Source organism: Scyliorhinus canicula, chromosome 14, assembly GCF_902713615.1.
Source record: "Scyliorhinus canicula chromosome 14, sScyCan1.1, whole genome shotgun sequence".
Lineage (NCBI taxonomy): Eukaryota > Metazoa > Chordata > Chondrichthyes > Carcharhiniformes > Scyliorhinidae > Scyliorhinus > Scyliorhinus canicula.
The window spans coordinates 132,730,209-132,874,387 of record NC_052159.1 but is presented as its reverse complement, the minus strand read 5'-3'; positions in this window follow the sequence as shown (position 1 = coordinate 132,874,387).

Here is a 144,179-nt window from a genome sequence, read left to right as displayed (position 1 = left end):
CATGTCTGACATGGGCTGCTCAAATTTGGAAGCCATGGCATGCAGACTTCGTGGATCTCTGCCAGATCGTCCCACATAATTCCACTGGGTACCCAGTATCTGCTGCCGAATGGACATCTCCAGAGGCTTGTTTTCTGCGTCCACTTCAGCATGGTTTCGGTGTGCAGGAGTACTCCCACTGTGGGCATCCTTGGACCTCTCTGCCTTTGCCACCTCCTCAAGTGAGTGTGATCGGCGTGCCCCACGCGGTGATTCTCTGGCCCGCAATGGGCCGCAGTCCCGCCGCTGATAGGCCTCTCCTGCCGACGTGGTTTCAACTGCCTCTGGTGTCGACGGGGTTGGTGGCGTGAGCGGGCCCCCGGGGTTTGGGGGGGGTCGCGGTGTGATCTGACCCTGGGGGGTGCCGCCACGGTTGCCTGGCCCGCTATCGGGGCACACCGGTCGGCGGGCGGGCCTGTACCGTGGGGGCACTCTTTTTCTTCTGCCGCCGCCACGGCCTCCACCATGGCGGAGGCGGAAGAGACCCCCCTACCACGCATGCGCCGGTGGTGACGTCAGCGGCCGCTGATGCACCGGCGCATGCGCGGACCGGCGAAGGGCTTTCAGCCAGCCCCGACACGTGCGGCGTAGCAGTAAAGGCTGTTGGCGCCGGTTTTGGTGCCAGTCGGCGTAGCGGGAGCCACTCCGGCGCGGGCCTAGCCCCTAAAGGTGCGGGCCGGGATTCTCCCCGAAGCGGCGGGGTGGGGGGTCCCGGCATAGCGGAGTGGCACCACCCACTCCGGCATCGGGCCTCCCCAAACCTGTGGAATTCTCCGCACATTTAGGGGCAAGGCTCGCACCGGAGTAGTTTCCGCTCCGCCGGCCGGCGCCAAAACCGGTGCCAACGGCCTTTACTGCTACGTCACCCAGCGTCGGGGCTGGCTGAAAGGCCTTCAGCGGCCGCTGACATCACTACCGGTGCATGTGCGGTGGGAGGTCTCTTCTGCCTCCGCCATGGTGGAGGCCGTGGCAGCGGCGGAAGAAAAAGAATGCCCCCACGGCACAGGCCCGCCCGCTCATCAGTGGGCCCTGATCGTGGGCCAGGCCACCGTGGGGGCACCCACTGAGGACCGATCGCCCCACTCCCCCCCAGGGCCATGGGGGCCCGCTTGCGCCGCCAATCCCCCCAGTACCAGCGGTGGTTTAAACCACGGCAGCAGGAGAGGCCTGACGCAGCGGGACTTCGGCCCATCGCGGGCCAGAGAATCGCCGCGGGGGGCACGCCGATCGGCGGGGCGCGATTCCCGCTCCTGCCGATTCCCGGGTGGCGGAGAATTCCGGCCACGGCGGGGGTGGGATTTATGCCGCCCCCGGGCAATTCCCCAACTCTGCGGGGGTGGGGGGTCGGAGAATTCCGTCCGTGGAGAATTCCGCACCTTTGGGGAAGCCCGACGCCGGAGTGGTTGGCGCCACTCCGCTACGCCGGGACCCCCCTCGCCCCGCCGGGTAGGGGAGAATCCCGGCCCCTATCATACCAGAACCGTGAGAGTGAACTGGCCAGTGGCAGCCCAACTTGAAGGCATCTGACTTGTTCAGCACGGCACGGCAGCACGGTAGCATGGTGGTTAGCATAAATGCTTCACAGCTCCAGGGTCCCAGGTTCGGTTCCCAGCTGGGTCACTGCCTGTGCGGAGTCTGCACGTGCTCCCCGTGTGTGCGTGGGTTTACTCCGGGTGCTCCGGTTTCCTCCCACAGCCCAAAGATGTGTGGGTTAGGTGGATTGGCCATGCTAAAATGCCCGTAGTGTCCTAAAAGTAAGGTTAAGGGGGGTTGTTGTGTTACGGGTGTAGGGTGGATACGTGGGTTTGAGTAGGGTGATCATTGCTCGGCACAACATCGAGGGCCGAAGGGCCTGTACTGTTCTATGTTTTATGTTCTATGTTCCTCATCAGCACCAGCAGAATTCCACCCCCGCCCCCCCCCCCCCCCCCCCCCCCCCCCCGCCCCGCCACATCAGTTTGGCAGGGCTCAGTGCCAGCTGGCCTACACACTCAGACTCCTGAGTGCTCAGAGGAACAGACACCTGACTACACCTCTCCACACTGACCATACTATCTCTGAACTTACGCCAGAAGATCATTGAGCCTTTTCCATCACTGCAACAGGTGTGGTGCACCATGTCATGCTCACTGACCTTTGCAGCTACCTCTGTCCAGGCCTCCTTCATCAAATGGGCCAGCCATCTCCTTATCCTTGGGCATCAGGATAATGCAGCTGCTGCTGAACTCCGGCACCTGGACAGACAGGCATTCATCTGTAAAACAGCATGGGGGGGAAGGGGTGTGGGGCACTCAGCTCACCCATCTTGCCTTTTCACCTCCCATGTCCTACTGGCACTGAAGACATTCCCCTGAATAGGTGTGGAACACACAATAATCTCAGCCTCTTCACAACTCTTGGCAGCCTTCAGGGAGTTGCCTCTTCTCCTTTCAAACTGCCCCCGTTTGGTCCTCATTGGACCCAGCCCCCGATGTGTACCGCCCCAGCTATTCAGAGATGCAGCTAGTAGGCCTGTTACCTGCTGGACAGGCCTTAATTGGCCACCCAGCCTAATATAACATTAACAATGTGATCTCTGAAAGGAGCAGGTTTCGTACCCGCTTTCACCTGCACAGATTTCAGGCACACCCTGAATATAAAATTCAGGCCCTGGTGTTAGGAACTGCTCAAAGCCAGATGACAGAGAACAACCCAGAGCCCTAATGGTGATGCAGATGAGGGTGGCAGACCCTTTAAATGAACTGGAAACACACTTTGGAAGATCATCCCCAGTGCATTCACAAAAGCTCCATATTCTGATTGGAACCTTCTTCAAAAACTCTATCATCTTCAACTCTTTAGTTAATGTCTCCATATTGGTCAGTATCCTGACCATTGCACAGCATTGCACTCCATTGATGTCTCTTCCAAACATGGTAGCAGATAAAATTCATGGCACCTAAGTATCAGGAAGTAGTTACCTTGAATAAGGGAATACCCAGCCATCATCAACTGAGTTCAATTGTTGACTCTCCCATCATCAAAATCGGGGGGAGATTCACCGTTGATCAGAAGCTGACATGGGCCAGTTATATCCATGGGCCCCCGCTGTGTCCCGAATTCTCCGCCCCCCCGAGATTCAGCAGGGGTGGGAATTGCACCGCGCTGGTCGGCAGGCCGCCCGCGGCAATTCTTCGGCCCAAGATGGGCCGAAGTCCCGCCGCTGACAGGCCTTTCCCGCCGGTGTGGTTTAAACCACCTCTGGTACCGGCGGGATTGGCGGCGTGGGCGGGCTCCGGAGTCCTGGGGGGGGGCGCGGGGCGATCCCACGGTGCCCGCACGGTGGCCTGGCCCGCGATCGGGGCCCACCGATCGGCGAGCGGGTCTGTGCCGTGGGGGCACTCTTTTTCTTCTGCCTTCACCATGGCGGAGGCGGAAGAGACCCCCTCCCTTGTGCATGCGCCAGGATGACGTCAGCTGCGGTGTGATGCTGCTTATCAACCCTGTCGAACACTCTCGATGTCTGTCTGTGGAAAGAGGCAGTGTGTGAGTGCCTCATCCCTTTTATAGTGTTTATGTCATGCCCCCTTGTGGTGATGCCACTTCTGAGTGTCCTGACTGCCCATTGGTTGTGTCCTATTCTGAGTGTTCATTGGTTGCATGTTTGCATATCATGACAATTATAAGTAGTTTGTAAAAGTTAAGGCACTCACACCCTGCCTCTTTCCACAGACAGACATCTAGAGAGTTAGACAGGGTTGATCTGCAGCATCACACCCCAGCTATCTTAAGGTATGTCAGGGCAGCTCGGTTGAGTGGAATATGCATGCTGTGGAAAGTGGGAAGTCATGGATGCACCACGTAATCTCGACAAACACAACTGCAGGAAGTGGAGTCAGTGATACAAGCTTCATGTTTCAGAACTTATGCGGTGACTGGAGTCACATGTTCAGGAAGGTGGTCTCACCACAGGATAGGAGCATGCTGGCAGAGAGGGATTGGGTGACATCCAGGCAGTGTAAGCTAACTAGGTAGGTAGTGCAGGAATCAGTGAGACGATGTCGCTTATTAACTAGTTTTCCATTTTGGAAACTGGTGAGGGTGGTAGGTCTAAGAGGACTGCAGAAATAGACAAATGTCTGGCACCATCGAAGTCTCACCTGCAAAGGATGGGAATAAAAAGAGTGGAGGAACAATAGTGATAGGGTCTCCATTAGTTAGGGGAACAGCTGTTTCCGCCTCCGCAGACATGACTCCAGAATGGCATATTGCCCCCCTGGTGACTGGGTCAAAGACATTGCAGAGAGGATGTAGAATATTCTTCTGGGGGAGTATGGACAGTGCGAGGCTGTGGTCCACATCGGTATCAATCATCTAAGTAGAAGGAGAGATGAGATCCTGAAACCTTCACAATAATTTAGATGATTTGAAGGCATAAACAGAGGTAAATTAGTATGATTTCATTGCTATTACAGAGATATTGTTACACTGAAGATATTCAGAGATATTCGGCATGCAGGAATGATAAAAGAAAAGGAAAAGGAGGTGGGGCAGCGCTGTTAATAATGGACAATATCAGTTCATTAGTGAGAAAGGTTCTTCAGTTGAATGATCAATGGATTGGATTTGTTTATTGTCACGTGTACCGAGGTACAGTGAAAAGTATTTTTCTGCGAGCAGCTCAACAGATCATTAAGTACATGGAAAGAAAAGGGAATAAAAGAAAACGCATAATAGGGCAACTCAAGGTATACAATGTAACTACATAAGCACCGGCATCGGATGAAGCATACAGAGGTGTAGTGTTAATGAGGTAAGTCCATAATAAGGTTATTTAGGAGTCTGGAAACAGCGGGGAGGAAGATGTTTTTGAATCTGTTTGTGCGTGTTCTCAGACTTCTGTATCTCCTGCCCGATGCAAGAAGTTGGAAGAGTGAGTAAAATGGGTGAGAGGGGTCTTTGATTGTGCTGCCCGCTTTCCCCAGGCAGCGGGAGGTGTAGATGGAGTCAATGGATGGGAGGCAGGTTCGTGTGATGGACTGGGCTGTGTTCACGACTCTCTGCAGTTTCTTGCGCTCCTGGGCCGAGCAGTTGCCATACCAGGCTGTGATGCAGCCAGATAGGATGCTTTCTATGGTGCATCTGTAAAAGTTGGTAAGAGTTAATGTGGACATGCTGAATTTCCTTAATTTCCTGAGGAAGTATAGGCGCTGTTGTGCTTTCTTGGTGGTAGCATCGACGTGGGTGGACCAGGACAGGTTTTTGGAGATGTGCACCCCTAGGAATTTGAAACTGCTAACCATCTCCACCTCGGCCCCATTGATGCTGACAGGGGTGTGTACATTAGTTTGCTTGCTGAAGTCAGTGACCAGCTCTGGTCATTGCGTAGTAATGCGCAGAAAATAATGTAATTCAATCTGAAACTCAGGTTTTAAATCTGGACAATCATGAACGTTTATGGGGAAATACATAGAAACAAACACAGAAAATGGAAGCATAAGGAGGCCATTCTGCCCTTCAAGCCTGCTCTGCCATTCATTATGATCATGGCTGATCATCAAGTTCAATCCCCTGATCACTCCTTTCCCCCCATATCCCTTGATCCTTTCAGCTCCAAGACGATATCTAATTCCTTCTTGAAATTACACAACGTTCTGGTCTCAACTATTTTCTGTGGCAGTGAATTCCACAGATTCACCATTCTCTGGGTGAAGAAATCTCTCCTCACCTCAGTCCTCAAAGATTTACCCGTTATCCACAAACAATGACCACTAGTTCTGGACTCCCCCGCCATCGGGGACATTCTTTCTGAATCTAAACCTGTTTGAATTTTGGAAGTTTCTATGAGATCCCCTCTCACTCTTCTGAACCCCAATGAATATAATCCTAACCAATTGAGTCTCTCCTCATATGACAGCCCCGTCATCCCAGGAATCAGCCTGGTAAGTCTTTGCTGCACTGCCTCCAGAGCAATAACATCCTTCCTCAGATTAGGGGCTGGTTTAGCACACTGGGCTAAATCACTGCCTTTTAAAGCAGACCAAGGCAGCCAGCAGCACAGTTCAACTCCCTGAACAGGCACCGGAATGTGGCGACTAGGGGCTTTTCACAGTAACTTCATTGAAGCCTACTCTTGACAATAAGCGATCTTCATTTTCATTTCATAAGGACACCAAAACTGCACACAACACTCCAGGTGTGGCCTTACCGACTCCCTATACAATTGTAGTAAAACACCCCTACTCAAATCCTCTCGCTATGAAGGAAATTTGGCTTTGGTGGATTTGTGAAATACACGAAAATAATTTGCTGGTACCAAGGCAAAGCCTAGTATTTAAAATAGTAATTTGTAGTCAACAACAAATATGCATTTCTCTGAGAAGCAGAAACACAACAGGAAATGTGAATCACTAATGGCAACAAAATACGTTAACAATTGCATTAGATCAAAGGAATTGGCTTGTAAGGTTGCCAGAAAAAGTTGTAAGCCTGATGATTGGGAGAAATTTAAATCCAGCAAAGGAGGACCAAGAAAATGAGAAAAGAGTACATTAATGCAAGCTAGCGAGATTGTCTTATGAGGAGAGGTTGAGGAAACTGGTTATGTATTGTGGTAGTCACCACTGTTATATATATATCACATATGAGGTGTAATACGGTAAGGCTCCTGTACTACAGGTATGGGGGTAGATCCCTGCCTGCTGGCTCCGCCCAGTAGGCGGAGTATAAATGTGTGGGCTCACCGAGCTGCAGCCATTTCGGCAGCAGCTGCGGGAGGCTACACATCTCTGCTTAATAAAGCCTCGTTTACTCTCTGCTCTCGTCTCGTTGTAATTGATAGTGCATCATGTATTTTATAGAGTTTTAAAGATTAAGAGGTGATCGAATTGAAACTTACCAAATTTCTTTTAGGCATGTAGAAATGATGTTTCCCCTGGCTGGTGGGTATAGAACCAGATGATGCAGTCTCAGATTAAGGATCAGGTCATTTAAGACTGAAATGTGGAGGATTTTTTCACCCAGAGGGTGGTGAATCTTGGGAGATGTCTACCCAAGACTGCTGTGGAAGTTTAATCATTGAGCATGTTCAAGACAGAGATCAAGATTGATTTGCTTCCACTCCAGTTCGATGGGTTCTGAGATGGCTGATAAGTCCAATGCACAATCAGCAGATTCGGCAGAGAAAGGACAGCTGGAGCTTTGCGGCTTAGGTAATTGAAGTGTTTGGAGGTTTGAGTGCTCTCCTCCATGCTTTGACTTCACCTCTGTGTGTTCCCAATGAAGCCTCTCGATGCACCTTCCCAAATGAACCTTTTCTATTTTGGTCGGCCACACGTCATGGATTCCCAGGCGATGGCAGAGATGTTTGATCACTTCAGTGATGCTTTGAGGACATCTCAAATCCATTTTCACAGGTCGCTTCGGAGCCTCCTGCCGTGACTGACTTCTGATTAGAGCAGTTACTTTGGGGGTCTGATGTCAGGCACATGAACAATGTGCTGATTTTGAGTGAATGGCTCCTTGATGCTGGGCATGTTGTCTTCAGAGGCTATGCTACTGTTGGACCGCCTTTCTTATCAATGGATTTGGAGCATGCAAAGGCATCGCTTGTGGTACTTCAATCTTTCAAGTTGCCTGCTGTATGTTGCCCAAACCTCCGAAGCTTATAGGAGTACATGCAGGGACCACTGTTGTCTGGCAAACTATGACCTTAGTCTTAGTTTTGAGATCCTGGCCCTCAAATGCCCTTAAATACAAGGCACAGTTTTACTAATGGGAATATATAAGCAGGAAGTACAAGGAGCCAGAGTCAGAGAAGTGGACAATTTTGGATGGGTATGAATGCTGTAGAGGATTAAAAAGGGGAAGAGGCACAGTTATGAAGGAGTCAAACACAAGCATGAAAATTTCAGAGGCACTCAGGGGACCAGTGGCCAATTTAACTCAGCAAGGGTCAGGTGATTTGTGAGTGAAACTTGGTGTCGGCTGGGACACAGGCAGCACAGTTTTAGATAAGCTGGAGTTTCCAGATAGTGAGAATTATGAAGCCAGCTCGTCGAACATTGAAATTATCAAGGTTGGTCAAAGGTTCTGAAGGCATACGGACACAGGCTGGAAGTAGCCGTTCTTTGTGGTGGGGAGGATTATAGGATTGGAAGCTGAGTACTTGTTCGAATATTCTACCCATGGGTATTGTACATAGTTATCTTTAGCATGAGATGTTTGTTAGGGAGTGGCGGAGGCCAATACCAATGGCTGCCCTCACAGCAAAGGTCTATTTAACAGACAAGGAGAAATATTCAGAAGGAACAATATAAAGCGTATTCACACAGCCCATTTGCAGCACATTATTCAACACAGAAAGCACCTCGACAAAACATCTTCGTCAAGCATTAATAGGTATGACATTCCAAAATCAAATTTCCCTCAGTCTATTGTGCTGATCGAGCATGAATGATATTAACATTGACTGGAGTTAATAACTTTATGTATTTTGGATGTTTTGATGTATTCGTAGAAGTGATGAGAGCTGAGACCCTCTTGCAAGCATTAATGACCTGAGGAATATACAGCACCGTCGAGACACAAGTGAAATCAAAAATCAATTTGCTAATAATGCTGAACATCATTCTTGTAAAAACTCAAATTGCCCACATCAGAACCGTTCATGCCTGGGAACTGAAAGAACATTTGAAACTTAGATTCATTCTCATATATTAACCAAATGCCAAAAGGTGCTTGCCCAGCTGTAAATGGGTAGATTCCTATTTTCAAACAGCGGAGAGCTGACAAAACAAAAACAAGAATGCATCGACTTGCAGAAAGAACAATGATTAATTAGCGTTTGGCAGCAAGCAATTCACTTTACTCAGTTTATTGGCTGTATTTCATGCTGTATATACAGCCTCCTTATTAGTGTGCTTCAACAGCAGAATATTACTGCTTATGCAATTTTGATCCTGGAATATCAACGACAACTCATTTTCCATTTCATTATTTATTGGGGAAAATCTGACTATTTTTAGGTTATATGACTCGGCTGCTTAAGGTTTATTATCTAAATCTCTAAAGGTAATTTATCTGGTTTAGCACACTGGGCTAAATTGCTGGCTTTTAAAGCAGACCAAGGCAGGCCAGCAGCACGGTTCAATTCCCGTACCAGCCTCCCCGAACAGGCGCCGGAATATGGCGACTAGGGGCTTTTCACAGTAACTTCATTGAAGCCTACTCGTGGCAATAAGCGATTTTCATTCATTTCATTTTCATTTCTCTCCGTTCATTCAATTTCTAGCAAAGCTTATACAGTTCAAAGATATTTAGTGATCTCAGCTTTAGTAATTTTAGCACAATCATATATGCTAAATATCTTTTGGATAAGTCATTAAAGCCAAGGTCCTGTCTACTCTTGTGAATGAACATAACACATCCCATGACAATATTTGAAGAAGAGCTTTCCGGGGTATTTTGGCGAATATTTCTTAATTAATATAATTAAAACAGATTAACTGGCCATTATCACATAGCTGTTTTTTGGGAGTTGGCTGGGAACGAATTGGCTTCCCCGTTACCCAGGTTCCAAAAGTGAATACTCTTCAAAAATACTGTGGGATGCCCTGAAGTTGCGAAAGACGCTGTGCAAATCCTTTGAGTGAACACAGTAAGAGGAGGTTGAATTCAGGTTGGGTGAAGAAAAGTAAATGGCAGCCGACAAAAAGGAACCACATACGTTTGTTGAGAGAGCGACATAAAACCGGAACAGAGAGGGTTGGATTCAGTTTCAACCCCAAGAATTAGATCTGAGATTGTATCAAATATATCCAATCTCACAAAATAAAATGCCCAGAAGTGCAAAAATCTTCACACCTGAAATTATTCACCTATGGTTCAACTTTGACATTCTGACACTCTGCTTTTTAGAATTAACCATTAATGGAAACAAAATTTGTTATTTTTACTGATCTTCTACAGATTGAGTCATGGAATTTACAGTGCAGATGGAGGCCATTCGGCCCATCGAGTCTGCACCATAGAACATAGAACATAGAACAGTACAGCACAGAACAGGCCCTTCGGCCCTCAATGTTGTGCCGAGCCATGATCACCCTACTCAAACCCACGTATCCACCCTACACCTGTAACCCAACAACCCCCCCCCCCTTAACCTTACTTTTATTAGGACACTACGGGCAATTTAGCATGGCCAATCCACCTAACCCGCACATCTTTGGACTGTGGGAGGAAACCGGAGAACCCGGAGGAAACCCACGCACACACGGGGAGGACATGCAGACTCCACACAGACAGTGACCCAGCCGGGAATCGAACCTGGGACCCTGGAGCTGTGAAGCATTTATGCTAACCACCATGCTACCCTGCTGCCCCAAACTCCAACTCTTGGAAAGAGCAACCTACTTAAGCCCACACCTCCACCCTATCCCTATAAGCCAGTTACCCCACCTAACCGAAGGGCAATTTAGCATGGCCTATCCACCTAACCTGCACATCTTCGGGTTGTGGGAGGAAACTGGAGCACCCGGAGGAAACCCACGCATACACGGGGAGAACATGCAGACTCCGCACAGACAGTGACCCAAGCCGGGAATCGAACCTAGGACCCTGGGACTGTGAAGCAACTGTGCTAACCACTGTGCTACCGTGCCGCCCTGAAACAATTCTGATAGTTCCTTCGTATATCAGAGGTCAAAACTTTAAATAACTCCCTGTTGAAAGCTTATGAATCTTGGATTAAACATAGAAGATCCACTAACAGATGCTCCAGACTCCTTGAAGCAATGATGCATATCCTTGAGCACTCAAACATTCCAGACCAATGCACAAACTTTTCTTGTCAGACACTTGAGTTTCCCACACATCATCATGGTGATCTCAGATGTCTTAAATGTTCCTCAACAGGAGATCCACCACTGGACTCCAGGTTTATTATACTTCCCCTTGAGAAGTTTTGCATCAAATGTTAATCTCTTTATTACTCAATTTTGGAAGATCATCATCACCCAAGAATGTAGGGAAAACTGTATGGACTCAGAAAATTTGTCTCAGTTTGGCTACCATAATCTTGGCATGGGAGTACTGGAATAGTCGGAAGTTAGGCTGAAATCCAGGCACATCAAGCCTACTGCTGCACTGGGATCCCACAATGCCTGGTAATGTGTGGATCCTCGACCCACCCAATTCAAAGCTGTGTGATCAGAGGGGCGGAACTCGTCGTGTTGCCACTGCTGACAGCATGAATTATTTGCTTCTTAGAGTTTTGGTGAAGCTAGGTGTACCATTTTGTACATACGAAAAGGGGAGCCCACATCGAGTTGAGCCCAGCCGAGACGACCTCAGAGGTCGCAGAAAGCTGCCTGTCCATATAAAAATCAGAAGAAGCTTTATTCCGTGGTCGTGTGCCAAGACATTCACAGGGCATAACAACGGGTCTGTCGGACAGTGGAAGCGGGCAATTTGGAATGGAGCACACATCAGGAACAAGACAAGAGGGTGGCCTTTTTGACCAAAAGTGATCCAGATGGTGCCTTAGTAGCTGGTCGCCGGCCTAAACCCGTTAGGAGGCTGGACCAGGGGCTGGTTTAGCTCACAAGGCTAATCGCTGGCTTTTAAAGCAGACCAAGCAGGCCAGCAGCACGGTTCGATTCCCGTACCAGCCTCCCCGGACAGGCGCCGGAATGTGGCGACTAGGGGCTTTTCACAGTAACTTCATTGAAGCCTACTCGTGACAATAAGCGATTTTCATTTCATTTTCAAGAGCCAGCAGGCGCTGAAGGTGAAATTCCGGATAAACACACTGTCACCTGGGGAAAAATGCTATGGCGGACGATGCGGAGTAGGGCAGCGTCCCTGTAGCTCCTGGGCATTGTGCACCCAAGATTTAGCACTGGTGCTCCTTCAGGAACAAATGTAGAGGGGTTGATATGGCCGCAAGATTCGAGACACATTTCCCGTAACAGTTGACCAATCCTAGAAATGAGCACAGCTCTGTCATATTTGTTGAGGCGGGAGCCAACTGGATGACACGTACCTTCTCCGTCACTTGATGCAACCTATCGTCATCCACTAAAGTCCAAGTAGACCACCTCCCTGGCGTGAAACATGCAGTCAGAGGAGGATGCCAAATTCCGAAAAGCATCGCAGAACTGCCTCCATTTTTCTCAAATGCTCCTCGTCAGTAGTCCCCATGACCAGCACATCGTCCAAGTATTGTCTTGTTATGCATAAGCGGCTTCCTTGTGGTGCACTTGACAAAGGAAGGTTCAGACATGGAGATAACTTCAACACGTTTATTAAACTATTTACACTTCTCCTACTCGGGTTCGCCACTACTGTTAATCCTTCTATAGCTACTCAGACTGACTAACCAGTCTGCTACAATCCACATGGTGGGTGTGATATTGAATCAACCCTGTGTCTCTACTCACTGACTGTCTCCACTGGAAAGAGGAAGATCATGTGTATTGTGTCCTTTATATATGGGTTGGTGTAATGCCCTCCTATGGTCGTGTCACCTCTGTGTGTATCGTGAATGCCCATTGGTCGTGTCCTATCTAATTGTTCTAATGGTTGAGTGTCTATGTGTCATGTCTCTGGTGCTCCCTCTAGTGTCTAGCTACTCTACATATATTTACATTAACCCCTTTTGTATTTACAGTGATGCACATCACCAGAAGTATATCGCGGCATGCGACAAGCCACATAGGATATTTTCCATGATGCACTGAAATATTACACAAGCTAATGAGACCCATAAAGGTAACCGGGTATACTCGTCGAGGCCCATGAGAGGACTGATGCAGTTCAAGCTGCTGATATGCATTGCTCATGTCCAGTTTAGTAAATGAGCAACCACCAGCCAGCTTGGCAGACAGGTCCTTTATGTAAGGCATGGGGCAGCAGTTGAGTCATAAGGTGTTATTGACTGTCAATTTGTAACCTCCGCAGAGGTGGACTGTCCCGTCCGGTTTCAGGACGAAGTGGACGGGCCGAATAATGCCTAAACTCTCCAAATGGTTGAGCTCGGTATCTACTTTCTCCACCAGGGCATAGGGTACTGGACGCACCCAGAAATCACACGGCTGAGTCATCGGGGCTACCTGTATTTTGCCCGCGGCACCTTTGCCGGATCCCAGACCGGTCTGGAAAACTTCCGGGAACTTCTCGAGCACCTCACACAGTCTATCAGATCTGACCTGTGGAATGCACAATTAGTCCAAAATCAAGTGGCACAACCAGTCGCAGTCCAGCAGGCTGGAGCCGTCTCCAACAACCATAATAAGGAGGAGTTGAGCAGACTGACAACCATGAACAACGGGGGTCAACACGCTCCCCACGGTCCACAGTTGCTCTCCTGTGTATGCAGCTAAACAGGCTGCCATGTCTATCAAAGCCAAAGTTTGCACATCCAGTCGTATGAGATCAATGGTGCTCTGGGCCACATTGGTTGCGGTGGCCCCAGCATCCAACTCTATGTGCAACATATGCCCATTCACCTGTACTGGGGACCAGAATGGGGGCCACACAACACACGTCAAGCCAATGTAAATGTCTCGTGGTCTTTCCGTCTGGTTCACCTAAGTGACAATTCAGACCCTGAGGCAGATGTCTACCCCAAATGGGGTTCCTGGACCGTTGGGACCCCCGTTGTCTGCGGTTGCGCTGGGCCAATGGCCAGATGCTTTGCATGGACGCAAATCGCCCTCCATGGACGGTTCCAGCAAGGGTGGACGAGCTGCGAGCAGACGCCGGGGGGCTACTGCTTGTCAGGCCGGGTGGGGTTGTACTACTGGAAGAACTACATCCCATGGTATTTACCTTCATGCTCTGTATCTCCTGAACCCCACACTCCGCGCCGTCCCAGGATAGGGATAGCCGCAGCGCCTGTTGGGGGATCAGGGAAGACCTGGCCAAGAGCATCTTTTCCGTCTCTGTGTCGCCGGTCCCATAAACTAGGCAATCACGCAACATCTCAGACAGCGTAGCCCCATATTCACAGAACACGGCAATTTTCCTCAGCCAGATCATGAACTGAGTGACTGACTCACCCGGGCTCTCTCTGCCGTGTTAAACCAATACCGCTGGACCATGGTGGATGGCATTGGAAGTGCTGCCTGATGAGCTCCACAAGCTGGTCAAAGATGCGGGTGCCTGGTGCGGGTGCCTGGTACCAACAGGAATGGAAGGCTCTGGATAATCCCTTAAAAATGGGCCCCAAATGTGGTCAGCAGGATTGCGGTTTGGTGATCATTCTCCATGATATTCGCACTGGTCTCAATCCTCGACTTTGGCGTCAAAGGTGTCCAGATGCCGAAAATTGGCATGGCGAAAAGTTAAGGCACCCACCAGTAACATGAATGTCAAGAGGTGGCGGAACCAGCAAGGCCACCAAGTTGACAACAGACCATGTTTTATCCTCGTCACCAGTTTTGTACATGCAAAAAAGGGAGTCTGCACCAAGTTGAGCAAAAGATGAAAGGTTTATTCCAAAGCTTCAGATACATGGCTCCCGGTGCTGCCCAACCGGGTGAATGCCACCTGATTCCCAACTAGTCGGCTTTATACTGGAAATGTTTGAAGTAGCCTCACCCCATTAATTGGGAATACGATAGTCCTACACCGTAAGTGCCGCCGGGTGTAGGTCATGACATCCCTGTGAGGCAACTCACAGTGAGGGGCCGGCCGTGATACGCCAAACAAACTGAAGGAAAGAAAGAAGGCCAATTGTAGACACCATCTTGGTCTTTCTGAAGGAGGGGTCAGCCATGCAATTCCCCAGTTCTCGCAGCATTGACCAGTGTTTCACAGATTGAAGCAGGTATGTATCCCAAGTGTGCCCCCAGTGGAAGAAAAGCATTTTAAATCAAATAATTAATTACTTAAGGAAGGAACTCCCTCTAGGCCCCAAAAATACTATCAGCATCAGTAGCAAAGGTTCCTGGTGCGCCCAATTTTGACACTTATACTCTGTAGAGAATGTCACCACATTCATTTCTTGAGACCAAATTAGATTTGCTCAATGTGAACAGTGCATCAGAATATTACTTTCAAAAGAATTTAGGAAAGATGAATTAAGAATGAGGACCAATCAGCTATTATAAAACATAGAGGTCACTCAATGGTAATTTGATGATATCAAGACAGATTTTAATATACATGTAAAGTGAACTAATAAACTCCCAGACAGTATCTGTGAGATGTGATAATGTAGTTAGCCACTTATAACTCACTTACATTGGCCACTTAAAGTAAAGAGCTTCGGAACATCATGAAAGAATAATAAGAGAGGTTATGTGGACACAACTAAACAAGGTCATGTGATGTATTTAAACGTGGAAGGATGTTTACCTCATCTTCGGTCATCTATAAGGATTATGAGAAATAAGAGTTGGAATAGGCCATGCTGCCCATCGAATCTGCTCAGTCATTCAATAGGGTCATGGTCGATCTCACTGTGGTCTTGAGTCCTGCTTCCTGCCTGGCGCCCCCTCCCCCGGGAAAGATTGAACTGTTCCCTATTAACAACATGCAACATGCAATTGCTTCTAGAATGATCCCAGGGTTTTTGGCTCCCTGGCTTAATCCAGAAATTTATGCGACATTCTGATTAATCCTTGGGGTGAATCTTTATTTTCCAAAATTGACATTAACTGCTGATAGTAATGGCCTCAAAATTAGTAAGGTTTGCCACCCAGCTAATGGTGTCATTTTCATATGGACAAGTGTTGAGCAGCTGAACAGCCTTTCTCAGGTAGTGCAGAATTAGAGTACCATAGAACGATATAGCACATCCCCTCGTGACTGCGCTGCCGATTTGAAAAAGTAATACATGTTGCCATGTTGCCCCCCCCCCCCCCCCCAACCCCCACACTCTTTTACCGTAGTTCTGCAGGTATTCTTTCTTTCAGATATTCCTCCAATGTCCTGTTTGGAAGTTACAACTGAATGCGTATCCTCCGTCCCTTCAGTCAACATGTTCTAGATCATAGAAACGCATCAAGTCAAAAAACAAATCCATCTCAAGTTGCTTCTGGGTCGTTTTCGGAGAATCGCGCCCCTTATTATTTCTGAACCTATTTACAATTTATTACAGAACTATTTGACGTGCATTGCACTTTAAAGTGGATAAGTACATCACGACTTTAATGACTACAAAAATATTTTTTAAATACACTGAGACCTTATACTGAATCCAATCAAACTTTACAATGCCACAGTTCAGTTTAAGAATGCCCATCAATAGTCAAGGAAATGTTTTATCTGACTCCATGAGTAATTCAGTTGTTGAGCAGTTGGATAGAAAGTCTGTCTGCTTGACAATATCAAGTTCCTCAACAACGGGGGAAATATTGAGGGGATTCTTCCAGCATTCTTCTACAATACTCCTGATTTTCTGAAAGGAATTTGGAACAGTCATACCTTTCTAAGACAGATTACATCATTCCTTAGCAGCAATGGGTGTTACCTCTTTGATTAACTCCTCCTCTTAGATGTGTCTTTGTTCTTCACTATGATTTAATTGTCAAAATGGGTTTATGAGCCAAATATATCATGTTCTTAAACTTGCCCTTAATATCTTTCCTGTTTTCCTCCAAATGTTTCTATTTTTTATGGAATTGATTTAAAACTTCTAATACAAGAATAGATTTGTTAAGTATGTTTAAAGTTCTTTTAAAAATGACTTTAGAGTTTTTTCTTATCTTTCCTAAGTGTGAAGAGAACTTGTAAGGCCTTGCTGTTACTTTATGCGTGGTACAGACAAAGCCCGTTTAATACTTGTTGAAATCCAAACCATCAGCTAGTCTTACCCATGTATATGCTTTTACACTTCTGGATAAAAATGGCTCTCCGTGAATATATATCCATTTCTCAATTTTAATGCATAATATCCTGAATATATATGAATTCAACTAATTTATTCATGCTGAAGAGAAAGGTCGGGTTAGAGTCGCAACTCATCAGTTCCATTGAAATGACGCCAACATCTTAAAATGGCTCGAGCCTGTGTCCTGGAATGGGTGGGCTGGTAGCACGTTTAGTTTTGCAATTGTTGCACATGTTGGGATTAATTTTGGTGGGGCGAAGGGCAACATGTGACGCAGTGGTTAGCACTGAGACTGTGGCACTGAGGACCCAGTTTCAAATCCCGGCCCTGGGTCACTGTCTGTGTGTAGTTTGCACATACTCCCCATATCTGCGTGGGTTTCACCCCCGCAACCCAAAGATGTGCTGGTTAGGTGGATTGGCCATGCTAAATTTCCCCTTAATTGGAAAAGAAAAATAATTGGCAACTTTAAATTTATATAAAAAAAGAAAAATTTTGTTGGAGAGACAAAGGACTGGAAAGCCAAGGGCAACGGCGACTTGGTTCTTTGAGGTCACCCAGCTGCATTTTAAGTGGCTCATGTAATTGATAAACTATTGCCTCGTCATCTTCTGGACATCCCTCCCACCTCCAATCTCAGCCCTCGGGGAGGGGGGGGGAGGGGGGGGGGGGGTGAGGGGGGGGGGGGGGGTTGGTAAAAATAAAGCCCACCAAGAGGAACTTATCCCTTTTACTCTCCACCTTTATCCGTTCTGACAGCATTCATAGGAACCCATGTCACTCAGTTTTTAATCCCTCTGTGCAATCCATATCCATACTCAAATTAATCCATTCTTGCTCATTTATTTACAAAGTTTTTTATTCCTTTTGACTTTTCTGAGCATTACATAATGTTAACAGATAATAAAATGTGCCTTTCTTGTTTGTATTGCTATTTTGGTTCTGATAGTTGAAAGTGTGGAGTGACAGGATGCCTGTTGTATTTCTTGAAATGAAAATCGCTTATTGTCACGAGTAGGCTTCAATGAAGTTACTGTGAAAAGCCCCTAGTCGCCACATTCCGGCGCCTGTCCGGGGAGGCTGGTATGGGAATCGAACCGTGCTGCTGGCCTGCTTTGTCTGCTTTCAAAGCCAGCGATTTAGCCTGGTGAGCTAAACCAGCCCCTGGCAACGTGGTATTCGTTGCCACAGAGAAAAAATATGGAGGTGCCCACACTCTGGATTCTTGTAAAACATGATGAGAAGTTTATTAAGGGTGCTTTTCATACAGCCAAAGATGGTGATCTGTACAAAGCCCATGCAAACACTCCACTGATGCCACTGCGCATAAGACCATAAGACCATAAGACATAGGAGTGGAAGTAAGGCCATTCGGCCCATCGAGTCCACTCCACCATTCAATCATGGTTGATTTCAACTCCATTTACCCGCTCTCTCCCCATAGCCCTTAATTCCTCGAGAAATCAAGAATTTATCAATTTCTGTCTTAAAGACACTCAATGTCCCGGCCTCCACTGCCCTCTGTGGCAATGAATTCCACAGACCTACCACTCTCTGGCTGAAGAAATTTCTCCTCATCTCTGTTCTAAAGTGACTCCCTTTTATTCTAAGGCTGTGCCCCCGCGTCCTAGTCTCCCCTGCTAATGGAAACAACTTCCCTACGTCCATCCTATCCAAGCCATTCATTATCTTGTAAGTTTCTATTAGATCTCCCCTCAACCTCCTAAACTCCAATGAATATAATCCCACGATCCTCAGACGTTCATCGTATGTTAGGCCTACCATTCCTGGGACCATCCGTGTGAATCTCCGCTGGACCCGCTCCAGTGCCAGTATGTCCTTCCTGAGGTGTGGGGCCCAAAATTGCTCACAGTATTCCAAATTGGGCCTAACTAGTGCTTTATAAAGCCTCAGAAGTACATCCCTGCTTTTATATTCCAAGCCTCTTGAGATAAATGACAACATTACATTTGCTTTCTTAATTACGGACTCAACCTGCAAGTTTACCTTTAGAGAATCCTGGACTAGGACTCCCAAGTCCCTTTGCACTTTAGCATTATGAATTTTGTCACCGTTTAGAAAATAGTCCATGCCTCGATTCTTTTTTCCAAAGTGCAAGACCTCGCACTTGCCCACGTTGAATTTCATCAGCCACTTCTTGGACCATTCTCCTAAACTGTCTAAATCTTTCTGCAGCCTCCCCACCTCCTCAATACTACCTGCCCCTCCACCTGTCTTTGAAACATCATGTGACAGAACCAGCAAGAATATATTCCCAGATACGTAACACCCCTCCCTCTTTAGTTTATTAGTGCAATGACAGCAATTGATATGTATGCAACAGATCCCCTGATATATTATTCATATACGTATATACAACTCAATGTGACAGTCTCTGTGGTGGACATCTATTCATTTTGGTAGAATTCAGTGTTTTTAAACTTGGCTGCTTACAACTACTTACTGTAGTTGGTACTTCTTGAGTAGTTATTTCAGTATCTGTCACTATAGGCATTGAAAAGTCCTCAGGAACGGAATCTGAACTCGTCACTGTCTCTGGTCTCTGTTCCAAAGTATAACTCTCTGAATCTTCTAAAGGTAGAACTACTTGAGAAGCTTCTACAAACTTACTTTGTGCAGCAAATAACTGATTAGCACAATGTCACCACATACTTTAATCATATGCCTGTATGGTGGATGATATTGCACCTGTCCCTGCTATAATCATAGCTGGTACCCATTTCTCATTGATGGTGTAACTCCCAGCAACATTCTTTCTCCCTGGTTAGACACCCACCTTTTAAACCCACCTTTTAGAGATTTTCTCCCTCCTCACAATTTGTATTTGTTGTTGTCATGTGACAATCTCTGAAGTATCAGGTGGAGTTAACAAATCAAACCGTGTTCATAGTTTCCTCTCAAACAATATCATTGCCAGTGAACTTTGTGTGGGAGTGTGTATAGTGCTCTGATAAGATATAAGAAATTTGATCACTCTTCTTGATAATGTACCCTGATCCTTCGCTGTTTTGATTGAATGCTTTAATGATTCGACAAAAGGTTCAACCAATCCATTCGTTGCTGGATGTTGTGGAGCTGATTTGATATGGTGTTTACCGTTCCCTTTTAAGTCATCTTTAAACTGCTTAGAAATGAATTGCATACTATTATTACTGACAATCTGCTCCGGTTTTCCAAAACTTGCAAATCGATGTGTGTTCTCGACTACAGCTGGGTCGGGCATTTCCATGGATGTAATGGTTGTAATGCTGGAGTTCCTTAGTTTTGTACATGATTAGCATTGCCCGTCTGTGAGGGTCTCACCCCCACAACCCAAAGATGTGCAGGGTAGGTGAATGTCCATGCTAAATTATCCCTTAATTGGAAAAAAATAATTGGGTACTCTAAATTTTTTTTAAAAAATAATTTAAAAAAAGATTAGCATTGCCCAAATTCCTCTTCAATTTGAGCATCTAATCCTGGCCACCAAAAATAACTGCTTGCCAATTCCTTCATCATGCATTTGGTCAATGACTCTACTGCACAAGCATAGAGGAGTAATCACATGGGTCCCCACAATAGAACTCCGTTCTGTACTGTCAACTCAATGCTTGATGTGATGTAAGGCTTGAGATCTGTTTTTGTTCCTAATAACATCTGACAATGATGCTTTTTAACAAGTCCACCACCTTCCCCATCACTGAATTGGTTCTTTTATTTCTTTGAACTTGAGATAAAATCACAGGTACGCTATCCACGAGCAATAAATACAAAATATTGATGAAATATTCATCTGTGTCACGCTTGACTTGTCATGGCAATCAATGCAAAGCATCAGTATTTCCATAATGCTTGGACTTGCCATACAGGATATTACAAGTGCCATTAGTACCAATGACCACCTTTGCAATCTACTACCTGTCAAAGAAGCACCCCACTAGCAGTGGGATCCTCCATCCCAGCAGATGGCCAATGGAGTTTCCCATTGTGGGAAACCCACGGGCTTGAGTGCGTTGCCGGCAAAACGGAGTATCCCATCGACAGAGAATCCAGCCCGCTATACTTTTATGAGACCCAAAGGTTGAAGTCAAGGGACAATGATCCAACAAAAGGGTAAGATGGTGCCCATAAAGGTAATTTTGGAACGTTCTTATACCTAAAATAATGCACAAAGCTCCTTCTAGCTGAACATAACTCCTGTGTGTGCTAGTTAGAATGTGTGACGCTAATGCTCACAGTCGTTCCTCTCCTGAATGCATGATGTGTGATATGGCTGAACCAACCCCATAGGGTGAGGTAACGCATGCTGATTGAAACTTCATTTTTGGGTTACAATGAAGAAACAGCTCTGATTCCAGAGGGTAAGAACTGACAGGGATTTTATCCAACACTATTTCTTGAAAATGATGTCATGGTAACAATAATTGTCATTCACTTCACTGTATGCATTTTTACATTCTTCTGACCAGAGCTATACCTGTTTGGCACATAAGAAAATGTGTAAAGACTTCAATTGTTTTTCTAAATTCGACACAAATTTACCTTAACAATGAATCAATCCTGAGAATTACCTTAATTGTGTCACATTTTGAGGATGTGGTGCTTCTAAGATTGCTGACATTTTCTTCGGTTCTTTGTGGAAACCATCTTTGTCGATGATATGGCAGAGGTAATTTATGGGTGACTTGACAAAGTCATACTTTTCCTTCTAATCTTTTCAGCGTAGTTTCCCAATTCTCCAAGTAATCCTGTTCACTTAACCCGGTGATGATTATGTCATCAAAATAGCATTTCACTCTCTTCAATCCACTTTAATTTTGATCCATGGATCCTTGAAAAAGAACAGGCACAGATGCTATACCAAAAGGATGAGTTGCATAACAAAACAGACTTGTGTATTATGATGATGCGAAGTAGCTGCGATTTGGCAGCCACATTCATCGACAGATAAGCCTGTAAAATTTCAATTTTACTTTTTTTTTTGTCCTCCAGTAAGTCCAGCAACAAACCTTCAATCAGCGGCAGTGGATAAAGATTTACATACAAAATGGGTTGATAGTCATTTTTAATTTTCCAGAAATTCTCTTAAGCCATCATGTTTTAATACAGGAACTGGTGTCACCCAATCACTTGTAGTAATGGGTCAATGACTCCTGTTCTTGCTATTCCTTCTAGTTCTGCTTCAATTTTAGACTTCATGGTGTTTGGTACGATTCTAGCTTTGAGACATTTGGGTGTGCTGTCTGGCTTGATTTTTGGGTCTAGTTCATCTCCAGTCATAGAACCTAGTGAATCTTTGAACACCTTCTCGTACTTCACTAGAAGTTGTTGCAATTTGCTCTTTGAATCCACTAATTGACTGATTATCTCCCAGTTAATACTAATCTTAGCCAACCATGTTCTGCCAAATACAGCAGAAAAGGTTCCACAGACAACGTGAACAGGTAACTATGCCACCTGCCATTAACTTCTACTTTCACCAATATGCATCCTTTAATGGTAAGACTTCTTCAGTGTACGTCCTTAGGATCATCGTTGACAGTCTTAAAGGCAGATGCTTCAGATTTTGATTAAATATCTCAGGTATTAGCAACAAAACGAGCCTTGGCAATATGGCCCATCTTGCCATAGCTTTTGCACATATTCAATTTACTCCAGAATTTCTCTGCTGAGAGTCTAACCTGTGTAAAACGGTGACATGGTTGCACCTTTGCAGAGGTATCCATTTTGTGTATCTTTGCTCCTGCCCCTACCTGCAAAGCTTCTCTTATAGCAAGTTCTGGAGATGTGGCAACATCCACAGCAGCTATTAGAGTTAAATCACTTACAATAAGCAGCTTCCTCTGAATTGCTTAGTCACATGATCCACAAAAAGATTATCTTGAAGAGTACCATCAAGCATTGTACTAAATTCATAATATCTAGCTAATCTTCTTAAAGACACCATAAACTGTAAAATGGGTTCACCTTCTTCTTGACTAAGGCGGTGGAATCAGAACGTTCCTATAATCAGTAAGGGTTTAGGAGAGATATGACTCTCTAAAACCTGCATGAATTCACTGAAGGACTTGTTTCCTGGTTTTGCTGAGTGAGCCAGATTCTATAGCAGTATAAACGTTTCACGGCCAACTAAGCTGAGAAATAGTGTGATCTTCAGGTCCTCCGGTGTCCGATTAGCTATTAAAAAGAATTGGAACCTTTTGTCATATGAATTCCATGTTTCATAATCCTCATCAAACACTTCCACGGCACCCATAATTGCTGCCATTTTTGCATCCCAGCTCCTAGGCTCCACACGAGATCCCTTCTTATTGTGCTGGAAAATATGGCACAAACAATCCCTTGATCAAGCATGCAGTAAATCTTTCCCTTTTATGCCTGTGTGTATTTTGTCTTTTTGCCCAAGTACTGGCCCATACAAAGTTGACAGAATTTGAAATCCCTGTTTCCCACAGCTCTGGGAAATGTGCAGTCCCTGCAAACCAGACCCCACTCACTTCAATGCAAGCAGTCTTTCCCCAACCATCAGTCTTCTTACTCACAGTTGCTGCCGAAAAGTTTGTTTGAACCTTCACATTGGCGGCAGTGCTTCGCCCGATGTCGATGTGTGTGTGAGAATCTTTAATTGCTCCCAATGCCGCCCTGCAATTAGTCGGTGAAAATCTTCTTTCCAGCGATTTTTCTGACTCAATCCTTATCGCCAGTTTATTTCTTTGTTGCCGCAATGAGAAAAGGTATGGAGGTGCCCACCCTCTGGATTCTTGTCAAATACAATGAGAGATTTATTAAGGGTGTTGCACATACAATCAAGATGGTGATTTGTTCAAAGCCCACGCACATATCCTGCTGACGTTACCACACATCATATGATGCAGAATCAGCAAGAGCCAACAGTGACCATTTTGTTGAGCACTTCTGTTCAGTCTTGAAGGATAACCCTGAGCTTCTGGTGGCCTGCTCACATGCTGACGTTTCTCTGCTGAACAACTGCAGTGTTCAATTGAAGTTCAATGCAAGTTTGAGGAGCAGCACCTCATGTTTCAATAAGGCAATTTGCATCTTCTGGAGTCAACACTGGGTTCAGTAATTTCATTCCACTATCTCGGCTCTCCCATTTTGTTTTCATTTCTTTGCATGCATTGGCCTTTGATTTGGGATTTTCTTGTCCCACCCACCATTGGGATTGACCGGTCCCTTTTTATCTTGTTTTCATTGCTTTGTGTTTATTATTCTGCCATTCACACCTCCTCTGGATCCATCTTTTGGTCTTTACACATCCCATTCTAACTTTGATCCTGAACCACCTAGTCTTTTGTCATTTTATGTCTCTTGTCTCTTTCACCTTCTGCCCTTTTGTTATTTTCCCACCCATTTTGCTCACCTACAACCTATTACATTTCTAACTTCTCCCAGTTTTAAGAAAAGGTTACAACCCTGAAACCTTGGGCGTGATTTTCCAGCTTTCTCTCCGGTGTGTTTTCCAGGAGCGGAGGTGGCATGCCATTGGTCACCAGCAGGATCTTCCAGCCCCGCTAATATCTGCGGTTTTATGTAACTCGCCCATCCTGCTGCTGGGGTAACCCGCTGTCAGAGGTTGCCTTTGGAGGGACTGGAAGTTCCTACGAGCAGGAAGGGCTGGAACGTCCCTCGCTACAGATGCTGCCAGACCTGCTGTTGTGCATTTCCAGCAGTTTAGTTCTGATTTCCAGCACAGTAAGACGTCTTACAACACCAGGTTAAAGCCCAACAGGTTTGTTTCAAACACGTGATTTCCAGCATCCACAGTATATTGCTTTTGCCATGGGTGAGAGTAGTTTAATGCCATTGGAGGTCACTTTTGACCTTCTGCAGGTATATTCATTGTAATCCCTTTAATAAGGAAGTTGCAGCTCAGGACACATAGAACAATAAATCCTCATTTGTCTCATGTTGTTTGCAGTTCTATTTGCATGACTCATAAGTACTATAAATACTGTATGAGTACAAACCACTTTAGCTGGAGAGGAAATCTGATGCCAGGTCACAAGGAGAGGAAAACCAGAAGCAGAATAGTGCAGGGGGAACAAAGTGGCTGAATCTAATAACGAAACCTGAGCCCTGCTCAAAGTGTGATGACAAGCTGTTCTGGGGCAGTTGGGATTTCAATGCAATTTGCATATCAGAAGACTATTTTAAAGTTTAAGTAAATAATTAGGACATGGGAAATTCTTGCACACAATTGGGATTTGCCTGTGTCTGCATTGCACCTGAGGGAACTTGACTCTGCTGTTTGTAAAATGCTGCAACAATATTATTGGATTGAGTCCTGCCAGGTTGAAACCAAATCGCTGACCGTGCAGCTGAAGCCAGCTGTCTCACAGGAAGACTACGCCAATGCAGACCTGCTCTCTTAGTATGATGTTGGCCCTATTTACTCAGTGATGTGCTAGAAGCATTAGGGTGAGGTAGGGGGTCGATTTTGCGGAGGAACATGGAGAAATGTTAAGTGCACCTATCAGTGACTTTCGAACACAGCCAGTTCATTTCCTGTGATTTTCATCCAATACACAGCAGTGGGAGCGATGAGGACCCATGTGACTCAAATTTAACTCTAGTTTTTGGGCAGAACGATAGATAGATAGATAGATAGAACAGTACAGCACAGAACAGGCCCTTCGGCCCTCGATGTTGTGCCGAGCAATGATCACCCTACTCAAACCCACGTATCCACCCTATACCCGTAACCCAACAACCCCCCCCTTAACCTTACTTTTTAGGACACTACGGGCAATTTAGCATGGCCAATCCACCTAACCCGCACATCTTTGGACTGTGGGAGGAAACCGGAGCACCCGGAGGAAACCCACGCATACACGGGGAGGACGTGCAGACTCCGCACAGACAGTGACCCAGCTGGGAATTGAACCTGGGACCCTGGAGCTGTGAAGCATTTATGGGACCCTTGAGCTGTGAAGCATTTATGCTAACCACCATGCTACCGTGCTGCCCGATAGCACAGTGGTTAGCACTGTTGCGTCACAGCTCCAGGGTCCCAGGTTCGATTCCCGGATTGGGTCACTGTCTGTGTGGAGTCTGCACATTCTCCTCGTGTCTGCGTGGGTTTCCTCCGGGTGCTCCGGTTTCCTCCCACAAGTCCCGACAGACGTGCTGTTAGGTAATTTGGACATTCTGAACTCTCCCTCTGTGTACCCGAACAGGCGCTAGAATGTGGTGACTCGGGTCTTCTCACAGTAACTTCATTGCAGTGTTAATGCAAGCCTACTTGTGACAATAAAGATTATTATTATTAAAGATTGAATTCGGAAGAATCAGAAAACGCAGCATCAGAAGAGGCATTTCAGATAGATTCCAGACAGGCAAAGAAAGCAGTGTGCTTCAGTGACACCTCCCAGGGTCTGCAGAACAGGCTCGAGGGGCCAAATGGCCTACTGCTCATTTGTATGTTCTTAGGATCTGCTGCTGGGGACTGTGTGGAACTGGAGGAAATACACAACGAGAAGGCGAAATCAAGAAGGTCTTGTTGGAAGTGTCCCAGGAAGTGATCACCATGAACTTTGTATCATGCTCATGGACTCAGTGCAGAAATGATTACAATGAACAAACGAGGCCAGGAAAGGTAAATATATTTGTACATTCCCTTATGTCCTGTTACGTGCATCAGCCCATCCCCTCACACTGTCTTCTCAAGGCGACTCCATCATATCTCTGTTCATTCTTACTTGCCTTGCACCCTCAGTATGTTTCTCTTTCTATCTCCTTCCTCACATCCCGATCTATCCATCCGCCAATCCCACTCACCCTCATCCACATGCAATTTCAGAATTTTTCCTTGATAGCTATCCTCACCAAATATACTGCATCATCAGGTGAACACAGAGCATTATGAAATGAAAATGAAAATGGCTTAGTGTCACGAGTAGGCTTCAATGAAGTTACTGTGAAAAGCCCCTAGTCACCACATTCTGGCGCCTGTCTGGGGAGGCTGGTACGGGAATCGAACTGTGCTGCTGGACTGCTTGGTCTGCTTTAAAATCCAGTGATTTAGCTGAGTGAGCTAAACCAGCCCCTTACTGACTTAGACTCACTTAGTCATCTGATCTTTCCTTTGTTGCAGAAGAGAGCACAAAGCACAATGAGATGGAGAGAACCAGAGGCGGCACTCCACAGATCCCAGCTGACAACTGAAGAAGAGAAAGCAATAGTACTCAGAGGAACTTCAACATTTCTAGCCACTGGAGATACAAAAATGGGGCTTTGCTAGCTACCTGTTGATACAATTAAATATCAGTGAACTGCATGCCAAAAATATGCAGTCAAGTTCATTTACTGGAAGGAGGTTTTTAGGGTAATTTCCAAGGTGGTGCACGTGAAACTGGACCCGGGTCCCCGGGAGGCCATATTTGGGGTGTCAGATCAGCCAGGGTTAGAAACGGGTGCGGAGGCAGACATCGTAGCCTTCGCCTTGTTAATCGCACGAGGGCGGATCCTGCTGGGATGGAGAGCAGCCTCTCCACCCTGTGCCCTGGCGTGGCGGGGGGACCTGTTGCAATTCTTGACTCTTGAAGGTTAAGTTTGAACTGAGGGGAAGGACGGAGGGGTTCTACAATTCACGGGCATTATTCATTATGCACTTTCAAGAACTGGTTAGCACTGTTGCCTCGCAGGACCCGGTTTCAATTACACCTTGGGTGACTGTCTCTGTGGCGTTTGCATGTCCTCCCAATGTCTGCCTGGGTTTCCTCCAGTTGCTCCGGTTCCTTCCCACAGTCCAAAGGTGTGCAGGTTAGGTGGATCGGCAATGCTAAATTTGCCCCTTTGTGTCCAAAGATGTGCATGTTAGATGGGGTTACGGGGATAGTGCGGCGCATTAGGCCTGGGTGTTGGTGTGTTCAGAATGTTGGTGCAGACTCGATGGGCCAAATTATCTCCTTCCTCCTTCCTAGGATCCTAGGATTCTCTGGGAAGCTAGGGAGGAGATTGCTGAGCCTTTGGCTTTGATCTTTAAGTTATCTTTGTCTACAGGAATTGTGCCAGAGGACTGGAGGATAGCAAATGTTGTCCCCTTGTTCAAGAAGGGGAGTAGAGACAACCCCGGTAACTACAGACCAGTGAGCCTTACTTCTGCTGTGGGAAAAGTCTTGGAAAGGTTTATAAGAGATAGGATGTATAATCATCTGGAAAGGAATAATTTGATTAGAGATAGTCAACATGGTTTTGTGAAGGGTAGGTCGTGCCTCACAAACCTCATTGAGTCCTTCGAGAAGGTGACCAAACAGGTGGATGAGGGTAAAGCAGTTGATGTGGTGTATATGGATTTCAGTAAAGCGTTTGATAAGGTTCCCCACGGTAGGCTCTTGCAGAAAATACAGAGGCATGGGATTCAGGGTGATTTAGCAGTTTGGATCAGAAATTGGCAAGCTGATAGAAGACAAAGAGTGGTAGTAGATGGGAAATGGTCTGACTGGTGTCCAGTTACTAGTGGTGTGCCACAAGGATCTGTTTTGGGGCCATTGCTGTTTGTCATTTTTATAAATGACCTGGAGGAGGGCGTAGAAGGATGGGTGAGTAAATTTGCAGATGACACAGAAGTCGGTGGAGTTGTGGACAGTGCAGGAGGATGTTACAAGTTGCAGAGGGACATAGATAAGCTGCAGAGCTGGGCTGACAGGTGGCAAATGGAGTTTAATGCAGAAAAGTGTGAGGTGATTCATTTTGGAAGGAATAACAGAAAGACAGAGTACTGGGCTAATGGTAAGATTCTTGGTAGTGTGGATGAGCAGAGAGACCCAGGTTGAGAGGGTTGTTAAGAAGGCAAACAGTGTGTTAGCTTTTATTGGTAGAGGAATTGAGTTTCGGAGCCATGAGGTCATGTTGCAGTTGTACAAAACTCTGGTGCGGCCGCATTTGGAGTATTGTGTGCAGTTCTGGTCGCCACATTATAGGAAGGATGTGGAAGCATTGGAAAGGGTACAGAGGAGATTTACAAGGATGTTGCCTGGTATGGAGGGAAGATCTTACGAGGAAAGGCTGAAGGACATGAGGCTGTTTTCGTTAGAGAGAATGTTTTTTTTACATATAAATTTAGATTACCCAATTATTTTTTCTATTAAGGGGCAATTTAGCGTGGCCAATCCACCTACTCTGCACATTTTTGGGTTGTGGGGGCGAAACCCACGCAGACACGGGGAGAATGTGCAAACTCCACACGGACAGTGACCCAGAGCCGGGATCGAACCTGGGACCTCAGCGCCATGAGGCGGTTGTGCTAACCACTAGGCCACCGTGCTGCCCAGAGAGAAGAAGGTTAAGCGGTGACTTAATTGAGGCATACAAGATGATCGGAGGATTAGATAGGGTGGACATTGAATTAGGGTAAACAATTTAAACAGTGCCCAATATAAAAACAATTGTATTTAACCAGAGACGGACGGAAAACACAATACAAAAAACAGTAACTTACAATTAACAGCGTCTATTTCAATAGAGCCCGACAGTAAACAGTCAACTGACCAAAATATGTCAAAATGTCCTTTGTTTTCTATAGGTGTAAACTGTTTAAATAGATTCCATTCACTCCAGAGCGCTGTTAAGAAGTCTGTTGGTTTAAATAGATTCCATTCACTCCAGAGCACTGTTAAGAAGTCTGTTGACTGTACTGTTTTTATTGGGCTGGCGATGAGTTGGGCTGGTGATGAGTTGGCTGGTGATGAGTTGGGCTGGCGATGAGTCGGTGGTGATGAGTCGGCGGCGATGAGTCGGCGGCGATGAGTTGTCCTAGACCCCTTGGAATGCCCTGCCTGCAACAGTAGTGGACTCGCCAACACTAAACGCATTCAAATGGTCATTGGATAGGCATATGGACGATAAGGGGGGAGATTAGTGTAGAGGGACTTTAGAAGGGTATCACAGGATGGTGCATCATCGTGGGCCGAAGGGCCTGTACTGCGCTGTAATGCTCTATGTTCTATGTTCTATGTACTGTCGAGATTTTGTGGTTCTACACGTCTTGTTTTGTGGTGACATTAAGGCAGGTTCTGATAATTGTGATAATCCTATTATTATTAATATTCTAAGAATGTGTAAGTTGGTCTATCAACTTGAAGGGAGATCTAATGGCGTCCGTGGCCCGACGCCGGAGTGGTTCTTGCCGTTCTTGGCGCCGGCGCGGGCCATCGCACAAAGTGTGGGAGAATCCCACCCATTGTCTCCCACGCAGGCAGGCCAGACTTTCCATCCAGTCCAAACGACCATGGGTTCGAAATGTGGAGAGATAGAGGTATTTCTAGGCTGGGAGACAATTTCAGAGATGTTTCCTTGTCATCTTTTGGGCAGCTGTCTCAGCAATTCGACATTCCAAGACAATCCTTTTCTAAGTATTTACAACTAAACAAGACTTCCCTGTGTCCTGAACCCTCAATTTCCCGGCTGGAAAGAATCCTGAATTCTGTGAAGCCTGAACAATTGATGATTAAGTTCTATGATGTTTTCAACTCCAGGGCCTGCATGACTATGCTGAGTGTCTTGCACGCACCGGAAAAAGACTTAGCTAACAAGATTGATGAGGAATTATGGGGTAACATAGGGGACTATGCCAGAAAAGCTTTGGTTTACATTAAGATGTTGGAGACGAAGTTTGAGATACTACCCCGCATTAATATTACACCAAGTCTTAGACACAGGCCTGGTCCAGGCTTATCCCCAATGTTCCTGAAGTGCCAGATAGTCAAGGGTATATACATTTGCCGGGATTCTCCGACCCCTCCCAACGGCTCGGAGAATTGCCGGGGGCGGGCGTGAATCCCGAATTCTCCGGCGCCGGTTTTCAGGTGAGGGTGGGGAATCACGGTCTGGGGCCGTTGGCAGTGGCACCCCCAGCAATTCTCCGGGCCCCGATTGGCTGAGCGGCCACCTGGTTTCGGCCAGTCCCACCGGCGTGAAATGGACATGGTCTATCATGGCGGGGCCTGGCTAGAAGGCTACCGGAGTCCTGGGAGGGAGGTGGGGGGCGCGGGAGGATCTGGCCCAGGGGCGGGGCCCCCATGGTGGCCTTGCCCGCAATCGGTGCCCACCGTTCTGCGGGCGGGCCTGTGCCGTGGGGGCACTTTTTGTGTCCGCACCGGCCTCTGTAAGGCTCTGCCCTGGCCGGCGCGGAGAAGACACCCCCTGCGCATGCGCAGGAAACACGTCGGCGGTTCTGCACACACGCCAGAACACGCCGGCGGTTCTGCGCCTGCGCGGGACCACGGCAGCCCTTCGGTACCAGTTCGCGCTTCGCCAACCCCTCCAGCGCCGGCCTAGCCCCCGGAAGTGCGGAGGATGCCGCAATCTCCGGGTGGCCCGACGCTGAAAGTTTGCGCCGTTCTTGGCTCCGGCGCGGGCCATCGCGCGAAGTGTGGGAGAATCCCGCACATTGTCTCTGGGCCGGTGACGAGATTCAACCCTATTGGTCAGATGTGGTCAGGGAACTGGAGAGGATTTTAGAGAGCCTAATGGTTTAATACGGTATTTCTGATTCTGGGGGCACGATCAGCGGAAATATTTCGAAGTGTCATTTTGGGCAGTGAGTGAGCCCGCCCCCCCCACCCCTAGTCACCCACCCCCTGCAGGCGACGGTCCCGTGCACCGCAGTGTGTAGGCCGCATGCAGGGAGTTCCCTCAACACACCGGCCCCGAAGCAACATGGGGTGGGAGTTCAGGGGCCGGCGAGGAAGGAAATAGGCCCAGGCATTGCACCTAAACTGGAGGGGCACCAATATCCAGGGTGGGAGATTTGCTCGAGCTCTTTGGGAGGGTTTAAACTAGTTTGGCAGGGGGATGGGAACCAGAGCTATGGATCAGAAGGTACGGTAGCTGTTGAACAGGCATAAATAGTATGCAGCGAGTCTGTGAGGAAGGATAGACAGTTGATAGGGCAAAGTTGCACTCAGTGCAATGGGTTAAAGTGTGTCTGTTTCAGTGCAAGGCGTATCAGGAATAAGAGAGATGAATTTAGAGCATGGATCAGTACTTGGAACTACAATATTGTGGTCATTACGGAGAAGTGGATTTTACAGGGGCAGGATTGGATGTTAGATGTTCCGGGGTTTAGATATTTTCAGAAGAATAGGGAGGGAGGTAAAAGAGGAGGGGGAGTGCTAACCACTGCGCCACCACGCTACCGATCTCTCTTCATAAGATAAACCCATGGCGTGGGATTCTCCCATTCGGCGGTAGAGTGTCCACGCTGGAACAAAACGCCGTTGCGTTTCAAGACGGCATGAGAGGGCCGCTGAACGTACCGTATCTGGCCCCCATAGGGGGCCAGCCGTTCACGCTGTTCCAACCTCCCATCCCGGTGCAAACTGTGTGCCGCGGGATCCGCGCGTGCACAGGTGGAGAGTGTTACTGTGGCCATGAGTCAGACATTGTCTAACAATGTAGAGCCCGAAGCTCATCGCTGAACGGGTTGTCATCATCCACCATGTCACACAATAGACCCGCTTCCACTGGCGACCGTGTGAGCCCTGCCTGTTGTGCCGCAGAGGAATGTGTAATGGAGGGGTGGTGTGCATGCGGGTGGTTGGTGGTGGGCGAGGCGAGTGTGGTTGTTGGTGGGCGGGGTGAGTGTTGTTGGTGGCGGGCTAGGTGAGGGTGGTGGGGTGGTGCCCTATTGCGCTGTCCGTGCCCATGCTCACCGAATCACAACCCCCCCCACCCGACCCCAGTCTGTGAACCTTGCGGCTATCAATTCCTCCCGTGCCCGCTGGCCCAGCAGGTTTCGGTTGGCAGCCTCCCGTCCCTGTCCAGCCCGTCTGTCTCGTACATTGCCACCTCCCTCCACATCCTCCTCATCCCGGGAGCCATCCCTTCGTCGTGTTGCTCCCCCTCCCCTCCCCCTCCCCTGCCTCCAGCACATCGCCCAGCTGCTGGGCTACATTGTGCAGGATGCAGCAGACAACAACAATGCGGCCTACCCTATCTGACAGGTACTGGAGGGCCCCTCCAGGGTGGTCCAGGCACCTGAAGCGCATCTTTAATAGCCCAAAGCACCTCTCAACCACACCCGTGGTCGCTGCATGTGCTTCATTGTAGCGGCTGTCCGCGTCGGTCCGTGACCTCCGGACAGGCGTCATCAGCCACGACCACAACGGGTAACCTCTGTTGCCCAGCAACCAACCCTGCAGCCAGGTGGGATGTCCCTCGTACATGACAGGGCTGAACGATTATGCCAATATGAACAAGTCATGCACACTGCCTGGGTACCGGGTGCAGACGTGCAGGATCTTCATCTGGTGGTCAGAGATCACCTGAATGTTCATGGAGTAGGCCTCCTTCCTGTTCATGAACATGGCCCTGTTATCCGCTGGTGGGCACATGGCGACGTGCACCCCATCGATAGGCCCCTGTACCATGGGGATCCTGGCCACAGCAGCAATCCCGCTGCCCGGGCATCCTGGTGGACGCGGTCCACAGGGAGCTGGATGTAGCTGTCCGCGATATCATAGTCACTGCACGGATGCACCTGTGCACCGACACCTGGGAAACGCTGAATAGGTCCCCACTTGGCGACAGGAACGACCCCATGGCATATAGGTTCAGGGCCACCATCACCTTAATGGCCACCAGGAGAGGGTTTCCATCCCAATCCCACTAGGCGGTGCCTAGTGTGCCATCAGGTGGCAGATATGGGCGACAGTTTCCAGGCTCATCCTGCGTCTCTTCCTGCATGCCCGGTCCGTGAGGTCCTACTATGACATGTGGCGCCGGTAGACACGGGGCCTCATCAGGCACCTCCGTCGCCGTGGCACCACCACCGCCTCCTCCTTATTGTCCTGTCGGGCGGGCGGCCCTCCAGCCTGGGCGCCTGCCTTTGCCCCTCTGCGGCCGCTCCTCTGCGGAAGCCTCAGCTGCCTCCCTGGCACGTCCCTGCTCCAGGTCCCATAGCGCGACAGGTAGGATAGCGGCCCCCGCCACGATGGCTGACAATGCTGGGTGATGGCCAAACACAACGGTCTGCAGGGGTGGGGTAGACGACATATCATTATTTTACATATCCTAAGGGCAGCAGGTTGGCGCAGTGGGTTAGCCCTGTTGCCTCACGGCGCCTAGGTCCCAGATTCGATCCCGGATCTGGGTCACTGTCCGTGTGGAGTTTGCACATTCTCCCCATGTTTGCGTGGGTTTCATCCCCACAACCCAAAGATGTGCAAGGTAGGTGGATTGAACACGCTAAATTGCCCCTTAATTGGAAAGAAAATGAATTGGGTATATTAAATTTTTATTTTTTAAAAATCATTGTACATACCCACCTCTGCAGCCAGGTGCTATGGGCTACATGGTTGCCACTGTTGCCAGCTGGCACCTAGCCAGGCAAACACTCCTCCCCCCATTCAACCCCAGCACTCCCTTCCACCCCACTAGACGCCATCATCCCCGGCACTCCCCACCCCCACGCACCCGATCCCCTCCCTGGACTCCACAACCCAGCAGCCCTGATCCCCTCCCCAGCACTCCCCAGCCTAGCAGCCCTCATCCCCTCCCTGATCCCCTCCCCGGCACTCCCCCCCCCCCCCCCCCCTCAGCCCCCCCGGCACTGATCCCGACCTGACAACACACCCCTGGCCCTGGGGGGCATCTGCCACCGACAACCGCAACCCCACCCCCAGCCACAGCCATGCCATCTCTTCTATGGCGGCCGCCCCACGCTGACCCCTATCCCCTCGTTCGTCGGCGTCAGCCAGCACGACTGGTTGTAAAGAATTTAATACTTAAATTCGAGTCCTTCTTCTCTCGACTTATTTACAACAAGGTTCTTAAATAATCCTGTCTCTTCCACAATATTGGTTCCAAAATAATCTGAGCATTCGTTGGCTCCTCGACATACGGCCTTGAGAATAAATTCCATGAACTCATCCTCCATATCCTTTTTGGCAAATTAGGTTTGCCTAGTCGATATGAAGTTTCAAGTCTTCCACGAATCCAGTACTACACCTCCATTTCTTGATTAACACCCTGCCCCACATTACAACGACTGTCAGAGGGCTGATAAACAACTCCCACCAATGTTTTATGCTGCTTACTGTTTCTTAGTTCCATCCAAGCTGATTCTAATTCTTGATTTCCTGAATTAAGATGTTTTCTTTCTGATGTTTCCATGCCACCCTTTATTATCCAGGGCTACCCCTCCTCCTTTTCCATTTTGTTCATACTGCAACAAGTTAACTATTCTGCAATACCTAGTCTCCCAGCCTTGGTCACTTTGCAACCATTTCCCTGTAATGGCTATTCAATCAAACCTATTCATTTCTATCTGCACTATTAATTTATCTAAGTTGAGTGTTGCCTTTTTATCGAATTTCGTCCCGATATCACATTCATTATTGGTGCCTTATTGTTCCTTTCTGACCAACCTGTTTACTTTTTACCCAAAAACACTGCTCTGCTCCAGAGCCTTGACATTGCTCCTGCTGCATTTGGATTTATTTCTGAAGAAAACATGGGGAATTACAATTTGGAAAGTTTGGATTGCAAAAAAAAAGACTTTTTGGCCAGATATATATCTTCCAATCATAACTTGCCAACAGTCATAATCTTTTAACACCTCTCAAGCAACTAATGAGCCACTTAACCAGTAGGAATCCCCCCTAACTTCATCAGCGCTGTTGTGGAGCGTGCAATCGGAGGCAAGAGTGACTGAACACCAGCAGAGAAAAGCGCATTTCAGCAAGGAACCACTCTGAGCCCCACTGGGCGTTTTAATGGAGTGTCACAGTCATAATTATGGTGGTTGAGGATGAAGATCAATTAAGCAGAAAATGAGACATATATCATAGTCTATCTTACAGATGGTAAACACAATTCTCAGATCTGAGAGGAATTTAGGAAAAAATGTGTAACTTTAAATCTGAATATTTATTCAAGTTAGCACTGTTGGAACGATACCTCAGAGAAATTTGTTCTTTAAAAGAGATACAGTTCAGAGAAATATTAACAACAAAAACTAAACAATGCATAATAGCGACAAACATTATACGTGTTATTATGGAAGAGAGAATGGGTTTTCGGGATGAATGTCTGTAGCCAAACCGCTCCCACCTTTTTTCCCCTGCTCTTTCGTTCAAAAGCAAACCGGAATACAATACACTAAATTAAATCTATGGCACATGTTCTTTAGTCTTTCATGGGATGTGGGCGTTGCTGACTAGGCCAGCATTTTAATTGCCCCAACTGAATTGCTGTTAAGAAGGTGGGGGTGAGTCACCTTCTTGAACTGCTGCAGTCCATATGGTGTATGAACACCCACGGTGCTGTTTCTGGGAGGGGGGGTGAGAGAAGTTGCAGGATTTGGACTCAGCCAAAGTTCAGGAATGGTGATAAAGTTCCAAGTGAGGATGGTATGTGGCTTGGAGGAGAACTTGCAGGTGGTGATGTTCCCATGTGTCTGCTACTCATTTCCCACTTAGATTGGATGGTGCTGTCAATGATCATTTGAGGGCCGTTAATGGGCATACTTGGAGGAGAGACAGCTTTGGCATCGAAATCAATGGAAAGATAGTTGGAACTGCGTTTCGAACAAATGACCGATCTGCTACCACCAATGTTTGGATTACCACATTTGTGAGTGTAAACAATTTCCATGGTCTCCTGATAGGCTGGATAAAAGTGCACAACTAACATGTACACATTGATCATTATCTTTATGATTAATGCTATAGCCTTGCAATCAATGATTAGACATTCAGGCGTGCTATGAATCCAATGCATTGTCATCCAATTTTCCAACTCATGTTCCCATTAAGCAAGGGATGGAGGCAGTTTCAAAAATGCTGCAAGTTTACATGTTTCCAAATAGGTAATGCCAATGCAGAGCCCAAATGGATAACATTGCTCACATCCCCACATGGTAGCATCTTCTCTTTTAGAGAACAGTAAGATTCAATCACCTTAATGTTGGACAAAAAAAAAAGCTCCTGAACCACACCTTAACAGCTGACATCCATATTTCAAGAAAGCAGTGACACAAATATTAACAATACAGGGAACAACTATGTGAATGGTTAGAAAGAGTCACCAGGTGAAGCTCAGAGTTCAAGAGCACCCAATTACAACACGTAATAGTTAGTTAAGGTTCCATTCAGAGCAATGTTACCTCTGAATCCGAATGCTGTATCAGAAAATACAGGTAAACATCCACTGCAGCATTGAGTGAGTGCGGCAATGTTTGAGGTGCCACATTCCTATTTACATGTTAAACTAAGATTGTCTGTCTCCTCAGCTAAATGTAAAAGATGTCATGGCATTATGTTGAAGAAGAGCAGAGGTGAATCCCTAACGCCTGACCAACAGTGCACCAAAGTCCACTGATACATTTAGGATTTTAAAAATGAAAATTAAAAAGTGTATGACAACAAGAAAAGAAAAGTTAAGCACACAAGATTACATTTACACAGATTAAAATAGTCTTACAAAACCTACCCCTAAAATACTTGGTCAGCCGCACAAGTAAACACCTTCAAAGCAATGCTCCCATATATATGTTAAACTATACAAATCCAGTAATATTATCCAAGGAAAAACTGTTGTCACTTGAGGAAAGGTATACAACATGACCTCTAAGGGTTATTTTAATCTGCTTGGAAATTGAAGAAACTTCAGAAGCAAGATTACTTTTGGCAGCCGAAGACGTTTGTGGCTTAACTGGACGGCCAATTGTAACTTCACACCTTCTCCTGGCATAGAACTGTTTCCAGGAAGTCTTACCCACACAAACAACACAACTCAGCTTCACGTCTCTCCTCAAGTATCCTTTTTCCCTTTCATCTTCAATTTCATTGTCCTCAGCATTCTTTTAACTTAATTTTTCCAAAATATAACAAACTTTCAGATTTTCCTATAACTCACATAAAATGTAACAACCTTCCCTTATGTACTGAGAAACCCTTTGCAAGATGTGAAAGCCCTTTTCTCCCCTTTGACATTTAATAGCTGAAATAATCTAGTCCCTCTCTATCTCCAAGTTCAAATTTCTAAACTTTACTTACAAAATCACTTTTCCATAGCTTAATTGCAAATGAATCCATTTAACACTCATTGTCTTCCCTCAACTCATGCAGACAAGCTGACTCCACTAACCTTACCATAGTTTAATTAATAATTTACACACATATAGACAGACACAGACCTTTTTTTACACAATAAAACAATATTCTCCAAATATATTTCAAACTATGGAATATTGAATTGGCTGTGAAGTGCTTTGGGATGTACTGATTGGGAAAGGTGCAAACGAAAATGAAAGCCTTTTTTCCTATAATTCCCAACCTGAATTCACCTCTAGATTTGGATGACAACTTTTATCTTAGTGAATCTGCTATGGAATGGAGGCTCATGCAACAGATACTGAACAATCACTTTGTTCCTTTCACACTCCTTTTGACCAGAATGTTACATTTGCTAGTGTGGTGGCCCGAGACAATACACTGGTGACTTCCAGGAACAACAAAGGGGGTTTATTAACTGCAGGCAAAGGCAACTATATACAGACATGGAGAATGATGGTTAGGTCTTGACTGTCAAGCTTCGGGGTCCACACTGCCTGGGCTCTTGCTCCCGGGGCCCCGCACTTTCTCTCTATTGGTTACTCCCACACGATTGGTCCCAAGCCAGTCAAGTGCACTGCAAAGCCTCCCCATTAAAGGGGCCACGCTACCGCAACCAGAATCAGCTGGTTCCCTTCTTCGAGTCTGAAGTCTGTCTCACTGAAGTAACGTTTAGGATTGCTCATCCATCACCTGCAAAACATTCTTTTGTATTCTGTTGTTCTCTTTGAAGCAGGCTTCCAATCATTCATCTGTATCATGCGACGTTCTGTATTTTATTAGCACCTTAACAACCATATTGATATTTTATGCAATGATACTCATTGTTTTAATGACCCCCCTATTGTGAATATGATATTCCGATTATACTCACATTTACTGGAGTGAACAATTCTGTTTCACTGAAACATGCTCCACTGTTCGGATCATTGTCTTTTCTTTCAAAGTCATTTTCAGTACTGAGGAGCTTCATTTTGCTTCTTAGAGCAAGAGGTTCAACAACTAGTTGATCTTTGGTGATGTTGATTATGAATAACCATCTTTTTAAAAGAACATAGGGATGACTTTTATCTAAGACAGAGAGGCAAAATGAATGTATAGCGAATTGACAACCTGTTTAGCATCTTGATCATTCAAAGTTAAAATCTATCCACTTTCAATTACCAATTTTACCCCGCCCCCCCTTTTCCCAAAATTGTTTATTCTCACTGTCAAATTCTTGCTCTGTGGTCCTTTGTTTTATCAATAAACTGCTTCCATTTGCTCTTCCATTTCAGTTTTGCCCACTTTATCTCTGGCATATTGATATCTGCAGTGATTATTACATTCTAATTCTCTGCAGCTTAAGCAACTTGCTATCTTCCTGTTCACCTTGAGCATGAAGTCAACAGGACTGACAAGTCACCCTTATCAATAAAGGCTCATACTGCTTCAAACATCTCCTTTTGGTATTACTTCCACTTTTACAACAGATGTGGTGTTATCCGACACGAATAATACCACTTTCCAGCTCAGACTGTTAGTTTTATCTTCGCTGAGTCCCTTTATCATTTTTGCTCATTTGTCAAAACCAGCTCACAGCTGATGGTCCAAAGCCTCGTCGCACTTTTTAAGTTAAGAAAGGTAATAACTGCACAAGAAGATATGACATATCAGGGCCAATGTACCTCACATTACAAATGCACATTGGAAAATTGCAGGTGCAAGTCCACGTGAGGGGACTGGTAAAATTTGTCCTCCACTTATCCTGCTTCAAGAATCAACAAGAACATGGAAAGCAAAAAGTTTCATAAGCCAAAGTCAGGAGTCTGATAAAAAGGCCACAGACCTGAAATATTGACTATGTCTCTCTCCCCTTCGATGCTGCCAGATCTGCAGAATATTTTTGGTATTCTCTTGTTCTTTTCTTTCAGGAGAAGATCGCACTGCATGCAACCAGGTCTATTAAAAATAGATTTTGTGTGACACAATTATATGAAAATAGGTTTGGCGTGACACAAATGACCATTGTGTTCTTGCACCAGAGCTAAATATTCTTACCAGTTATGTCATAATTATAAAGTAAAAGATTCATGATCCCAGCAGATCTGATGTGGCATTACTTACTGTGATTTAGAAATTAGGTGACGCAAGCAGGCTTCCTGCAAAAAGTGGGGGCTGAGAAGAGTGCAAGCCATGCTGCAAAAGTTAGGTTTGCAACACCTGTTGGTTGGGTGCTACAGCTGCCTGCGAGAGGCACACATCTGGTGTGGGGTAGGACATCCCTCCGTAGGGCTTTAACATTGGCGGAAGGAGAGTGCACCAGCAGTATGGCATGATCATGACACCAATCGAATGTTGTTTTGACCTGATTCCATTCTGGAGATTGTTTCTCTTAAGAGATCCTCTCTTAAATACGCGCAGCCAAACATGAGTTCAACAGAAGGTGCTACACCCCATCTGCGTGTTTAGTCATCAACTACTTTCAGGTTAGTTGCTGATTGATTTCTATGGGACGTTGCTGATTTTATAGAAGTGTTTGCGTTTCATATAGTTATTTTAAGTTGCTGAGGTCTACCGGGGTGCACCACCATGGGCTGAGAGAGCTTGACCTGAGTATAAGACTTCTGCACAAAACAATTCGGGCAGAATTGTATGCTTCTCCACCTCTCACCCCAAGGTGGGGGTGGGGTGGGGGGGGGTGAAGGGGGGGGGGGGGGTAGGTTCTTTCCTTTATTCATTGTCCATCGTAGAGTAAGAGAGGTCACCGAGTCTCTTTGTGCAAAGGCGGATGAATACATTTCAATGACCCTCAGTTTTGGGATGGCTTCACCCCCGGGATGGTCAGTGTGTCCGATGTCTTCACTCTATTCAGGAGATTAACCTGCTGCAGAAGATTTGGGTGATGACGGCATCGCTTGTGACCAGGAAAGTGAATGCCTCCTGTCTGGGAATGAAGTGAAATGTACAAATGTTAGTTATTAATCATGGTTGTTAGAGATTGTTGGTAGATGAGTGAAGACAGTGTGATGAATTGAGGAATCTGTGAAGCTAGTGGTTCAGTTAGTAGGATGTGGCATTTGAATATGCATTATCTGACCTTGACCACTCATGTGAGGTCATTGAACTTCTTCCAGAACTACATCCAGCTCCAAGGTGGACCCCCCCCCCAAAAAAAAAGACTAATTAAGTTATGGAAATTCCCTACATAAAGTTCATATTATATGAGTGTTGATTTCACCATCCTGCCATTCTGTTATTTCTTATGATAAATGATTTACCAACTAGGACAGATCCCAGCGGAGTTTTGACATTATGTGTGCAGTGTCCTAGTTTTTTTGCCATGTTGGATTAACTTGTGTCTTCCTCAGGAACACAATGATAGACACAATACAAAATCCATCATTACTTATGTCCCCAGTGAGCAACTTCACTTTGACATCTTTTGAGTCTTGAAAGATACAAATCTTAGCAGAAATATAACAATTTGTGGACAATTAAGTAAAACTGCTATCGTTCAAGACTTTAATAACGGCCTGGTTCCCTTAGGACTTGTGAGGAATATGACTAAATGACCACAAAACGTGAATGGGGTTTTCAATATCAAGACTCAGATGCTTTATGCAACCTCTCTGCCAGTTCATAGAGAAAATAAAATGTTTTAACTTAAGTCCTCGAGACTTCAGAAGAAAAGAATAATAAAGTCTTGCATTTTCTATCTAATGGATTCTGTCAATGTACAGCGCGTAGTTAACACTTTCTCAAATGACAACACATGCTCTTGGGAATACAGAATAAAAAAAATTAACAACTACTGGAGATGTAATTTTTGAACTTTGACAAGCACAAGGAATGGAGCATGGGAGTGTGAAAAATACAAAAATTCTTGTTCTCACAGTTGGAAATAAAATCATGCTGGGCGCAGTGAACCAGTATTTCTAATGTTCCAAGTCCAGTTGCTGCACTTAGATTCTTAGAATTTCCCTTTAGATAATGTTGAGACCAATGAGCAGAATATTTTTTCCCAAGCACTTAAAATAATGCGCATGTGAACAGATTTCAGGGTATAGAGCCTGAGACACTCAAACATCTACAAGAGTCTATCACAGTCTCCATTCTATCTGAGTCTTAACCTTAGTTAATTCATACACTGAGTATGCATTGTGTTATTATTATTAATAATCATGCAACACAAACGTACTCAATATGAGTATAGACATACTCAACATGACACGTAGCATCTCTGAAGAGGGTAAGGATGTTAACATTCAGGTCTGTCACAGAACCTCCGAATAAAATTGTTGAAACTCCTGCTACTGGGATGGAAGGAAGGTATTGAGACCATGAAGGTGGCAGGATGCTGGGTAGCATTTTACTGATGTTGACCCATTAGTAGGCCACCTTCAGCACTATCATCCAAGTGAGGGTGGCGGTCCACCTCTCAGAGCTACTGGCCCAGTGAGAGGGCCGACAGAGGTGATCGCTGCTGAAGCTGCACAATGAAGAAGAGGATAAGACCATGTCAAGCTGCCCTCAAAGGCAGGTGGGTGAACCCCAGGTGATTGGAAGGATGATCTCCCCAGCAGCACGACTCGAGTCATGGGGCACCATTCCTGCCAGTGACCTAAGTGGAGGCTGTTCAGTAAGTTGCAGAGTGGCCATTATGGATGGATCCCTGGGATTCCGCTGGTTCCCTGGTTCACTTGACAGTGTCGCCACTTGGCAGGGAGCTCACCCAAAGCTGCTAAAATCCCAAGGTGGGCTAGTAATTGACCAATTAATTGGTTTAATTAGCCTTACTGCTCCACCACTGGTATTCCCTCTTTTGGGAATAACCTGCGGTGGTGGCAAGACATTGGGCTCCCCTCTTCATGCCTTCCACCACTATTTTGAAGAACCTTCTGCCCTCAGTCTACTTCTAGAAGACTGATAAAATTTAGCCTCTGCAGGGTGGCACAATGGCGCAGTGGTTAGCACTGCTACCTCACACCGCCAAGGACCCCGGTCCAATCCCGGCACGGGGTCACTTTCCGTGTGGAGTTTGCAGTTTCTCCTCATGTCTGCATGGGTCTCACCCTCACTACACAAAAGATATGCAGGGTAGGTGGATTGGCAATGCTAAATTGCCCCTTTATTGAAAAAAAAAATCAGCCTTCGTTTCTCTCTCCACAGAAGCTGAGTATTCCCGGAATTTTCTGTTTATATTTCAGATTTCCCGCATCTGGATGATTTTGCCTTTTGAATCAATTCAATTAATGTTTGGAAACAATGGTGTCTGATAACTTCCAAACTCCAGGGCAATGAAAGTGGAATGTATCACAAAGGTAAGCGGGAAACTCCCCCTCTTCCACTTCATAGCCACCATCACTAACACTGCCACCCCCGAGAGCTTTCCAGCTAAGAATTTCACGGCAATTGCCTGGAATGTGGAAACTTCTAATGGGCCTTTGATCTGTCCTGGGAACCATCCGAAAATGTGACTCGAATTGCAAACTGTGGATGATTTTCTACCTACACCTGAAGGACTGCAGCAGTTCAAGAAGCAAACTCACCACCACCTTCTGAAGGGCAACTAGGGATGATCAATAAATACTGGCCTAACCAGTGATGCCCACATCCAGTAAATGAATTTTTAAAAAATGATTCCGACTGTGTTACAGCAATAGGTACCCAGAAAATGTCAGATAAATTGAAACCATTTCTAGTTTCTGGGTAACTACTATACAGAAGCACACCCCAAATGCGTCCCCCCACCCCACCGACTACCTCCAGGGGAGTTCCCCTTACTAGTTCTCCGTAACCCACAAGACTGTTTCCAACCCTCAGTGGGCTCCTTCTACCTCCCGAAGTATAACCCCACCCCCACAACATTCTTTCCCGAGTCTCCTCCAAGCTCCCATGGGACATCTCCCATTCCCATCTACCTTCAGGAGACTTACTCCATCAATCAATTGCCCCCTCTCCAAATGGAACAACTCCCTGAGATTCTGCCCCTGACTACTCATCCCTCCCATGCCCGACCCATCCTGACTCCACCAATAACTGTCTGTACCCACTCCCCTGACTGTCTGAGATTTCTCCACAACAGTCGAACCCGCCCCATAACTGCCTAAATCACCGCCTCACTGTCCAACCCACGGCCCTATCCCATCCCTGAAATTCTACCCACTTACCTGGAAAACCTACCTTCTCCCTGGCTTGATCGTGGTTGGACCTTTAAACTTACCTGATTTAGGGCAACTTGTGCCATAGAAAAGGGGGTATGGCCATCTGGTTTTGCCATGTTCAGAAGGCCTCAGGAGCATACCGCCTGCATATTTCTCGCTCGGCCAGAGGCCAAAGGTCTGGTGAGGCAGGATCAAGAAGATTTCAAAGTAGCAAAGCAGGAGCAGGGTGGAAATCCAATTCTGATTGTCACTCTGTGGATGTTCAGGAGTATGTTACAAAACAATAAAAATTATAAGTTATGTGAGCAGAAATCGGTCATTCAGCCCATTGGGCCTGCTCCGCTACTCAAGAAGATCATAGTTTGGTTTTGGACTTTATCTCTACTTCTGTCCCTGTCCCTATAACCCTTGAAACTTTTGTCAGTCAATTTGAATATATTTATTGACTCAGTCTCTACTGCTATCAGTAAAAGACAATTCCAAAGACCAAAAACCCTCTGAGAGTCTGCATTTGAGTTGCGCAGGATATCAGCACAGGCATTTGAATATGGTGTATTAAGTGTGTTGGCAGTTTCAATTCTGTGAGTGGTTTAACCCAGATATGAATGAAATGAAATGAAAACCACTTCTTGTCACGAGTGGGCTTCAATGAAGTTACTGTGAAAAGCCCCTAGTCACCACATTCCGGCGCCTGTCCGGGGAGGCTGGTACAGGAATCGAACCGTGCTGCTGGCCTGCTTGGTCTGCTGTAAAAGCCAGCGATTTAGACCAGTGAGCTAAACCATATGGTAGATGTGAAAAGGTTTTTGAGGAGTTCTGTTTGGGGTCTTCACCTTGGACGGATCCCCCTGTTAATCCCAGTCTGTCCCTTGTTTTCCCTAGTCTGCTATTTTAATTTTTGTACATGGACAAAAATTCACTACACCTTTCAGATGGACATCACCTTTAAGTTGAAAACAAGAACCTCCAACTTGATGTGCTGTTTGGTCTGACATCAGCAATGACATATCTTGATTAACCTTGCTGTAGGCCAATAGATTGTTTCAGATTGCCGCGCCTTATCAATGGATCGTGCTGATTGGTCAAGGGTTGCTCTGAAATGTTCCTTCCTCCGTGAGACGATGTTTTGTTTTGAACTCAGAGCTGAAGGAGATGCTTTTGAGTTTCTCTCTCCCTGAAAGAGTAAAAGTCTCTCAAAATCCCAGTTGGAGACTGTTTTCTCCTCGGTAAAGCTGGAGGACATTCAACTGGACTGGAAACCAAGTAAGAGTAAAACCCAGGTTGAGAACTGGGTTTGAGGGGAGTCAGAGAAAACCTTAAGGAAATTCAGGCAAGCCACCAGCTGAAGGAAGAATCAGTTGTTTAAAAAACATTTTGAAATCTCGTGTGGGGAACTCTGTTCTTATCTCAGAAAGGCTGTTGGTCATTCTGGAGCAGTTGGAAACAAATAAGAATTACACAGGCCTGAGGCTGCGAGGGAATCCCACAACTGGGGGTTCTGACTGAATGCTACCACCAGAAGATCCTTATTGACAATCCAACCGGTGGTTACACTCACTCTGCGTCCTGAGAGGACATCCTGCTGCTGCAAAAATTTCAACATCGGAAACAAGGATGCTCATCTTCCATTTCATATTAATCCTCTTTATTCTACCCCTCCCCTGCCTCTGTTTGAGTGTGTCTTGTGTGTGTTTTAGTAGAGGGTGGGACAGTAATAGGGTAGTAGTAGATTAACTGGCCATTATCCTATTATAATTATTGCATGCCTTATCTCTCTTTTTGTTATCAATAAACAGCTGTTGTGTTTCACTTACAAACCTGGTGCCTGTAAGTCATTGGAGCATTCAAGGGCCAAAGATCTGAGAAATGTGATAAGAATTATTTGTTTATTCACTTGTGTTTGGACTCCGGGGCCTGTGGAGCTGGAATTGACCGTGCACTCACTCAATATGTTGTAACAAACTGCATCAGCAGTTTAACCACATTCAGCACAAGCCAAATGAGTTGAAATGTGTGTTTGGAACAGCCATCTGGTTGATCTGTAAGGGGCTGGCTTCCACCTAAAGTTCCTGTTAATGCTCAGGAAATTCACTGCTCAGCTCATGTGGTAGCTACTGCTGCCTACATACTGCTGATATGTACATGGGCGTTCTATGATATGTACATGGGAGGTTTTGTGGTGCAGTCGGTAGTGACCCTCCCTAAGTCAATGGGGACCAGCCAATTAGGAGTAAATACAACACTGATGTAGATTTCACAAGATGTGAATAGGACCTCTGAAAAGATCAGGAGACTTTCAGGGATACTTAATCCAGTATTCAGCAACATCTTAGTCACTTCCGTGTCTTGTTTTCACATTCTCCCTATGTCTGCGTGGGCTTTCTATGGGTGCTCTGGTTTCCTCCCACAGTCCAAAATGGGCAGGCTAGGTGGATTGGCCATGCTAAAATTGGCCTTTAGAATCTAAAGGTTAGGTGAGGTTCTGGGGATAGGGCAGGTGAGTGGGCCTGAGTTGGGTGCTTCTTTGAAGAGTCGGTGCACATTCAATGGGCTGAATGGCCTCCTTCTGCACTGCACGAATTCTAATGATTTATTCTGGAAATTCTTTGAGGACTTCATCTGAAAAAAGTAAATGTTGGGTTACTCTACTTTCTTGGACCATTACAGGGTTCACCAGGGAATCGCGTTAAGGTTCCCCATTGGTCTGGGGGATGGACGGGAGGAGGACATGAAGAGGGCAGCATCAGCTGTTGTCAGAGAAAAGAAAAGGAGAGAGAGGGAACATATTTCCCCTCAGCAAGTTCAGAAAATTTCTCTTCCTCTTACTCCCCGCTACGCCACGCACAAAAACCTCTGCACCCTTTCCCTCACTCCCAGTGCCATCGTACAACATGGCACCGTGTGTCAGCCAGAATAATGCACACATCAGTGGAAGCGGATTTGAGGAGCTCACATATCCTTTGCTCCACAAATATAGTGTCCAATCAATTATTGGGTGCTGAACCTACCCATGTCAGTGCAACACTTCCAGGCAGATTCTAACTGTGCTAATTGTCAATTCAGACTGGATTAGCTCAGTGGGCTAGGCAGCTGGTTTGTGATGCTGAACAATGCCAGCAGCTTGGATTCAATTCCCGTGCCAGCTGAGAATTCTGAATTCTCCCTCTGCGTACCCGAAAAGGTGCTGGAATGTGGCGACCAGGGGCTTTTCACAGTAACTTCATTGCAGTGTTAATATAAGCCTACTTGTGACAATAAAGATTATTTTTTAAAAATTAGGACCAACATTGGGTGCTAAATCCAGACATCAGACTAGGTGTGTGTTATTACCACACCATCTATTTTGCACCAGTTTTGAAAAGACCTCTCCATAACTTCCCGATGGAGTGTTATGAGATTAAAATAAGTGTTGAATTGTGATGCAACGATAAGGGATCACCACGTGTACAGACCAAACAATAAAGTAGCAAGTGTTAAAGGCTGAGCTGCTTCAGAGAACCAGCAGTGTAATCAATAAAGCTTTTCAATGTTTAATTCTACTCCTTTTTTAAATTAATTATTGGCCTTCTATGAGACGTACATGGGAGGTTTTGTGGTGCAGTCGGTAGTGCTCCTCCCTGAGTCAAAAGCACTGGTATCGAGTCCCACCAGGATTTGATGACCAAGGAAGGTGCATAATTATGTTCGTGAGTGAAACAAGACCTCTTCGGTGGATCACCTGATTCAAAGCAACTGCTAACATGACAAATACTTATGGTCACTTAAATTGAAGCACCAAACTTAGACGGTGCACTGTTAAAATTAAAACAAGCGGTTACGCACAAGGGCTCCTCATGGCAGTATTCTACACTGAACATTTCTGGCCTACATTTATACAGTCTTTCTACAGACACAAGCATGTGCTCAGAGTTCACCACGTACTCTCAAAGAGAAATATGCTTCTCACTTTGCATAAAAGTATCTCACGTTCTTAAATGTTACTGCTCTGCCAAACAGGTTGATGACCAACTTGCAAACCCTTCCAACACATACCAGTGGCCGGCGACCCTATCCATAACTCAACACTACAGATGCAGCTAAAAGTGTGTGTTGTCACAGTAACTCGGTCTCAGTGATCTGTAATACACTACCACTCCATGATGCATGGATGATATTTCAGCAAGGTCGATTCTTAAATAGTCCATTGGCAACATTGACACTGATTGTGAGAGCTGCACCAATATGGATCAAAGGCAGGACGCAATGATTATTTTGGGTTTGTTGATGAGGCTGGTGAAATTGCTATGATTTGGGCTGCAGATCGAATAAGTACATTAATCCTCGATCAACTACAGCATAAGATCTTGGCGATCAAAAAAGAAGCATTTTCTAAAGAGGAGGGTGTTTTCTGCTGCAGATATATATTGATTGCTAAAAATACAGGTTTATTCTAGTGAGATCTCTGGTGAAATTTAATTGATCCTTTGTGTCCTCCGGACAGTGTTGTAAAAGTAATTTAATTTTGAAAGTGTTTGAGCTTAAGCAACATCAGTATCATTTGGAGAAGATTGAATTTATGTTTCCACATATCAGAACACATGATGCATTATTTAACTTGTGACTCAGACTAACTGAGCCACAGTCCATTTTAAGCACATTTTCATGCCAGTCAAAAAGACCCACATAAATGCATGAACTCAGGCTTCTATTAGAAATTAATTTAAAGTTAAAAACATTGTATCGAGAGAAGAGAGCACCAGACTGGTGTGGGACAATCTTTTTGAGGCTCTGGAGATGTTCAAGTAGCACGCACGGTTAAGAAAAGAAAAACAGCAGTGACTGTCATGATATGCAAACATGCAACCAATGAACACGGCAGCACGGCAGCATAGTGGTTAGCATCAATGCTTCACAGCTCCAGGGTCCCAGGTTCGGTTCCCGGCTGGGTCACTGTCTGTGCGGAGTCTGCACGTCCTCCCCGTGTGTGCGTGAGTTTCCTCCGGGTGCTCCGGTTTCCTCCCACAGTCCAAAGATGCGCGGGTTAGGTGGATTGGCCAGGCTAAATTGCCCGGTGTCTTAAAAAGTAAGGTTAAGGGGGAGTTGTTGGGTTGCGGGTATAGGGTGGATATGTGAGTTTGAGTAGGGTGATCATTGCTCGGCACAACATCGAGGGCCGAAGGGCCTGTTCTGTGCTGTACTGTTCTAAATTCTAAACACTCAGAATTGGACACAACCAATGAGCAGTCAGAACACTCAGAGGTGGCATCACCACAAGGGAACATGACATAAACACTATAAAAGGGATGAGGCACTCACACCCTGCCTCTTTCCACAGACAGACATCTAGAGAGTTAGACTGGGTTGATCAGCAGCATCACACCCCAGCATGTGGCTTCGAGCAAGCTGGTACAGTTAGACTGAGTTACTACAGTTAGATTAGCAAAGAGTCAAACTCATTTGAGAACTGTGTTAATTGTTCAATAAACACGTTGAACTAATTTCAGAGTCTGGGGCATCCTTTAGTTAAGACTGCATCAGGTAGCAGCCTGTGTTATCCGAAGCAGCATAATACAACAGCGATGTCACAGGAAAACGGTAGGCTGATTGATTGGTGAGTAACTGACAATCAGGACTGTGCCTAAAACCTGCAACTGAAATAATTGATAAAGATAACAGTTGGGGAACGGCGGCTGGAGGATATATGAGAAGTGAATCTGAAAGCAGAACCAGGAACTCAAAAGGGTTGATTGGGTGGGTACATTTATATTTTTTATAATGACAAGGAGCAGAGAAGAAGGGCCCTAGTTAATATTAGTTAATAGTAGTTCATATCATTTGATATTAAAATGATACATTTAATTTAAAGGGTCAGACATGGCAGCAGAGTGCCAAGCCGTGGTATGCCCTTCTTGCTCCATGTGGGAGACAAAGAACAAAGTTCCAAGGACCAGCACCGTGTGCAGCAAATATATCCAGCTACAGTTCCTTGAAGGCCAGGTTTCGGAGCTGGATCAGCGGCAGGGCACACTGTGGAGCATCCGTGAGGCGGAGAATATCGCCGATAGCGTGTTTAGAGAGGTGGTCACACCGCAAGCTCAGACTCCACAGGAAGGAAGGACCACCAGATTGAGGAAAAGAGTAAGACAGGCAGTGCAGAAATTTCCTGTGGCCATTACCCTGTTAAACAGATATACCGCTTTAGATACTGTTGAGGGGAATGACCTCTCAGGGGAAAGCAAAAACGGCCAAATTTGTTGCACCGTGGTTGGTTCTACTGCAGAGGGGAGGAATAAAATGTGTGGGAATGCAATAGTAACAGGGGACTCAATTGTAAGGGGAATAGATAAGCATTTCTGTGGCAACAAATAAGACTCCAGAATGGTAAGTTCCCTCCCTGGTGCTCAGAGCTGACACAGGACATTCAGGAGGGGAAGGGTGAACAGCCAGTGATCATGGGGCACATTGGTTCAAACAACATAGGTAAAAAAGGGATGAGGTCCGAAATGCAGAATATAGAGAATTAGGAAGAAAGTTGAGAGTTTGAACATCAAAGGTAATCTCAGAATTAGGACCAGTGCCATGTGCTGGTCAGAATAGAAATAGTAGGATATATAGTCGATAAATATGTGGCTGAAGAGAAGGTGTGAGGGGGAGGGTTTCAAATTCCTGGGGCATTGGGACCAGTACACACTGGACGGGATATACATGGGTAAGACCAGGACTAATGCCCTTGGATGAGGATTGTTAGAGCGGTTGAGGAGTGTTTAAACTAATATGGCAGAGGGATGTGTACCTCTGGAAGGATTCAGAGCAGGAGGAATCAAGAACAAGAGAAAAAGACAGAAAGGAGAATAAGCAAAGTGATAGGCTGAGAAATCAAGGGATTATGTATCAGGTAATGACACTGTAAAAAATTGTAGGGACAGGACAAGTAACATTAAACGGTCTATCCCAAAGGTTTTGTACACAAATTCTCAGAGCATTCAAAATAAAATGGCTGAATTAGTTGCTCAGATAGATGTGAAGGGGTCTGTTGTAGTTGGGATTACGTAGACATGGCTCCAAGGTGACCGAAACATTGAGGGCTATTCAGATTTCAGGAAGGACAGGCAGAAAAGAAAATGTGGTAGAGTTGCATTGTTGATTAAGGAAAATATTGATACAATATTAAGGAAAGATATTAGCACAGACGATATGGAATCTGTATGAGTTGAGTTAAGAAACACAACCAAAAAACATTTGTAAGGGTGATGCACAGACCATCAGAACTGCAATAGTAACGGGAATAGCACTAGACAGGAAAACAGAGATGCATATGATAAAGGGACTGTGATGATATGCATCACTGTAAATACACAAGGGGTTAATGTAAGTACACATAGACTAGCTAGACACTAGAGGGAGCACCAGAGACATGCCACACAGACACTCAACCAATAGGTCAGTAAGATAGGACACGGCCAATGGGCATTCACGATGCACATAGAGGTGACACTACCACAGGGGGGCATTACACCAACCCATGATCTTCCTCTTTCCAGTGGAGACACTCAGTGAGTACAGACACAGGGTTGATTCAACATCACATCCACCACGTGGATTGTAGCAGACTGGTTCGTCAGTCTGAGTAGCTATAGAAGGATTAACAGTAGAGGCGAATCCGAGCAAGAAAATAAATTGTAGATAGTTTAATAAACGTGTTGAAGTTATCTCCACGTCTGAACCTTCCTTTGTCAGAGTGAAAATCAAGGAAGCAGCTTATGCTACGCCAAGAGCATAACAAGACATGTTACCAGCGAGTGACTGTTTCAATCCATATAGTTACAACTCAGGAAACAGTGACAACCAGAAACAACACCCAGGCAAGTGATCGAGATTCTGGTTCCACAGCGGCTCAAGTGCCACGGCAATCTCCGGGAAAACTGGCGGGCATTCAGACAAAGGTATGAGATCTTTCTGGTAGCAGTCGACCTACAAGACGTGGCCGATGCTGAAAATACAGAGCTTCTGTTCACCATCACCGGTGCCAGAGCAGAAGAAATCTTTTAAACATTCAAGTTCTCCAAAGGGCAGTGACTTCCAGGCAGTGCTGGACAAATGCGGACAATACTGCGAGGAAAACACAAACAAACCAACAGAAAACGGTAAGAGAGGCAGCAGTACTTACCATGAGGCCGAGTTCCCGGAGCAGAGAATGACAATTTTGATCGGCGGCCATCTTGAAAAAGGTACTGCTCATGCGCAGTTGCGCGAGAAGCGCACAGAACGGGAAGGTCCGTTTGCCATGCGCGAGATGTCGGGCATGCGCAATTGCAAAAAAGGCCCCCAGTAAAACAACAGCGATATGCGTTTCGTGATGTCACAGGCCCCAGACCACGCCCACTTAAAGGAGAAATGTCCCAAAACAGAAAAAAAAAAGTTAAATCTGTAAAACCTGATTCTTTCACCTGGATGACAGCACAATGCCTGAAATTCAACCAGTAGCTGAAAGTAACCTCCGCAGAACCCTGCAACAACCAGTTAGCACCACCCAAAGAGATGATGCAGTCCTTGAATACTATGACTCCGACCTTTATTTCTTCTTTGGACATCACGAGCCCAATGCCAGCTCCAACACAAACAGTGATGATATGGTCCTAGAAGACTACGACTCAGACAAAGGTTTCATCATTCAAGATGGCGACCCCAGTACCAAATCCGAACAGCAACGAGATGTGTTCTACAGTGAAGAATCCGACACACACGCGGATGTGTTCTTCGGATTTGAGGATCTTCAGCCCAGCATATATGACATCCCGACTCGTGGGTGCAGGATTATGCTGCGGCCTGACACCAAGAGACAGAGAGCGGTACAAGCCAACAGAGAGCGGCCTGCTGCCACACAGAGAGTGGTCCATGCATCACAAAGGGTCCCAGCCTCTACACAGTAAGCGATGAAAGACTCAACAGCGAGACAACTGCACGTCTCCACACGAGAAGTGACTCCGGTGACACAAGCCTCCACAGCGAGCTCGTGGACAGACTCCACGATAGAAGAAATGCAAGACTCCAAAGCGCAGTCCTTGCATGTACAAGAAGTGACTCGAGTGACACAAGCCTCCACAGCGAGCTCGTGGACAACCTCCACGATAGGAGCAACGCAAGACTCCAAAGCGCAGTCCTTGCATGAATAAGACCATGAAGGTCTAGCAATTTCCTCTGAGCAACCAGCAGCAGGCGATGCAAATCTGCAACGCTCAAGTAAACAACAGAAAGACGATGACAGTCTGCCATGCTCAGTGCACAGCAAGGTGACTATGACAGTCTACCACACTCCAGTGAACAACAAAGCGACAATGACGGTCCACCCACATTGTTTGAGCCACCAGAAGAAGACTCTGACAGCCTACCCAGCCCAAGTGAACAAAAGAAGCTACTGAGGCTCTCTCCACTGTATGTGAGACAAGTGACGACAGCATCCCACATCCCATACAAGATGTGCAATGTGACAGACCTCAGCTAGTGTGTACAGAGGCACTCGACGATCACAGTGAGACCACTGGTGACTCCGGTGACACCACGTTACTTCAAACCTCATTTGCTCGAGCCTCTCCACAAGCAAATGCATTCCTGAATGTTTTGACTCCAGACATGGTGTATCAGGAAATCTCAGCCGACTCCAGTGAACCTGCTATGACTCCAGATGGGGAGCATCGACAAACCAAAACTGACTCAGGTGACACAGACCGGACGGGGAGCAGCGACAAACCAACACTGACTCAGGTGAAACAGACCAGACTCCAGATGGGGAGGAACCAAACGCCAGAGCTGATTCAAGTAAGCCGGACATGACTCCAGAAGGGGAGCGCCACAAACTCAGTGACAGCACGCTCAAGGAAACAGCAGATGCCACAAAGCTCGCTGACACGAGTAACTGTGTGAAGGACTCGTATTATCCACAGAGTGTGGTCCTTGAGCGCAGCAAACACAACAACAGAACCATCCAACACAACATCACAACCTATGAAAACCATATCCAAGACAGCGACACGATGCATACCAAAGGCAACATCGTCGACAGCAAGCACGACAAAGACTACACCAATGGAACTATGACTGGTACAACATGGTACAACTCTGCCCATGAGGGACACTGTTACTGCTCAGTTCAGTACAATGACATACCATGGCAGGACGATGCATCTTCCCAATTCACGTGTGCTGCACTACCAACAGGCAACCTGGCTTTCAGGACAGATGCCACCGAACATCGCTATCACAAGCATCGGAAGAAAAAAAGACTCCAAATCAGACAACAAAGTGATTTGACCACTTCTTGGTTCCTTATGCATAGGGACACTGATCGCATTCACAAGGACATGCCACCGTCAAAATCACCAACTCACCAACCCAACAAGAAAGACATTCGACCATGATAATTGATGGGTTTTGGACTCATGCATGTGATTTGGACTTTTGTTTAATGACCACTGTTATCATAACTTGTACAGAGCATCGCTTATCTACCTGTTTTTGTTCAATTTTCTTTAACAGTGTACAGAAAATCTGTAACACGAAAAAAAGGGGGATGTGGTGCTATGCATCACTGTAAATACACAAGGAGTTAATATAAGTACACATAGACTACCTGGACACCAGAGGGAGCACCAGAGACATGACACACAGACACTCAACCAATAGGTCAGTAAGATAGGACACGACCAATGGACATTCACGATACACACAGAGGTGACACTACCACAGGGGGGCATTACAACAACCCATATATAAAGGACACAGCACACATGATCTTCCTCTTTCCAGTGGAGACACTCAGTGAATACAGACACAGGGTTGATTCAACATCACACCCACCACGTGGATTGTAGCAGACTGGTTAGTCAGTCTGAGTAGCTATAGAAGGATTAACAGTAGAGGCGAATCCGAGTAGGAGAATTGTAAATAGTTTAATAAACTTGTTGAAGTTATCTCCACATCTGAACCTTCCTTTGTCAGAGTGAACATCAAGGAAGCAGCTTATGCTACACCAAGAGCGTAACAAGACAGGGATATTTGGGATTATGGGTGACTTTAATCTGCAAATTGATTGGGTAAATCAAATTAGTCACCGTACAATAGAGGAGGATTTTCTGGAGTCTATATGGGATGGTGTTCTGGACAAATAGGTTGAGGAATCAACAAAGGAACAGGCCAACCTGGCTAGGGTGTTGTGCAATGAGAAAGGCAGCAGGGACGGGTGCCAGGGCCATGGTACTGAGCGCCGATGTGGCCCGGGGTACAAAGAGGAGGGGGGGGAGGGGAACATGCGGGTGTATGGTTCGCAGTGCCAGCTGGGACTATCCAAGTAGCCCGGTGGACCTGGTTGGGCACGTGGGTTTCAAACCACGTTAACATGTCGTCTTTCACCCCCTGCAGACAATGGATATTAGAATACAACCAGCAATGGTGACGTTCCTGCTGGCTGCCGCAGTCCTGGGGGATGCCCTGCGGGTGTACGAGCTGGAGCTGCTTGAGGAGAAGGAAGCTGCAGCAATGGAGCGTCCAGCAGCGGAACAGGAGGCAGCTAGTCAGGATGGCGAGCCGGCCGTCCAACAGGCCGAGGTGGAGGATGTACAAAGGAGGCACCGCATGAGGCCTCGTGTGCAGCGGCAGCTCCTGTCGTTCGAGGACATGCCTGTGCTCCATGTCCTAGGGGCAGCACGGTAGCACAGTGGTTAGCCCTGCTACCCCACAGCGCTATGGTTCGATTCCTATAATGTTCTTTGGTTGGGCTGATATGAACAAATAACATTAGTCTTTGTTTTGTAAACAAAGCTGTTTATTATTGACACTACATTGATTAATAGCTAAAATATCTAAGGTGAATATAGTTTGGAATAACGTCTATCGCTAATTTACACTAAGATACAACAGAGCTACTTCTAACTGTGACTGCTAACAACTCCTGACAAAAACCTTCTGTAACAGCACATGGTATGTCCCCGGTCCTGGACTCGCTCCACCTACTGGTCGGATGGTAGGACTACAACAATAAAACATATAACTTAAAATGCACATTCAGATCATAGAATTTACAGGGATGATTCATCACATCATCCCTCCTTTCAAATAATTTTGAATCACAAGCATGTAGATTCAAACTATATCCATATACATTTATTTTGGGCATTTAAACTGCATGCATGTAAACATGACTGTTCATCAGTTCAATCGATCAGGCTTTTGACTGATTCTGCTGCTGAACCGCCTTTGTTGCCTGATGTGGTCTTTTCCTGTACTTGTGGTGTTGAAATCTGTGTTGACTTCTTGTTTTCTTTGGTTTATTTTTGAACAACCATTGACATCTTGCTTCTTGAAAGAACTGTTGCTAAAGCATGAAGAACTCTTGTTCCTTCCTGTTTACTTTCTCAAGACAGGCTTGGTATCTGTACGCACCTTGATCTGTATTTTTCTTCAGCGTGAACTGGTCCAGTTGTGAGACCTGACTTGATGAGGATTTGCTCAGTTTGGGTAGGTTTGCCTGAGACCTCTGTACATCCTCAACTAATTGTATCATCTCACGGTCTTTTGCTGCCAGTTCAACTTCCTGACTTGATCGTGTTAACATTTCGATAGCTTGTTCCCCACCACGAGCTTTCTGGATCTGGGTGGCCAGCTGCAGGGGTTTGTTAGCTGAGAAAAGTTGCTCACGTAAGGCTTCTGTCTCTCTTTGAACCACTTCTGCCCTCTGATTGGCTCTTTCCGGATCTGTCCTGACAACTTCAACGTCATCCACTGTGGCAGTTGATGAATCAATGGCTCCATCTGAGTTGATTCCAGGACTGCCTGTAATACTTGGATCTTGTGATCAGCCTCCTCAAATTTGGTTGCCAAAAACGTTTGAGTCTTCTGATACTTCCTGTCCTTTTTCGTCAAGTCATTCCATAATGTCTGCTCTTTCCCAAGAGCAAGGCTTTCTGCTTTGCTTCTCAAGATCTGCTCATATTCCTTGATTGTTTCTTTAAGTGCTTTTATTGTTGCTTCCTGATTCTTGACTTCTGCAAACTCCTTGTTGTGTGCCTCAAGTGTGCCCCGCAGTTTCTGATTCTCGCTTGCTATATCTTGCATATACTGAACTATGAGCTGGAGCTGTTGTCCTAGATCTAATGCTGGATTGGGATCACTGAGGTCACTGTTGGCGATCCGCAGAGTTGCATTTTCAGATTGCAATGAGCGGTTCTTTTCCAGCAGAAGTACCTCTCGGGTTTTGGATGTCTCCTGTGATCCAGTTCCTTCTGATGCTACACCTCCCATTGATTTCAGGACGCTTAGCTCTTTTTTAATCTCTTCATGGTCAGGCTGCCCTTTCAGCTTTTCAGCTTCTGGCTTGTGTGCTGTTCTTTACACTGAGTTGCTGTTCTTTGGTATTTCTGAGATTATCCATCACCACTTGCAGCTCTGCCTTTTTCTCTTGCAGGCAGGTTTCCATATCTCCTGTCTCACTATTTAGCTCCTGGTGCAGTTTCAATTTCAAAAGCTCATCATTTTCTTTCACGAGGCCACCATATACTACACTGTGTCAGGTGATTCTTGTTAGTCACTCAGAATCAGTGCTTCTCGGCATATTTGATTTCTTCCCGTGCTTTTCAAACCCTTGTTTGCCCTGCTCGCTGGACCATTCGTTCTTGTTTTCAAGTGTTCCGGCTGGATATTTTCCATCTGATGTTTGATGAGCAGCCATCGACATCACCACCATGTTGCTCTTTGAGGAGACATTTGCCTCCAGCGCCCGTAGAGCCACCCACTGAAACTGCCTCTGGCTTCACTTTGAAGACTTTGTTTTTATTGGCTTGGTATCTATGCATTGCTTCACACTCTCAAAGGGCACCCGTATCTTCTAGGTTCTCCCCCCCCCCCCCCCCCCCCCCTTTCAGTAGAACCGCTTTCTTGATGCGCTGTGTGCAGAGCTGTGGCCTGAGTCTCGGATTGTTCCCCCGGAGTCTGTACTGACTTTGCATCTATGGCTGCCATGTGTGCCATCGGTATATAGTCGGTGTCTATGTCTTTGATGTCTGTATCGTCGGTGTCTGTTTAGCAGCCATTGTATAATCGCTATACTAGCTGCAGTGAATCACATGCCGCTGCGCCTAGCAGTAATCGCTTGTCTGCTTCCACAATTACAGATTTAACTGTGAATAATTGTGCGTTCACTTCGACTTGCACATTACACATTCCCAACGTCTTAATTGGTGGGCCGGGTAAGGCGGTGAGATTGCAATTGTTATCCTCTATTGGTGGTTGAATCCACATTTACCGCAGGACTGCTTCGTTGATTAAATTCACTCTGACACCTGAGTCCAATTTGATGTTTGTTCTGGTTTGATTAATCATCAGGGGAATCGTTCAATTATCCAAGTGGTTTGCTATTTTTTCTTCTATTTCTGTGTTTCGTTGTTTAGCGCCTTCATTGATCATGTCCGCGAAAAAATAAATTTCCAGGTCATCTGGTGCGTCGTTAAACTCAGTTTGCCTGGTCAACGCTGTATTTTGCATAATTGATGAATCACTCATTCTTTTAGCCTCGGTTATCACATTAATACTCAGGTTGCTGCATTCTTGCAATCGACAGGCATTGCTGGGCAAAATGGTTGTTTCTGGTACATTTGGCACAGGCTTTGCCGAATGCCAGGTATTTTCTTGGACCGTGCGTTCTGCCCCACTTCCAGCACAAAATGGCGTTTTCTGAAAATTTCTCAAAATTGCGTGTATGCGGCTGCTGCTTGTCAGTCTCCTGAGTGTCGGGAACCCGGCGAATCCAGCGCCGTTTATCATTGGAATCGATTGTGTTCCACGTGGTGCCGATGCTAGCTCCTTAAAAGTCGCTGAAACGGTCCACGTATGCCTCCAACTTTGGTGTCATGGAAGTCCACGAATCCTGCCCAACATCAACAGTTGGTCTCAGGAACGGAGAATCCACTCCATGCTTTTGCGGAAATTAATGGGATTGAAGCTGGAAAAATCTCCAGGGCCTGATAATCTTTATCCCAGATGATTTCAAGAAATGGCCCTAGAAATCGTGGTGGTCATTTGCCAAAACTCTTTGGAATCTGGAATGGTTCCTACAGATGGAGAGTGGCTAATATAACCCTACTATTCAGAAAGGGAGGTAGAGAGAAAACAGGGAACTGTAGACCAGTGAGCCTATAGTAGGAAAGATGCTGGAATCCATTATGAAGGATTTCATAGCACAGCATTTGAAATGCAGTCATATAATCAGACAAAGTCAGCATGGATTTACGAAAGGGAAATCATGTTGACAAATCTACTGGAATTCTTTGAACATGTAACAAGTAGAGTTGACCAGGGAGAAACAATGGATGTGGTTCATTGAGTCTTTCAGAAGGCTTTCGACAAGGTCTCACAGAGTAGATTAATGTGTAAAGTTAAAGTGCATGGGATTACGGGTAGTGTCTTAAAATGGATAAAAAGCTGATTAGTAAGCAGGAAGCAAAAAGTTGGAATAAATAGGTATTTTTCAGATTGGCAGGCAGTGACTACTGGGGTACTACAGGGATCTGTGCTAGGACCACAACTGTTCACATTATATATTAATGATTTGGATCATTAATGAGGGAACTAAATGTAGTATTTGCAACTTTGCAGATGATGCAAAGTTGAGTGGGAGGGTGAGCTGTGAGAAGGATGCTGAGATGCTCCAGCGGGATTTGGACAGGCAGAGTGCGTGGGCATATGCATGGCAGATTTAGTATAATATGAATAAATGTGAGGTTATCCACTTCAGGAACAAAAATAGGATGGCAGATTATTAGTTGAATGGGTGTAAATTGAGAGAGGTGGATACTCAGCGAGACCCTGGTGTACTCGTGCATCAGTCGCTGAAAGTAAGTGCGGAGCTACAGCAGGCAGTAAAGAAGGCAAATGGTATGTTGGCCAACATAGCAAGAGGATTTGTGTATAGGAAGATACATGTTTTATTGCAATTGTATAGGGCATTGGTGAGGCCACACCTGGAGTATTGTGTGCAGATTTGGTGTCCTTATCTGAGGAAGAATGTTTTTGCTATTGTAGCCACCGAAGTTTGCCATTCCCTCAATACAAAATGGAGGAACGCAAAGCTTACAGGTTAAAATGGACAAAGTTTGCAGCACAAGCAGGCTGCACCAAGCCAATGTGTATTCTGTCTGCTAAGAGAGCAGACAGCACCGAAACGAACATTCCGCATACTAATGAGGCAATCTCCGGGACAGTTAACATGGTAATGGAACGATCCCAGGGACAATGGACACAAATAGAGAAGTGATTGCAACATTGCATAGGATACCAGGCACCCCGACACCAGCGGGGTTCGAAGACAAAGCACCTGAAGGCCCGCCCAGTAGCCGAGGGACAGCCTCAGTATTGGGGGGATTCAAACAAATCGATTGAGAAGAGACCCAATCGATTCCCAGCAGATAGAGGGGCCACCCAAAAGGGCGCGAAGCCCTAGGACCTATAAAAGACAGGTCCCAAACTTAGTTCGTTCTTCTTGACCAGCCCTCCTCTCTTGACCAGCCCTCTCGACCAGCTTTTACCGAAGAAGACCTTGACCGAGAGAGAGGAGAGGTTTGGGACAGCAGCCGCCAGCAAGTAAATATCTCACAACGATCGCTACCAGAGATAGACACTCCTGACCCCTTTTTAACCCGTACCAACCTGAAGTCTGCGGACCAGTGCAGAGCAAGAGGCTTTGTCCCCTGATCCGGCAGTTCCCTTTAAGATACGTATTGGTTTATTTAGTGGTAGGAATAGTTTAGTCATCTTAGCGTGTGCATGAGTAGATTATAATTGTATTATAATAAACTCATTTGTTTGAACTTACTAATTGGTGTATGGTTTTATTGCTTTGAACTTGACCTTGAAACTTGTGGCGGTATCTTAACGATACCTGGTGACTCCAGAGCTATGTAACGAAACAGAGCCAAATCGAGTGTTAAGCACACTCACCCAGAACGAGCAACACTATGGAGGGGGTGCAGTGAAGGTTTACCAGGTTGATTCCTGGGATGGAGGGACTGTCATATGAGGAGAGACTAAGTTAGGATTATATTCATTGCAGTTTTGATGAGTGAGAGGGCATCCCATAGAAACTTTTAAAATTCTAACAGGATTAGACAGGGTTGATTCAGAAAGAATGCTTCCAACAATGGGGGAATCCAGAACTAGGTGTCATTGTTTGAAGATAAGGAGTAAACCTTTTAGGACTGATGTGAGGAGAAATTTCTTCACCCAGAGAGTGGTCAATCTGTGGAATTCACTGGCACAGAAAGTAGTTGAGGCCAAAATGTTGCGTAATTTCAAGAAGTAATTAGATATAGCTCTTGGGGCTAAAGGGATCAAGGGCTATGTGAGAGAAGGTGGCATCAGGATATTGAACTTGATGATCAGCCATGTTCATAATGGATGACGGAGTAGGTTCGAAGGGCCAAATATCCTCTTCCTGCTTCTTTTTTCTATGTATGTAACATGCTTTTATAATATTGTATATTTAACAGCGCAGTAACAGTTAAGATTGAGATTTCATGCAATGGGAGAAGATTATCACTCTTTAAACATACATTTTGAACTCTGAGCACATGCTCGTGTCCATATAATGGGAAACCAAAATTGAGCAATATGGAATACATCAGAACTGCCATGATCAGTGCATGTGTGTAAATAATTGTTTTAAGTTTAACAGTGCACCCTCTAGATTTTGGGTGCTTCAATTTAAGTGAGTATAAAATAAAGGTATTTGTGAAGTGGGCAGTCTTTTCCAAATTGGGTGATCCACTGAAGTGAGTCATGCACTTCACTAGCCAACATAATTTTCCAGTACTTCTAATTACCTTGGGCGGGATTCTCCGTCCCTGGGAGAATCGGCAGGTGGCGGTGTGAATTGCGCCCCGACGCCGGCTACTGAATTCTCCGGCGCCGGGGCTTTGGCAGGGGTGGGAATCGTGCCGCTGACAGCGGCCCCCCGGCGATTCTCCGCCCCGCGATGGGCCGACTGGCAGCCTGTTTTCGGCCGGTCCTGCCGGCGTAAATCAAACCAGGCCCGTACCGGCGGGACCTGGATCTACGGGCGGCCTGCAGAGTCCTCGGGAGGGGGGGGGGGGGGGATCTGACCCCGGGGGGTCCCCCATGGTGGCCTGGCCCGTGATTGGACCCCACCACTGGCAGCAGCCTAGACCTTCCGGGCGGCCCAACGCCGGAATGGTTCACGCCACTCTTCGACACCGGTACGGCCCGCCCTGCCGGGTAGAGGAGAATCCCGCCCCTTATCTTTGGGAGCAAAAGTGGGACAGTTTCAGCATAAATAACTGGAATTGGGAAATCAAACAGATGCCTGATGCACACCCATTCTCGCTGGAGGAACCCATCCCCAACTGTTGTATCTAACGTACCAGGCAGGATTCTCCGACCCTGCGCCGGGTCGGAGAATCGCCGGCGGGGCCACGCGAATCACGCCACGCCGCCCTGACACTGACGCAGAGCAGAGAATCAGTGCCATTGGTTGGCGCGGCCCCGGTCACGGGCTGCTCTATGTTGCCGGCCCACAGATTCTCCGGCCCAGATGGGCCGAGCGGCCGTAAGAAAAGAGCCGAGTCCCTCCGGCGCCGTTCTAAATTGCTCTGGGCCAGCGGGACCATGGCGTGTAAGGGTCGGGTGGTGGTCTTTGGGGGGGGAGGGGGGTCCGACCCTGTGAGAGGCTTCCAATGTGGCCTGGCCCGCGATCGGGGCCCACCGATCGGTGGGCCGGTCTCTGTGGCTGGGGGTCTCCTTTCCTACGCAGCGGCCCCTGTAGTCCTGCGCCATGTTGCATCGGGGCCAGTGCGATGAAGGAGGCCACTGCGCATGCGCGCATTGGCGCCGGTGCCACTGCGCATGTCCACATTGGCGCCAGCGTAACTGCGCATGCGCGGATCCCGCGATGCACAATTCGCGCCGGGATCTGCAGCTGGGGCTGTGCGAACTACTCCAGAGTCGTGCTGGTCCGCTGGAGGGGCCAGAATTAGTCGTGGGAGCGGCCCGTTCACGCTGTCGTAAAACTCAACAGCGTTTACGACGGCGTGGACACGCAAAAGGATTGGAGAATCATACCCACCATCTTTGTATTCAGTTGTGCTCAAGATGAGTTGATAGATGTCCCAGTTGGAAAATAATTCATCCCCACAGGTTTTGTGGGGTGAAAATACCAATTTCACCGTGTCAACAGGTGTAATTTGTGAGTTTGTCCAGAGGGGATCTCAATGATCAGGGTGGAAGGTGCTTTATAAAAAAAGAGTAGACAATCCAGGCAAACACTTTCGTGAAATACCGAGCGCGAATTTCTTGGCCATTCCCATCGGCGGGATTATCCAGTCCCAACAAAGGTGACTCCCCCACCTCAACCAAGCATTTGTCTCCCCTTTCAGACAGAGGTAAATACTACATGGCACCATTTGAAGAAAGTGAGGGGAGATCTCCAGCTATCCTGGCTAAAATTTATTCCTTCACCAACATAATTAAAAATCTTCTCATTCATCTCATTGTTGTTGTAGGACCTTGTTGCACTCAATTTAGCTGCTGAAGCCTCCTACATTACAACAGTGATAACTCTTCTAAATTATTTTATCGGTTGCAACATTTATTGGTTGTGCTGCTTTCATGAAAGGTGCTCGAGAAAAGCAAGACCTTTCAAACAGGAAATTCTTCTTCATGCAAAAAGTGATTAACATTTAGAATGATCTTCTAGGAAGATTGGTGGAGTTGAAAACTCTGGCATTAATTAAAGAAGAATTAATTGCTGCACATGTTGGGGGCATCTGTCCCACTGAATGTGTTTGGAAAGCAAAAAAAAAATAATTATGAGCTTATAGCTGCCTCACAGCACCAGTGACGCGGGATCAATTCCAGCCTTGGGTGGTATGGAGTTTGCACATTCTCCGTGTGACTGCATGGGTTTGCCATAGTTTCCTCCCACAGTCCAAAGATGTGCATTGGCCATGATAATTTGCCCCTAGTGTCCATGGATGTGCGGGCTTAATGTGGTTACAGAGTTGCAGGGTTCGAAGGGTGTTCTTTCAGAGGGTCGGTGCGAACTCAATGGGCCCAATGGCCTACTTCTGCACTGTTTGGATTCTGTGGTAACAGCGGTATATATCATAGAATCCCTACAGTGCAGAAGAAGGCCATTCGGCCCATTGAGTCTGCACCGGGCTTTCGACAAAGTATCCTACTTAAGCCCACGTTTCCACTCTATCCCAGTCACCCCACCTACCCTTTTGGACACAGGGGCAAATTAGCATGGCCAATCCACCTGACCTGCACATCTTTGGACTGTGGGAAAAAAACGGATCATGCGGAGGAAACACACGCAGACACAGGGAGAAGGTGCAAACCCCACACAGATAGTCGCCTAAGGCTGGAATTGAATACAGGTCCCTGGCACTGTGAGACAGCAGTGCTAACCACTGTGCCACTATGCCGCCCTGATCTTCATAAAACTATATCTGCCCCAATATGGAGCATTTATTAATTATTTTGCTAATATTTTCTTAAAATCTGTTAAATTCCATCAATTAATGATGAGATCTTTTTAAGTGTAGAATTTAATAATGAGTGCCTTAATTCATATTCCTGCCATTAAGTCTTTGCATAAGTTAAAGATAATGAACCTTTGGCCAGAAAATTAATAAATGCATATAAAAATGTAGTGAAAGTTGATGTAAACTTACAGCATGCAAACTTTATTGCTGCTGATATTAGTTGGGATGAATCTTGAATCTTGGAAACTATGAAATTGTGTCACATAATGTCTGTTTTCTGGTGCCGAGCAATTTCCTTAACCATTCAAAATGACAGGCAGGAAGCCATTTTGGATGAGGACAAAGCATTCTCTCACCATGACTGAAATAGGCATTTGGTTTTTACTTAGTCAATAAGGGGCACACTCCTTGCTTTAGGTACCCACCGTAAACTCTTGTTTGCCCAAAGGCAACAATTACTTCACTAAAAAAGCAATCTGTAAGATCGCCTTCAAAACAATAAGTTATTTACTTGTACAGTATCATCGCATTCTCCCTGCTTCCTGATGCACCATCAATTGTACGCGAGGTGAGTGATTTACCAAAGTCTGGCTTTAATTGACTAGAACACAGCTCTGCGATCGTCTACAATGGAAAGGGACGATCGTCGGGTGTCTGACCATTTATACCTCGTTAATAACTCAGCCTCTCGGCCAATCGATCGAGAGGCACATGACCGACCAGGGCCAATGGTAAGCCGACGTTCTGGCCCAATGGCAGACAAGTATGCAGACCACATCACCACATTCACCCCTTGCGGAGAAGGAAGGCGGGGGGGGAGGGGGTGTGAATGAGACCCAGGGTGGGGTGGGGGGGGAGAACTGGTGATATGAGTAGCCGTCGGGAGAATAAATTTTCTCTCCTTACCCTTATCGAATTTGGGGGCTTCCCACTGGCCCAGACATAACGATATTTACAAAAAAGGTAGAACTCTAGAAGGATTCGATCAGTCTTTTGGTGGTCCTTGACATCCTGGCAGAGCGCCGCAGTGGAGGAGTTGACATCGGATCGGCCGATGGTCCTGCTGATGTCCTGGAGTCCGGGAGCGATGGACTTCGAGTAGTCTCCGTCACCTGAGCTGGCCGCGGAGACGCCATGGATGAGGGATGGGGAAGCTGAGTGGGGTGCTGGGGTGAAAAAGGGGAGGGGGGTCTGTGGTGGGGGGGGGCGCACGCCGGCGGGTGCCAGGTCCCGGAGGGAGACCATGTCCTGCCGACCGTCGGGGTACTCCACATACGCGTACTGCGGGTTAGCATGGAGTAACTGGACATGCTCCACCAACGGGTCGGACTTGTGCACCCTCACATGCTTCCGGAGCAAGATGGGCCCGGGGGTGACCAGCCAAGTCGGGAGAGGGGATCCGGAGGATGACTTCCTGGGGAAAACAAGAAGACGTTCATTAGGTGTCTGATTAGTTGCGGTACAGAGGAGTGAGCGGATAGAGTGTAGGGCATCGGGGATAACCTGCTGCCATCGGGAAATAGGGAGATTTCTGGACCGGAGGCCCAGTAGTATGGTCTTCCATTCTCCCGCTCGACCTGTCCGTTACACCGAGGGTTATAGCTGGTCGTCCTGCTAGAGGCGATGCCCCTGTCGAGCAGGAATTGACGCAGCTCGTCGCTCATAAATGAGGACCCCCGATCGCTGTGTATGTACGCGGGGTAGCCGAACAGTGAGAAGATGGAGAGTAGGGCCTTAATGACGGTCGATGTGGTCATGTCGGGACAGGGAATGGCGAAGGGGAAGCGGGAGTATTCGTCGATAACCGCCAGGAAGTAAATGTTGCGGTTGTTAGAGGGAAGGGGCCCCTTGAAGTCAATGCTGAGACGTTCGAAGGGGCGGGATGCTTTGATCAGGTGTGCGCGCTCGGGGCGGTAGAAGTGCGGTTTGCACTCTGCGCAGATGTGGCAGTCATGGGTTACTGACCTGACTTCCTCGATGGAGTAGGGCAGGTTGCGGGCCTTAATGAAATGGTGTAGGCGGGTCACCCCTGGATGGCAGAGGTCTGCGTGGAGGGAGCGGAGGCGGTCTGTCTGCGCGCTGGCGCAGGTACCGCGGGACAGGGCATCAGGAGGCTCATTGAGATTCCCAGGACGATACAAGATATCATAGTTGTACGTGGACAACTCGATCCGCCACCGTAAAATCCTGTCATTTTTGATCTTGCCCCTTTGTGCATTATCAAACATGAAGGCTACTGACCGTTGGTCTGTGAGTAGGGTAAACCTCCTGCCGGCCAAATAGTGCCTCCAATGTCGCACGGCTTTGACTATGGCCTGGGCTTCCTTTTCCACAGAGGGGTGGCGGAGTTCGGAAGCCTGGAGAGTTCTGGAGAAGAAGGCCACGGGTCTGCCCGCTTGGTTCAGGGTGTCCACCAGAGCTACTTCTGATGCATCGCTCTCGACCTGGAAGGGGAGGGACTCGTCGATGGCGCGCATCGTGGCCTTTGCGATGTCCGCTTTGATGCGGCTAAAGGCCTGGCAGGCCTCCGTCGACGGCAGGAAGGTTGTGGTTTGCATGAGGGGACGGGCCCTGTCAGCGTAATTGGGAAAACATTGTGCGTAGTATGCAAAGAACCCCAGGCAGCGTTTGAGGGATTTGGGGGTATTGGGGAGAGGGAGTTCCATCAGGGGGCGCATGCGTTCGGGGTCGGGGCCTATCACTCCGTTACGCACTACGTAGCCGTGGATGGCTAGGCGGTCGGTGCTAAACACGCATTTATCCATATTGGACGTGAGGTTAAGGTGTTTTGCGGTTTGGAGGAATTTCTGGAGGTTGGCGTCATGGTCCTGCTGGTCGTGGCCGCAGATGGTGACATTATCAAGATACGGGAAGGTAGCCCGTAATCCGTACTTGTCGACCATTCGGTCCATCTCCCGTTGGAAGACCGAGACCCCATTTGTAACACCAAACGGAACCCTAAGGAAGTGGTAGAGGCGCCCATCAGCCTCGAACGCGGTGTACAGTCGGTCACTCGCGCGGATGGGGAGCTGGTGGTAAGCGGACTTAAGGTCCACAGTGGAGAAGACCTTGTATGTCGCGATCTCGTTTACCATGGTAGAAATACGGGGGAGAGGATACGCGTCCAGTTGCGTAAACCGATTGATGGTTTGGCTATAATCGATGACCATCCGGTTTTTCTCCCCCGTCCGGACCACCAGCACTTGGGCTCGCCAGGGGCTGTTGCTGGCCTCGATGACCCCTTCCTTCAGCAACCTCTGGACCTCGGACCTGATGAAGGATCGGTCCTGGGCGCTGTACCGTCTGCTCCGTGTGGCGACGGGTTTGCAATCGGGGGTGAGGTTAGCAAACAGGGAGGGGGGGGGTCCACTTTGAGGGACGCAAGGCTGCAGACAGTGAGGGGGGGTATAGGGCCGCCGAATTGAAAAGCCAAGCTCTGCAGGTTGCACTGGAAGTCCAGTCCGAGGAGTGCCGGTGCGCAAAGGTCAGGGAGGACAAGGAATTTATAATTTTTAAAAACCTTCCCTTGGACCGTGAGGTCCGCGATGCAGCACCCGGTGATGTGGACGGAGTGCGAACCTGAGGCTAAACCGATTTTGTGTGTTACGGGATGGACAGGGAGCGCGCAGCGTCTTACCGTGTCAGGGTGAACGAAGCTTTCCGTGCTCCCGGAGTCCAGCAGGCAGTCCGTCTCGTGGCCGTTGAGGTGGATCAGCGTTGTTGTTTTGGCGAGCGTGCGTGGACGAGACTGGTCGAGTTGAACGGCCGCGAGCCGTGGAGAAAATCCGTCGTCGCCGTCCGAGTCGATGCTGTGAGTGATTTACCAAAGTCTGGCTTTAATTGACTAGAACACAGCTCTGCGATCGTCGACAATGGAAAGGGACGATCGTCAGGCGTCTGACCATTTATACCTCGTTAATAACTCAGCCTCTCGGCCAATCGGTCGAGAGGCACATGACCGACCAGGGCCAATGGTAAGCCGACGTTCTGTCCCAATGGCAGACAAGTATGCAGATCATATCAACACACTTCCCACTTCCAAAATCTCCAGCTTCTGGCCACCAATCACTGTCTTGCAAGTTCCCCAGTGCCTAGCTGCCAACCCACCCTCCCTGAGCACTACACCCTACCATTCAGGATAGATGCACTCTATAGCTAGCTGTCGTCTGTCCCCCCACAGCATCAATCACTTCATCAGTCACCCACCCACCAAAACCCATGCTTATGCCCTCAAGGCCATCCCATAACCATCACACTTCCTGAATCTCCTTCACTTGCCTGATTAGATTTTACCACAAAGCTAGTCCCAGTTGCCCGCATTTGGCCCATATCCCTCTATACTCATGTAACTGTCTAAAGCAGGGGTGGGCAAACTTTTCCGTGGAAGGGCCACATTCAGAAATTCACAATTTTAAAGGGCCGCATAGTATATTAAGTAAAATAATTAATATTTAAAATAGCCAAAATAAAAGGTTTTTAAAGAAAAAAAAAGCAATTATTTTTTATTAATTAATATTTTAAAGAAGAAACTTTATATGAAACACATTTATTTGAAAAACAAAGTAACTCAGTTTAAAGAAAAAAAAGCAATTAATTTTATTAATTAATATTTTAAAGTAGAAACTTCACATGAAACACATGTTGTGCCGAGCAATGATCACCCTACTCAAGTCAACGTATCCACCCTATACCAGTAACCCAACAGCCCCCTCATTAACCTTAAAATTTACAAAAAAAAAAATTTTTTAAAAACCAAAAAATCTTTTTAAATTTGTTTTATTTTTTATTTTTATGACTTGATCTTGGTGGGCCGCATAAAGACCTTCGGCCCACAGGCTGTAGTTTGCCCACCCCTGGTCTAAATGCTTTTTAAAAGAAAAACTGGACCCGCCTCTACTAATGCCTCTGGCAGCTCGTTCCAGACACTCACCACCCTCTTGTGCTCATCCACTTCATAGGATTCTGGTAAATTATTTAATTTATTTGGAAGTTCATTGGCTTGAATTGGTGGCACAGGCTTGCCAGAAATTCATTTTGTTTGAAATAAAGAAACGTGATTACACCCCAGCTGACCCGATCATTTGTTTTCTTTTCACAGCTTTTAAGAGCAGTTTAAGTTGAAGGCTCAGTGAAAACATTTTCTTTTAAGTTCAGAAGGTGCGGATTACATAAATATCCCAGACACTGGGGATACCCCTGTGGTGATATAACTATCTGCTATAGGTGCAGAGCACTCGCTGCCCATTGGCTCAGGTCGGCCATGTGCCTCTCTGCTGATTGGTTGAGGATAGTCATGTGACCGCTCACCCATTGGCCGAGAGGCCTACGATGCGGGGTATAAGAACCCGTAGGACCCGGCAGTCGGCCTTTCTCTGTAAGTCGACTGCAGGGCACACAACTAGTTGATTAAAGCCTGATATATGGAACTTCTTCACGACTCGAGTCCAATTGATGGTACATCAATTTAATCAACTAGAATTTTGGAAATGGAGCTTCGGATCAAACCAGACTGCCTCCGCATCAGCCCACATGCTACAAACGCGTCAGCAACTTTGAAACATTGGCTGGCGTGCTTCAACAGCTACCTCTCCACCACAGGCAGCCAGCCCACCATGGAGCAGAAACTCCACATCCTCCACTCGTGTATGGGCACCGCCGTCTACTCGATGATTGAGGATGAACAAGGCTATTACGCGGCCATGGACCTTCTGAAAGGACATTTTCTCAGGCCTGTTCACCAAGTCTACGAACGGCATCTCCTGGCTACAAGACAGCAGTTCCCCGGTGAGTCCCTTGATGAATTTTATCGGGCCCTCGTTGTCTTGGGGTGCAACTGTGCCTGCCCGCAAGTTACTGCGGCAGAACATACGGAACTGTTATTTTGGGATGCCTTCGTTGCAGGCATGCAACCTTGCAGAACCCGGCAGTCGGCCTTTCTCTGTAAGTCGACTGCCGGGCACACAACTAGTTGATTAAAGCCTGATATATGGAACTTCTTCACGACTCGAGTCCAATTGATGGTACATCAACCCCTGTGGTTTGCAAGAAGTAAAGATTAAGAAGTCTCTCGAGCCTCCTGTAAACTTGGCGCACATTGCAATTACTTGACTTGGATGGCACAGTGTTATTTTATTCTTCAAATAATGGACTTTTTTGTAGAAATAAACACTGCCAACATATACATAATAGTCCTGTCAGTCTTTCCTTTGAGACAAGTAGGTGTCAATATTTGTAAAATGCGTAATGCCCCATACATATAATTAAAGACATGCCTGCAAATTAAAATGCATCTCAAGTTTCTCCATTGCTATTGAAATATATCGTCTTAAAAATGAAATTTTGCATACAATTTCATTACAAGTGAGCTCTTTGACTATAGCTTCTATAAATATTCAGTCACTTTTCAGTGATTCCACTCAATCTCTATTATTCCCTGATGTCCTTCGTGAGCCATACAATATACATGCTAGAACCCCAAATGAGCATTATTGCACAAGCTTATCGTAGTAATTCAACCGCTTGCCTTGTGGCCTGTAGAGGTTAATATGCACTACATATCCAATTTGTAAAATTATTCATGTTTATTTTTTTCATTAAGTTTACATTTTTGTGAGCGGCATGGTGACGCAGTGGTTAGCACCGCTGCCTCAAGGTACCGAGGACCCGGGTTCAATCCCGGCCCCGGGTCACTGTCCGTGTGGAGCTTGCACATTCTCCCCGTGTCACCGTGGGTCTCACACCCACAACCCAAAGATGTGCTGGATAAGTGAAAATTGCCCCTTAATTGGAATTTTTTTCAATTTGAAAAAAGTTTACGTTTTTGTTGCCTTAACTTTGAAATGACATGTGGGATATGCTACAATGGCAGCAACCTTCCCTCTAAGCTGTGCAGGTGTGTGGCCATTCAACAGTGGGGAATGTATATCGCCAGCGGAATAATGTGAAACACGCCATGGGAGCCTGGAAACTTCGCTTTAATATATTAGCATGTCATTAATGAGCACTCACTCCAAGACAACCCACCCTCTTCCCCCCACTGAGTGGTCACTGGCTTGACATCACACTGGCTCCATTTACAACAGGTTTATGTAAGCATGAACCTGCCTGACTCACCTCCGAGGTTAGGTTTTGTAAGTGAGCTCTCAGTCAGCTCTCAATACCCGTGATGCTAAATGCTCAGAGGGCACCGTAGAGAACATGGGGGGACATCGATAAATTCAACTGGGAGCTAGAGTTGGGATTGAGTCTGTGTCTATCTTGTGCCCAATCCTTCATTCTCCCTCCTGTGCCTCCCATTCTTTCCTTTCAAAAAAAGTTCAAACATCTGAGGGAGAGTTCCTTAAACAACTTGCTCTCATCCCATTATAAACACAACTATTTGGGATGGGTGTAGCACCACCCTCAATGGCGGCAACATTATATTTTCCAGAGGTAGGGCTCTCCAGGGGCAACTATGCAGGACTGGCAGCTTCCCTGGCTCCCGCTGCTCCCACGGCCCCGTCACCATCTAATGACGCAGTAACACGGGTGAAGTGCTGCACCCACCACACCATTGGGGAATTGAACAAACGAATGTGATATAAAATGGGATAATTAGTTCGAATAATGTAGAGGATAGAGCCGGTCTGATGGTAATGAACAAAGGAATTCAGCAAAGCATGGCCAGGAAGGGGGGAGGTGAGCCTCGTGCAGAGGATGGTGAAAAGAATGCTGGGTAACAAGAGGCCCAGGGTTGAGGAATGTGAAGTGAGCCAATCAGGATATATGGCCAGGTTAGGAGGTGTATAGGATGACCTATGGGAATCTTGTATGTGAAACTTGTTGCCATTTGAATGATATGTACAGAAGATCTCTTTGTCCTCTGTCTCACTCGGCTCTGGGAGTTTAAGGAGACTGTATGTGTCCTGAGTCTCTGTAGAGCGGGTCAGCCTTGAAAGTTGTTTAAAAATAAATAATACCATACCTACAGATCCCTCTCGAGTTTTATTGAGACTAGACTGACGGGTAAAGAATTTAATTTGTCACCATGACTATCGCTCCCTGCACCTGGGCAATGGCTGGGGTTCTCGCAGCCTCAAAAATGTACGGGAAGGCTGTACTCTTCCTGAAGACCGAGCAGGGGGTCCACCTTACCCTGGAAAAGTGGTTCACGCTGGGCGGGGCCTTCCTGGCGGTTGACAGTTGGGAGGCCACTGGTCAGAGATTAGCACTGTCTCATGTCCCGCCCTTTATTTCCAGTGAACCTCTCCTCTTCCGCCTCCAAGGCAGCTAAAGATATTGGAGCGGCTGCAGCTATCAATAGGCCTCCTACGCAAGAGGTGGCCACGCTGGCGGCAACCAAAGCCTTGGCTGATGTCAAGAAGGGGGAGAGCACCCACGTGCCCACAAGGCTCACAGAAAGGCAAAGCGGGGAGCGGTCCCCGAACCCCAGGAGCCTGAAAATCAGACACTCCTGACCACTGGCTTTTGGAAAACGCAATATCCAGTCCCAGCATCATTTTGTACATAAAACTCAGACTCGTTGATAGCTCATTATGTGCTGGGCCGGGTCTGCTTGGGTCTCGGGGTCCAATGATGGCGAGGTGCGCCAGAAAGCTCGATGCCCCTATCAGCCTCGGGGAGCTGACTGGCAGCGTCTCCAGGGGCAAGACCGTGGAGCTGTTCAGGGAGTTCTGTGACATCCTGTGCAGTGACTACGCGAGGTTCCTCGGAGGGAAGTATCACAACTGGAGAGATGCACCTTTTGAGGCATAGGGCTGCCATTACCCTGCTACCCAAGAAGGGGAATATCCACCCCTTTAAAAACCAACGCCCGGTCTCCCGACTCAGAGCAGATTACAAAATCTTTGCCAATGTCTTCCCGCCTTTCACCGTGCTAGAACGCATGATCCATGGTTCTGGGCTGGACCATTTACGATAGCATCCATCTGGTCCGGGACTTGATCCACCATTCCCAGAGGGCAGGTCTGTCAAGTGCTTTCCCGCCTCTTGACCAAGAGAAGGCATTCGACAGAATGGATCAGGAATATCTATTCGGAACAGCACGTGTGGGCGGCACGATAGCACAAGTGCATAGCACTGTGGCTTCACAGCATCAGGGTCCCAGGTTCGATTCCCTGCTGGGTTACCGTCTGCGCAGAGTCTGCACGTTCTCCCCGTGTCTGTGTGGGCTTCCTCCGGGTGCTCCGGTTTCCTCCCACAGTCCAAAGACATGCAGTTAGATGTATTGGCCATGATAAATTGCCCTTAGTGTCAAAATAAAAAAGGTGAGGAGGAGTTATTGGGTTATGGGGATAGGGTGGACGTGAGGACTTAAGTGAGTCGGTGCAGACTCGATGGGGTGAATGGCCTCCTTCTGCACTGTATGTTCTATGTTCTATGGAACACTGCAGGCATTCGGGCTTGGGGTGCACTTTGTCGCCCGGATCTGACTTCTGTACACTGCAGCAGAGTGTCTTGTTAAAGTTAACTGGCCCCTGATGACGCCCTTTCATTTTAGGAGAAGAGTGGGTCAGGGATGCCCCTTGTCTGGCTAAATCTGTGTGGAGCCTTTTCTGCACCTCCTGGTGTGGCGGTTGTCCAGATTAGTTCTGCGTGGGCTGGGCATCGGGGTGGTCCATTTGGCCTATGCTGAATACGTGCTCCTCATGTTCATGGACGCTGATGACCTGCGGAGAATGCGTGAGTGCCAGTGCCAGGCTATGCACTCTGTCGCTTCCTTTGGTAGGATCTACTGGGCCAAGTGTTCCGGACTCCTGGTTGGTCCATGGCAGATGGACTTCCTCCCAGAGTAGATCAGGCCTTTCACCTGGATCTGGACCAGCATCCTTTACTTGGGAGTGCATCTTTGCCCAGCTGAGGAATCCTGGTCAGCGACTGGCAGGAGCTGGAGGCTGAGGTCACCGCTCACTTGAGATATTGGACAGGACTCTTCCAAGTGTTGTCTTGCAGGGGCTGAGGTCTTGTCATAAACCAGCTGCTGGCCTCCATGTGGTTGTACTGGCTGCTCACTTTGATCCCTTGCCCTTTCTTTGTCATAAAAATCCAGAATATACTCATGCAGTTCTTCTGGGACTAAAAACTGCACTGGGTCGTTGCATAGGTTCTGAGTCTCCCGCTCAGGGAGAACAGTCAGGCACTGGTTTCTTTCTGTGCCCAGGTGGTGGCTGAACTTCCGCCTTCAAATCCTTCAACCTCAACGCCCCTTTTAGATGGTGTGCCATGGTGACATTTTTCCCACCAGGTACACGGCCTGAACTATGATGTACAGCTGATGTCCATAGACCTGAGGGGTTTTTGTTACTCCTTGCAGTTGCTGCCTATCATTTACCAGGACCTGCTCAGAGTCTGGGAGCATTGTCACCTCATGCCTTAGCTCTCACCTGTCTGGAGTAGTGGCTGTCATCAGCGAGCCACTGGTCAGGAATCAACACCTGCACCAGTGCCATTTTCGGTGTCTGACATTGAGATGGGCTGTGGCTGCCAGGGACATGCTGGGTGGCAGAGTATTGGGCTGGATGATACCCGCGAATGGTACGTCGCGCGGCGGTGGATGGCCAGCTCGCAGACAATGCCATCCATGACCTCAAAACAGCCGTGCTCAGACTGGATGGCATTCGTGTTCTCCAGAATGCGCAGGTGTGCGGTGGACTCCCGTCTGAACGGACCACTTGTGGGCGGAATTTCAAGTTGGCCCCTAGTCCTGAATACCCCCTCAGTAGCCAGAGTCCAACAACCCTAACCACCTCGCGAGAAGGCCCTCTGTGCCCTTTTGCACGGCATGGAAGGGTTTCATGGAGGGGTTTCTGTTGCACACCCTTTACTTCCTTTCCCCCGCCCATCTCCCCGACACGCCTTGGTGAGCCTTGTTGTCGCGGGGACAGATTTCCCTCTTTGGAGGAGTCCTCCCCTTAATCTTGGGGACCTGGATGGAGGGCATTCCATGCAGTACTCACGTAGACTGCAGCGGTGCATGGACTCCCAAGATGCTCTTGGGCCTGCCAAATTTACCAGGCAACGGGCGATCAAGGGGATGTCCAACCCAACTGTCTGCTCCTTTTCTACAGATATGTTCACGGCTGGATGTCCCTGGAGAGGGAGCATGGGGTGTCCACGGGCACCAGCATGGCCTTCCGTGCCCTGTGGGACGCAAGGTTTGGATGCTTTATCGACCCTTTTAATTGCATTTACATTTTTTGTTTAAAGTTTCATTTATGATTCGGTATTGTTGAAGACAGTAAGGGACTGCCCATTTTAATTTGTCCCACAGATTATTTAATTTAGTTTGTATAGTTCAATCAAAATAGTTGGAGCCAAGTTCTTAACCCTTTGAAGTGTGGGCTCAAGCATTGAACTCCATTGATCATGCAAACATTAACATTATACAGATGACACTGATTGTACCCATTTGCAAGGTTTGATTGTCATGTCTAGGATCACTCACCCCCTTCAAGGTCATTGTGGGCACGGGAGTTGGCATCTTTGAGGTCCCCATGAGGAGGCCGGTTTCGCTCGGTTGGCTGGACGAGCTGGTTCATGATGCAGAACAAGGCCAACAGCGTGGGTTCGTTACCCATACCAGCTGAGGTTATTCACGAAGGTCCTGCCTTCTCAACGTTGCCCCTCGCCTGACGTGTGCTAATCCTCAGGTTAAATCACTACTAGTCAGCTCTCCCCCTCAAAAAAAGAGATGCAGATGCTGGCGCCATGCATCCACTCAACTTCCCTTTCATCAATTCGCCTGGTTTGGGAGAAGGAAGGGTGGATGAGAGTTGGGGAATGGTCAGAGGTAAGGTGCCACTGAAATTCTCGAGGTTCTGGGTGCCTCCTCCAGCTGAAGTTGAGGGAAAGCTGGGGACGTGACATAGTGTGAGAGGGGAGGGTGCGAGGCTCAGTGGAAAGGCACTCCTCGAGAGAAGCATTTGGGTTGTTGTCCCAGAGGCATGCAGGGATAAGGGTCAGGGCTCTGTCAGGAATCCTCAACACTCAATTTGGTGTTCTCTTTTCGGTCCATGAGTCTGGAGAATTACTGAGTTGGCTATTCTACTCCTAGCGATAGAGCAGCAGCAGAGACATTGACGTGTCGCTGAACATCGCCAGGATCAGTGTCCTGCGGAGGAGAGAGAAGTTGGGTCTGCAGCTGTTCCGGGATGAGGAGGGGCCACGTAGGAGACACGAGCAGCAAAGGGTCTTCTGAAGGCGGACATCCTACCTGATGTGCTGGAGAAAACTGCATCTCATCCAGGGGATGGTGGACCCCCTTCGCCAGGTCCTGTCAGAGCTGGCACCACATGGAATGGGTGGACACCCACTATCCGTAGCCCTTACAGTTACCACCACTCTGAATTGCTGTGCGAGCGACTCTTTTCAGGGCAGCACCGGCAACCTGTGGGGAATTTCCCAGTCAGACGTACACAAATACAGGTGACTTTTATGTGAGAGCCCACATGTATATCAGTTTGGACCAGGACCAGGTGAGCCAGGATGCCTGGGCCATGAGCTTTGTCCGCTTCGCAGGCATGACCCAGGGTGTGATAGATTGCATCCACGTGGCCTTGCAGTTCCCATGGCATCATGCTGTGCAATTCATGAACTGCAAGAAATTCCACTCAATGTCCAGATCGTTTGTGACCACATGGTGTGCAAAATGCAGGTGTGCCTTTTTCTCGGAGAGCATCCAAGGCGCTTACAGCTTGGAGCGCTTGTAGATCCCAGATGTTTTTGAGGGAGAACAGCAGTTGAAGAGCAGGTGACAGGGCTGCTGAAGATGTTGTTCCAGTGCCTGGACTGGTCCAGGGAAGCCCTCCGGTACAGCCCCCAGAGGATGTCCCACAAAATAGTGGTCTCCTACGCGCGAATCAACAGGAGGCTGCCATAAACTGGCATGATTCACCTGGAGAAAAAAAAACAAGAGGCTCAATACTCCATGAAATTTCCTGCTGCTGGCTCTGGCTGGATTCGCACCGGTTTTCTCACTGGAACTGATAATTTGCCAAATTTTGGTAAGATTCCGCCCTGAGACTTGTGGCTGGTAAGGAATGCTATATAAGGAATGCTGGATGTTGTCATTTGGGGATCCAGCTTGCTGTCTCACAGCGCCAGGGACCTGGGTTCAATTCCGGCCTTGGGCAACTGTGTGGCGTTTGCATGTTTTTCCCATGTCTTTGTGGGTTTCCTTTGGGTGCTCCTGTTTCCTCCCATAGTCCAAATATGTGCTGGTTAGGTGGATTAGCCATGGTAAATTGCTCCTTAGTGTCCAAAGGTTAGGCCAGATTATGGGGAAATGGCGGGGGAGTAGACATACAGGGTGCTCTTTCAGAGGGATGGTACAGACTCAATGGGGCGAATGGCCACCTTCTGCACTGCAGGGCATTCTATGATATGTTAAACTAAAGCCCCTCTTCAGCTTGATTAAAAAAAGACCAATGATATCCCATTTCCTGGTTAACATTTATTCCCTGGTCATTCCTCTCAATTTCTATTTTTGGGATGCTGTATTATACAAATTGGCTGCTACATTTGCCAACGTAGCAAAAGTGACAGCACTTCAAAGTGACTCATAATCTCTGAGTGCTTTGTGGCATCTTGATGATGTGCCTCATAAATTCATGTTCGTTCCCTTTTGTTGCAGTATTAGTTCTTACAGAGCACAAGGGTTGTCCAGCACATTATCTTCACAATTGCTAAGGGCAACTGTGGCAGACCAATGGACACGGTTCAAATTAAAATACGAGGTTATTTACAGGTCCTATAATTATACATAAGCAGTATTAATCATCAGGCTTCTGAATTTTTAACACTTCATAACAATGGACCAGATATTTCTGGTAACGTGCAGAGGCACAGCCGCAGTGTAGATACCCTTGACTGGCTGAAAAGAAAGGATTTTGTACAATGAGTAACTTCAACTGTTAGACATGCCACTCTATATTATCCTCTGACATTTGTACCAATCTGCCACTACCAAAGAATAGTTCATCCCTATTCAACCACATGAGCTGGAATTCAACGCTCCCCTTCCAGCGGCTTCTGAGATAGGGTGCGTGGGGGTGTGTAGCGTGAAATTGCATGGAGGGATTCACTCCGGGTTTCCACCTGCCCCTACTGGGAACAATTTTATGCTGGGGCAGGCAGGGTTTTGACGGGGAAGCCTGGCTTTGCCCCAGTTGAGGCCTTTAAGTGGCCATTTAATGGCTTTTTTCCATCCAGCCTCAATTTGTAGGCTGGCAGGCGAATGATAGTTCAGGGTGGGGAAACACAGAAATGAACATAGCTGTATCTCCAGCAGGAGGCTGGTTGGAGGACCCCCTGCTAACAGGGGGCACCCTCTGCTTAAGCCCCGGTGGCCTCCGGACCACTCTCCTCCCTGAGCCTAAGACCCAAGACCCCGAGTACGCCCACTAGCACTCCCATCCTTCTGCCCGGGGCTCCCTACCCTCCCCACCCTGGAACTCCTGCCACTTACCTATCCTCCAGTTCCCGGGACATATTGCCAGGCAACTCCCTGCAGTGACTCTTCCGGCCACTGTAGTGCTGTGCCTGGAGGGACTAGAGAGTTGTCAACCAATCTAATTAGCTGGCAATTCTCCAAGGAGGGACTTCCTCCCGAGTGAGGGGTGGAAGTCTCGCTTCATCCCAATCAAAGCTCATTAGCACATAATATGGCATCACGTCTGTTGGAGTTGGCAGGGATGTATTCCCCACTGACTCTTCGAATGGTCAAGACCTTGCCATCCTGAAAATTCATGTTGATTGTGATTTTCCTGCCAGTATATCGGTTTTAAATGCAACTGGAACTCAAATATAATAATGCCGGTGACCTGCCACCAGGGTGATTTATCGACATTATAATACACTCACCAAATGCTCCTTAGTGGCATGTTGGAATGCGTTTCATGATCAAGATTTGTTATCACCGACCAGTTATAGAATGCATTTTACAACCCCAGGCAACTCTGACCCTTGCTTCAATTAATAATTGAATATCATGGTTTATTAATGAGAAAGTTATTCCTGGCACAGGTAAAGCTCAATCTCCTCCTATCCGATGCATCATTCAAAGCTGGAAGCAAAATCTATTGTAGGCCCTCTGTGAAATCTTTGGAGTGGGTTGTTAATATTAACTTTGGTATCGGATGGAGGAATAATCCAGCAGATTGTATTTTACCTTCAGCAAGTTTATTCTGCATCGAACTCAGCTGAGATACAAGCATCATATAGTTACCTCAGTGCAATTTTTCCAGCTGTGTCCATTTACACTCTTTTGGAGGTTGAGCTAAAGACCATGACCTGTTTTTAAAAAGCCAATTAGCTTAACTATGTAATTGTCAAAGTAGTCACTTGCTGATAATTGGCACGGATGCCCAAGCCATTCTCCTTCAATGGCTCTCTTCCATTATCAAGCTGAGTGGGACCTGGCTCCATCTCCAGCTGTGAGCAGATAATCCCCCATGGTGACTACCCCTGTCCTTTCCACATCATTACCTCCAGAGAACTCGGAGGGGCTAACATTGGCCCCAACCTAATTCTCATCTGCATGATACCCCTTGGCAACATCATCAGAAAACAAAATGCCTGGTTCCACATAAGTTGATGAAAGTCAGCTGCAGCTCACAATCACTTTTCTCAACCACTTTAGGCATGCCACGTTCCTTGTCTGACCTCCAGTATGGGACGAGCAGAATTTTTTTCCAACTATGTATTGGGAAGACTGACGTCATTGCCTGAAAACAAACGGTGTTCCCTAGCCACTGATTCCATCCCAGTCTCTTGTCAACATCTTTGGCTGAATCCAACTGAGCCTATTTCACCCAGAGGATGGTATTTCAACCATACCTGCACATCACCACCAAGAGAGTCTACTTCTACCTCAGTAACATTACCCCTGCCTCTGCCAATCAACTGTTGAAAACTTGGTCTATGCTTTTGCTACTTCAAGAATTCCAACATTCATGTGGCAAAACTCTCACGCTGTACCTCCTGGAAACTTGAGGTCACTTAAAATTCTCTGGTCCGTATGCTAGCTCACAAAATCCCCTGCACCTTTCACCCTATGTGCTCTCTGACCTACATTGGATCCTGGTCTGACAGCATAACCATAAGACCATAAGATATAACAACAGAATGAGGTAATTCAGCCCAGCGAGTCTGCTCCACCATTCGATAACGTCTGATATGTTTCTCATCCCCATTCTCCTGCTTTCTCCCCCCAAATCAAGAACCTATCTATCCCTCTCTTAAAGGCACTCAGTAACTTGGCCTCCAGAGCCTTCTGTGGCAATGAATTCCACAGACTCACCACCCTCTGGCTGAAGAAATTCCTCCTCATCTCTGTTTTAAAGGATCATCCCTTCAGTCTGAGGCAGCTCCCTCAGGTTCTGGTTTCTCCACCTCTACTCTATCTAGGCCTCTCAGTATTCCGTAAGTTTAAATGAGATCTCTCTTCATCCTTCCAAACTCCATCGTGTACGGATCCAGGGTCCTCAATTGCTCCTCCAAGCCTTTCAGTCCCGGGATCATTCTTGTGTAACTATTCTGCACTCCCACCAAGGCCAGCACATCCTTCCTTAGATATGTGGCCCAAAACTGCTCACAATACTCCAAATGGGGTCTGACCAGAGCCTTATACAGCCTCAGAAGTACATCTCAGCTCTTGTACTCTAGCTCTCTCGACACGAATGCTAACATTGCATTTGCCTTCTGAACTGCCAACTAAACCTGCATGTTAACCTTAAGAGAATCTTTAACTAGGACTCCTTAGTCCTTAATCTGCTTCAGATTCCCAAAGCCTTTTCCCATTTAGAAAATAGTCTGTGCCTCTATTTCTCCTTTCAAAGCGCAGAATCTCACATTATTCCACATTGTACTCCATCTGCCACTTCTTTGCCAACTCTCCTAGCCTGTCCAAGTTCTTCTGCAGCCCCGCTGCTTCGTCAACACTACCTGTCCCATTACAGATCTTTGTATCATCTGCAACGTAGCAACAGTGCCCTCAGTCTTTCTCCCAGATTGTTAAAGTATATCGTGAAGAGTTGTGGTCCCGGCACCAAACCCTGTGGACCACCACTAGTCACCGGTTGCCATCCTGAAAAAGACCCTTTTGTCCGCACTCTCTGTCTTCTGCTAGTCAGCCAATCTTCTATCCATGCCAGTCCTTGCCCCGAACACCATGGACTCTTATCTTATTTAGCAGCCTCCTGTATGGCACCTTGTCAAAGGCCTTCTGGAAATCCAAATAGATCACATCTGCTGGCTCTCCTTTGTCTAACTTCCTCTTCACCTCCTCAAAGAATTCTAAAAGGCCAGGTGTGACCTCCCCTTGGTGAAACCATACTGACTCAGCCCTATTTTACCATGCACTGCTAAGTACTCCGCAATCTCATCCTTAATAATGGACTCTAAAATCTTACCACTGACCAACGTCAGGCTAACCAGCCTATTATTTGCCTTCTCCTGCCTCTATTTTAAATTACCCATCCTTATTTTCCATTTCCCTCTCTGATCTCACTCCCACCCATCTCTGAAACCTTTTCAGGCCAGACCACCTGAAAGACATCTCTGCTTATGCAATTCAGGACCTCTGGCATTTCACCGATAAGAGCCTGTTCAGTAATGTCACAGAAGACAGAACATGTCCGATAGTGTTCAGGGCCATTGTGAAAGACTTTCACCCCGGGAACAGATTCACTGCTGACCCCATAGACCTTTCAGGGTCAGACAAATTTGAATATTTTTAAGGAGCTCTGTTTGCAGAAAATTATTTTTGTTGTAGGACCTTGTCACCTACGACTACTTAACACAACTGTAGTTCAGTGATGAGAATCTGATCTCTGCAAGGCCGCTGATGCATGAAGCCACAGATTATCTATCAGCATGAGGTTTTCTTGTAGCTCGCTGCTCACCATGGATGGACAAACAGTTGGCAGAATCACGAGGTGACTCACCCATCTCTCAGTGGGCAATGTCCTGCTGAGGTCACTGCCAGACACACAGGCGTGGACGCAACTCCAGAAACCCTTGATTGAGTTCTTGGAGTTGGTCCTTCCGGAGAGTTGCCAATCTCTCTATGGAGGATACTTCAGAGCTAAGGGTCAGCACAGTTCTCATATTCCATAAGACCATAAGACATAGGAGCGGAAGTAAGGCCATTCGGCCCACGGAGTCCACTCCACCATTCAATCATGGTTGATTTCAACTCCATTTACCCGCTCTCTCCCCATAGCCCTTAATTCCTTGAGAAATCAAGAATTTATCAATTTCTGTCTTAAAGACACTCAACGTCCCGGCCTCCACCGCCCTCTGTGGCAATGAATTCCACAGACCTACCACTCTCTGGCTGAAGAAATTTCTCCTCATCTCTGTTCTAAAGTGACTCCCTTTTATTCTAAGGCTGTGCCCTCGCGTCCTAGTCTCCCCTGCTAATGGAAACAACTTCCCTACGTCCATCCTATCCAAGCCATTCATTATCTTGTAAGTTTCTATGGATTCTACCATTGTATGAATTATGGCAAGCAAACCCTCAGGAATCTCTGCCCGACCTCCATGTACGTTTTGCTGGACATCCAGCATTTTCTTCCAAATGGACGACACCAGAAGGCTCTTTGTCTGCTTGGTGCTCCGCATCATCCTTGTCTCCAACATGCCCCCAAATGTTAATAACCTGAAGACTCGGTGTCTCCAACAACTTCTCGAGCAAACGTTACATGTCTTCCCCCAGTGTGTGCAACCATCTGTGCCAGAATGCTCAAACCCACTGAAGTGCCGGTATTTGAGATGGTGCAAGGTGCAGAGCAAGGATGTGACACCAGTGCATCTGACAGTTCCTCCTGCTCTGAAGTTAAGGGCCTTCTGGGTCATAAATGATCTTGAAGCTGATCCCCCTGATGGAGGAAAAAAAACAATAAGTATCCATGAGCATTTAAGATTCGGAGTAAGTGAATTCAGTTTGATTCTGAAATTGGATGTAACTATATAAAGATTTCCTCATGCAAGAACATTAGTGGCTGTCACCTGCCAGTCTTTTATCTGTTACCCTCTATTTTTGAAAACCTTTCCCAATCTAATCTGTATCCACTTTGTTCTTGCCTTCCTCCAAAACCCCAGCCTCTCTGCAACCAATGGATCCTTTCCACGCACACACATAAATCCAAAACGTCCTCCTCCATCGGGTCGGCACTGAAAGATTTGGGACTCCCCAATTGAGCACCAAATTCAAGCCCACACGTAAACATTGATTCAAGGTGGAAGGGGCTTCATTGCTTACCCTTGCAGAGTGGAGGTCATTCACCCTCTTCCTGCACTGCATCCAGGTCCTTCGTACAAGCCCCCGGCTGCTGAATTGTGTTGGCACCGCAGTCCAAGCCTTCATGGTCAGATGTGGAGGCCTCCTCTTGGTGTCACATGCCAGCAAAATCTCTTGGCGATCTCTCGGCCCGGTGAGTGTCCGCAGGCAGTCATCAGAGAAGTGAGATTTTGCTAGGCTGCAGGCATTTCCAAGCTTTCTTCCATGGCTTGTAGCTCCAGACGACATTGTCTTATTCCTTGCATGTGGGACTTTTGGGTGTCATCAAGATGAAACAATCTCAGGAAGAAGTCTGGTTCTGTTGTTCATTATGTACGTCGCAAATTGCCGGAAATTGCTACAAGAAATCCTGTAATCACCATTTTGCTCATGGACATTCTCGACCGGGGGCTTACAAAATGGTATTCTGCCACCATCTGACATTGTGACAATACATATAATCGAATGGTGGCATCAAATGATTCAACAGGATGATAGAGAACAGTCTGAGATCTAATATGTTGGAGAGGAAAAAGTTTGAAGAATTCATTCAAATTCTACTTCACATATTTTGATCCAACCCACACTGCCTGGCCAGAAAGACGATTGCTCATAACTTTTGTGTGCTTCGAATCGTTCTTAAGGCGTCACCAACATCCAACAGAAATGTCAGAGAGAAAGCAGGAGAAATCGCAGAGTTACAATGTAAAGAAAAAAACATACTTTGACAAGCAAACACACATGACAGAACCGAGATTTGAAGTTGGAGATTGAAATTGCATCATGGGCCAAATCGCATCTTCAAACTTGCAGTATTTCTATCCGTACCAAAGTAGATCAAGTGCTTGCATGGTATCAATATTTATTTGTTCGTTGATAGCATCAAATGGAAAGCAAGATATTGGATAGCAGGCAGACTAAAGTATTTCAAAGATCGCGATTGTGAGGAGACATTTTCCTTTCCAATGAGCAACTTTGATGTTGAGCATCTTGCTCATCGATTTGATCATGCAGAACCGCAACCTCAGCGGCATTAACAGTGACCCTCGTGCCTCAAAGGCTATTCTGTACTTAGTAAAAACGGACAAGCTAAATGACTCAATGCATATATGTTTGTTATTTTGGTTGGTCTAATTTCATGTAAGGGTTTTAGTTTTACAAGGGGGAAAGACGCAGTTGTTATGGGCCAGGTTTTAGAGAACCCCAAAGTGTATCATAGAGTTCACCTGACCCACAACTTTTAATAGATTATGGTATGGGGAACACACAGCCTATTCTACAGGTGTGGTACAGCAGAAATCGAAAAGTATTTTTTCAAGCAAAACAATGTTTATTCTATAAGCTCAAGTTTTAAAACATACAGTAAACATCTTAGCAACCATCAATTCAAATACAACCCCCAAAGAATACAACACTAAGTAATCCTTAATAAATTCCCAAACAACACCCAGAAGTCAAAAGACCCTTTCAACACAGAGATCAGGTTTAAATTCTCTAATGAGAGCAGTTGTCCATTTGAAATCACCCAAATGAACACCCTTTACCTTGTAGAGAGTTCCATGCACATCTGCTGGCTTTCACTGCAGCTCTTCTCTCTGAAAACAAAACTAAAACCTCACTCTATAGCAGCATGCTCAAAATCGAAAGTAAAGCAGACAGATAGCCCAGCTCCACCCACTCTCTGACATCACTGCAGTAATAAACACCCATTTCTTATAGGTACACCCATTACAGTTATTCTATAAAAAAACACCCATTTCTTAAAAGTACTCTCACATGACAGAGTGGTTAATTGTTCAGTTGTACAGAGTTTGATTGTGTGCGTCTGTGGATTGCTAACTTTGTACAATTAGTTAGGTCTAAGTATCGTTACTGAGAGGGAGAGACTGATGTGAGGTTAGCTCCTGCAAACGTGCAAGCATTATGAATAAATCTCCTGCACACATAGAAGCTGATACATCATCTCTGCACATCTCAAAGACATAAAATGCAACAATTTAGCAGCGGGATGGGAGAGCCACAGAAAACAGAAGATCCGTCTGTGGCCAATGAGGAGCTGTCTCAATCAGGCGGAATTTTGAAAATCCCCCGTACTTTTTTTTGAATTGGCTACATCAGTTCCTTTTCAGTGACCTTGATCAAATCTTGAGAAATAAAAGCCGTGGGAGTGAAAATTAACTCCCAAAAAATGGGTGAGTTAAAGTCAGTTGAATTGTTGAAATGTAAAAATTTCCAAACCTGTCTGCAACATGTCAGACTTTCAGGTCTAAGGAGGTACAAAAAGTGATAGGCAGCAAAAGGATGAGGGTTGGCAATTTAATTGTTTTAATGAGGCCAGTAATGTCTGACTTGACATGCGTTGCAGGTTTAATGAATGAAATGAAAATGAAATGAAAATCGCTTATTGTCACGAGTAGGCTTCAAATGAAGTTACTGTGAAAATCCCCTAGTCGCCACATTCCGGCGCCTGTTCGGGGAGGCTGTTACGGGAATCAAACCGTGCTGCTGGCCTGCTTGGTCTGCTTTCAAAGCCAGCAATTTAGCCCTGTGCTAAACAGCCCCATGAGTGAGCAAGTGTTCCAGGCCTCTGGAAACCTGACAGCTGAAGGGAGACAAAGAGAGCTATGAGGAAAAGCTAAGTGCCTTTACGGCACTGCAAGTGGGTCAGGAGGAGCAAGGGTTTTCCCAACAGCCCCTCATGCTCTTCCCTTATCAGGTCCAACCCTCTACAAAGGAAAGTATGGGAATATTTCCTGTCTTAGCTTATTTTTATGTGAAAGAGTTTAACACTTTTTTAATGCCTCTGTAAATTCATTGAAGTTACTAACAGATAACAAAATTGTCAAAACATGCTGGTAACATGAGCACCCAAATGTCATGTACAAGCATCAGGTGTGTAAAACTCTAGACCAGAAGAGCATATGCGTTTTCCCCAATTTTCAACATTTCGTTCAGAAGAGTCATGCACAACTCAACATTTTAACAGTGTTTTTCTCTTTACAAATGCTGTAAGGCTTGCTGAGTATTTCCATCACCTTCTGGTTTTAGTCCAGATTTACAGTATCCAAATTGTTAAGAGACCCCTTGAGAATGTGGAATCCAGTGGAATGTAGAATCTATCTGTATTGGGTACCACATACCTTCCGCACTCCATCCAGGATTGGAAATCCAACCTACTGCTCCCAAGTCTGCTCCAGAGTCCTCCCCGCCTGGCTGGAACCTAAGCCTGTAAATCAGGCTGATATCCAGGGGAGGAGAAAAGACTGATACTGTTGAATTTTAATACGAGGAAATCCAGAATTATGCAATGAATTCCCCAACCCCCCTCCATCCCAAAATGCAAGCCAGCCTTTTTAATATCCAGATCAATCACTTTTCTCTCTTCCCAAAAATGTTTTGAACCAATTTTATTTTAACAGAAGTTATAATCAGCAGACCAGCATTAAATATGGACATTGACATGGAATTTACATTGCAGAAGGAAGCCATTCAGCCCTTTGAGTCTGCACCAGCCCTTAGAAAGAGCACCCCACATAAGCCCACACCTCCGCTCCATACCTGTAACCCAGCAACCCCACCCAACCCCTTCGGACACTAAGGGAAATTTAGCATGGCTGATCCACCTAACCTGCATGTCTTTGGACTGTGGGAGGAAACTGGAGCCCCCGGAAGAATCCCATGCAGACACGAGGGATCCCGTGCAGCCTCCGCACATTCAGTAACGCAAGTCAGGAATCGAACTTGGGACCCTGCCGCCGACATAAAGGCAAAATACTGCGGGTGCTGGAACTTAATCTTTAAATGCCTCTGTAAAGTCATTAAAGTCACAAACAGATAAATGAAACCAATTGGCAATACATTCTGCCATGTCCAAAAAATAAACATTTTAAATGAAAATGAGCTAAGACGGGAAACATTTTCTTTGCAGCACTAACTCTATGTTTGAATCAAGATTTTCTGTGAATGAAGGACATTTACGGATACGCTTTAATGACCTCAGAAAATTTGTGCAGCCAATTTGCGCACAGTATGGTCTCAGGAACAGCACTGAAATCAATGCTGAGAGTATTTGTTTTCAGTGTCGGTTGACAGATACATTTTGGACGGGGCACCAGTTGCAAACATTATTCTTCTTTAAAATGGTCGTCTGCGGTCTTTTACATCTACTCAAGAGAGAGAGAGAGAGGGCAGACAGCATTGTGGCTTGACAACACATGCAAAGGACAACAACACCATCAGTACACTTCTCCCCAGCACTGCACTGAACTGTCAGTTTAAATTATGTGCTCAAGTCCCGAGAGTGACACTTAAACTCACAACCTTTTGACTCAGAGTTGAGAGTGCTACCACTGAGCCACAGTTGAGAAAGCGTGTGCTAATCAGTTTCCGAGATGTGATTCTCGATGCCTGAAAGACATTCTCTATTTGGGTCACTGCCTCTTTGTTTCCCAGCAGGCTCCAGTTTGCAGCTCTGGGTTGCAGCCGGGACACAATTTAAATCCTCCAGCTTTTCTGTAAACATTGCCTTCTGCTTCTCGAACAAAATAAAGAACTGGCGGATGCAAAGTCTTTGTAGTGATCGACAGAGCAGAGCGGCAATTACTGACAGAAGTGAATTTACAGGCAGTACGTAATTGATGAGTATTTGGGCCATCTTTTGTATTCACAAATTCTGATGAAAGTGAGGAATCTGCCCGCGTAGGGAAAAAGACAGATTGAGACCATTGGCGAAACAAAAGATTCTAAGCCAAAGATGGCTCACCTAATCCTTCAGACCACCTATGGCTCTTCAATTTGTCAATCTCGCCCCAAAGCTCTGTCTTATTTGCATGAACGAGGAATTGATTTGCTCATTCTTTTCAAATTTTAAGGGCCTGAAGGTTTGGGAAAGGTAATTCTTCAATCTGTTGCTGTTTTGGCTTCCGTGTCTGCTTCATTTGAAAGCCTACAAAAGGTCCAACAATGAAAAATTGAAAGGCAATCAATCCCAGAGAAATTAAATTCCTTCCACTGGCTGACAAATACCTTCCAATGACTGGGAAAATATTATTAATTTCAATCTTCATCCCAAACACCATATGGGCTGGGATTCTCCCCTACCCGGCCCATATGCGGAATTCTCCGCAACTTTAGTGGCCAAGCCCTCACATTGAGGGGAGAGGCCCGCACCGGAGTGGCTCTCGCTCCGCCGGTCGGCACGAATGGCCTTTGGCGCTCCACCAGCCAGGGCCGAAAGGCCTTCACCAGCCGGCGGAAGTCCGCGCATGCGCCGGTGCGTCAGCGGCTGCTGATGTCATACCGGCGCATGTGCAGGGGAGGGGGTCTCTTCCGCCCCCGTCATGGTGAAGGCCATGGCGGGGCGAAAGAAAAAGAGCGCCCTCACGGCATAGGCCTGCCCGCCGATCGGTGGGCCCCGATCGCAGGCCAGGCCACCGTAGGGGCATCCCCCGGGGTCAGATCGCCCCGCGCCGCCCCCCCCCCTCCCCAAGGACCCCGGAGCCCGCCTGCGCCGCCAATCCCGCCAGTCAGATAGGTGTTTTGATTCCCGCCAGCGGGAGAGGCTTGTCAGCGGCGGGACTTCGGCCCATCGCGGGCCGGAGAATCGCCACGGGGGGGCCCGCCGACTGGCGCGCCGTGATTCCCGCCCCCGCCGAATCCCGGGGGGCAGAGGATTCGGGACACAGCAGGGGTGGGATTGACGCCAGCCCCGGGTGATTCTCCGACCCCCTGGGGCGTCGGTGAATTCCGCCCATGAAGTTCTAACTTCTCAGAATGACTCATGCCTCATTGCGAGATTGAACATAGAACATAGAACATAGAACAGTACAGCACAGAACAGGCCCTTCGGCCCTCGATGTTGTGCCGAACAATGATCACCCTACTTAAACCCACGTAACCCGTATACCCATAGCCCAACAATCCCCCCATTAACCTTACACTACGGGCAATTTAGCATGGCCAATCCACCTAACCCGCACATCTTTGGACTGTGGGAGGAAACCGGAGCACCCGGAGGAAACCCACGCACACACAGGGAGGACGTGCAGACTCCACACAGACAGTGACCCAGCCGGGAATCGAACCTGGGACCCTGGAGCTGTGAAGCATTGATGCTAACCACCATGCTACCGTGAGGCAGCATTATACGGCATTGTGTTGCACATCTGCAGGCATACGCCACCTTTTCTGGTTACTTGAATGACACCCACTGTATGATGTGAGTTCGAGTCCAGCCCCGTCCTATGGGGTGGATGGAAGCCCCACAAGTAGTATTTCCATCATCCTGAACAAGTTTGTGCAAATTCTGTCCTTTAATTTACGGAGCTGATGGACTCAATGCCTGAAGCTTGTCAAGTCAGCTGGTCACTATGGCGAATCGGGGAGTGTCCTGGGCCAAATCATCTTCAGCTGCTTCATCAATGACCTTTCTTCCATCATAAGCTCAGAACTGGGGGGTTTTGTGGATGATTGTACAATGTTCAACAACATTTGTCACTCCTCAGATATTAAAGCAGTCCATGTCTAAATGCAACAAGGCTTGAACAATATCCAGGCTTGGGCTGACAAGTGATAAACAATATTTCTGCCACACAAGTGCCAGGCAATGGCCGTCTTTAACAAGAGAGAATCGAACAAATGCCTCTTGACATTCAGTGACATTACCATTGTTGAATCCCAACTCATAACATCTTGGGGGTTACCATTGATCAGAAACTGAACTGGACCAACCATATAAATACTGTGGCTACAAGAGCCACACAGGCTAGGAATCATGTGGTGAGTAACTGACCTCTTGGCCCTCAAAGTCTTTCCGACACCTACAAGGCACAGATGTTATGGAATACTTTCCACTAGCCTGGATGAGTGCAGCTCCAACAACACTCAAGAAGCTCAACACCATCCAGGACAAAGCAGCCCGTTTGATTGGTACCATTCCACAAACATTCACTTCTTTCACCACTGATGCACAATGACAGCAGTGTGTACCATCTACAAGATGCACTGCTGGAACTCACCAAGGTTTCTTCCTCAGCACCTTCCAAAACCGTGACTTACCACTTAGAAGGACAAGGACAACAGATACATGAGAACTTCACCACCTGCAAGTTCCCTCCAAGTGCCAAACCATCCTGATTTTGAAATATATTGCAGTTTCTTCACTGTTGCTGGGTCAAAATCCTGGAACACCCTTCCTATCTGCACTGTGAGTGCAGCGGTTCAAGAAGGCAGCTCACCACCAAAGTTTCATGAGCAATTAGTGATGGGCAAGAAAGCCAAGCCAGCCAAGCCCACATCCCATGAATGAATAAAAAAATCATGGGCCCTGAAGTGTCTGGGCTTGGGTGAAGAAAATGAACCAGAACTTCTTCTCTTCATTCTTTTCCAATGAAGCTGCTACAAAGTGCCAGCACCTCATTTTGTGAGATTAGGATTGGGCTCTTACAATGTTCCTCATAGTTAAACAACTTGGTGAAACTGAATGTCAAAGATATATATTGGGTGCCCTGTAGGTACCAATGCCAGCAGAAGCACATCTCAACAAGATTAAATTGTTTACAGAAAGCAGAGAGAATACGGTGGAAAATATTTTGCAGAAACTCTGCTATCCTAGGCAGTTTCCACCTTAAAATTATAATAATTCTTTTCAATGAAGTATGAATAATCATCTGCTTGTCATTCATGTCCATTTTCGTGACACACCCATTTGCGTAGTATGGATTAATATATCTACTGAAATAGGGAAGAGAAGAATTTTAGACATAGATGTGAAGTCTCTGACTGTCTGTGTCACACAGTGCAATTGTACAATTTGTGTTTTTCTAGTTGAAGCAGCACAAGGATTAAAACTTTTCCCACTAATAGATGGCTCGTGAACAGTTTTGGCAGGCAAGAGAAGGACGTTGCCCACCCAGATCTGACACTGGATGGCTAAACCAGTTATCAGCTATATCCTTTTAAGTCTGCATCCGTTGGGAAGGGAACAAAAATGAGAGCTATACAAGGAGTTACAGCCAGGGGTGAGAAATAGCAATGGTTTTATTGAGGAGGAGGATATTACAAGTGGAGTATGTGACTGTGCGAATCTGCAGCTGCGAACTGAGGGATAAAGGTGAAACAGTTGGGATTTTGAAAGTGTTGTTGTAAACAAATGCAGTCAAACCAATGATTTTCTTTTCAAATGAAATGAAATGAAAATCGCTTACTGTCACAAGTAGGCTTCAGTGAAGTTACTGTGAAAAGCCCCGAGTCGCCACATTCCGGCGCCTGTTCAGGGAGGCTGGTACGGGAATTGAACCGTGCTGCTGGCCTGCTTGGTCTGCTTGAAAAGCCAGTGATTTAGCCCAGCGTGCTAAACCAGCCCCTGCTTGACTGTCCAAAATAGACATTGGACAAAATAATGAAAATGGAAATATTTTTAAAATTATTACAAAGCAAATTAAATTGGTTTGACAAAAAAAGGTCATGAAGTTATTGTGAATGCTTGTCAATCACTGATTAGACCTCAGTTACAATATTATTTTGATTTCAGGGCCATTTAGGAAGGGCAGCAAGCCTTTGGAGACAATGCAGAGCAGATTCACTGGAATGGTAATAGGGATGAAGGATTTCCATTATGGTTGGATTAGAGAAACTGCAATTATTCTCCTTAGAACAGAGAAGATTTAAGGAAGCATAACAGGTGCGCTGAGAATTGGGAGGGGTTTTGATGGAGTGGATAGGGAAAGGTTGGCGGGAGGATTCAGAACCAGAGAACACTGACTTAATATAATTGACAAAGGAATCATAGCGGGTGTGCTGTGGAGGGAGTTGCATCTCACCAATAGAGAATGGAGCAACAAAGGGGTTGAGCTCACAGGAGGCAATGTTATCAACAAAGAGGGGCTCCGTTTCCTTGCGCCGTCAGAACAGCGGTGCTTCTACAGGCCCAGGTAACTGCAAACATCTGTAGACTCCTGGAAGGACATCTGCTGGCTGCTGCATCTGGAAGCCACACATAAGTAGTTGTAGACGTCATCACTGCCTTCAATTTCTTTCCTTCCGGTTATTTCCAGGCCACTAGCAGAGAAAAGATGATGACATTGCAGTTGTTTGCATAGTAGTACAAAAGTCCGAGAATTGATGGATTGTTTACCAAGGCTGGGGGTATGTAAATTTTAGCTGCGATGACTGCAACTATAATGAGTATGCACTGGGAATCGTACTGCTCTCTGGCTTCGCACAGGGGTACGTTGCCATCGTCTACACCCAGGAGGCAATCTGAGAACCTCCTGATCAACCAGGAACATTTCATTAAACACAGGGGATTACATTCCATCAATGTGAAGTTCATACACCAACACATACAAATATTCATGCCTTTCAAAACCAACATTTTATAGGAGATGCCCTGATGCTTTCATCCTGCAGGTGTCCAACATCTGCAACATTTCCACAGCTGGAACCAGCCTTAAGTCTGTAAGCAACAAAGGATACACCCTTCATTGGCACATCCGAGGAACCCCAAGTAACCTCAGGGACATTCTAACATAAACTATGTGACAACCAGATGTATCATTGAGTAATCTATCATTATGCCAATGTTGTGCTTCAGTTGTCAGGATGAGTCAGGGGTATCCTTCATTGCTCACCAACGAGGGCCTCCAGGCGGAAGAGATGCTGCCAATTTTCAATGCATTATCTTTTGTATTATTAAGCTTCTTGATCTGTGGATGTCTGCCTTTGATCCTTGGCCTCTCCCTGGTATATTGTGCTTTTTTTCTCCTTCAAGGAGGTAATACAGGCTTATAATGGCTGCAAGGCATTTGCAGTGCATTCAGCAAGGTTGCCAATCAGACAGAATATGCTGACAGTGTCAGTTAAGACCATGCGCTAAGAATGGACATGCTGTCTAAGGTAGTGTCAGATCATATGAGTACTTGATAGTTAACACTGATGTATGGAGTGAAGGTAGAGGTAGGCAAGTGCATTGAAGCAGAAAGATGATGCTGCTGAAATTAATTAAAATTGAGGAGTGAAATGAACGTGGTCCAGCTGACAAGGCAGAGGGATGTAGGACAGGATGCAGAAAATTCTTTAACTTTGCTCAAATTTCCTGACCAGATTAGGATATTGAAACTTTTACTGCACTGAATCCACATCCTCAGTATTATAAAGCTCCTGCTTCTTACTTAATGGACCACCTCCAGGTACATCAGACAGAAAAACCATAGGTACAAGCTAATAAAGTGTCCACCATCCGAGCTCTTTAAAGTTTCATACACCACAAAACACAAACCCTTGAATCCACAAAACTTGCATAAATAAACATTGTGAAATTGACAGCAGAGATCAGGGAGTCTGGGCTGTCAATTAAACAAGGTTTCCTTGAGGAAACAGGTGTCCTGTACTTTAATAGCTGTCAGCACGCTCAGCCTAGCATACATAATGAGGATGCAGGTTTATTTTTCCCATTGTCTTGGAACAAGACGTCTTATCTGGCCCATACGATACCCAGGAGTACATGCAGAGATGTCTTATTAAATGTTTGTGTAGGCCTTGCTCTCGTTCCTCCCATAAAGGCATGTACTCCTTCTAAAACAATGAAGCAAGCTCCTCCATTTCCCCTTTCAACTGATTTGTATCACATTCATTCATTCTGTGGTCCTATGAAAGCAAAATAATGTGAACAGAAGACGGAGGCAGAAGGTAATGGAGCAAATTAAAAAGGTAAGACGGGACAAGATCATTTTCTTTGCAAACGTAATTAAACTTTCCCTAAATTTCATCAGACATTCTGTCACAACGTTGTTCGAACTTTAATGGATGTGCAGTATTATAAACCTTGTTCAGGTGTGTAAGTGATGTTTCTGCTGGCTGTGTGACAATGCACTGGTAGAAATTCAAAGAAATTTCAGAACAAACATTGTTTGTGAAGAATCAAATCTACTTTTGAAATTGAACAGTTTTATTGATGTAATATTATTCTTTATTCACCATTAGAGTGAGTGAATGAAAAACTGTGGGAGCGATTCTCCCACACAGGGAGAAATCGTAAGGCTGGCGTCAAATCCGGGCGGGTTTGACGCCAGCCCCCCCCCTCCCCGACCGGGAACCGATTCTGGTCTGGTCCCCGGTCGGGGCTAGCATGCCGCCGCCGTAAACTCCGGCATCGCGGGCTTAACGAATTTCGTTAAGCCCGCTTGTCAGAGTTTGCGCCGGCTGATGCGTCATATGACGTCAGCCGCGGATTGGAAGACTCCAACCCGCGCATGCGCGGATGACGTCATCGCGCATTTGCGCGAAACCCGCGCATGCGCGGGCCGGGATGCCCCTCAGCCGCCCCGCGAAGTGATACAGCGGGGCGGCAGAAGGACAAAGAGTGCGCGGGTATCGGACCCGCTGCCCGCGATCGGTGCCCACCGATCGCGGGCCCATGGCACCCTTGGCACGGCCGTGGTACTGCCGTGCCAATCGGTGCCATGGTTTTAAAAATCGGCACTTTACGGCCGTTTTTACGAACGGCCAGACCAGGTGTGTTTGCCGTTCGTAAAAACAGCCGTAAAGGGCTGGGAACTCGGCCCATCGGATAGCTGAGAATCGCTGCTGGCTGTAAAAAAACGGCGGCAGCGATTCGTATCGGGAGTCGGGCGTGGGGGGGGGAGAATAGCGGGAGCGCGTCGGACTAAAATTTTACGACCCCCGCTATTCTCTGCACCGTCGTGAGTGCGGAGAATTGCGCCCTGTGAATCCAGGTTTTTGAGGAGAGATTTGCTTCTGGACCTGCTGGCTGCCTTTGTATACATTTATAACGAAAATATTTTCAAATTCTAACTTGCAATGCCTTATACTGGGCTGGATTCTCCCCTACCCGGCGTGACGGAGGGTGCCGGCGTAGGGGAGTGGCGCCAACCACTCAGGGGTCGCGCCTCCCCAAAGGTGGGGAATTCTCCCCACCTTTGGGGGCCAGCCCCGCGCCGGAGCAGTTTGCACCAGAAGACTGGCGCAAACACCCGGCGCAGTCGGAAGCGGGGCTGGCCGAAAGGCTTTCGGCGGTCGGCGCATGCGCCGGCAGTGACGTCAGCGGCAGCTGGCCGCTGATGTCACTGCCGGCGCATGCGTGATGCGGGGTTCTCCTCCGCGTCCGCCATGGCGGAGGCCGTGGCGGCGCGGAAGGAGAAAGAGTGCCCCCACGGCACTGCCCCGCGGAGTGAGCGGGGGGCCCCGATCGCGGGCCAGGCCTCCGTGGGGGCACCCCCCTGGGTCCGATCGCCCCCCGCCCCCCCAGGACCCCGGGGGCCTGCTCGCGCCGCTGAGCCCGCTGTTCCAGAGGTGGTTTAAACCTCGGCGGCGGGAGAAGGCCTCCCAGCGGCGGGACTTTGGCCCATCCGGGCCGGAGATTTGAGGTAAGTTTTTTAAAAAATGAAATCCCGCCGGCGCCAGCTGTTTTCACAGGCTGCCGGCGGGATTTGCACAACGCCGGTTTATGACCGGCGGGAGAATTCAAAAACCTGCGGGAGCGGAAATAACGCCGCTTCCCGCCAATTCTCCGACCCTGCGTGGGGTCGGAGAATTTCGCCCACTAAGTGTGCTACGGGCTAGATAACATGCTGAAGATAGTTGTCGTATGCTTGATACACAAAGATGGAAGTCTTGCAGACTTGTCAATGTTTGGCATTTCAATTAGGTATTTCTTCTCACATTAATGCATGCATTCTGCAACATCATATGGAAAGAACTGGGATTTCTTCCCATTTGTGGCCTAGCAGAGCAGCAAGACATCTGCCCATTCAAGTGACCCAGCTGTTAACCTGCTTAAGATTGCAGGATTGGCCCTTATTAATTATGTGGAGCAAGATGGCAGCAGAGAAACAACTGCCTATTAGTTTAGTGCCGCTGGGAAAAAGGGAAACTGAGCAGTGTGTGGTGCTTAAAGCCCTGCAGCTGATTAAAGGCGCACACAAACCTCACCAGAACAGTGAAGCCATAAAGACGCAACACCAGGCAGAAGAGCGAGTGAGGTTATAATTAGAATGTAGGAAATAATTTGGGGCATATTCTGAATGTTGCAGAGGAAAGTAAACCACAATGTGGTGTAGGAAAATGATTTTGCCGAGACGATTTTCTCAGATGCTAAATAATCTCTGAAGTCTCCAATATGGTAGCCATGATGTGGAGATGCAGCGTTGGACTGGGGTGAGCACAATGTGGTAGTCACCACTAGTAGTATATTATATGTATTACGGCACTGCCCGTATATTAGAGGTACAAGGGTAAATCCCTGCCTGCTGGCTCCGCCTAGTATGTGGCGTATAAATGTGTGCTCTTCTGTGCTGCAGCCATTCTGGTTCCAGCTACAGGAGGCACAACATCTTGCTCAATAAAGCCTCGATTGTTCAGTGTGATACGGTGCATCACACAGTAATGGTTAAAGTCCAGCAGGTCTGTTTCAAATCACTAGCTTTCGGATCACTGCACCTTATCACCTGAGGAAGGAGCAGTGCTCCGAAAGCTAGTGATTTGAAACAAACCTGTTGGACTTTAACCTGGTGTAAGACTTCTTACTGTCCAGTATGGTAGGCAGAAGGTTTACGCTGGCTACCAGCTAGAGGTGTGCTGCCTGCCTCTTTAGTGTCGGCAGAAAGATAGGCATCCATGGCCTGCATCTGAAATATATACAAATGATTATTAGGCCAAAGCTTCTTTAAGGCACCATGTGCAAATTTGGGTTACCATGACAGCAATTGATGGGTATTTTGTTCAACATTCTTCTCTTCCTCTGCGCCCTCCTTTTGATGGGGGATTGGTGGGCCTTCTCCCCCTCCTTCATGATCATCCTCCTTTCTATTCAGTGCTATTACCAATAAGCAATTATCCTGGACCGTATCACATGGCTACAAGCAATTTGTCTGGCCACAGAAAAGGAAACTTTGAAATGCCTGCATCCTGCTTTATTTTACTCTTGTAGACAGAGTGTTTTTATTTTCTAGCCCTGTCTATGGCTATAACTTACCGGAGTTATGAGCCATTGCTGAAGTACAAAAGGATGGGTGGTAAAAATAAGTCCCAAGTTGCGGAGCAGAGATTCAATAAAGGGTATAACTTTGGAGGACATTGTTAATGTAAGTCAAAGTTGTAACATTGTGCGATTTGAAAGTAAGGGCAAGAATACTGAGATCAGTTTCTGAAGAACAGTGGGCCACAACGTTTGAAGAGGATAAGCGTGAGGGGAGCATTTGTGGTGAAGGACATTGTCTGCTGCAGTTTTAATGAGGTGCAGACTGTGGCAGATTGAAACAGAGGAGGTAAAATTTTACAAAAGTATTTGGACAGCAGAGTTAATGTCGGGAGGAAGCTACGAGTAAAGCAGCACACCTTACATTTGTAAAAAAAGCAGTTGAAATCAAAATGCACCGTATTCCACCCTTTATTTTATCAGAATGGTATATGAAGGGGTGATTTGCAATGGCCTTGCCGTTAAGGACATTTTATTAGGACAATGAAAGAGATGATCTGGTCAAATGACATAACCTGGTAAGAAGATTTAATAAGGTACATATTTGGATCAGAGAGGAATAAAACATCCAATGAAGAAACAAGATCCTGCTGAAGAAACATCAGTAAGTTAAGAGTCAGGCTGGCTTTGACCACTCTACCCGAGAAACCGGACCAGGGTTTTGCTTCAATACTTCACCTTGACTGGAGTAGAGTCATAGAAATCTGCTACTGCAAACAAGAAACAACAGTCTTCCGAAAACCTCAAGACACTTCTCCTCGGTGGACCAAATATGGACTACAGGCCTGCATCATTTCAAGGTTTCACCCCAGGGAAAAATACATCAAACAAAGAACTCTTATGTCCAAAATGTATGCCATCATCTGTATTCACAATCCTTTCTCAAGTTTGTATGCGTGTGCAAGTGGTATGTGAGTGCAGGTGGGTGTGGTTGGGTTAATATTTGGGTGTATATTTATTTAATATTTCCTTCTGAAACTTGAGAAAATCTGACATTTATCTGTTCCGCACAATTACGGCACTCAGATGTCCAGCACCCCGCCGCCCATCTGGGCCCTCTGTCATCGGTTGTTGGCCAAGTTCTCCTGCAGGGACACAGAGAGGGGGCATCATTAGCCGCACGTGTGATTACTTGTGGAGGGGGAGTCCTCGGGGGTTGAGAGAGGGGACTCAGCGAGGTGGGCCGTGTATGGGCGAGTGGAGTGTATGGGGATGATGGTGGGATGGGGAGTAATGGGGGGGGGGATGGGGAGTATGGGGAAGGGACGGGGGAAATGGGCATTACGGGGGGATGGGGTGAATGGGGTATATGGGGGGGCAATGGGGAGTATGTGGAGTGAGTATGTGGAGGGGGGCAGGGGTGGGGGGGGGGGCTGGGGGGTCTGTTGCAAACTCACCTGAGCAGTCGGGTGAGTTCCTTACGGCACTGGGTGCAGGTCTCCTGGTTACGCAACCCGACCTGACTGACACTGCTACTTCCTCCGAGGTGGCGGTGGCTGCCCTGTGACTGTGCCCTCGGTCAGCCTTGGGGAACAGGGCATCTCGCTTGGCCTCTATCAGTTCCAGTAGCCTACCCAGGTCAGCATCACCGAATCGTGGCGCTGGTCATCTCGGCGGCATGACTGTGAGCTGAGTGCTGCTCTCCCTTGTTGGCATGGGGGCTGCAGAGCGCGGTCCCGGTGAATCAGCTGATGGCACCATGACTTGCGGCGAGATGTCCTTGCGACCAATTAATGGCGCAATTGTGGTGATGGCGTCACGGGCTGAGCATTGGGAAACTCGTGACAGTTCCCACTCGTTGCCACATGCCGAAACCTTTAGGTTAAATTGCGCCCATAATGTTGATAATGTGATTGTCTCAACAACTGAAAGTTATTCTATTTGCCAAGATTCTGTGGCGGGATTCTCCGTTTCAGAAACTGAAGTGTTTATGACGAGTTTGAATCGGTTGACTTCTACAATGGCAAAATTCGTGCCGTTCCCAGACCAACTTATCAACTGTTTATGGGCTGGCACCGGCACCTCATGGAACACGATCGATTCCAATGGAAAACGGTGCCCGGTTCGCCGTGGTTGCGATTGGCATTCGAGAGGCTGACAAGCTGCAGCAGCATATTCGCACTCCACCCCCCACACACACTCATCCCTGCCAACAAGATGACAGCACGAAGAGCGGCACCCCGGATCACTGACGCTGACCTGGAGATCCTGCTGGATGCAGTGGAGGAGAGTCGGGTTACTCTGCACCCTAGTTTGGGAAGGAGGTTCCCATTTACCATCGTGCACCAGGCCTGGGCACAGGTGAAAAGGGCATGAGCACCATGGGCAACATCTCCAGGCCAGCCAGCAATGCCATACAAAACTGAACAATCTCCTCACGGCGGCAAGGATGAGTAGGCAGCATTGTACCCCGCCACGAAAACCCGATCCACACTCCCATAACACCCCCGCCCAGAGGGCAACTGAACCCTCACACTGCACCACCTGCCAGCACCCATACCAGCCACCATGGCTGGGTGCCTTGGGCATGAAGGCTCCCAGCTACCTACTCCCTGGACTGCATGCGTCCATCTGTCTAACACTGTGTGTTTCCTGTGCCCCCCCCACCACCACCCTCACACTCCCTCCACCACCACCACCCCATCACCACCCTCACACACCCACTCCAGCACCACCAGCCTCACACACCTCCACCACCACCACACCCCCTCTACTACCATCAGCCCCACCTCCCCACACCCCTTCCACTTCACCATCCCCACATCCCCCCTCCACCACCGCCACCTTCGCACACCCACCTCCACCACCAACACCCCATCAACACTCACACACACCCCCAATCCGCCACCGCAACCCAACACTAGCCCCACCTACCCCTGCCTCCTGCACCACCACCCAAGCCACGTCCACCACCACCATCCCACCCCATCTCCATTACACCCCAATACAATCCAATCACCCGTCATGTCTTGAGTCCTCCACCGGGGGGAATACCGAAGGCGAGTTTCACTCAGGGTTTTAAAAATCGGGAAACAAGCCAATGAGGGAGAGAGAGGAGGGAAGGTAGGACATGTAGAGGCTGTGGGCTGCTGGCTGAGGGGGGCGAGGCCTGGTGGGTGAGGGATTACGGGGTGATGGGGGCTGACCAGTGGATGGGCTATGGGGTTGGGGTGATCCCCACAGGACCTGAGTGACCAGGCATGGACCGCCATTAACAGAGCCTGCAAGGCAGGCAACCATCTTGCTGCGCACCTCACTGACCACCCACCGTGGCCTGTGGTTGTGCAGAGTGACACCAGCTGTATTGGCATGGGTCACACCAATCAAAGGTACCCCTGGCAGCAAGAACGGGTGCCAGGGCCAGAGGTCCACACGGTGCTGGACACTGCCTGGGCCAGGGGTGCAAAGGGGGAGTGGCAGGAGGAACTGCCGGGGTGAGTGTAGGATGGGGGAGGAGAGGGGGTGAGGGTAACATGCGTGGGCAGGGTCTGCAGTGCAGCCCTGGGCCACTGTGTAGCATATTGGACCTGGTTGGGCACGGGTGTATGCACCATGCTTTTACCCCGACTGGACTTCGGAATGCAACCAGGAATGGTAGCCTTCATCCTGGTCACTGCAACCCTGCGGGATGCACTGAGGCTGTACGAGATGGAGCTGCTTGAGGAGGACCCTGGAGCAGTGGTGCCTGCCCCAGAAGAATAGGAGGCAGCAGTGAGGATGGAGAGCCATTGGCCCAAAAGGCCGTGGGGTAGGTGGGATGGAGGCACCACATGAGGCCCCGTGTGTACAGGCATCGCCTGTCCTTCAAAGACCTACCGGCTGAGCAGGGGGAAAGTGCGGGAACGCACCTGTCACTGCGGGGTATGGGGGGGACGCTTGCTCCTGGTGGCTGTCATTGTGACCGTGCCTTGAACCTTTATGTCACAGATCTTTCCAGGTGCCGAGTGTCCGGAATCTCACAGACCTTGGTGCACAGGCGGCCGTCACGGAGGTCATATATGCCCGCTCGGCGGAGGTCCCGGAGAATACCGGGTCAGGCACGCATATGATTTACGAACAGCGTTTACTGTATGTCTGGAGTGGGACGCATTGACTCCGCTGCTGAGGCACCGGAGCATGGCATTCTGTTAGGCGCCCGCCGCGATTTTGCCTTCACGACTGATTCTCCGCACAATCACCTTTCCCAATTCTGGCTTCGGTCGACGGAGAACCCGACCCCTGATCTCTCCTTTGATTAGTTAAAAAAATTCACTGTATCAAACTGTCAAATGCTATCCTGTTTACTCTGGTCCTTTTAAATGGATTACATATTTATTGTTGAATAATGAAGTTATGTCCTGTTTATCTTTTATGCGATTGCCGGCTATGTTTTCTGATTGCGCCCTATGTGGTAGGCCAACAACATTTCCATTATTTGACAATTTAGCTTAAAGCAAATTCAAGTGGCGAATTTGCTGCTACAGTTTCCAGTTGGGAAAACAGATGTGACACAGATCATCATTCTGATGCTCCACCCACGGAGCTCCTGCTCTTGTCTTTGCTGCTGGGTCATGCACCAAACAAACAGAGGCTGAATGTTTTTCCATGGGAACGTAAGACAGGCCACCCCACGTTGCTCTCACTATTTTCGAGCAGTATGTCACACAGCAGCGCTGACAGAGGTTTAGAAACAAGTTCCTTTACCTGTAATTTCAAGCAGCAATAATGCATTAATCATGTGGACCGGGGAAACAGACAGCAAAAGTACAATTTTGTCTATGAAAGGAAAATAAAATGGAGGGTTCACATTGATACCCATTTGCACTGTTATATAAGAGAAATGGCATTTTGTAATTACAGATATCCGATTACATATTTTCAATAATAACATATAATAATAGGTTCACTTGCATTACTTATTCATCCTCCTCCTGATTACTGTAGTATTGTGGCTACTATCACATGAAATGGATAAAAATAACTTGGTGAAATGGAAGAAAATGAATTATTTCTGAAGGCTTATGGAATACTCATGCATTTATACCATCAAATTAGAAATAAAAATTAATAGCCTTCCCAAAGGACAATCCTACTTCTTGAAAGAATCAGTAGATTAATGACATGAACTGCAGTAAGTACTTGATCAATATACATCCAGATCTCTACACACAGCTCCACTCAAAATATTGGGGGAAACAAGAGAGCATTCCACTTAAATATGCACGCTTTCCATTGTGTCAGCAATTTTCTAAAGGCTAGCTCATTCCATAGGATTAATTAGTCTGGTTATTTAAATATTCTAGCTTTAAGTCATACATACCTCTACATATCTGTGCGTGTGTTTATGAAAATGTTAAATAATTACTTTAAACTAAACAGGCTTTAGTTACATAAAATAATGCCATGTGTGACAAACCCTGTGGAAACCAATAACTTTTAAAACGAGAAGAATTTCTTTGTTTGGGGAAACAAGTAAACAACCTCGTTTGTAAACCTTATGGTGAGGATCAATGGAGGGTACTCTGGAAGCATTCACACATGAAGGGAAAGATAAATAAGCTGTGTCTGAACCATTAATCTGTCAATCACAGGCCAGTGAAAGGTGAAAATGAATGGATGCTTTGCATTTCAAAGGATCTCAGGGGATTTGAAGATTTTTTAAGTGTTGAGGCTGCCTGGGAGGCTCTGAAACTTCACAAAGCTGGAGTTTCAAAGGCATGGAGCTGATGGAGCAGATTTTTGGAAACGGAAAATGTTCCTGCATGGATTCTTCACTCAGCCACCTTGACAATCCGCCAGCTGACGAGGCCACCCAGTGTTTAAAATGTCTGACCTGGATGATGTTGTTGAATAGAGGGTTGTCTGAGATCACCATGCCAAGGGTGATCTTTAGGTTACCCAGGGCAGGAAGGGGCAATCCAGCCCATGACCCCATAGTCCTCCCGGTGGATTTTCCAATGTGAAGGTAAGAGCAACACAAGGGCGGTGGGGTGAAAGAGGGAAGAATCCAGTTTCTAGCCCATTAATTGCAAGGCAAATTGGCACTTTGCATGTTCCTGCCAGCGCATGGCAAGTAGCACGTGACCAGCGGTGGTGCGGGAGCAGAGACTGCCACCGGCAATGATCCTCTATTGCGGCTGACACTCCATTCTCTACACAATCGGCATACCCGATCACAGTGACAGAGAACGCAGAGTCTCCCCTTTGTCTATGCAAGTACAGGGCCTAGACATATTGAGGCTCCTTTTGCATGATTGTTCTGTGCTGAAGCAGCCAGTAGCAGCTTCAGTCAGAAAAAATCAGGTCTATACACAGCTTAACAAGTATCCATAAAGATATGGGGCGGGATTCTCCGACCCCCTGTCGGGTCGGAGAATCGCCGGGGGGCGGCCGAATTCTCCAGCGCCGGGAATTTGGCAGGGGCGGGAATCGCGCTGCGCCAGGCGGCAGCCACTGGCAGCGACCCCCCCCCCCCCCCCCCGGCAATTCTCCGGCCTGTGATGTGCCGGGTGGCCGCCCGTTTTTGGCCAATCCCACCGGCGTATGTTACATCAAGTATTTTCCAGCGGAACCTGACTGTGCAGGCGGACTCCGAGGTACTTGGGAGGGGGAGATCTGGCCCTGGGAGGTGCCCCCACGGTGGCCTGGCCCACGATCGGGGCCCACCGATCCGTTGGCCGGCCTGTGCCGTGGGAGCAACTATTCTTCCGCACCGGCGGCTGTAGCGGTCCGCCATTGCCGGTGTGGAGATGAACACCTCTGCGCATGCGCTGGGATGATGGCAGCACACACTGGCGCTCCCGCGCATGCGCCAACTCGTGTCGGCTGGTGGAGGCCTTTCGGAGTCGGTTGGCGCCAAGCCCCTTCCCCGCCAGGCGGCGTGCCGCAAACCACTCGAGGGCCGGCCTAGACCCTGAAGATGCGGAGTATTCCGCACCTTTGGGGCGGCCCGACGCGAGAGTGGTTCACGCCGTGACCCCCCACTCCACCGGGTAGGGGAGAATCCCGCCCATGATTTGTAGGCTGCCACCAAAAGTTAAGGTTGTTGAAAATATCTACTTTAATGTGGATCTGGGAGGAGCATTAGTGTTCCTTCCAAATCCACAAAAATATTGGGCTAGTGGGGCCACTATCCATGCTAACATTGGATTGTGAAAGTGACCTACCAGCCATGACCTTGATCCCACCTCCCTTGGCACCTCATGTTCTTCCCTCAGTTCCACCACAGTTCCTCATAGGCACTAACTGGGATTCTCCACTGGTGAGACTATGGGCTGGATTCTCTGATTTTGAGACTAAGTGCTGATGCTGGCGTGGAAAGTCATGTTTTCCGGCAGGAAAAACGGCACAACGGCTGCACCGATTCAGCAACTCTAAATGGGCTAGCACCATCGCCACGTGGAACGCAACCGGTTCCATGAAAAAAGGTGCTGGATTTGATGGGTCCGTGATTGGCGCACATGAGACTCATGCACGGCAGCCACACTTACACTATTCATCCCCTCACCCACAGCGTCCCAGTCAACAGGATGGCTGGTTCAGCGAAGCTGAGCTGGAGGACGCTGGGCAGGAGACCCTCCTGGATGCCGTGGAGTGGAGGCCATGACCCTGTACCCGGACTGGAAGGAAGGCCGCTGTTTGCCTGAGCTCAGGTCGCAGAGGCGGTCAGCGCTGTGACCAACATCACCCGGAATGGCATGCAGTGCTGTAAAAAACTCCACGACCTCCTCAGGGCGGCCAGGGTGAATTGGCACACACCCGTCCCACACTATCGCCTCGGCTGGGCACATTAGTGAAGAGACTCCTGGGACACTATCTACTGCGCACCACACATCGCATCCGGTACAGCAGATGGATGTAGGAGCAGCCGAGTGGCTGGACAGTTAGAGGGCAGACCGGCCCCAGGAAGCAGCTGCTGCCCAGACGGGTCCCGGGCTTCTGGAACATCCAGTCTCAGACACAGTGGAGATGCAGTCAGGGACCCAGGGACCACAAGAGGGGAAGACAGCGGGCATCCAGCACCTGCGGGCGCAGATGGAGGAGTCCATCAGCGTGCAGGAGCAAGGGGTGGTGCCGGTCATGTGTGCCACCCAGACCAATACCACACGGGTGGCGTCTGCGGTGGAAGCACTGGTAGCGACGGTGTCAGCTATGGGTCAGAGTGTCCAAGGCCTGGGCATCCTGTGCAGGCGGAGGCCGAGGCCCAGGAGAGGGCTGCCCTCTGACAGGCCAGAGCCACATGGAAATTGTAGCTGCGCTCCTCAGCATGGCCCAGTCACAGAAGCCCATGGCCAAGAGCATCAGCGGCATTGCCCAGTTGCTGGGCACAGTCGCAGCGTGATGTGCTGCAGTCCCAGTTGGAGATGGCCCACTCCCTAGCTCCATGGCCATGCAGGCCCTGGTTGAGACCAGAGTGGGCCTCCAGGACTGACAATGCCAGCTGGCGAGGGGGCCTCAGGGGATGGCTCCGCATAGACCACTGTCCCATAGAGTGGCTGGGGGGCCACCAGGCAATGCTAGGGAGGAGGTGTGCATGCGGGTGGTTTGGTGGTGTGGAATGTGAGGGGATGTGGTTCTGGGATGTGATGTCCGTGCCACTGGTCAGCAACTGACACCCCCCCCCCCCTCCTAGTCGGTGAACCATGATGCAATCAGAGCGTCATACGGCCACCCCTGCCTGCCTGGGTCCAATGTCCTGCTCATCGTTCCACTCCCCGCATCCTCCTCATCGGAGAATGCCTGCCCTTCCCCCCCATCCTCCTCCTCAAGCATATCATCCTTCTGCTGTGCTATGTTTTGCAGGATGCAGCAGGCCACCACAATGCGGGCGACCATCACAGCACCATACTGGAGGGCCCCTCCAGAGCGGTCCAGGCACCTGAAGCACATCTCGACGAAACTCGTGGTCACTGTCTGGGCATCGTTGCAGCGGGTCTCCACATCAGTCTGTGCCCTCTGGATGGGTGTAGTCAGCCACGGCCGCAGCAGGTAACTCCAGTCGCCCAGCAGCCAACCCCGCAGCCGGGGGTGGGGTGGGGGTGGGGTGGGGGAGAGGCGGTTCCCCTCGAACATGTTAGGGATCACTGAGTGTGCGAGGTTGAAGGAGTCGTCTACTCTGGCCGGGTATCGGGCACAGACGTACACAATGCACAACTGGTGATGACAGACCAGCTGGGTGTTCATCGAGTGAAACCTCTTTTGGTTACTGTACAGCGGCCTGTTATCCGCCTGTGCCCGTAGGGTGACATACATCCCGTCTACTGGTTGGGTGGGGTGTTCGGGGGCAGGGTACGGGGTGTCACTATGGAAGGGGGTGGGGTACAGGGGCGGGCGCACCCATGTGGCTGGTGCCACTTGGTAGTGCCAGGGGCCTGGGTGGGTGGTCAGTACGTGCACAGCAAGGTGGCCACAGTAATGGCGGTCAGTGCCCGGGCACCACTCCAATCCCTAGTGGGGGCACCCGGCTGCTCGGCCCCTCCCGCTCCACCTCTCCCCTCCCCAGCCCTGGCAGGGTCCCCCTCCCCCCTGCCGCAGCCAGCATGGTCGGTGTCTGGACCGACAGCCCACAGTCACTCCACGCCATTTCCTGCTCCACTCTCTCGCTCAGCAGCCAGGATGCCACATTCACGATTTTTAAAACCACAAGTCAACGACGCTGTCGGGAACTAGGCCCATCAGAAGGGGTGAATCGCGGAGGCCCCGGAGCATAGGGTGTCAGGCCTGCTAATAATATGCCTCCTCTGCTTTCACCTTGCACGGCGAGCGACTCATTTATGCCATTTTCGGTGTGCCGGAGCATCCCGATTTGGTGTCAAACTGGCGCCTAACCCGATTTTGGCATCGGAAGCTATTCTCCACTCAATCGCATTTTGCGATTTCAGCGTTGGCAAGCGGAGAATCCCGCCCTATATTCTCCTGTTGAAATGGAACTGATAATCGGGAACAAAATCACAATCTCTCGCCATGCAAATTCATGCACGGCGAGGATTACGAGGGATTTCAGTGTGAATCTGGTTATCAGGCTGCCATTTTTACCGGGTGGTCCAATAGCGAGGTCCTGCAGCTGGCCACCTCCTTCCACCTAAACCAGCCTCCTCTGCATTCTGAAACAGCACCCCATCCCCAGATTTTCTGGATCCGCCCCTTCCCCCTTCCCCCAAGTAATGGATAATCTGACCCCCCCCCCCCGCCTTCCCCAGAGACCCCTGAATAGAGGGACCCCTCCCCCCGAGACTTCATAAATTTGGAGGCCCACCAGAGACCCCGAATAAAGTGAACCCCCACCCCAGGTATGCCTGAAATAAAGGGACCTCCCGTAGACCTCCCAGAAAACAGTCCCCTGCCTGGAAGATAGAGAAGAATCCAGTCAGGGGCAAGTGAAATGTATTACTGTAGTAACACCTGAGCTGCTGGCTCAGACAGAGGAAGCACCACATGTCAATTCCATCTCATTTCTCTTAGTGCGCTGTGATTGACAGCTTCCAGAAACATAGCGTGCTGTCAATTCCCAGCTGAGCACTTCAAAATCACTCAAGGGTCAACTGGGATGATTGGAATGCACTTAACTCTCTTTGAAGTGGTTGATGTTTCTAAACATTGTGGTCAGAGCACTTGAGAGGTGCAGGACCATGAAAAAGATGAATGAAGCAAGGCTCACGCCCTCCTTCCTCCCCTTGATGAGCATGTCCCATGGCCCGCTGTAAGAACTTACCCAAGGGCTGCTGCCAATGAAGCACTGGCCCTATCTTTGAAGTCTCCTCTCCAATGCCCTGTTAAAGATTGCCATAACAACATTAACAATATTATATTGTTAAGCCAACCCATCCAGAAACAATTTTCCACCTGTGGTGGCCTATGGCCCAGAACAGTGCAATTAGGAGCATTTATAATTTCTTTAAAATGTCTGTAGGATCTATTATTGGTCTAAAGAATGTTGAAAAAGAACTTTTAAGGTTTTACATCAATTATAATCGGATAGTTTGCAAATTGTCTTAAATAATAATAAATGCTGGCCCATGTGGCTCGGCAACACTTGACCTGGAAGCAACATCAATGGGAAAAAAATTAACATAAGACAGAATTGTGGCTATCAGCCTCAATGGCTTGCTGCAGACAAACAAGAGCTGCAGTAGAGGGGAGAACAGTGAAAGCACATTTACAAGAGCTTATGTTTTATTTTGAAACAGAACCAAAGGCTCAGGGTGAGAGCAACAATTGTGTTTTGAACATTTTCCTGCTGTTGCTGTGTCAGGTTAGTTTGAGCCGACCAGATCCATTTAACAAAATGTCTCAAAGGAAGGATAAAGAGGTCTGTGAGGAATCTGTGCTATCAAGACAGTTGAGAAACAGGTGAAGGATTTTATTGTTGACTGGCGCTTTGGTGATGACTGTCTCTGGGGACCTTGGAGAGAATACAGTACCGCTTCCGGTGAATGCAACTCGAGAACTGAATCTATTGAGTGGCTAAGTGAGAGATCCTACGTACCAAAGGCTGAGCTATAACAGCAAGCAAAGCCACTTGTCTGTGGGAAGTGAAGCAAATGCTTGTGTGTGTATATGGCATACCTTTATGCCTTTGTTGCATCGACGACTTAAAGTGAAACTGATCTTGTTTATTTCAAGTATCGTTTGCCTGTTAATTCACCTTTAATTCGCATTGGTTCTGATTCATGTTGAAGAAAAAGTTACACTAGGTGAAACCTTTTTGGTTGTATCATGTGGATATTGTTCAGTAAATTTGGTTATTATGGTTTACGGTTCCAGAACAGATTATTACAAGCCAGATTAGATGTAATTGAGGGAGCGTTTCTCTTCGTGGAATCTGTTGCACCCGAGTTGCAAAAAATAAAACAACATTCAGCTCTCTAATACTGGCCTCTATTATCTTCAAGTAAATGAAATTTAATTAAACGATTTGGTAACTAAACAGTGCTGCAATGATTTACATTCTATGAGGTGTGATACAGCAATTGAGCGAAACATCAGTTCAGTCCAGGACAATTGTTTGGTTATCCTCTTTCATTACATAATGTTCTAGTTAATTATAGCCCTGCGTTCTGGTAATCAAGTTAAATAATTATTGGTTTTCTGATTGTAATTATGCATTTCTCACATTTGTTTGTGTCACTGAATACCAAAAGGTCCTCAGTTGAAAGTTCCAATTCTCTGCAATAAAATGAAATGAAATGAAAATCGCTTATTGTCACAAGTAGGCTTCAATGAAGTTATTGTGAAAAGCCCCTAGTCGCCACATTCTGCCGCCTGTTGGGGGAGGCTGGTACGGGAATTGAACCGTGCTGCTGGCCTGCCTTGGTCTGCTTTAAAAGCCAGCGATTTAGCCCAGTGTGCTAAACCAGCCCCTGGATTGGAAAGAGGTTGGAGCTGAAAATCCTTAATGATTTTAGCAAGACGAGAGTTAAACCTGTCCATGGTTGTCAAAGTCAGAACACTGCTCAACTTTCATGTCATATGCATCGAACAACCTTAACTTGGGACTTATGTGATATCAATCAGAGAGCTGTCCATACGACAGTTATCAGCTCACCTATTTCATTTTTAGAGAGTTCTCTGGAAACTTGGTCAGCTGCCATTTACATTAATGCACACACTTTTGGACCTTACACCTTTGGAAGGTGCAGCAGGTGATAAAAAAGGAAAATGCTATGTTGGCCTTCATAGCGAGAAGATTCGAGTGTAGGAGCAGGGATGTCTTGCTGCAATTTTTCAGGGCCTTGCTGAGGCCACACCTGGAATATTGTGTGCAGTTTTGTTCTCTTTATGTGATGAAGAATATTGTTGCTGTAGAGGGAGTGCAGAGAAGGTTTACCAGGCTGATTCCAGGGATGGCGGGACTGTTGTCTGAGGAGAGATTGAGTCAGTTCAGATTGTATTTGCTGGAGTTTAAAAAACTGGTGGGGGGGGGGGGGGGGATCTCATAGAAACGTATAAAATTCTAACAGGAATAGACAGTGTAGATGCAGGAAGAATGTTCCCAATGGTCCATAGCCAGGGGTCACAGTCTGAGGATACAGGGCAGACCATTTAGGACAGAGATGAGGACAACTTTCTTCACGCAGAGAGTGGTGAGTTTATGAAATTCACTGCCACATAAAGCAGTTGAGGCCAAGACAATTTTGAGAAACAATTTCCTCTGGTGGGGGAATAGCACAGAGTGACAATCTTAAACTCAGAGCTGGGTCATTCATAAGCAAAATCAGGAGCTACTTTTTCGCACAATGGTGAAAGAAATGTGCAAGTCCCTTCTCCCAAAAGGCTGGAATAAATCAAGACTGAGATAGAGGTTTGTTAAGTAACAGTATCAACAGATATGGAGCAAGGGCGGGTAAATGGAGCTGGGAAGCAGGTCAACCTCATTGAATGGTGGAGCAGATTTGAGGGAGTGAATGATCTAATCCTGTCACTATAGTTCCTAGGTGGGAAATGCATTCATTTTCAGATGATTTCCAGGCAGTGGTTTGAAAGGGTTACCATGCTGCTGAATTCCCCAGAGTTCTGGTAGGAGTACATTGCTCCCATATTACGCAGGCTTGTGTTGTGATGCAATTGAATCCCCTGAGGTAAAAGGCATTCCGGTTGCTCAATGGTCAAATTATTTTTCACCAATTAAATAACGGGTGAGATCTTTCGGCTGTTCACACAGGCAGGATCTACTGGCCTCGCCGACGGCGCACTCCTGTCAACGTGGGGTAGATTCAACGGGAAGTCGCTTTGATAGCGACGGGACCAGAAGATCCCACGGCCAGCCAACAGGGGGCCGCCGAGAAACACGCCACTGCCAGGCCAGAGAACCTTGCCAAACAGCTCACATGTAAATGTTACCTTTTGAGGAGCTACTAAGCAATCCAACTCTGTATACTGCAGACAGTGGAAGTGCTGTGATGGCTGCTGGGGAATGGATTATCCCTTGCTTTTATTGTGCACAAGACCATTTCAACTGCTGAACTTACTAGTGGGACCTTACTACAAAAAGCCCACGTATCCAGCAGTGGTAATTGAGAGCAGCATATAAATATTGAAGGCAAGACTTGGCTTACTCGATAGATCAGGACAGATTTTTCGATGTGCCGTTAAGTTGTTCGCTCACATCGCAATGGCTTTGTTACCTCCAGCCTCGTCGGCAAGAAATCACGTCGTACATTCAGACAATTCTTGTTACAAGACCTCTGTGGGTTTCACGCCGCGCCGTGGCGGTCTGACTGTGATTCACTCGCTCCGGCATCACTTGAACTCATCAGTCACGGGAGCGCACCATTTACACCCCTCCCCCTCACTGCTCCTATCCAGCTAGGGGACAGCCAGGAAGATAGCACCAAGGTTTTCTGAAAGAGCACTTACCAAAATGTTGGATGGGATGGATCAGAGGCAGGGCATCTTCCCCACTCAAATGGGCAAAAGACCTGCCAGCAAAGTCACCAACCCTGCACAGGAGGCGATGGCAGTGCTGGTCACTGTAAGCTCACTGTCCGGCATACAATGCAGGAAGAAGATGAATGACGTCCTTTGTGCAGCCAGGATAAATCACTCTTCTCATTTGTCACCACTCAGACATGAAACATCCACTGGGAGCTCACTCACTGCCACCTCATAGGTTCCTACTGCCCGTCCAACCACGCCCTTCCCATCTAACCTCTGCTGCCTCTCCACATCACATCCCAGCTCCGACTCACCCACTACACCTGCCAGGTGTCATGACCATCTGATCCGGCACACGTCCCGTTTACAGACTTTGCAGGTCAAGCTGGAGCACAGTAGGACAGAGTGAGCGCTGCAGAGCAGAGTGAAGCTCAAACTCAAAATCCACACTCCCTTTGAGGAGAGAACCTGAAAACTGGCCGGAGAGGAACAAGACAGGATCTGTGCTGAAGGTGAAGTGGGCACAACAGGCAAAAGTGAGGACCCTCAATACTTGCAGCCACAGCGCCAGCTTCCCGTCAGTTATGTCTCTGATGCCCTCAAGCCCCTGCCATGCACTAATGCTATCTCCCTCCCCCACATGTAAATCAGTCGACAAGTCTGGCCTATCCTCCAATCGAACACTGGAGACCACAGAGGAGGGCATCTCTGTGGATGAATTCTCAGATTGAAGGTGAACTGCAGGAGTCGTAGAGCTTTCTGTCTGATGAGATAGTGCCAGTATTCCAAGGAAACCAGGCCAACACTGGAAGGGTAGTGTCAGTGGTGGGGACCTTGATGCATGACATTCACTCCATGGTAGGGCAAGTCCACCCTATGGTTGAGGGAATGAGCTGCATGGTGCCGACATCAACTGTATGTTGCAGACAACTGTGGGAATCTATGAGTCTCAGGGTCACATGTCAGTAGGTCATCTGGATCCCGCTCCATGGAGGAACTCAGGGCCACTAAGGCACCCATAGGGAGGAGGATCAGCTGGAGTACGGCCTGGGCCTTCTCCCCAGGAACCCTGTGGATGTCCAGGCTATCTGACTCCTCCCTACCTGTGACCAACACACCTCCAACCCCACACACCGAGGAAGGTGGCCCAACTACACCCGTGCTGCCGGAGAGCAGGCCGGCCCTCTGCGTCTCATCCCTCACGTGGACACCTGACAAGATCATCTCAGGCAATAGGGAAGACAGCAGGTCATCCCCACCTCAGCTGTGGATCCTGGGAAACAGCAAGATATAGCGGCAGGGTTAGGAAGGTAGAGAGGTTCGAGTGCCACAGTGTGGGCATAGATGATGCTGAACATACTTATGTGAGTATGTGAGCACCTAGGTTATGTGTTATATGTTATTTTCTATGCCCCTCTAGTGCCTTTCCCACTCTCATTTGTTTGCTGCATGCCCAGCCATCTTTCATGTAAACGCTGGATATTACTAACGATGTCACCGCCATCTCCTGTTTGCGTAGATGTCAGCTGATTAGTCGACCTTTCATCATTCTTTAAATTATGCAGCGATGCTAATGACATCCTCGTAAAAATGAGCCCCTATCATCACCCACCCCCCTCAACAACGGCCTAACATCATCCACCCCCTTCGACATCGGAGGAGCCTGCATCATTCTGCACACCGATGTACTGATATCACCCTCATCAGTGGCGGTTGGCAAGCAGCATTCCCTCTGACAGGAGTCAGACGTTCGCACTTAATATTTGAGCACCAAATCTCTGTCCCCACTGCAAGTCATCATCATCCTCTTGCATCGTATGGACATTGGACATCTGCACCCTTCCCATGAAAGGAGCAATATCAGGGCTCTGATCTCTCCTGACACTACGCAGTGAAGATGGTCAACTGCCCCCCCCCCCCCCCCCTCACCACTAATAGTGGGACATCAGTGCCCTCCCTCGTCCTGGTCATCATTGAAGCAAGTAGTTAAAAGGTTGCCCCAAGCTCTCCTCCCTAATCGGGCATTTATCATCACCCGACAGCCCTCATCGGTCTCCATCCATGTTCCCCCTCAATGCCCTCTTCGACATCCTTCTCATCAAAGAGGTACCAGCCGTCAAGGTCCCCCTCATACAGCTCCTCGACCCATTGCAGTGCTAGATTGCAGGTGGCGCAGCACACCACGGTGATGCACGAGACCCTCTCGGGGCTGTACTGCAGGCACCACCTGACTGGTCCAGGCACAAGAACGTCACCTTAAGAATGCTGACCATCTGCTCCACCATTTCGTTGATGATAATCTCATGTTGCGACTCTCGCGGGATGTTGCGCCAACGTCGCCAATTTTGCTCACAGCGAATGTGGGCTCAATATCCCACCCAGGATTTCTGATCCTAATCTGAAGATCTAAGCTGACAAGGGATGTTGAGCAGCTATATGAGGACTGAAGACCCTCACATGGGGTGAGGAGAGGTTGAATGAATGCATTCAGAATGAACCCCTAATCCTCAGGTTGCAAAGAGCATCCTCAGGACGTGGGTTGTCCTGAATTGGAAAGCCACCGGTTATAGAGGATGGGTCATCAGGGAATTTCATAGAATTTCATAGAATTTACAGTGCAGAAGGAGGCCATTCAGCCCATCGAGTCTGCACCGGCTCTTGGAAAGAGCACTCTACCCAAGGTCAACACATCCAACCTATCCCCATAACCCAGTAACCCCACCCAACACTAAGGGCAATTTTGGCACTGAGGGCAATTTATCATGGCCAATCCACATCTCTGGACCGTGGGAGGAAACCGGAGCACCCGGAGGAAACTCACGCACACACGGGGAGGATGTGCATAAATAAAGTCTGGGTAGTTGGCTGTTCAAGGTGGGAGGCTTGTTTAATTGACAGACAATGAGGGCTGGGAGAATGGGAGCGGCAGCGTCTCAATCAGCTGTGTGGTTAGAACGTACGTCGATTGAATACAGTCAACTGGACTCAGTCTTCACCCTTGGGGGAGGTGGAGCATACGGCCCGCTGAGGTTCGAAGGGCTGGGCCACTTCTGTCAGTTGCAATTGAGAGGGGAAATTGTTGGCGGTTGTGTTAAGGGTTGCTGCTGGATTGGATTGGATTTGTTTATTGTCACGTGTACCGAGGTACAGTGAAAAGTATTTTTCTGCAAGCAACTCAACAGATCATTCAGTACATGGGAAGAAAAGGGAATTAAACAGAATTCAAGAAAATACCTGAGAATACATAATAGGGCAACGCAATATATACAATGTACTACATAAGCATTGGCATCGGATGAAGCAGACACGGGTGTAGTGTTAATGAGGTCAGTCCATAAGAGGGTCATTTAGGAGTCTGGTGACAGTGGGGAAGAAGTTGTTTTTGAGTCTGTTCGTCCGTGTTCTCAGACTTCTGAATCTCCTTCCGATGGAAGAAGTTGGAAAAGTGAGTAAGCCGGGTGGGAGGGATCCTTGATTATGCTGCCCGCTTTCCCCCGGCAGCGGGAGGTGTAGATGGAATCAATGGATGGGAGGCAGGTTCGTGTGATGGACTGGGCGGTGTTCATGACTCTCTGAAGTTCCTTGCGGTCCTGGGCCGAGCAGTTGCCATACCAGGCTGTGATGCAGCCCGATAGGATGCTCTCTATAGTGCATCTGTAAAAGTTGGTAACGGTTAATGTGGACATGCCGAATTTCCTTAGTTTCCGGAGGAAGTAAAGGCGCTGTTGTGCTTTCTTGGTGATAGCGTCGACATGAGTGGACCAGGATAGATTTTTGGTGATGTGCACCCCTAGGAATTTGAAACTGCTCACCATCTCTACCTCGGCGCCGTTGATTCTGACAGGGGTGTGCACAGTACTTTGCTTCCTGAAGTCGATGACCAGCTCTTTAGTTTTGCTGGCATTAAGGGAGAGATTGTTGTCGCTGCACCACTCCACTAGGTTCTCTATCTCCCTCCTGTATTCGGACTCGTCGTTATTCGAGATCCGGCCCACTATGGTCGTATCGTCAGCAAACTTGTAGATGGAGTTGGAACCCAGTTTTGCCATGCAGTCGTGTGTGTACAGGGAGTAGAGTAGGGGGCTAAGTACACAGCCTTGTGGGACACCGGTATTGAGGACTATTGTGGAGGAGGTGTTGGTGTTCATTCTTACTGACTGTGGTCTGTTGGTCAGAAAGTCAAAGATCCAGTTGCAGAGTGGAGAGCCAAGTCCTAGGTTTTGGAGCTTTGATATGAGCTTGGCTGGGATTATGGTGTTGAAGGCGGAGCTGTAGTCAATAAATAGGAGTCTGATGTAGGAGTCCTTGTTTTCGAGATGCTCTAGGGATCAGTGTAGGGCCAGGGAAATGGCGTCTGATGTGGACCGGTTGCGACGGTATGCGAATTGAAGTGGGTCAAGGCGTTCCGGGAGTATGGAGGTGATGCGCTTCATGATCAGCCTCTCGAAGCACTTCATTACAACTGATGTCAGGGCCACCGGGCGGTAGTCATTGAGGCACGTTGCCTGGTTCTTCTTTGGTACCGGTATGATGGTGGTCTTCTTGAAGCAGGTGGGGACCTCGGAGTGGAGTAGGGATAGGTTAAAGATGTCTGTGAAAACCTCTGCCAGCTGGTCCGCGCAGGCTCTGAGTGCACGACCGGGGATCCCATCCGGGCCCATCGCCTTCCGTGGGTTCACTTTCAGGAAGGCCGATCTGACTTCGGAAACTGTGATGGTGGGTATGGGTGAATTATGGGTTGCTGGGGCACTCAATAGCGGATTGTTGGTTACCTGCTCAAACCGAGCATAGAATGCATTAAGTTCATTGGGGAGGGGTGCACTGCTGCCAGAGATACTGCTCGGCTTCGCTTTGTAGCCCGTTATGTTGCTTAGTCCTTGCCACAACCGCCGAGACTCTGTCTGTGACTCTAGTTTAGTTTGATATTCTCTCTTGGCATCTCGGATGGCTTTGCGGAGGTCGTACCTGGATTTCTTGTATAGGACAGGGTCGTCTGCCTTGAACGCCTCAGATCTGTCCTTCAGTAGGGAGTCAATCTCGCGGTTGAGCCATGGTTTCCGGTTGGGGAACGTACGTACTGCTTTCTTTGGCACGCAGTCGTCCACACATTTGCTGATGAAGTCTGTGACGGTGGTGACATACTCATTTAAGTTAGTCGCTGAGTTCTTAAATATGGATCAGTCCACTGTCTCCACAGTCACGTAAGAGCTCTTCTGTCTCATCGGACCAGCACTGCACAACCTTCTTAGCTGGGTTCTCCCGCTTGAGTTTCTGCTTGTAAGCCGGGAGAAGGAGCACAGTCTTATGGTCTGATTACCCAAAGTGCGGTCGGGGGATGGAACGGTAGGCGCCCTTGATTTTTGAGTAGCAGTGGTCAAGAGTGTTGTCGCCCCTGGTGGTACAGGAGATGTACTGGTGGAATTTTGGCAGTACACTCTTGAGGTTGGCTTTGTTGAAGTCTCCGGCCACAATGAACAGGGCCTCCGGGTGTTCTGTTTCATAGTTCTTTATGACTGTGTACAGTTCATCCAGCGCCTTCCTCACTTCTGCCTGGGGTGGGATGTAGACCGCTGTGATAATGGCTGAAGTGAACTCACGTGGAAGATAGTATGGGCGGCACTTTACGGTCAAGTATTCCAGGTCTGGGGAGCAGTAGGTCGCCAGGGTCACCACATCCAAGCACCAGGAGGAGTTGATGAGGAGGCAAACCCCTCCACCCTTCGCTTTGCCTGAAGATGCCGTGCGGTCCGCCCGGTGAATAGAGAAGCCTTCAGGTTGTATGGCACAGTCCGGTGAGGCGGGGGTGAGCCATGTCTCTGTGAAACAGAGCACACAGCAGTCTCTTACTTCCCTCTGAGAGGTAAGTCTGGCGTTAAGTTCATCCAGCTTGTTTTCAATCGCTTGGACGTTTGGAGACATGAGGAGGACCGAATGTCTTCCTGCTGCACTGTAAATTCTGTCTTCCTGCTGCGCAGTGGGCTAAACAGCTGGTTTGTAATGCAGAACAATGCCAGCAGCGCGTGTTCAATTCCCGTACCGTCCTCCCCAAACAGACCCCGCAGACATTATGTTCACTCTCGGGAGATGGGGTGTGTGTGGAATTGTGTCAGGCCAGCCGACCTCAGAAACAATTTGGGTGGAGCCACCGCAGCAGGTGAATGCTGAAGTATAAGAGAAGGTGCTGGAAAATCTTAGCAGGTCTGGCAGCATCTGTAGGGAGAGAAAAGAGCCAACGTTTCGAGTCCGATGACTCTTTGTCAATGCTGAAGTATGTCGGCTAGAAGGCCCACCTTGCTTCTCTGAGATTTGATTCCAATTTATATTTAAGGTTGTTAATCCCTATAGCCATCACTGCTCACACCCCCTCGCCCCCAACACACTCTCCATGCCTTGCTCCCTCCATGTTGTGCACATCCATCCTCCCCCACCATATTCCTTCCATGGTTCCCCTGCATTTTTCATGCCCAGTACACACACTATAAAGCCAATAAGTCACATGACAATCACAATGCACGTAACAAGAAACCATTCAAAAATCTACTTTGAAAATAACTGCTGCTCTTTCGACCCCACAAAAGAGTCAATCAGAAAGAGCCGTAATGGCACGATAACAGAAGCTTTATCTCACTTTACATCTTTTACTCTTGTCTAAATTAAAATACAGAAATTGAAGGAAACAGTTTAAAGAAAGATTAACTTAAGCAAACACTCTGCTTCTATCTCTGACAACAGACCCCTGCTGTGTTAATCCATCAGTGATCCTTGGAGTTCAACCAAGCATTCATAATAAGACCATCTGACAAAACAGATATCTGGTCATCTATTTTTGTTGATACAATTTACAGATGGCCTTGTCGCCTTCAACATCTATATGATCAAGTAAATCAATTAAAAGTCCAAACATAATGCTGGGATATACAGTCAGAAACATAATGGAGTTGATGTTCAGATGCTGTAATACCATGGTCAGACCAGAGGCCACTCAACTCCATTCTAGTTATTACATAGTGGGTCCACAGAAGACAGAAAATAAGGATTCTAAGTACAAATGGGGTAGAGCTACAATGTGAATTCAAACATCTTAAGCTGTACAGTCAATAAAAAGGATAAAGTAAGAAATTCACTGCTTGATGTAAAATGTTCAATAGTCCAGATACAATTAAACCAAAATATTACTTTGAAGCGTATTGTGATAGCCTGATAAAAGAGCCTAATTTTAAATTAGTGAACAGAAACCTTGAACAGATGTTCAGATGAACTTCTTCAATGAGTGATAAATAGAACAAAGAACAAGGAACAAAGAAAAGTACTGCACAGGAACAGGCCCTTCGGCCCTCCAAGCCTGTGCCGACCATGCTGCCCATCTAAACTAAAATCTTCTACACTTCCTGGGTCCGTATACCACTATTCCTATCCTATTCATGTATTTGTCAAGATGCCCCTTAAATGTTCAGAGGAGTCTTCCAGATGTAGTAACAGACATTGGTGATGCTTAAAACATTGTAAGATATGAGGCAAGGAAATAGTTCACGCAAAATGTGCTCCAGTTAATTGATGACTTTTACTTATTGTTACATTTTTGAAGGGTCTTTTTAAATCTTTTCATACTAGATTGCGTTGGCCCATTTTTCTTGTCTTTTTCTAATGAATGAGTCACAACGCCTAATACTTGAGCATGTCCATTATTACCTCGCGGTGTAGATGTTATATGTTGTGTTATTATCTGTAAATACCTATAAATAGCTAGGAAGTACAGAGCGAGAAACTAATATGTCATATTTAAGTGTTCCGGGGACCACATTTCAAAGCTGCACAAGAGACGACAATGACATGTTTGTCAGCAACTGAGACCTGTTTCACTTTTAATCCAGAGCGTGGAAAAATGAAGTGTAAAGAGTTTCTGATCTTTACAAACTGAAAGTGTGATGATGCACAACGTTAGGGGACCAAAAAGAAAATAACAAGGACCCATAGCATGGTGGCAGCACATGTCTATGAGTGAAACATTTTAAATTAATTTAGTGCTGCTTTGGAAAATTGACGCAAATTAGCGTCAGAAGAAAAACCGAGAGAATCGTACAAAGGCGAAAAACAAAATGTCGGCCGGCACAGCAATGAATGCACAATGAATTGGAAAGTTAATGATATCATAGGGTAATTCGCAAAGTTTGAACAAAAATACAGGTTTACATTCAGTGGTTTCGTAGAAGACACTCGCAAAGGAGAGAGCATCAGCTATATCCATCTGTGAGTGGCAAATTTAGACTTAAATTTAGTTAACAGCTGGGAGCTCAGTGAAAAGGACAGCAAAGACTGAGACAAAACTGTTTAACAATTCAGGACCCATCTCCGGCCAACATTGAATCATTAGATTCACCAGTATGAATTTCACGGCCTCCGACAGCAATTAGACAAGCCGGTTGATAACTTTGTAACAAGATTAAAAAATGGAGCTAAAAAATATAAGTTTGAGGACACAGATGAAAGGTTGAAAGGATGAGGGTTAAACTAATTTAGGGTACTGCACACGATGAAGTACAGCAAGTGGTATTCAGGAAGGGTGAGCTTGGCTGTCAACACTGCGCAGAGCACATGAAATCATGAGCAGCAGATGAAGACACTTACTGTCCAAATGGCCAGTCTTCAGCCAAGGGAAAGGCAGCAGGGTTGATGAAGTGCAGCAGGAACAAAAGAAGGTACGCCAAACAGAGAAAGGGGCATGCAGGAGATGTGGACGAACACGTGAATTCACAGACAGGATGACATATAAGGTACCTGGATCAATTTTGCAGAGCTTGTTAGAAACATATATAGAAAATAGAATCAGGAGGAGGCCATTCAGCCCTTCGGGACTCTGCACCGCCATTTATTATGATCATGGCTGGTGATCATCAAGTTCAATACCCTGATCCCGCTTTCCCCCCATATCCCTTGATCCTTTTAGCCCATGAGCTGTATCTAATTCCATCTTGAAATTACCCAATGTTTTGGCCTCAACTACTTTCTGTGGTCGTAAATTCCACAGATTCACCATTCTCTGAGTGAAGAAATTTCTCCTCACCTCAGTTCTAAAAGGTTTACCCCTTGTCTTCAAACTATGACCCCTAGTTTGGACTCCCCCACCATCGGGAACATTCTTTCTGCATCTACCCTGTCCAATTCTGTCAGAATTTTGAAAGTTTCGATGAGATCCCCTCTCACTCTTCTAAACTCCAATGAATATAATTCTAACCGATTTAGTCTCTCCTCATATGACAGTCCTGCCATCTCAGGAATCAGCCTGGTAAACCTTCCCTGCATTCCCTCCATCGCAAGAGCATCCTTCCTCAGATAAGGACACCAAAACTGCACATAATACTCCAGGTGTGGCCTCACCAGTGCCCTGTACAATTGCAGTAAAACATCCCTATTCCTCTACTCAAATCCACTCGCTATAAACGCCAATATACCATTTGCCTTCTTTACTGTCTGCTGTATCTGCATGCTTACCATCAGTGACTGATACACGAGGGCACCAAGGTCAAGTGGAGAATCCACCTCTCTCAATTTACACCCATCCAAGTAATATTCTACCTTCCTATTTTTGCTACCGAAGCAGACAACCTCACATTTATCCACATTATACTGTTGAAGGGCCAATGATTGGGAAAGATGTGCAGAGCAAAAGGAGGAGGTGGTGGACGAGGCACCAGGGCCAGAACAATTGGACAAATGAACAAGAAAAGAATCCAAAATATCCATACCCTGGAAGATGACAGTGAGTCTGAGAACACGATAGACATGGGAAACATACTACTGCAGGAAATGCTGGCTGTAACAGTTCCCAGAGAAAAGAAAAAACAGACTGAACTGCCTAAGTCGACAGCACTCAGTCTTTAACCCTACTGTGAAATATGGCCCCGGGAACACTCATACAAACACATTAGTTCCTGGCAAAGTAGTTCCTAGCTATTTATAGATATTTACAGATGACACAGCAGTATGTCACAGTAGGCGTGCTTTTAGTCAAGTATCTGCAAAAACAGTGAGAAAGCCTTGTTTGATAATTGCTATTAGATACTGGACTATTTTGTTCAGTATTCATTTAATAAGGACGCACCGAGTAAAATAAAAAAACTAGGTTTATTTACAATATGGTATGTACAGAGCCCAGTCGCTCCCCACCTGGTTCCTCTCTGGTCGGTACCTCACTGGCCGACCTTTTATACATAGGTTAATTAGAGTTCCCCGCCCATAGCGGGGGAGTTCATACTCTGCGAGGACAACAGGAAGATAATCATTCCTACCCTGTAGATCCCATGCAGGATATTGCAGTTCAAAAGAGCAGGAGAAGCACAACAGAACTTGTTGTTTTAACTTAATATATTGAGTAACTTGTTGTTTTAACTTAATATATTGAGTATATTTATGAAATGGGAATCTAATTATCAATCTATAGTGATCTCTCACAGTCGTATTTACAGTATGAAATTTTATCTAGCTACTAGAGTGGACAAAATAATTTGTCATAATCAAATATGAAGGCTTTGTTGAAAATACGATCTTTAAATTTTAGACTTCAGGGTTAGCTAATCTATCTTATCAACTGATCAAACAGAGGCAGCCACTTAAATGTTCTTTCACAGGTTGATGTGGAATGTTTCTATTTTTCATAATTAACAGATTGAAAATAATTAACTGTCATACATCTAAGGGATCCAATCATGTTATCTGTGCACGCACAAATTCAGCTTGGCTTATTCCCACAGGCCGATAACTTGAAAAACGATTTGAACTGACACTGCAGTACATATATCAAAATAAGCTTGGGACAGCGATCAGAACTGCATTCATATATCCCCAATTGCCGATGTAGAAACACTGTTTTTTTATGCCATTAACTGAAATTAGGCAAAAAAAATACATTGTTCCAATGTTCTTGATTGCATGAGTATTCAGTCATGAGGGGAGGATATTGACCAAGGCCGAATTCTTCAGTCGCCACAATTCACTTTCCTCGCCAGGAGCATACCACCATCAGAGACTTGGGGTGGTCTCAATGGGAATTCCCAAGCGGTGGGAAGATAGAATGCTGCCACCAGTAAACGGGGCATGGCTGACAAACACGTGGCTAAGGAACTGGAGAATCCTGCCCCAGGTTTCCAGCCCTTGTCTGAGATTCTCTGTTCTCCGCTGCTGCGATTGGGAATCCAATTCGCTAAAACCTGCGCATCTTTCAGGACTTGTGGGAGGAAACCAGAGCACCTGGAGGAAACCCAGGCAGACACGGGGAGAACGCGCAGACTCCGCACAGACAGTGACCCAAGCCGGGAATCAAACCTTGGATCCTGGCGCTGTGAAGCAATACTGCTAACCACTGTGTCCTCGTTATCTGCTGGTGGGAGCACTTAGACTCTGGAACGAAAATTTCCGCCCCTTGAGTACTCGCCAATGACCTCTCCTGGGAATGCAAATGCGTGGATGTCAAGAGAAGGCAGGAGTAAAGCTGGACATCATATCCTCTTTGGTTAAATAATCTACTGACCAGCTATATTGCTTTGCAAAACCATAACTTTTTGAATTGTTCTGCACTGTTAAAAATTAGGTAATCAAGCAATTTGTCTTATTGTTGCTGCCCCAGATCGAATGAAGGCCACTGATATTTTACTCAAAAGTGCTTTGAGCTTGTCCTGTACAGTCTTCTCCCAGTTAATGTCCCAACCCAAGGAGGGGAAACATTGTGATTGTAAGTGCCAGTACACGCACTAGAGTGTGTCGGTGAGGCTGATACCTTACAAACAACAAACAACAAAGAAAAGTACAGCACAGGAACAGGCCATTCGGCCCTCCAAGCCTGTGCCGACCATGCTGCCTATCTGAACTAAAATCTTCTACATTTCCTGGGTCCGTATCCCTCTATTTCCATCCTATGCATGTATTTGTCAAGATGCCCCTCAAATGTCACTATCGTCCCTGCTTCCACCACCTCCTCTGGCAGCAAGTTCCAGGCACCCACTATGTCTGTGTAAAAAACTTGCCTCATACATCACCTCTAAACCTTGCCCTTGCACCTTAAACATATGCCCCCAATAATTGACCCCTCTACCCTGGGAAAAAACTCTGACTATCCACTCTGTCTATGCCCCTCACAATTTTGTAGACATCTATCAGGTCACCCCTCAACCTTCGTCATCCCAGTGAGAACAAACCAAATTAATGGTGGAGATTATGGTTGGGAAACTTGCTGAACCAAATGTGTTCACTTCTTGGGGATCTGTTGTTTGATTGAAGGGTAATCTTACCATTTAAAATTAATATCCGATAAATAGGAGGAGGAGTAGGCCATTTGGCCCACCAGGATTATTCCACCATTGAAATGATCGTGGTTATCTGATTGTGCCCTTAACTTCTCTTTCCTCAGGCAGCACGGTGGCGCAGTGGATAGCACTGCTGTTTTACGGTGCCGAGGTCCCAGGTTCGATCCCGGCTCTGGGTCACTGTCTGTGTGGAGTTTGCACATTCTCCCTGTGTCTGGGTGGGTTTTGCCCCCACAACCCAAAGATGTGCAGTGCAGGGGAATTGGCCACGCTAAATTGCTCCTTAATTGGAAAAAATTAATTGGGTACTCTAAAAAATTTTTTAAAACTTCACTTTCCTGCCTGTCTCACGTAACCCTTGACTCCCATGTAGCTCAGAAATGAGTCTAACCCCGTTTTAAATCTATTTAATGATCCATCATCCATCGCTCTACGGGGAAGAGAATTCTGACCTTCTAAGAAAAGACATTCCTCCTCATCTTTTCTGCAGTATTTTGAAACTGTGTCCCTTCGTTGAAGATTCCCTCCATCAGGGAAAACATCCTTTCAAAATCCATCCCATCAAGCTACCTCAGGATCTTAGCTGTTTCAATAAGGTCACCTCTCACCCTTCTAAACTCCAAGGAGTAAGGTCCAACTTGCACAAACTTTACTCACAAGACAACTCCTTCATTCCAGAAATCAACCTGTGTTTTGAGGAACGTACATTGTGGTGTCAGAGAACACATCTGTTCCTAATGTATTGAGAACTACTGCATTGTGTTTACAGATTCTTTCTGGAAGCTGCATGTTGCTGGTTGAGGGTCCTCAGCCCACGTCAACAAGAAGCTCACCATTATCTGTCGCAATGAAAGTTGGCAATGCATTAAAACTTCTGCGAGCTGGGACTTTGCATGCGATGATGACCTTGGTCACATTTCAGACACCACTCACCACTGTATGAAGATGATCAATCATACTCTCTTCAAGAGGAACTATGTTTATTCATTCCTCAGAATGGAACCCCTAAAATAATTACAGTAAATTATCCAATTTTCTACATTGGGTGCAGAAAGAAAAATGACCTTGAAAACCTGTCACACCAATCCATCTTAATTTCATTAATAGAAAGGCATTTTATTTCATTAATGTCCAGCAACTGTGTGGTGTCAATCAGCTTATTCTACATAACAAGCTGTCATGATGATTTTATCTTGCATCTATCCGCCATACCACCTCTGGTGAGATGAAGTTATGTTTAAGGATGGTTAATTAGATGTCCACATCTCATATGGCTAATGATCTCCGTATATCATCTGCAGACAGACTGGGAGCAATAGATATAATGAGGCCCATGGGACTATAAAAGGTATGATGTAGCAGACCATTGGCATTCTGAAGACTTCTTTTTTGATCAAGTTAGAGCACTGCCATTTTGTCCAGCGAAAGTGTCCAGAGTTTAAACATTGATATATAGTGGGCCACACTAACTTCGTCACCAGAAGAGGATGAAGATGAGGAAGAGGAAGACAACCCTTCACCCCTACATTATGAAGATTTTATTTTAAGCTATGGGTCCAGCATTTATTGACCGTCTCTAATTCCCTTGAGCTAAGTGACATGTGAGGCCACTTCAGAGGGCAGTAAAGATACAGGGCGCGATTCTCCGCTCCCCACGCAGGGTGGGAGAATCGCAGGAGGGCCGGGCGACTCAGGACGCGCGATTATCCCACACCCCCCGCTCGGAAGAATCGCCACTCGCCATTTTTCACGCCGACTGCCGATTCTCCGACCCGGATGAGCCGAGCGGCCTGCCGTTCGCGACTGGTTCACGCCAGCGGCAACCACACCTGGTTGCTACCGTCGTGAACATGGCGCCAAAAGCCGGTTTGAAGCTTGTGGGGGGCGGAGAGGGGAGTGAGCACCACGGCCGTGCTCGGGAGGGGACTGGCCCACGATCGGTGCCCACCGATCGTTGGGCCGGCGTCTCAAAGGGACGCACTCTTTCTCCTCCGCCGCCCCGTAAGATCAAGCCACCACGTCTTGCGGGGCAGCGGAGAGGAAGACGGCAACCCCGCATGCGCGGGTTTGAGCCGTCAGCTGTCGTGACGTCAGCCGCGCATGCGCGGGTTGGAGCCGACCAACCTGCGCATGCGCGGATGACGTCACTTAGGCGCGCCGGCCGCGTCATTCTCGGCGCGCCGCCTTGACGCAAGCGTCAAGGCCCGGCGGGCACGAGTTACGGAGGGCCGCTCCTAGCCCACCGGGTGGGGGTGAATAAGGTGAAAGGAGCGGCCTCCGAGTCCGTCGTGAAACTCGGCCGAGTTCACGACGGCCTTCCCGATTTTTCGCAGGAGGGGAGAATTCAGCCCACAAGATCTAGAGTCACATGTAGGCCCAGTAAGGACAGCGTATTTTCTTCCCTAAAGGACATTAGGGAACCAGATGGGATTTTACAACAATCAACAATGGTTACACGGTCATTATTAGACATATAATTCCAGATTTTTCTTTTATTGAATTCAATTTTCACCATCTGCTGTGGTGGAATTTGAGTATTACCCTGGGTCTCTGGATTAAAAGTAAAGTTGTCATAGTCCCACATGACCATGGGCTACGTTCCGCTTTGAGGGGGAGAGCTGACTGGTGGTGATTTAACCTGAGGATCACCCTACCTCAGGCACGGGACAAGACTGAAAATGAAGGGCCTTCATAAATAACCTCAGCCGGCACCAGAACTGAACCCACGCTGCAGGTTCGTGCTCTGCACCACAAACCAGCCATCCAGCCAACTGAGCTAAACAATCACCAGCAAGTTGACAGGCAGAATGTCCCAATTTCTTTTGAAGTGTTGGTTTCACTGAGAAAGCCGGAGAGAATCCTGCCAGCAATGTCGGTCAGAAATATTGGCAGACGGTCATTTTGAAAAAATGTTTTTTTCCACGAGTTTCATGCCGCCCTCATGATGACGGCCTGCTCTGATTTGCTCACCTGGTATTACTTAATCCGGGGGGGGGGGGGGGGGGTTGATCCTCCCTTTCCAGCACTTATTCTAAGTCGAATCATGGGGACGGCAGCCAGAGAGTCAGCCCCACATTTCTCAGAGGGAGCCCTCACCAAGATACTAAATAGAGTGGAGCAAAGGAGTGACATCCTCTACCCTTGCACTGTCAGACTGCTGGCCAGAAAGGTGACCAACTCCGCATGGGAGGCACCAGTGTGCGCAAGTTCTCCGTATGAGAGGAATGACCTTCTTCGTGCAGCCAGGTATGTCTGCTTCCTCATGTGTCCACCCACACCCCTTAACACATCCATTACACGTCCCCAATGGTCTCACTCCCAGCCAGTCCACAGGGTTACAATACTCGCTCTGTTGTATCTCCAATCCCACCCTAACCCTTATTCCCCAGTGGCTACTCTCCTCCTCACATCCCCGCTCCCACTCACCTACCACCTATGCCACATATAATTACCATCTGCCCTGGCATGAGCTCGGCCTACATTCTCCCCATCTGTTATCATGGCAGGACAAACCCGAACACATTTGGCGTATACAGGCACAGCCGGCAAGTGTGATGCAAGAGCTGAAGACCATCACACCATTTGAAGAAAGAGCCTTTGAGCTGGTCAGGGAGAAACAGAACTGCATCTCTGCTGAGGATGAGGTAGAGGCAAGAGAAAAATGTGAGAACCCTCAACACATCCAACTATGGCTCACATGAATCCTACTTCTTTTATCCTAAGCCACTGTCACACATTAATGACATCTCGCTTGCAGGTCAATCAGTCAACCAGCCCGGACCATCCTCTCACACTCTAGAAAGCATGGGCCCGAGCAGTTGCGAGGAGAACACCTTGGAGACTGGCACTGAAGAGGCGTCACATCTATCACCTACACCTTCCACCAGTGCAGATCCTCATACCTTGCTGGGAATAACATGTAAGCAGGCTTCTGGGTCCCTCACTGGTGAGCACTTCATAGCTGATGAGTCACAGCAGGTGGAGGCAGTAACATCCCAGAGAACCAGCGAATCCCGGAGGGATTCTTTTTTTCAATAAATTGTGAATACCCAATTAATTTTTTCCAATTAAGGGGCAATTTAGCATGGCCAATCCAACTAACCTGCACATCTTTAGGTTGTGGGGGTGAAACCCACGCACACAGGGGGAGAATGTGCAAACTCTACCCGGACAGTGATCCAGAGCAGGGATCGAACCTGGGACCTCGGCGCCATGAGGCTGCAGGGCTAACCCAGTGCATAACCGTGCTGCCCTCTCGGAGGGATTCTTGAGTCCTGGACTCAGATGAGCACTGGTCAGATGATCTTCCCGTGGGCTTGATCATCCCACAGCTGCTGGAGCTACAAAGGCAGTGTCAGGGTATCAGAAAGTGATCACAGTATTATTTCTCGGACTGCTCGGCTGCCTGGAGAAGTTCCATCATCTTCTGTCCGAGGACATTGCGCCCGCACTCTGAGGCAACCAGGCCAAAACTGCGAGGGTGGCATCCACAGTGGAGACCTTGCTGAGGGACATGCACTCCATGGCTGAGGGCATGAGCTCCATGTTGCAAGGCATTTATTGCATGGTGCAGGTAATTGTGGGAACCCACGAGTGTTAGTGCTAGAGGATGACTGGGCTTCCGGATCTCCTACCAGCTGCACTTCCATTCCATGGAGGAACCCAAGGGTCCCCAGGTACCCACATGCAAGAGGATCGTCTGGTGTACAGCCCGGGCCCTTACATCCAGGAGACACTGGGGTTGTCCAGACCATCTGATTTCCCCATTCCTGTGACCGACGCAACTCTAGCCCCACACAGCGAAAAGGATAACACTGCTGTCTGAAAGCAGAAACAGCCCTTAACGGGACGCCTGCGAATGTAATCTCAGACAATAGGGTGTGACAGTCAGCAGGCTGCTTCAATATCACCTGTGGATCCCAGGAAGGCATACTGACACAGCGGGAGGGTAAGCAAGGTTAAGCGATTAGGGGCAGCATGATAGCACAGTGGTTAGTACTGTTGCTTCACAGCTCCAGGGTCCCAGGTTAGATTCCCAACTTGGGTCATTGTCTGTGCGGAATCTGCACATTCTCCCTGTGTCTGCGTGGGTTTCTTCCCAGTACTCCGGTTTCCTCCCACAGTCCAAAGATGTGCAGGTTAGGTGGATTGGCCACGCTAAATTATGGGGTTACTGGGTTAGAGGGATAGGGTGGAGGTATGGGATTTTCTTTCCAAGAGTCGGTGCAGTCTCTTCTGCACTGTAAATTCTATGTCTATGATTATAGTCACAGTACATGCATGTGTGAGCTTAAGCAGGAGTAAAAATTAATCACCAATGTTAGCACCATTAAATGTATTAAAAATCACATTTTGCACCTTCAAACTGCCTCCCCACTCTCTTTTCATAGCAGCATACACGGCCAACACCATCATTTTAGCTGGAAGCCCAAAGCCATGCATCCTCAGTCTACTCTGAGAGAATCTTAACCAGTCCCGTGGTGATCCTCCATCTCCTCTTCATCCAGCTCCTCGTCTCGGTGTTGTGTCAGGTCATGGAGTGCACAGCACATCACAATAATGTGCTAGACCCTCTGGGGGCTGTACTGGAGGGTTCCCTTCTGACCGGTCCAGGTACCGGAACAGCATCTTTAGTAGGCCGATTATCTGCTGCACCAGTGCACGTGTAGACGGACAAACCTCATTGTAATGAGTCTCCACAGGCGGTTGTGGCCTCCACACTGGCATCATTAACTGCCACCTGAGGGGGCACACTTTGTCCCCGAGGAGCCCCTCCAACCGCTGTATTCCCTCAAAGACAAGCGTGATCTTGGAGCATCCAGAATGTAGCTATTGGAGACACTTCCTGGGAAACAGGCACACACACCTGCATAATGTGCATTGCATTGTTGTAGATGATCTGTACATTGAGGAAGGAGAATCCCTTTGGTAAATGAAGGGCACCCCATGCCACCATGGAAATACAGAGCCATGTACATGTAGTCAATGATACCCTACACTTGGGGTAGGCCAGCAATGTGAGTAAAGCCCATGACCTTGGCTTCCTGGTGTGGTACTGGGGACAAGCTGACTGAAGGAAAAATACATAAAAGCTTAAAACAACAACTACCAAAAAAGTCCTGGCTGGAATCAATGTTGGCTGACTCCTGACCAGTCAGCACAGAAGCTCATTATCACTAAATGGAAGTTCATGTTCACCCAATTACAATATTTTTCACATCAAAACAAAAGGAAAAAGACCATGCTGTGAATATGTAACTATCTTCGAGACAGTAGAGACCAACATTGCAATCGGAAGAATGACAAACAAAGAGGCTATCAGACTCCAGAAGTAGTTAATAGCTGGTTTGACATGAATGTTTCAGAGGACAATGTGTCTTGATTAAATCACCCTGGTTAAACAGCAGTACCCTGTTTATTTCTATTGATGAGCTTAAGTCCCAATGAGAAATAGAATTTGAGTCATCTCTGTACTTTTTTCAGAAATCCTGATTAAGATAATTCTTCTAAATAAAGAAGAGTTGTAGTAAATTCAGGTGTCTTTACTGTGTGTATCTGTCTAAGCTGACCGAGCAGGGCCTGGGTCAACACTGGCGAGCCTGGTCCCGGTCAAAGTTGATGTAATTGTGAGCGCTCACAAGTGCTACTTCAGTAACCTACGCAGTCCTGAAATGAGCCACTGGCATACACGTTCAATGCTCCAAGACCTTTCGGGCCACAGGCAATGGTGACCACCCAGCCCATGAGGTACCAGTTCCTGCATGATCTGGCAGAGTGGTGTCCTCAGGCAGACGCTGTTGTCTTCGGCACTGGATCTCCATAATCTGGAGGTCCTGCAGTGTCTCCTCTGAGCCACCTCAATGTGTGATTCTGCCCCCGGTAAGTCACCGGGCCCTGTCACTCCCTCCTCTGCAGGGTGCTGGACCTGTCCACGTGAAGTCACACATTGACATCCTCTCTCTTGTTCCACTGTGATCAAAAGCACAACCAACTCCACTGGCTTTATCGTCCTCACACTTCTGGAACTGAAAGGGAGGAAACAGCAATGTTGTGTCCTGTCAATGCCCTGACCCATAGAATCCCTCCAGTGCAGAAGGAGGCCATTTAGCCCATTGAGTCTGCAAAGACCCTCTGAAAGAGCACCTGACCCAGGCCCTCTCCCCCACCCTATCCTCGTAACTCCACCTCACCTGCACATCTTTGGACACTAAGGAGCAATAGAGCATGGTAAATCCACCTAACCTACATATCTTTGGACTGTGGGAGGAAACGGGAGCAGCCAGAGGAAACTCACGCAGACACGGGGAGAACATACAGACTCCACACAGACAGTGACCCATCACCAACCACTCCAATCAAACAAGGATACTCTCCAATTGAACTCAGCTCTTCAACACCAAACTGTGACCAGGATCATCCAGGGACATGGTGGGAGACAGATATTCCAAAAAATAATAATTATAGAATGTGTTTTGGGTTAAAATAAAGGATTAAAAGGCAAGAGGAGCCAGAAACCACGATAACACAGCCCCTCCCATGCTCACAACACGTGAATGCCCCATGATAATATAGTTAAATGAGGTTCCAAGGTGGCAACCTTGTTATATCATGGACAAGGGTCATGGAAAATTGGGAAATAAGTTCTCGCTGGTCGGAATCTTATTTCCCAACTCTGGTGGGATTTTGGACCTGCATTGTCGCTTAATCTGACTCTTAACGCGGGCTCAAAATTGTGATCAAACAGCTTTTACTTTCTTTCACAACATTTGCTCACAGAATCCAACAGTTTCAAGTACTGTAAATACAATCACATCCGATCACTTTGTCAATCCCTCATGCCAGCTGATATGGAAGCAGAATTAGGCCATTTAGCCCATCGGGTCTGCTACGCTATTTAATCATGGCTGATCTCATCCTGCCATCCTCCCCGTTCTCCATAACCCTTTAACCCATTACCAATAAAAATCTGTCTAACTCCTCCTTAAGTTTAGTCATTGTCCCACCATCCACCGCTCTCGGGAGTAGCGAATTCCACAGATTCACAACTCATTGGGAGAAGTAGTTTTTCCTCAACTCTGTTTTAAATTTGCTAACTCTTATCCTCACTCTGGAATTCCCCACATCAGCCTTTTATCATCTTGTACACCTCAATTTGATCTCCCTCATTCTTCTGAACTCTGGAGAGTATAGAAGAGACTGTGAGAGTCCTTTGTCCTTATTTCTTTTGTTCCCATTTATTTTATTTTACTTTTATTATTTTGGTCTGTTGGCTCATAATCAGGATGTGCCTTTAAGCAGAAGATTCAAAGTTGAAAAAGCTTGCTTACCAGGAGATTGTGTTCCCAATTTTTGTATATTGGAAAGGAGAAGCCAGACTCTTCGACATCGAGTGGATCTTAGGTACCAGCGTTGGAGGGAGCTGGTTTGATTGGTTAACTGGCAACTGGTGGGTTGGCCAGGGACAGTGTTCTGCCTGACAACAGTCATTGATTGGTTCCTGCGGAATGCTTTCTGAGAGAACTGGGTAGAAGTGTTTCGACCGTGGAAGTGAAAGGAACACTCAATCCTGATGCTGAAGTGAAAGAACTGCTCTATTGCTCAGAAAGCAGTGAATGTCTGGCACATCCTTTGCTGTGAAGCTGAAATGATGCTGAATCTGTAAAGAAAGTAGACAACCTTGCCAGAGAAAACCATCTCAAGCCTGGAAGAAAGATGTGACGAAACAAAAACCTGAACTTCCGAAAGACATTGAATGAAAGATATCTCAGGGTATCAACAATCATTATCCTTTTATTTTTATTAATATTTTATTTTCCTTTCCACCACCCTTCTCCCTATGTGTTGTTGGACTGTGTGTGTGTTGTGTGTGTAGAGAGTGGGACGAGTTGTGGGGAGTGTTGGGGGGTTGGTTGGGAAAGCGGTAGTAGATAGTCAGTTAAATTTTCTATCCATTTAATTATAATACTGAATATGATAAAAGGTTACCTGTGTTGTAAAGTTACAAACCTGGTAACCATAGTCATTTGGGCTCAGCCAAAAACTTTGGGTATTTTAAATGAAATCTAATTTCGCGAGTGTTGCGACTCCAGGTGAGGTACTCATAGAACGTTTACTCTATTAATTGAATACATCCATTCGGCCCATCTGGTCTGCACAATCCACTCCACCCTATACCATAAGACCATAAGACCATAAGACATAGGAGTGGAAGTAAGGCCATTCGGCCCATCGAGTCCACTCCGCCATTCAATCATGGCTGATGGGCATTTCAACTCCACCTCCCAGCATTCTCCCCATAGCCCTTAATTCCTCGCGACATCAAGAATTTAATACCAGTTGGGTATACCAGTTACCCATAACCTAATCTCACATCCCTGGACATCAAGGGGCAATTTAGCATGACCAATCCACGTAATCTGCACATCTTTGGATTGTGGGAGGAAAAAAATGAGCATCCGGAGGAAACCCACGCAGGCACGGGGAGAACATAGAAACTCCACACAGACAGTCATCCAAGGCCGGAATTAAACCCGAGTCCCTGGCTCTGTAAAACAGCAGTGCTAACCACTGTGCCACCGTGCCACGCGCACTCGCCCAGGGGGCCACGACACTTCAAGGAGTGAACTCACCCACATTTCAGTGAGAACTTTGTCATTAAAGGACCTTATTCTGTACCCTTTCCTTTGCTACATCATGGAGAGCCAAGCACATATCAGAAGCTCCCTTCGGCACTGACTCTGTAGTGGAGGTGGATGAAAGAAAGTCAACTTATTGTCATAATCATGACAGACAGCAATATGTGTCACCACTCCTTGCAATCCACTGTTGGAAGTGCAGTTTTTCAGTTAGTTTGTGAAAAGACTGAAAAGTTCTGATTTAATCCTGGAGGCCTTGTGTAATTATCATTAAGGAATCGATCAAAGCAGCACTGGCTGAAGCATCTGAAGCCATCCATATACTTCGTATTTCCTCATATAGTATTGTTGCTGTCTCCTGGACTGTCACTCTTTACATGTGGTTGTGCATTGCATGAATAACCTCTCATTTAGTGCTGCAGTATCCATACCATTATTATGATGACCAGAAGATGCAGACTTCCTTTAAACACTTCCCTTCGAAGATGAGCACAGCCCTCTTGTTCCAGGCAATGTATGGTTTTAGCAAACTGATTCACTGTTTCTACACTTTTCTACAAGATACGATTTCCCTTCCACCCAGGAAAGGGGACTGTCAGGGAATGAGAGGGCAGCACAGTGGCGCAGTGGGTTTGCACTGCTGCCTCACGGCGCCGAGATCCCAAGTTCGATCCCGGCTCTGGGTCACTGTCCGTGTGGAGTTTGCACATTCTCCCCGTGTTTGCGTGGGTTTCACCCCCACAACCCAAAGATGTGCAGGTTAGGTGGATTGGCCATGCTAAATTACCCCTTATTTGGAAAAAAAATAATTGGGTACTCGAAATTAAAAAAAAAGACCAGAGTGAGCCTGCAGGACTGGCAGCGCCAGTTGGGGTGGAGCGTCAGCTGATAGCTCCCCACGCACCCTCGCCCCGTGGAGTAGCCCGGGGGCCATCGGCACCCTGAGGGAGGAGGAGGTGATGGGGCCAATGTAGGGGAACTGCCGGGACACCGCAGTACCTTGTTTCCTCCTCTCCTGTTCCTGGTGCATCTGGTAGGCAGCGGCAGTGGCGGACTGACCAGGGTGTCAGCTTGCCCGATGGCAAGTGGGCCCCTGATGAAGTGGGCCCCCTATGTCAAATAAAAATGCAATAAAGAAACAAACACAGACAACTGTTTTAGTAATAAAAAGGAATAAGAGAAAAAAGAGAACATGACACAAATAAGCAGTGCATGAAAAGGAACGAAACAGGGGAGGTGGTGAAAGGATGTGGAATAGGGGGGCCCTGGTCGGGCATAATTAAGGAAATTCCATGTTTTCAGCAAGAGTGTGTGAATTTAAAGATAAAGTTACAATTCGTGATTTGAGATGGTCGGCAACTTCAAAGGATATCAAGCAGTCGTCTTGGTTCAGCCGATACATCGGTCCGGGGCCTGGAGGGCCAAGAAGGGGCCGTGAATCTCTGAAGGGCACTTAAAAATTATAATTAATTCGATAAATAAATCTACAACTTCTTTCCTGAGATTTGTATTCTAACTTAATAAAATATCATTGTTTTTAGAAAGAGCAATACCAAATAAAGATGCAATAAAGAAACAAACAAATAATCATTCAGTGTATGAAGGAACGAAGCAGTGTTAAACGGATGTGAAAAGGAGTGGGGGGGGGGGGGCTGGTTCACCCAGGTCGGACATAGTTGGAAATCCACGTTTTCAGCAAGAGTGTGTGAATTTAAAGATAAAGTTACAGTTCATGATTTGAGATGGTCGGCAACTTGAAAGGATATCAAGCAGTACATAGGATCGTGAGATCACCGAAAAGGAGAAGCGGTACCTTTGACCGTGAATCATGAGGTCAAAGATATTGAAGTGATAAGCCATGATCGGTAAACTCAAAGGGTTGCGACTTGTAACACTACACTGGTATCGAACTGGACATGTTAACTTTGGTCGTGGGACCATTCTTAATGTCTTACTATAGTCGGACCAAACTTCTAAGTTTCAACAGTTGTCTCAGTTGCTTGCTGGTGTGAACACTGGACAGTGGATTGTCTCCTCTTCTGAAGCTGCATAGGCCACAGTAGTATTGACTAATGAACATAGCCTATTGAAGTGTAAGTAAGTTATATTATATTTTTTATCAAGTAGGGGTTTATCTGGTGTTCCTTCAAGTTATTCTTGCAATCATCAATATTCATTTTTCCCAATGTGGGCTATTTTTAGTTAAGTTTTTATTTCAGGAATATTACCCCTACCAGCATGGAAAAGAAAAAACATAAATCTGGGTCACTAAAACGCAAAGAACAAAAAGAAGCAGAAAGGAAGGAATCAGCCAAGCGATGCAGGCCTATTACGGAGTTTATAATTCACAAGCACAGTCCACATCAATATCCAGTTCTGCAACAAATAATCAAGAAGCAAGAAACAATGCTCATGGTGATGATGCAATGACATGCGAGTTACAAGAACAGAGAAGAGCTACTTTGAATGTAGAGACAAATACAAGTGCATCCATTACTAATCAACAAAGGCCCAATATTTCTTCTGGCATCCTTGTTCCGGTATCTGTACTGCCTGTAGTTGCAACATCTGAACACATAGCTTCAGCTAGTGACAGGGAATCAGATATTCCTTCAAGAAAAATGACTTGGTTTCTGAAGCACATCCTGTAAATGAACCTATGCAAGAAAATGAAAGATCAATTACTGGAATCTTCCAATATCCATCACGAGCAAAGCTAAAACTGTTTTTTGCTGAACATCCACTTCAGCCACTTTATGATCTGCCATTTGATGCTCGTTTGTATGAGAGGAAAATTATGAATGACTCAGTCCCAAGAAAATAGCTAACATATACAAAGAAAATAAATGCTTATATTGTTCATACTGCTTAGCCTTTGAGTTTCCCAACACTTGTAATCCATCACCCTTTGTACATGGCTTTAGTGACTACGGGCGTATTAGCCAGAGCTTGACTTTACATGAATCGACAACAACACATGTCAGAAATGCGCAGCAATGTACCAGTGTGGTTAATGATGGCACCTTAGATAAAATTTTTGCAGCATCACTAATTAAAAGGAAAGAAGAAGTATTGAAGCAGAGAAGTATTGTCATGAGGATTATATACATCATAAAGATGTTAGGCAAGCAAGCACTTCCTTTTCGAGGTCACAGAAATGAATCGGCCTACACTCTAGATAATGAGGTTCTGAATCATGGCAATTTTTTAGCTACAGTGCAATTGATGGCAAAATATGACCCCATTATGGCAGCTCACGTTTCTGCAGTGCAAACAAGTCTAAACAAAGAATCAAATGATTAGAGCAACAAGGAAAGGCTCAAAGTAAAGGCCGTGGTAGACTTGTTACATACCTGAGTAAAACAACTATAAACATGTTAATCAAAATTATGAAGAATATGATACAAGAAAGAATTAGTCATGAAGTGTCTCAAGCAAAATATTATTCTATTCAGGTTGATTCAACACAAGATAATTCATCCATCGATCAGTTTAGCATTATTATTCGGTATGTGCTTAAAGGTATTATCTGTGAGCGACTACTTTCAGTTGTGCCAAGTAATGATGGTACAGGGCAGGGACTTTTTGATCTATTGATTGAAACATTACAGCATCTTAAAATTGACCCCCAAAAATGTTTATCTGATAGCACAGATGGCGCTGCAAGCTACCATGGCCAGTATAATGGTTTACAAAGTAAAATTGCTGATGTGGCTGATCAACATGTTCATATATGGTGCTGTGCCCATGTCTTGAATTTGGTGATAACTGAAACAACAAAATATTGTGTGCCTGCAATTTCTTTTTTCAATTTGCTCCAGAATATAGCAACTTTTGTGAAAGCATCATACAAGAGAATGGCTGTATGGATAGAAGTTGTTGGAAAACATCTAGGACTAGAAAAAATGAAACGATTAAAGCTAATTGGTGAGACCAGATGGTCAGGAAAATCCAATGCAGCAACAACTATATTTGGACGTTTTGATGATGCCGCTGCCAGTACTTTCGTAAATCTATTGACATGCTTATCAATGATACAAGATTCAGAAAAGTTTGATGCAAAAACAAAACATGAAGCAAATGTTTTACTTCAAAGTCTTCTAAAGTTTGAAACCATATTGACAGCATTTACTTACTTGTATATATTTGAAACTACAACCCCGTTATCAGGTTATCTACAGACAAGAGCATTTGATAACGTTCACAGCAAGGCTTTGGAATTTGTAAATAAATGTAATGACAGGATTTCACAGATGAATATGGATGAAAATCAAACATTGGAAATTGATGCATTGGAAACAGCATTGCCCGTTAAGAGGCAGAGGAAGAAGAAAATAATGGCAGATGAGCTTATTGACGATGAAAGAAATTCCTCAGATTCTCTAGCTGATTTTCGAGTAAATGTGTTTAACCTAATAATGGATCGCATTGTCCAGTCACTAGAATCACGCTCTGTGCAACACAAACAGTTGTATAAAGATTTGTCCTGCTTGGACCCAGCAAAGTTTAAAACTATTGCAGAGAAGGGCATTGAAGATGAAGCATTTGAAGGTATTATTAAGCTGTTTCCACAAATCAGCAAAGATCAAGTAATATTGGAATTGTTTTCTTTTGCTTCAAACTTTGATGTATTAAAGCTATTGCTTAATGATGGTGAGAATATGGATTCCAGTTGCAACAATTGTAAAATTTGCAGCACTTGCCCACCGTGTGTACTAAAAATACTGGCATCCAACAGACTTCATGACAAGGCATATGATAACCGTTATGAACTTTATAAAGTCATCTGCACACTATCAGTTACTCAAGTCTAATGTGAGAGGACATTTTCAAAGCTAAAGATCATAAAGACAAGGTTAAGAAATTCGCTGTCTGAGGAGAATTTGGAATCATACATGTTGCTATCCATTGAAAAGGAATTGTTAGATGAATTGGATGCAGAAGCAATTATTGGCAGATTCGCAGAATCATCTAGCGAACACACACGATTGCCCTTAATATAGTGGACTGCATGCAATGCTCTATTGTGCTTTTGAACTATCTGTTAATGTGTAAATTGTGCAGTAAACTATTTAAAAATATCAACCAATTACTTAAAATTAAAAACATTTTTTTAAAAATTCAATTATAACATTCTGTATTTACATTTGGTATCTACTGCCAGTAATATGTACAGTACATGTACACTGTAATTACTAAGAAATACACATTTTTTCCACAAAAATTTTAATTGTACCCTTTTTTCCATATGTATTTTTTGAAAATTTTATTTATTCGTTATGAAAATTAAATGATAGCATTGTAGTTGTGGGTGGGCCCCCTTTGTCTCCTGGCAACTAATATTTTTAGACCCAGTCCCCCACTGCGCTTACGTTGCCAGCATGCAATCCTCCTCTATCCGCCAACGATTGCTGGAAAAGAACGTCCTCAGCCTAACTGAGGCACGGACCCTCACAACCTCCCTGGAGGTCGCCGACCTGAACGCCCGCGCATACGCCCCCGGCCGCGCAGCAACCCTCTGGACTTCATGGCACACGCCACCTCCGTCCTCCGCTGACCCCGACCCCCCCAGGCCTGCGGTGCGGGACGCTCCGACAAGCTAACAGTCACAGAGATAAGAAAACAAAAGCCTGCAAATGGATTTCGAAAACCTCTTTAGCCTTCGAACTGGAAAGCTGCCATTAGTGTTCTGATGTTCAACAGTAAATTTTGAAGGCAAATCAATCCCTTCTAGAGGAATGTTCTGGAGAATTACATGTGACATCAGGACACAATGACATTGGAGAAGAACCTTCATTCTCCCAGGATAAGGGACATGATCTGTCCTTTGTCTTGAGTTGTGCACACGAGAAAAAGGTTGCACTATAAGCTCTTGCTTTCTTACGAGTAAAGACCAATATGTCTGCTGCACAAAGTTTCGAAGTTAGAAAATAAATGCAATGTCTCGCTTATCCTTGACCTTTTGTATTCTGAACAAGGGGAAGAGAATATCCTACTGTGGTTATCCAAAAAGCATTTGTTAAACCAGCTGCCAGCACATTGAGTTCTGATTTAAAAAAATAAAGTGGATTAATAACAGTATCATGCCCTCACCAACTGGTCCGAGGAAATCCAGTCCAGGCTGTCGAGGCTCACCTGCAGGCTGATCCATTTGGGAAAAGTGTTAGACTCTTAATGTCTCCTCTGGAGATATATCCCAGCATTATTCATGTTTGATGGAGGAGGAATAGCCAGAAAATGTTTGAGACAACAGGAAATAAAGAAAATAAATGGAATTGTTCTGTATTTAAAACTAAAATGATAGCATTAGATTAACCTCAACTTAATGATAGGCAACCTAGGCTAGTGAGTGGGCTGTAAGAGTGTGCCCCTTATTTCAGTGGGCTGCAAGATTAAAATCAGGTTTGTTCGCTAAATATGGCCTGGATTCTCCCCTACCCGGTGGGGCGGGGGGTCCCGGCGTGATGGAGTGGCGTGAACCACTCCGGCGTCGGGCCGCCCCAAAGGTGCGGCAGTCTCTGCACCTTTAGGGACCAAACCCTAACATTGAGGAGCTAGGCCCGCGCTGGAGTGGTTGGCGCTCCGCCGGCTGGCATGGACGACCTTTGCCGCCACATCAGCTGGGGCCGAAGGGACTTCGCCGGCCGGCAGAAGTCCATGCATGCGCCGGAGCGTCAGCGGTTGCTGATGTCATCCCCGCGCATGCGCAGGGGAGGGGGTCACTTCCGCCTCCGCCATGGTGAAGACTATGGCGAAGGTGGAAGGAAAAGAGTGCCCCCACGGCACAGGCCCGCCCGCCGATCGGTGGGCCCCGATCGCAGGCCAGGCCACCGTGGTTTGATCCACGCTGGCGGTAGAGGCTTGACAGCGGCGGGACTTCGGCCCATCGCGGGCCGGAGAATCGCCGGGGGGGCGGGTGGGCCGCCGACAGGTGCGGAGCGATTCCCGCTCCCGCTGAATCTCCGGTGCCGGAGAATTTGGGACATGGCGGGGGCGGGATTGACGCCGGAACCCCGACGATTCTCCGACCCGGCGGGGGGTCGGAGAATCCCGCCCCATGTCTCCGTAAATAATATTAAATACATTTGATACACGCCGAATATTTCATAATGATTTGTAGAAAATGCTTAATCATTTATATGTCAGTAGTACAACCAACAACTTCAAATGGTGAAAAAAAAGAAATATTTACACTTTGGATGCAGAGGGAGCTCTCAAAGTCATCATAGACTCATAGAATCCCTTCAGTGCAGAAGGAGGCCATTCCGCCTGTCGAGTCTGCACTGACCTTCGAAGGACCACAGCACCAATCCCCCGCCCTATTCCTGCAACCCCACCCGCAAAGGACAATTTAGCGTGGCCAACCCACCTAATCAGCACACATTTGGACCGTGGGACGAAATTGGGGCACCCGGAGAAAACACATGCAGACACGGGAGAAAGTGCAAACTGCACACAGACAGTCACCCGAGGTCGGAATCGATCCCAGGGACCCTGGCGCTGTGAGGCAGCAGTGCTAACCACTGCGCCAACGTGGCGCTCTTGTGGGCCAACGTTGTGAACAATCAGCCCCGCAGCTCACTTCACTTGCCCTTGTTTCAATCATACTGGTAAGAAATAAATTATGCGAGCGGAATGTGGCACATGGACAAGGGTTGCATGTGAGTCCTGGGCCACAGGTTGCCAACCACTGCCTTCACTGGATGATCTGTGTTTTACGACAATCGTATTTAAATTTTACATTCCGGACAAATTTTGAATTCTGGCAGACAAGATTTCCTGGGTGGGATTCTCTCACCCCTGGGCCAGGCCGGAGAACCACTGGGACTGGCGTGAATCGCGCCATGCCGCCCTGATGCCGGTCTGCCGATTCTCCGCTCAATGGAGAATTGGCACCGGCGTGGCCGGTGCGGCATTGGTCGGGGGCTGCTCTGCGGGCCCTCGCCCGTTAATTCTCAGCCCAGGGAGGACCGAGTGGTCAAGCAACAAAGTCGGAGTCCCACCGGCACCGTCCACACCTGTTCTTACCTGGCGGGACCTCGCCGTGGTTGCATCTGGGGATGGACTGGTGGGGGTGGGGGAGGGGAGGGAGGGTAGGTGGGGAGGGGGTCCGACCCGGGGGTGGGCGGGGGGGGGGGGGGCTCCGCTGTGGCCTGTCCCGCGATCGGGGCCCACCGATCGGCAGGCTGGCTTCTCGGGCTGGGGGCCTCTTTTGTTCCGCACTGGCCCCTGTAGCCCTATGCCATGTTGCGTCGGTGCCAGCGCGGAGAAGGTAGCCACTGCGCATGCGCACATTGTGCCAGTCCCATTGCGCATGCGCGCATTGGCGGTGGCCCTTCTGCGCATGCATAGACCCGCGGCGCCCATCTGACGCCGGGGATCGGCTGCTGGAGCAGCTTGGGTCCCTCCAGTGCCATGCTGGCCGCCTGTAGGGGTTAGAATCGCTGATCCTGAGACCATGTTGACATCGTCGCGAAACGCATTTACAACGGGGTCGACACTTAGCCTCAGGATCAGAGAATCCCGCCCCCTATTTCTCGGCAAACTGGGAAAATGGCACCGAGGAGGCGATCATCAGTACACAATTCAGCGGCAATTCATCTTCATTTTGATGATTATGAAATGTGAAATTTGTGATGTCAGAAATAGCACTGAGTGAACCATGCTTTGGTCAATTTGATCCAATATTGATTTAACCTCTATGGTTTCCATCGTGAGAAGGGGAGATTATTGTTGTTTCTTTCCGGGGAACTGCGAGCTGCTAAAATATAAAAAGATAACTCTTGCGGATACTTTACTGACGTCGACAGTAATACTGTGGAGTATATCAATTAAATGGAAAAAGAAACTGGAAGTGGAGAAATGCAGAGAGTAGGGCTCTTGTCTTTACTTTAGGTGGAAATTCCTTTCTTATCCAGGCAGTTCACAAGCAACAGTCAAGATGTCTGACAAAACATAACAGCTACAATAAGATAATAAAAGAACACATTTTGTCAGCTCAGTATCATGTTCAGTTGTCCCAGCAAGTCTTGAAGTTGTCAGCTGTAACAGTGATGTTTCTCGGCCAGCTCGACTATCAACCTGATGCTTTCAGTGGTGGCATTTAAGTTTTCTGCAGTGGAATTAATAGTCCCATTGCAGTCGGGCTTTTTTCCTTCTGACAGGATTCATATTGTGACGGAGAAGTTAAAGCATTTCTTGTTAGCCTTTCACCAGAGAGCTGTGAGAGATTTTTTTTACATCTCTCATCTTCCGTGAAGCAGGAGTCATGGAAGCAGGTAAATGAAAATCAAAGTGCGAATGCAAGTCTTTGATTGTTGAGAGAATCGGAGAAGCTTGCAGCACATCTCTGCTGGCCCTCTCAAAGTGCTTCGTCGCCCATCCCAGCATTTTGTTCATGTAGTGAATTCTTCATCGTGACTAAGCTGTCTCACTTGCTTTTCACATTATTTATGTGTTCCCTTTCCAACTTCAGGAAGAGGTTCCAATTCCTGAAACCCCTGCTTGAGTGAAGAGAGCGGACGCGATTTAACGGAAAATATTTCCAAGTGTCATTTTGGCGCGATTTGTGGGGTGTTTCTCGCTGGCTGGGTTGGCGAGATCGCGGTCTGTATTTAACAGCACTTAGTGATGGAAATGAGCCCCCATGAGCTACTCATTGTTATTGGCTGTCTCTTCTTCTGATTTGCCAGACGTGCGCCTCAACTTCTCGTCGCTAACAAGGGGGGCTACTTTTAAGCCGCTCAGTCTGTCAATAAACAAGCCTGGCAGCGCATTGACCTACTCCTCACTTTGGCGATCTGGACCTGGCCAGGCGTCTGGATGCTGCAGAGGCGAGACAGGGCTTCCTGTTCACCCGAGGGGGTCGGAGGCCCAGCAGCAGGGCCACCAATGCTGCCTGGGATGCAGCGGCAGCAGCTGTCAGTGCGGACAGCATGGCCAGAAGGAGCACCGTCCAATGTTGGAGGAAGACCAACAAGTTCCACTGAGCTGCAAGGGTAACGCACCACCTCTCTCCCGG